Source organism: Lepus europaeus, chromosome 7 (genome assembly GCF_033115175.1).
Source record: "Lepus europaeus isolate LE1 chromosome 7, mLepTim1.pri, whole genome shotgun sequence".
In the NCBI taxonomy this organism is placed as follows: domain Eukaryota; kingdom Metazoa; phylum Chordata; class Mammalia; order Lagomorpha; family Leporidae; genus Lepus; species Lepus europaeus.
This window is the reverse complement of record NC_084833.1, coordinates 92,190-202,104: the sequence shown is the minus strand read 5'-3', so window position 1 is coordinate 202,104 and position 109,915 is coordinate 92,190. Positions and strand designations below refer to the sequence as shown.

The 109,915-nt window shown below is 63.3% G+C and overlaps 8 protein-coding genes across 15 annotated transcripts in view; 5 read left to right on the top strand and 3 right to left on the bottom strand.

Moving 5' to 3' along the window:
• The first annotated feature begins 5,574 nt into the window (after positions 1–5,574).
• On the top strand, positions 5,575–26,858 carry ANO9 (anoctamin 9). Its single transcript, XM_062197694.1, has 24 exons — positions 5,575–5,633; positions 9,744–9,818; positions 9,897–10,022; positions 10,108–10,253; positions 10,875–10,921; positions 10,995–11,053; positions 11,132–11,205; positions 11,889–12,023; positions 12,101–12,197; positions 12,365–12,425; positions 12,517–12,599; positions 14,890–14,994; positions 15,672–15,839; positions 15,923–15,959; positions 16,267–16,378; positions 24,113–24,170; positions 24,254–24,351; positions 24,427–24,566; positions 24,663–24,815; positions 25,274–25,421; positions 25,828–25,932; positions 26,011–26,104; positions 26,189–26,301; positions 26,662–26,858. Exons 1-24 carry the CDS (start codon positions 5,628–5,630, stop codon positions 26,687–26,689), a joined length of 2,268 nt encoding a protein of 755 aa, XP_062053678.1. The 5' UTR covers positions 5,575–5,627; the 3' UTR covers positions 26,690–26,858.
• Positions 26,859–28,352: 1,494 nt separating this feature from the next.
• SIGIRR (single Ig and TIR domain containing) lies at positions 28,353–41,987 on the top strand. 8 transcript variants are annotated; one of them, XM_062195580.1, is made up of 10 exons: positions 28,353–28,629; positions 38,404–38,558; positions 39,503–39,704; positions 40,031–40,164; positions 40,255–40,395; positions 40,475–40,618; positions 40,899–41,001; positions 41,070–41,220; positions 41,309–41,495; positions 41,689–41,987. In XM_062195580.1, exons 2-10 carry the CDS (start codon positions 38,552–38,554, stop codon positions 41,853–41,855), a joined length of 1,236 nt encoding a protein of 411 aa, XP_062051564.1. In that variant the 5' UTR covers positions 28,353–28,629; positions 38,404–38,551; the 3' UTR covers positions 41,856–41,987. The 8 variants fall into 8 exon arrangements, with proteins under 8 accessions (XP_062051564.1, XP_062051568.1, XP_062051562.1 ...); XM_062195584.1 differs by lacking the exon at positions 28,353–28,629 and adding an exon at positions 29,002–29,141 and having other exon boundaries at positions 38,419–38,558; XM_062195578.1 differs by lacking the exon at positions 28,353–28,629 and adding an exon at positions 29,002–29,141.
• Positions 41,988–42,538: 551 nt separating this feature from the next.
• PKP3 (plakophilin 3) lies at positions 42,539–48,494 on the bottom strand. Its single transcript, XM_062197693.1, has 13 exons — positions 48,263–48,494; positions 46,485–46,564; positions 45,720–46,348; positions 45,517–45,640; positions 45,221–45,425; positions 44,684–44,858; positions 44,375–44,492; positions 44,138–44,308; positions 43,837–44,022; positions 43,511–43,664; positions 43,200–43,392; positions 43,024–43,111; positions 42,539–42,852 (listed from the first exon to the last, which is right to left on the bottom strand). Exons 1-13 carry the CDS (start codon positions 48,492–48,494, stop codon positions 42,817–42,819), a joined length of 2,391 nt encoding a protein of 796 aa, XP_062053677.1. The 3' UTR covers positions 42,539–42,816.
• Positions 48,495–53,370: 4,876 nt separating this feature from the next.
• B4GALNT4 (beta-1,4-N-acetyl-galactosaminyltransferase 4) lies at positions 53,371–62,932 on the bottom strand. The gene is made up of 20 exons (XM_062195577.1): positions 62,782–62,932; positions 60,984–61,084; positions 60,572–60,667; positions 60,405–60,500; positions 60,017–60,107; positions 59,838–59,938; positions 59,611–59,678; positions 59,085–59,163; positions 58,374–58,440; positions 58,162–58,296; positions 57,984–58,093; positions 57,256–57,356; positions 57,081–57,181; positions 56,142–57,000; positions 54,824–55,107; positions 54,560–54,713; positions 54,392–54,464; positions 54,160–54,313; positions 53,855–53,981; positions 53,371–53,671 (listed from the first exon to the last, which is right to left on the bottom strand). Exons 1-20 carry the CDS (start codon positions 62,930–62,932, stop codon positions 53,548–53,550), a joined length of 3,072 nt encoding a protein of 1,023 aa, XP_062051561.1. The 3' UTR covers positions 53,371–53,547.
• A 20,491-nt stretch (positions 62,933–83,423) lies between these two features.
• Positions 83,424–84,361, top strand: LOC133764057 (interferon-induced transmembrane protein 1-like). Its single transcript, XM_062197692.1, has 2 exons — positions 83,424–83,661; positions 84,056–84,361. The coding sequence occupies exons 1-2, from the start codon at positions 83,479–83,481 to the stop codon at positions 84,221–84,223; spliced, it is 351 nt and encodes a 116-aa protein (XP_062053676.1). The 5' UTR covers positions 83,424–83,478; the 3' UTR covers positions 84,224–84,361.
• A 14,409-nt stretch (positions 84,362–98,770) lies between these two features.
• LOC133762719 (interferon-induced transmembrane protein 3-like) lies at positions 98,771–99,808 on the top strand. The gene is made up of 2 exons (XM_062195575.1): positions 98,771–99,106; positions 99,503–99,808. Exons 1-2 carry the CDS (start codon positions 98,861–98,863, stop codon positions 99,668–99,670), a joined length of 414 nt encoding a protein of 137 aa, XP_062051559.1. The 5' UTR covers positions 98,771–98,860; the 3' UTR covers positions 99,671–99,808.
• Positions 99,809–103,675: 3,867 nt separating this feature from the next.
• IFITM5 (interferon induced transmembrane protein 5) lies at positions 103,676–104,479 on the top strand. Its single transcript, XM_062197691.1, has 2 exons — positions 103,676–103,867; positions 104,267–104,479. Exons 1-2 carry the CDS (start codon positions 103,676–103,678, stop codon positions 104,477–104,479), a joined length of 405 nt encoding a protein of 134 aa, XP_062053675.1.
• A 2,331-nt stretch (positions 104,480–106,810) lies between these two features.
• The window catches only part of PGGHG (protein-glucosylgalactosylhydroxylysine glucosidase), a 7,894-nt gene continuing 4,789 nt past the window's right edge, over positions 106,811–109,915 (bottom strand). The window contains exons 5-14 of the mRNA XM_062195574.1: positions 109,892–109,915; positions 109,557–109,688; positions 109,140–109,251; positions 108,963–109,035; positions 108,739–108,875; positions 108,522–108,655; positions 108,332–108,427; positions 108,153–108,250; positions 107,877–108,088; positions 106,811–107,791 (exon numbers count right to left, since the gene is read on the bottom strand). The exon at positions 109,892–109,915 is cut by the window's right edge and continues 96 nt beyond it. Coding sequence (XP_062051558.1) covers positions 107,736–107,791; positions 107,877–108,088; positions 108,153–108,250; positions 108,332–108,427; positions 108,522–108,655; positions 108,739–108,875; positions 108,963–109,035; positions 109,140–109,251; positions 109,557–109,688; positions 109,892–109,915 — 1,074 coding nt within the window. The 3' untranslated portion in view covers positions 106,811–107,735. The remainder of the gene's footprint in view (positions 107,792–107,876; positions 108,089–108,152; positions 108,251–108,331; positions 108,428–108,521; positions 108,656–108,738; positions 108,876–108,962; positions 109,036–109,139; positions 109,252–109,556; positions 109,689–109,891) is intronic.

Here is a 109,915-nt window from a genome sequence, read left to right as displayed (position 1 = left end):
AGAGAGGTCTTCCATCCGCGGGTCACTCCCCAAATGGCCGCAACGGCCAGGCTGGGCCGGGGGAAGCCTCACCCCGATCTCCACGAGGGTGCGGGGCTGGGCCGGAAGTGGAGCCTAACCCGCTGACCACAACGCGCCCCCACGGCTTCATAATAATTTTTTTTTTTAAGTTTTTGAGAGGCAGAACAAGAGGTGGGGCGGGGGGGGGGGGGACAGAATGAAACCTCCGGAGACGCCCCAGGGTCGCCGTGGCTGTGGCCAGGCGCAGGACCTCAGCCCACGGCCCCCACGGGGTGGCAGGGACCCAGTGCCTGCGCCTCCAGCTCTGCCTTCCAGGTGAGCGGGAAGCCGGGCCAGGAGTCAGAGCTGGGCCGGGCGGGAGCTGGGAGCTGCCCCTTCGAGGGCTTCATGACCACCCTTCTGTGCATGCATTGCAAAAATGTTTTGCACGGAAATAAAGATTTAAATTCCATTTTATGTGGACTTCTTGCAGGCCCCTCACAGGTCTCCACGAGCCAGGACAGCAGCGGCTGCACGGCCGCCTGGGCACAGGTGCTCACCGCCGTCCAGCACAGCCAAGAGGCGGGGCAGGCGGCTGCCGGAGTGGACACCCACGCGGGTGAAGGAACTTGGCCGTCCAAGACTACCTGTGATGCCCACACTGGCCGATCCGTGGGGACAAAGCCGCTCAGTGTGCGGGCAGTGCTGCCGAGGGGGTGCGGTGCTCGCTCAGTTCTGTCTTGAAGAGGTTGGGGGGCTCCCCGGGTCTGGGGTCCCTGAACAGAGGAGCAGGGGAGGCTGGAGGGGGTGGGCCCTGGCCTTTGGCTTCTCCACTCAGTTTTGTGTTTCTTAAAAAAGTTTTAGGGGCTGGCGCTGTGGCGTAGCGGGTAAAGCCACGGCATGCAGTCCCGGCTGCTCCACTTCCCATCCAGCTCCCTGCTGTGGCCTGGGAAAGCAGTGGAAGACGGCCCAAGTGCTTGGAGCCCTGCACCCGCGTGGGAGACCTGGAAGAAGCTCCTGGCTCCTGGCTTTGCTTTGTCCCAGCTCTGGCTGTTGCGGCCACCTGGGGAGTGAACCAGCGGATGGAAGACCTCACCCTCTGTCTCTTCTCTAACTCTGCCTGTCAAACACAGTAATCTTAGGCACAGTCTTGAATGCATTCTTTGAGAGGCAGAGAGAGCGGGTCCACTCCGCAGACACCCACAAGGCCTAAGCCAGGAGCCAGGAGCTCCGTCCAGGTGGCAGAAACCCGGGCCTGGAGCCAGGGCCTGGGTCAGCAGGCAGCTGGGCTTTCAACCCAGACCCCTCCGTGTGGGCCGCGAGGCTGAGGGCCAGGCTCACTCACGGTGCCGGGAACCTCAGGACGCAGATGAAGGCCAGGGCCAGGCCTTTGCCGCAGGAGGTTCAAGACCAGGTGAGGACGAGGGCGACTCCAGTCCACGGAGGACGCTGAAACCCAGAGAGAGAATCAGAAATGCGAGCTGGGGCTGGCGCCGTGGCTCCAGGTAAAGCTGCCGGTGGCACCAGCACCCCAAGTGGGCGCCTGTTCGAGTCCCGGCTGCTCCACTTCTGATCCAGCTCCCTGATAACACACTCAGGAAAGCAGCAGCAGATGGCCCAGGCGCCTGGGCCCCTGCACCTGTGGGAGACCCCGAGGAAGCTCCTGGCTCCTGGCTTCGGACCGACCCAGCTCCAGCCGTAGCGGCCACTTGGGGAGTGAACCAGCAGATGGAAGACCTCTCTCTCTGCCTCTCTAACTCTGCCTTTCAAATAGAAAAATAAGTCTTTAAAAACAAAAACAAAGCAAGGGCTCCAAAGCGGAACCAGCATCACTCCGAGTTCCTGTTTCTCTCCGATGGTCCGGTTAGGGTCCTGTTATGGATGCAACTTTACCGAGGATTAAATGAACAAAACCAGAACCCAGTAGAGGGGATTTCTCTGGTTACAATGAACTTCCCCGGGGGGAATGAAGCCCCTGAGATAAGGCGATTTCCCCAGGCGGCGTCACTGCGGGGGAAGTGGGGACAGGACCGCGGCCAGCCCGGGAGCCGGGGACGCAGGGCCAGCCGGGCCCGGTGTCTACCAGAAGGCCACGGACGCCGGGGGTCTCCCCTGCATGCGGGCCACTGGTGCGGAGTGGTGCGGGGTCGCCTGCGCCGCAACCCCCAGCCCACCGCGCAGAGCCCGGCGGGTCCGCGGGGCGCCCCGGCGGCTGGGAGGTCCCCCGTGCTTCTTAAGAGCCCCCCACTGCGGCCTTCGCGCCCATGCGGGGCTGGGTTCTGGACACGGAAGGCAGGTGACCGCGCGCCCGCACCGCCGGCGTCGCACCTGGGGCCGGGGCCTGGGCTTACCTGTGCGTCGGTGCGGGCCTGACGCCTGCCTCTTGCCCTGGCGGTTCTCGTCGGGCACTCGGGGGGCTCAATGCCCTGAGACCCCTCCCCCGGCCGCGCGCAGCCTGCAGAAGCCCCAGGGCGCCCCAGCCCTCAGGAAATGGCTGTTGGGGCGAAGCTCACGTGGGCGTGGCGGGAAACCGCCGGAAACGCCTTGCGGGGACCTGGGAGGAGGCCGCGGTGGGCTACAGGGCACGCCCCCTGCCCTGTGCACCTGCGCCCAGGAGCACTGCCCCTCCCCATGCAACTGAGCCCGGGAACAGCCCGCACCCCGCGCCGTGCACCTGCGCCCGGGAGCTCCCTCCTCCCTGCCCCGTGCACCTGCGCCCAGAGCGCTCCAGGGCTGGAGGCGGAGCGCCGCGTGGGGAGGCGAGGGTCTCCCCGGAGGTGCCTGGGGCTCTGTGGGCGCAGACAGCGGGGGTCGCCTGGGTGGTCGTGGGCCCGCGTGGGGGTCGTCGCACAGCCCTGGGTGCCGGCACCCTGACCTCCTCGCGGGGCGGCCTCCGGGGAGGACGGTGGACAGGGTCTTCCGAGGAAGTGCGGTGGACCTGGCCCGCGCGCCCGGGGCAGCCTTCCCCGGCACCAAGGGCAGGGCGGGCTGCAGCTTCGTGCGGAGCGGCGCTGGAGCCCGGCACCCGCGCCGTGAGGGCGATGGGCCTGGAGCTGGCGCCGGCGTCGTGGGCAAGGCCTCGGGCGGGCGGCCAGCGCCAGGCCAGGTGGCCGCCCCAGGTAACCCGTGCCCCCACCCCGGGGTTTCACGAGTTAACCCGGTTCCAATATCGCATCTCGTGCAGGTTGCCCGTGCAGGTCCTGGCGGACGTCCAGGCGGCTGGCCGCGTGCTGCGGAGCCGGCTCGCGCGTGTGGTCCTCAGTTCCAGTGTTTTCCTTGGACACCCGCGTGTTGGTGTCTTGCTGCCCCGGCCGTCCCAGGCTCCGCTCCTCCCCGAGTGGGGTCTTCCCTGCGGTTACGCCCTTCTCCCGCCAGGGGGCGCTCTCTTGGCTCCGGGGCTCTGGGGCCGAGGGTCCCTCGCCCGACGCCCTTGGAAATGGGGCACGAGGAAGAACAGGGTCTCTTGGCCGTGAGAGTGGGGAGGTCTTGGGTCGTGGCGGAGAAAGACGCAGCCGCGATGCCCCCGGGGGGACCCGCAGCGAAGACGGTGACGCGCAACGGCGCCCACGCGGAATATCACGCGAGGCCGGGAGGTGGCCCAGGTGCGGGGCCCCTGCACCCATGGGAGACCCGGGTGGAGCTCCAGGCTCCTGGCTTTGGCCTGGCCCAGCCCTGGCCGTTGTGGCCATTTGAGGAGTGAACCAGCGGGTGGAAGACCTCTCTCTGATTCTCTCTCTCTGCCTCTAACCCTGCCTTGCAAATAAATAAACCTTTCTTAAAAATAAAATACAGGCCGGCGCCGCGGCTCACTAGGCTAATCCTCCGCCTTGCGGCGCCGGCACACCGGGTTCTAGTCCCGGTCAGGGCTCCGGATTCTGTCCCGGTTGCCCCTCTTCCAGGCCAGCTCTCTGCTGTGGCCAGGGAATGCAGTGGAGGATGGCCCAGGTGCTTGGGCCCTGCACCCCATGGGAGACCAGGAGAAGCACCTGGCTCCTGCCATCGGATCAGCGCGGTGCGCCGGCCGCAGCGCGCCAACCGCGGCAGCCATTGGAGGGTGAACCAACGGCAAAAGGAAGACCTTTCTCTCTGTCTCTCTCTCACTGTCCACTCTGCCTGTCAAAAATAAAAAAATAAAAATAAAAAAAAAATACAAATAAAGAAAATATCGAGGTCTGGTTGAGCCGGGAACCGGGGGTTGACAGTGGCCTCGGAGTGTCCAGGGGCTGGTTGGTAAAGTGGACCTTGGGCTTGGGCCCCCCACTCTAACCGGCCTGAGACAGAGGACGCTGGGTGCTCCCGGCCCTCCTTGCTACCTGAGGAGGATGTCAGGTTCCCCAGGGCTCCCTGCAGCAAGGGGTGGTCACACCAGCAGCCATGTGAAGGGGGAGGAGCCTCCACGATTCCCCCTTCCTGACCAGTGGAGTACAGACGTGATGCCTGGAGCTGGCGCAGCTGTCCTGGACCCTGTGGAAGGTGCTCCTGCTTCTGGGGGCAGAGCTACATGCTAAAAGGGTTCTGGGTGGTTGCTGCCCGTGGCGTGGCCAACGGCAGACCTGAACGACGGGGGAGAGCTGTACGCCAGCTTCCCCGGGCCACTGCTGTCTGGAGTACTCTCCTTAGAAGGACAGAGAGACGGGCAGACATGCGGGCAGAGGGCTCCCAGGTGCCCGCAACAGCCCGTGCTGTTCCCAGGGAGCCAGGCTGGGTCTCCCGAGTGGGAGGCACCGACCCAGCTGCCAAGGCCTCGCCTGCCACCCCAGGGTGCAGGGAGCAGAGCCACTTGGAGGGGGATGCAGGCGCCCACGCCCCAGTCCCGGGCAGATCTGCGGCTGGACTGTGTCCGACCCACAGGCTGTGGCCACTGCTCCCTGCCTTCACCTCTTCGTTCGGTTCCGAGTCACAGCTGCCACGCGGTCACCCAGGAAGTGATGTGGGAGGAGCCGGATGACTGTCCGGGAGCCCAAACAGCCGTACGGCAAACGCCAGGTCCAGGGCAGCAGGAAGCTACTGCTGGGGTGGGAGGTCATAGCCGTGACCCTGTGGGTGTCCTGGTGGCACTGAAAGTGGCCCCATCCCCCAGTGCTCTGCTGGCCAAACCCCCGGTGGGGGTGGGGGAAGAGGCTGTCACAGCCCACATGCAGGAGCCCCCCCTTGTTGGGAACCATCCGGCCACATCCCTGGGCACGCCCCCAGTCGGTCACTCCAGCCTCCAGAGCCGCCCGGCTGTGCCCCCTGCTCCGAGCTGAAAGGGCTCAGGCCCCTGGCCTCTCCCAGCTGAGATGCACAGGCGGGGGGTGGGATGGGGTCCACTCTGGACCTGCAGGGCTGGAGGGTGGTGCCCGCTGTGAGGAGTGGAGGCCGGGCTACTCCAGCAGGGTGTGTCCGCAACCCCCTCCCCAGGCAGACACCCCCTCCACAGGGGGCACGCCCCTCCCCCACCCAGCCCCAGGTCCCCAGGAAGGAATCCCGGGGCCCCCAGGGGGGCGGGGTGCTCCTGGCCACTGGCTCCTCCCTGTCACTGCACCTGGGTGCGGCAGGGGAGGGGCGGAGGAGCCGGGAGAGGGAGGGGTGAGCCCCACGCGGAAGTCGGGAAGGGCGGCCTCACCTCACACACTCCGACCCCCGGCATGCAGGTGAGTCTGGCGGGTGGGGCCTGCAGCCCCCGCGGACGGTGCTGCCGGCCTCACCTGGACGGAGGCTGTGGCGGGCTCCCCGCAGGTGCCTGGCAGGAGGCAGTGTGGGTCCCCCCGGGCCACCAGAGCCCTCCGGGGGGACGGGAGGGCTTGCCCACCTGGCCTGAGCTGCCTGCGAGACCCCAGATCCGGCAGCTGGTGCCCATGGGGCTGGGGTCCCTGCTGCCCAGGCAGAGGTGGGACCCACAGAACGGGGGGCTCTGGGGACATCTCCCACCTCTCTCTGCCAGGGAAGAGGCCACCTGTGGCTGGTGCCAGGCTGAAACGCAGGGAGGTGCGGCCCGAAACCAGCCTCCCACTCGGCTCCCGGCCCACAGGCCGCTCCCGGCTGCTCTCAGGGCCCTCGTGGGCCCTGGCTCCTTGGGCCAGCACGGGGACGCCCTTGGCCTGGCCCCAGCTCCTGCCACGAGCCCCGCGCTGGCATGCAGAGACTGGGCTGGTGTGGGCTCCCTGCAGCCTGAGCAGTTTCCCCTGAGTCCCGGGGGGAGGAGCCACCAAGCCCCCCCCCCAGGGACACTGCCCCCCTTGTCCTCTCCTAGTGGGTGCCCCCAGAACTGCTGCTGGTGCTGGGGCCCAGCCCAGAGGGGGGCTTTGTCCATCTTCTTCCTGCCTCTCGCATCGTGGGGGCGGCTTTGGGGCAGGGGGGGTCGGATGAAGACCCCAAGGCACATGGGGCCACCTGCCCCTTCCACGTCCTCATGTGGCTGAGGGTGGACATGGCCCCATCCCTGCCCTGGGCATCGGGAGCCTGGGGAGTCCCACGTGGCATCTGGGGTCCAGGGGCATTAAACACTCTGCTTGGCCGGAGGCGAGCCCAGCCCCCGCCTGTGAGGGTGCCCACGGGCCAGCTGCACTGGGCACCGGTGAGATGTGGGGCTATGAACACTGGCCCTAGAAGACAAGGAACTCATGGACAGCCTGTCCCCAGGGCCTCTGGGCAGCCATCCTGGAACCTGTCCAGCAGTGGGGTGGGACTGGCTGGACATGGCGGCCTTGCACCTGGTGGACTGGTGTGTGTGTAGCTCTGCCCCGTGCAGCCCCCGTATTCAGCAGTGGGGTGGGACTGGCTGGACATGGCTGGACATGGCGGCCTTGCACCTGGTGGACTGGTGTGTGTGTAGCTCTGCCCCATGCAGCCCCCGTGTTCAGCAGTGGGGTGGGACTGGCTGGACATGGCTGGACATGGCGGCCTTGCACCTGGTGGACTGGTGTGTGTGTGTAGCTCTGCCCCGTGCAGCCCCCGTGTTCAGCAGTGGGGTGGGACTGGCTGGACATGGCTGGACATGGCGGCCTTGCACCTGGTGGACTGGTGTGTGTGTGTAGCTCTGCCCCGTGCAGCCCCCGTGTTCAGCAGTGGGGTGGGACTGGCTGGACATGGCTGGACATGGCGGCCTTGCACCTGGTGGACTGGTGTGTGTGTAGCTCTGCTCTGTGCAGCCCCCGTATTCAGCAGTGGGGTGGGACTGGCTGGACATGGCTGGACATGGCGGCCTTGCACCTGGTGGACTGGTGTGTGTGTGTAGCTCTGCCCCGTGCAGCCCCCATGTCCAGCAGTGGGGTGGGACTGGCTGGACATGGCTGGACATGGCGGCCTTGCACCTGGTGGACTGGTGTGTGTGTAGCTCTGCCCCGTGCAGCCCCCGTGTTCAGCAGTGGGGTGGGACTGGCTGGACATGGCTGGACATGGCGGCCTTGCACCTGGTGGACTGGTGTGTGTGTGTAGCTCTGCCCTGTGTAGCCTCCGTATTCAGCAGTGGGGTGGGACTGGCTGGCTCTGCCCTTGTAGCCCCCGTGTCCAGCCCCGGGGAGGCGGGCCCCATTTCCAGGAGGCTGGGGCAGTTGTCCCGGGGCTGTGCCTCTTCTGGGGGGTGGGGGAGTCCGGTGGCAGACTGGACAGCCTCCCCTGCTGAGCTTCTTGGGGCTCTCTGGTGCCCCAGTCCTGCCCATCGGGGTCCCACTGAGCCCCTTCCTGTCCTGGGCCCCTGGTCCTGTCCGGCTTATGCTGCAGGTCTTCGGTGCTGGGCCCATGCTACTGCTGTGGGGGAGGAGTCCCGAGTCCACAGGTGCAGCCCCATTCTCCGTCCCCCATGCGACCCCAAGGCAGGCAGGCAGGCAGGCAGGCAGCAGACACCACGGGCTGCTTGAGACTTTGCCCTGGTCCGGGGTGGGAGACGCCAGTCCCAGGGAGCGCAGGTGCCCCACCCTGCTCCGCGTGGCTCCTGAGCAATGACCCAGGGCAGGGGAGACGTTTCAGGTGCCACAGCCACTCCTGAGCAGGGGCGCCATCCGTGGCAGTGCCCAGGAGCCTGGAGCGGGAGGGGTGGGTGTAAGCAGCGGCAGGATGAGCGCCGGGCACCACCCGGGCCAGGAAACTCGGCCAGGCTGGATGGGGGCAGCTCTGGGCTCCCAGTCTTGGCGACTCGGGGAGTCTGCTGCTCCCGCTGCCCTGCTGCGGTGGACGTAATGGAGACTGAGGGGCACAGCCGGGCAGACAGGCCTCGCCCTGGACTCAGCAGCGCCCGGTGTGTGGGGGAGGAGCAGGCACCTGGTTACAGGCAGCCTCAGGTCGAGGAGCACAGTCATCCGGAGACACTCATGCCTCCACACCTGACGGGAGGGGGCGGGGCATGCAGCCGGGACTTCCTGGAGGAGGCAGGGTGGGGAAGGCGAGGGGTTACAGGGAGCAGGAGGTGCCCGTGTGCGGGGCCGGGGCTGCCCAGGGACGGCAGGAGGCAGAGGCCAGAGCCCAGGGCCCAAGTCTGGTGAGTGGCATCCATTCGAGCACCGGGAGGGAGGCACCCGGCCTCTGGCTGCAGGGAGGGAGGCAGGGTGCCCACGGGGCAGGGGTGCACACAGAAGCTGCAGTGTCCAGTCCCTCTGCTCACATGTGGTCAGCCTGGGCCCTGGCCACAGGGAGTCCCCAGCATCACAGACAGCTCTTGGCGTCTGCCAGTGCCCCCCCCACCATGGGACCCAGGCTCCTCCCTCAGCCTCTGCGCCCAGGACACCCCTGTGAAGGCCGCGCCGTGGGCAGCTCTGTCCTCTCGCTGCCCAGGTTCTCAGGGTCCCTGAGCAGCTCAGGGTCGGCCTTGCCCTTGTCGCCTGGCCACTGCCCAAGTCCCCAGCCTCTGCCCACCATGTGGTGCACACCCGTGGGCGCCAGAGAACCCCAGTGAGCACCTCCCCCTCCAGCCACTTCCCTCCCTGGGCCAGCGCTGGCTGTGGCGTTCCCAGTTGGGGTGCTAGTGGCCCCGGCAGCACTGGTGACTGCCCCAGCATTTGGGGGTGCCGCACCGTCCTGAGAGCCCAGATGGAGCTCCCAGCTCCTGGCTCCTCGCTGCTGCTCCTCCTGAGGCCCATTTTAAAAATTGGAGGGTAGGGGCCGGCGCTGTGGCGTAGCAGGTAAAGTCGCTGCCTGCAGTGCTGGCATCCCACATGGGCGCCGGCTGGAGTTCCAGTGGCTCCACTTCCATTCCCTGCTCATGGCCTGGGAAAGCCGTGGAAGATGGCCCAGGTGCTTGGGCCCCTGCACCCATGTGGGAGATCGGGTTAGAGCTGCTGGCTCTGGCCACTGCCACCGTTTGGAGAGTGAACCAGCGGATGGAAGGCCTCTCTGTCTCTGTCTCTTCCTCTCTCTGTGACTCTGCCTCTCAAATAAATAAATAGATAAATCTTGAAAATGCAGTTTGGGGTTGGGGAGCTGAGTGTGTGGTGCAGTGGTTACGGAGCTGCTGGTGTCCCACATCAGGTGCAGCTGGCTCAAGTGCCCGGACCCTGCCACCCACGTGGGAGACCCGGGGGAGCTCCATGCTCTCGGCTCCAGCCTGGTCTGGCCCTGGCTGTCAGGGGCGTCTGGGGAGAGACAGCACTCTGTGTCTGTCAGATAAATAAATGTATAAAAGGAAAGAACCGAGCCTGGGCTGTTGGCGTCTGCACGCCCAGCCCCGTGGCAGCTCCGTTGTCCCAGCACGGCTGCCCCCTGGGGAGGCCAGCACCTGGCTCAGCCGGCTGCAGGGAGGGGCCCCTGACCTCGCATCTGCCCCCACCCAGGAGGAAGAGCACCTCCAGGTCCCCATGGGGACAGAAGGGGACAGCTTCCCACTGTTGGACATGTGTCCTCAGGAGGTGAGTCCGCGGGGTCCTCCCCAGCTAGGCCCTTCCCTGCCCCACGCCTGGCCTGGGCCCTATACCCTCCTCCTGCAGACCCAGGCCCCTGAGGAATGGGACTACGTCCTGGTGGCCGACCGGCGCACCCAGAGAAGCCACCAGCAGGTGCAGCGGCAGCAGCTGTTCCTGGAGGAGCTCAGGAGGAAAGGCCTCCACTTCAAGGTGGGCTGGTGCCTAGCAGGGGCGGGGCAGGGGCGGGGGCTCGGCCAGGCTGGTGCCAAGGGCCCCTGCGGTCCCTTGCCCCCAGGTGAGAGAGGACCAGAAGCAGGTGTTCTTTGGAATCCGAGCTGACAGCAGGATCTTCGACCTGTACCACACCCTTCTCGTGGAGCCCGAGGGTGCCACCCCCAGCGCCGAGCCGGCCAAGCTGACCCCCGTCCCAGCCACCACTCGGTGAGGACCCTGTGCCCACCCACACAGGCAGAGCACGGGACACACCCAGGGCTCACATGGTCTCCAGGTGGAGGTGACGGGTGTGTGGGCGGGGCTCCGTGGCTGCTCCAGGGGGTAGGTGGGATGTGGAGGCCCCTCCCCCTGGACTCAGTAGACACCCACTGTCTGGGCTGAACACCCCTCCCTGGACGTCCACCCCGGCCTCCTCTCCCCCAGGCACCTGCTTCTCCAACAGGGGCACTCCCCCCATCCCCTGCCGCCCCAGGCCCCTCCGGGCTGGGCAGGCCTGGTCAGTGCAGCCTGCTGCAGGACACCCCTGGGATCTGGCTGCTCCCAGGGAGGACCACGCGCCCATAGGGGCGCCCGGCTGTCCCTCCTCTGGGCCACGTGGCCGTGGCCGAGCCCTGGAGCTCTGAGAGCCTCAGGGAGCAGGGCAGGGGTGGCTCCCGGGAGTTCTGGGGTGATCTGGACGGTGGGGAGATGGCGAGAAGGGGCAGCCCCAGGCAGGGCCTCACCCTGGATGCTGGGGACAGGCCCGAGCCGAGAGGACTGTCGGGGTGGGCTCTGCCAGGACGTGGGGGCAGGGGCCAGGGCCACGCTGACCCCACACTTGGGTTTCAGAATCCGCATCGTCAACTTCATCCTGAACAGCAAGACGGCGGCTGGCGGTAGGACGGCCAGGGCGGGGGGGGGGGGCCTGCCTCTCCCTCCCACCCTGACGCACGGCGCGTACACCCCCAGGCACCTTTGAGGAGCTGGTGAAAGACGGGGTCTTCGAGGCCAGGTTCCCCCTGCACAAGGTGAGCTGTGCGCCAGCCGGGAGGGGCCGGGCCGGGCTGGGACCCCAAGGTGGGAGCTCTCACTGTGCCTGCACCCAGGGGGAGGAAGACTTGAAGAAGAAGTGGGCCCGCTGGAGGGACATGGCCCAGGAGCAGCCGGTCGATGAAATCAGGTGATCTTCCCCAGAGGCCACTGGCACCTGCAGCAGGCACACCTGTGCCCCCACACCTTCACACTTCCTGCACAAACACACGTGTGCCTGTTCACACGTTGGCCCCCACAAACACACCTGTGTCCCATGCACACGCGTGTGTCCCTGCAGACTCTCCACCTGTAGATGGGGGCGCTGTGGGTGAGCAGGCTCCTCCTCAGCCGCCGTGGCCTTCACCGTGGGCCCCCCACACCCACGGCCTCTCCCACACCCACGGCCTCTCCCGTACCAGGGCCTCCCTGGCTATTGCTGCCTGACAAAGGATGGGGGGCAGGGGCGGGTTGCAGCGGGGGGAGGGAGGTTGTGGGTGCGGGGAAGGAGGCTGTGGGTGCAGAGGGGCCATGGGAGGCCGTGGGTGCGTGGGGGCATGGGTGCGGGGGGTCTGGGTGTGGGAGGAGTGGGTGCGGGGGGCCATGGGAGGCCATGGGTGTGGGAGGCATGGGTGCAGGGGGTGTGGGTGTAGGGGACCATGTGAGGCCATGGGGGCGGGGGCGGGGCACGGCGGCCCTGACGAAGGATGGGGGCAGGGGTGGGTTGCAGCAGGGGGTGGGAGGCTGTGGGTGCGGGGGATTTGTGGGTATAGGGGTGTGGGGGCTGGGGGGCAGGGCACGGTGGCCCTGACGCCGGCAGGATCCGGGTCACAGGGGCTACTTCGGCGAGAAGGTGGCGCTGTACTTCGCCTGGCTCGGCTGGTACACCTACATGCTGGTGCCCGCCGCCCTGGTGGGGCTCCTCGTCTTTCTGAGTGGTTTCGCCCTGTTCGACGCCAGCCAGATCAGGTGGGCCTGGGGCTAGGGGCAGGGTAGGGGGACCCTGGTTGGGAGGAGCTGGCGCCAACCTGACCCTGTGCCCCCAGCAAGGAGATCTGCAACGCCACAGACATCTTCCTGTGTCCCCACGGCGACCGCCAGCGCAGCTTCCAGCCGCTGTCAGACACCTGCACCTTCGCCAAGGTGTGCGGGCGGTGGTGTGGGCCCCTTCCCCGGGAAGGCGGGGTGGGGTGGGGGGGCCGGGGAAGGAGACTCGGGCGGGCGGAGGCGCGGGCCTGCGGGGCTGCATGGTCCCCTTCCCCAGGACGGTGAAGGGAGACCCGGCCCCAGCCCAGCCTCCCCTGCCCCAGCTCACACACCTCTTCGACAACGAGGGCACTGTGCTGTTCGCCATCTTCATGGCGCTGTGGGGTGAGTCCCCGCTGGGCCCTGGGCCACGGGGGCGGGGGCGCCGGGAAGGCCCAGGGTCGCCCTGCAACGCCGCCCCCTTCCTCCCGCTCAGCCACTGTGTTCCTGGAGGTCTGGAAGCGGCAGCGGGCGCGCGTGGTCCTGCACTGGGACCTGTACGGCTGGGATGAGGACCAGGTGAGGCGGGCGGCGGAGGTGGGGTCCCCAGTGGGAGGTGGGGTCCTTGATCAGAGGTGGATCCCCAGGACAGAGAGGGGTTTCCCGGGTCAGAGGCAGCGTCCCCGAGTCAGAGGCGGGGTCCCCGGGTCAGAGGGCAGGGTCCCCACGTCTGAGGCGGGGTCCCCACGTCTGAGGCGGGGTCCCCGGGTCAGAGGCAGGGTCCCCACGTCTGAGGCGGGGTCCCCATGTCTGAGGCGGGGTCCCCGGGTCAGAGGCAGGGTCCCCATGTCTGAGGTGGGGTCTCCAGGTCAGAGGCAGGGTCCCCACGTCTGAGGCGGGGTCCCCACGTCAGAGGCAGGGTCCCCACGTCTGAGGCGGGGTCCCCGGGTCAGAGGCAGGGTTCCCTCGTCTGAGGCGGGGTCCCCATGTCTGAGGCGGGGTCCCCGGGTCAGAGGCGGGGTCCCCACATCTGAGGCGGGGTCTCCATGTCTGAGGCAGGGTCCCCACGTCTGAGGCGGGGTCTCCGGGTCAGAGGCAGGGTCCCCATGTCTGAGGTGGGGTCTCCAGGTCAGAGGCAGGGTCCCCACGTCTGAGGCGGGGTCCCCGGGTCAGAGGCAGGGTTCCCTCGTCTGAGGCGGGGTCCCCGGGTCAGAGGCAGGGTCCCCACGTCTGAGGCGGGGTCCCCGGGTCAGAGGCTGGGTCCCCACGTCTGAGGCGGGGTCTCCGGGTCAGAGGCAGGGTCCCCACGTCTGAGGCGGGGTCCCCGGGTCAGAGGCAGGGTTCCCTCGTCTGAGGCGGGGTCCCCGGGTCAGAGGCAGGGTCCCCACGTCTGAGGCGGGGTCCCCGGGTCAGAGGCGGGGTCCCCACGTCTGAGGCGGGGTCCCCATGTCTGAGGCGGGGTCCCCGGGTCAGAGGCAGGGTCCCCACGTCTGAGGCGGGGTCCCCGGGTCAGAGGCGGGGTCCCCACGTCTGAGGCGGGGTCCCCATGTCTGAGGCGGGGTCCCCGGGTCAGAGGCAGGGTCCCCACGTCTGAGGCGGGGTCCCCGGGTCAGAGGCGGGGTCCCCACGTCTGAGGCGGGGTCCCCATGTCTGAGGCGGGGTCCCCGGGTCAGAGGCTGGGTCCCCTCGTCTGAGGCGGGGTCCCCGGGTCAGAGGCGGGGTCCCCACATCTGAGGCGGGGTCCCCACGTCTGAGGCGGTGTCCTCGGGTCAGAGGCGGGGTCCCTGGGTCAGAGGCTGGGTCCCCACGTCTGAGGCTGGGTCCCCGGGTCAGAGGCAGGGTCCCCACGTCTGAGGCGGGGTCCCCGGGTCAGAGGCTGGGTCCCCGGGTCAGAGGCGGGGTCCCCGGGTCAGAGGCGGGGTCCTCACGTCTGAGGCGGGGTCCCCACGTCTGAGGCGGTGTCCTCGGGTCAGAGGCGGGGTCCCTGGGTCAGAGGCTGGGTCCCCACGTCTGAGGCTGGGTCCCCGGGTCAGAGGCAGGGTCCCCACGTCTGAGGCGGGGTCCCCGGGTCAGAGGCTGGGTCCCCTCGTCTGAGGCGGGGTCCCCGGGTCAGAGGCAGGGTCCCCTCGTCTGAGGCGGGGTCCCCGGGTCAGAGGCGGGGTCCCTGGGTCAGAGGCGGGGTCCCCGGGTCAGAGGCAGGGTCCCCATGTCTGAGGCAGGGTCCCCACGTCTGAGGCGGGGTCCCCACGTCTGAGGCGGGGTCCCCGGGTCAGAGGCGGGGTCCCCACGTCTGAGGCGGGGTCCCCACGTCTGAGGCGGGGTCCCTGGGTCAGAGGCGGGGTCCCCGGGTCAGAGGCGGGGTCCCCACGTCTGAGGCGGGGTCCCCACGTCTGAGGTGGGGTCCCTGGGTCAGAGGCAGGGTCCCCACGTCTGAGGCGGGGTCCCCACATCTGAGGCGGGGTCCCCGGGTCAGAGGCGGTGTCCTCGGGTCAGAGGCGGGGTCCCCGGGTCAGAGGCAGGGTCCCCACGTCTGAGGCAGGGTCCCCACGTCTGAGGCGGGGTCCCCACGTCTGAGGCGGGGTCCCCGGGTCAGAGGCGGGGTCCCCGGGTCAGAGGCAGGGTCCCCACGTCTGAGGCGGGGTCCCCGGGTCAGAGGCAGGGTCCCCACGTCTGAGGCGGGGTCCCCGGGTCAGAGGCAGGGTCCCCACGTCTGAGGCGGGGTCTCCGGGTCAGAGGCAGGGTCCCCATGTCTGAGGCGGGGTCCCCGGGTCTGAGGCAGGGTCCCCGGGTCAGAGGCGGGGTCCCCATGTCTGAGGCGTGGTCCCCACGTCTGAGGCGTGCCCGGGGTCTTGCCCGGGGTCTTCCCCAGGAAGAGATGGCGCTGGAGCTCATCAACTGCCCCGACTACCAGCTGCGGCCACACCAGCACTCCTACCTGCGCAGCAGCATCATCCTGGGCCTGTCCCTGCTCATGGTACCGGGGCTGCGGCCAAGCGGGCCTGCCCCTGCGTCCGGCCCCTGCCCGTGGACCCCCGGGACCCTGCCCCTGCGTCCGGCCCCTGCCCGTGGACCCCCGGGGCCCTGCCCCTGCGTCCTGCCCCTGCCTGTGAACCCCTGGGGCCCTGCGTCCCATCCTGCCCCTGCCCGTGGACCCCCAGGACCCTGCGTCCCATCCTGCCCCTGCCCGTGGACCCCTGGGGCCTGCTCCTGTGTCCTGCCCCTGCCCGTGAACCCCCGGGGCCCTGCCCCTGTGTCTTGCCCCTGCCCATGGACCCCCAGGACCCTGCCCCTGCATCCGGCCCCTGCCCATGGACCCCCAGGACCCTGCCCCTGCGTCCTGCCCCTGCCCGTGAACCCCTGGGGCCCTGCGTCCCATCCTGCCCGTGAACCCCCGGGGCACTGCGTTCCATCCTGCCCCTGCCTGTGAATCTCCGGAGCCCTGCGTCCCATCCTGCCCCTGCCCGTGGACCCCCAGGACCCTGCCCCTGCATCCTGCCCCTGCCCGTGAACCCCCGGGGCCCTGCGTCCTGCCCCTGCCCGTGAACCCCTGGGGCCCTGCGTCCCATCCTGCTCCTGCCCGTGGACCCCTGGGGCCTGCTGCTGTGTCCTGCCCCTGCCCACCTCCCCACCATGCCCCACTGTGCCCTGCAGATCTGCCTCATGGTCGGCATGGCCCACGTGCTGGTGGTGTACCGTGTGATGGCTGCGGCTCTCTTCAGCAACTTGAACTGGTCCTTCCTGGGGGAGGAGCAGGTGACCACGGCCGTGGTGGTGACCGGGGCCTTGGTGCACTATGTGATCATTGTCGTCATGACCAAGGTGGGGGAGCCGGGGGCAGGGGACGGGGGGCGGGGAGTCTGCAGGGGCCCCCGCTGAGCCCCCTGTGCTGCCCCCTCCTGCAGGTCAACAAATATGTGGCCCTGAAGCTTTGTGACCTTGGTGAGGAGAGTCCTGCCCAGGCTGTGGCGGGGGGGGGGGGGGTGCTTGGGGCGGGGGCCTCGCTCGGAGCTGCCATCAGAGGCCCAGGCAGGGGTCTCGGAGCCTCCTCAGAGGCCCAGACGGGGGTCTCGAAGCGGCCCTCAGTGGCCCAGGGCGGGGGTCTCGGAGCCGCCATCAGAGGCCCAGGTGGAGGTCTTGGAGTCTCCTCAGAGGCCCAGGCGGGGTCCCGGAGCGGCCCTCAGAGCCAGCCCCGCCCTGTGGCCGAGTGGCCGAGTGGCCTGGGCTCCACGACCTCTGGTCCTTACAGAGAAGCCCAGGACGTTCTCGGAGCGCGAGCGCAAGTTCACCGTCAAGTTCTTCACGCTGCAGTTCTTCGCCCACTTCTCCTCGCTCATCTACATTGCCTTCATCCTGGGCAGGTAGGAGCCCCTCCCTGCCTGGAAGCCCCCCTTCCTGCTCCGCTCCCCAGGGAGCCTGCGGCCAGGGCCAGAGAACTGCTCCTCCCAGGGGCAGCAGGAGGCCCAGGGCCCCTCAGCAGGCCTGGGTGGTCTCCCGGCCGTCTCACCTGCAGGCTCAGGGGCACCGGCGCTGTCTCCGGTTCTCTGCCTGCCCGGCGGTGCACGGCCGTGTGTGTCAGCAGCCAGACGCTGCCCTGGGCAGGCGGGGTCAACACGGAGCTGGGTGTGGCAGGGTGACCTCAGAGGCCTCAGGACCGGGTGGCCCCACAGTCCAGTGTCCGTGGACGCTGCTCATGGCCAGTGCAGAGAGGGAACCAGGCCAGACTCAGACAGTCGCTCCCAGGGCATGCCCCCAGTGCCCCCGGCCCTCGGCTCAAGTGTGCGTGAGTTCTGGGGAGACCTGCTGCACCCACAACATTCGGCCACAGCTCCCCAAAATGTACGCCCTCCCCAGTAGCACACACAGCTCCATCGCCCCAAACCCCAAGTCTCAGCTCAGTCCAATGTTAACCCGAAAGTCCAGAGTCCAGAGTCTCATCTGATACTCTAGGCCCAGGGCTGGACAGAAACAAAAACAAGTCGCACGCCTCCAAGACGCGAGGGCCAGGCAGGCAGAGGGCACACGCATCCATCCCGAACAGGCAGACAGGAACCAGCCCTCACAGGCCCGAGCAAGACCTCAGCCCCGCAGGGCAAGCCCAACGGCCCCCCCGCACCGGCACCGTGGACAAGGCCACGTGAGCCGGAGCCCGGAGCTGGTCCCGGGCAAGGGGCAGCCTTGAAGCCAAGCTGCACCCGTCTGCCTCTGGCACCTGGACGGGCAGGGCGGCCTGGGAGCGGCCTGACGCCGGCCCTGTGCGCAGGAGGGCATGCGCCGTGCCAGACACACTGTCGTGTCTTCACTCCTCCTCTGGCCCTGCAGCAAATCCTGCAGAACTCCCTGCGGTGCCCTCCCGTCTCCTGTCTCACTGCGCAGCCAGGAGCGGCCTGAGCACAAACCCAACCCCGCCAGCTCTGGGGCCCAGGGAGAGAGGGGCTCCTGGCTTCCAGCCTGTGCTGCGCCCAGTTCTGCCAGCACCCCGGCCTCCCCAGCCCCCGTCCAGCGCACTCCAGCCTCCAGGCTCTCCCAGCCTCTCGCTGCGAGCTGGCGCCACAGCCACCTCCACATCTGTAGGGGGTCGTGGCCGCGCCCCCGCTCCTGGCTGCAACCCTCCGTGTCACTCTGCTCTCCCTCACGCTAGCCAAGACGCCGAGGGGAGCTTTCTGGGCAGGAAAAGGCTGTGTGGGCGGGGGGGGGCAGGGTGGCACGGCGCACCAGGGAGCAGAGCTTCTCACAAGGGCGCCCCCCACGGCCTGAGCCCCCCTCAGCGGGGTCTTGGGGGCAAATCCCACTGAGCCTGTAGCACCGACCCTGGGGCTCTGCACCCACTACCTGCAACGCAGCTGCTGGCCTCTGCCTGTTGGTAGGGTCCTAGCACCTGTGGCGTGGTCATGTCCATAGGTCCTCTCACGTATGATGGGAGTGTGTCTGGCATGGTTGTGGCACATGGGTCCTCTCTCATATGACGGGAGCATGTCTGTGGTGTGGCCGTGGCACACAGATTCTTTCTCATGTATGATGGGGGTGTGCTGTAGCTGTGGCATGTGGGTCCTCTTTCATGTATGACAGGAGCGTGTCTGTGGCATGGTCATGGCACATGGGTCCTCTCACATATAACGGGAGTGTGTCTATGTTGTGGCTGTGGCACATGGGTGCTCTCACGTATGACGGGAGTGCATCTGTGGTGTGGTCTAGCACACGGGTCTTCTCACATGTGACGGTAGTGTGTCTATGGTGTGGCCATGGCACACAGGTGCTCTCACGTATGATGGGAGCATGAGTGCATGGCCATGGCACATGGGTCATCTCTCACATATGATGGGAGCGTGTGTGGCATGGCCGTGGCACAGGGCTCCTCTCATGAATGATGGGAGTGTGTGTGGCATGGCCATGGCACATGGGTCTTCTCTCATGTATGACAGGACTGTGTCTGGCGTGGCTGTGGCACAGGGCTCCTCTCACATATGATGGGAGTGTGTCTGGTGTGACCGTGGCACACAGGTCATCTCTCACGTATGACAGGAGCATGTGTGGCATGGCCATGGCACGGGGCTCCCCTCTCACCTATGACAGGAGTGTGTCTGGCATGGCCGTGGCATGGGACTCCTCTCACGTATGATGGGAGTGTGTCTGGCGTGACCATGGCACGGGGCTCCCCTCTCACGTATGACGGGAGTGTGTCTGGCGTGGCTGTGGCACACAGGTCCTCTCTCACGTATGACGGGAGTGTGTCTGGCGTGGCTGTGGCACGGGGCTCCTCTCACGTATGACGGGAGTGTGTCTGGCGTGGCTGTGGCACGGGGCTCCCCTCTCACGTATGACGGGAGTGTGTCTGGCGTGGCCGTGGCACGGGGCTCCTCTCACCTATGACAGGAGTGTGTCTGGCGTGGCTGTGGCACACAGGTCCCCTCTCACGTATGACAGGAGTGTGTCTGGCGTGGCTGTGGCACGGGGCTCCTCTCACGTATGACGGGAGTGTGTCTGGCGTGGTAGTGGGACGGGGCTCCCCTCTCACGTATGACGGGAGCATGTGTGGCGTGGCTGTGGCACACAGGTCCTCTCTCATGTATGACGGGAGTGTGTCTGGCGTGACCATGGCACGGGGCTCCTCTCACGTATGACGGGAGTGTGTCTGGCGTGGCTGTGGCATGGGGCTCCCCTCTCACGTATGACGGGAGTGTGTCTGGCGTGGCCGTGGCACGGGGCTCCTCTCACGTATGACGGGAGTGTGTCTGGCGTGGCTGTGGCACACAGGTCCTCTCTCATGTATGACAGGAGTGTGTCTGGCGTGGCTGTGGCACGGGGCTCCTCTCACGTATAACGGGAGTGTGTCTGGCGTGGCTGTGGCACACAGGTCCTCTCTCATGTATGACAGGAGTGTGTCTGGCGTGGCTGTGGCACGGGGCTCCCCTCTCACGTATGACGGGAGCATGTGTGGCGTGGCTGTGGCACGGGGCTCCTCTCACGTATGACGGGAGTGTGTCTGGCGTGGCTGTGGCACGGGGCTCCTCTCACGTATGACGGGAGTGTGTCTGGCGTGGCCGTGGCACGGGGCTCCTCTCCACGTGTCTGTGGGGCTCGGACCGTGCCTGTATTTGGATCTCGTCACGGTGCAGCTCCGCGTTTTCCTGGGTTGAGTCGCCTTTCTCTCCTCACTGCCTTTCCCAGCCGTCGAGCCCTCCCCAGCCTGGGGTCTCTGTGTTGCTCCCCTGGATTTCCCAAGTCCCCAGCCACCGTCCTGCCTGGTGGGTCTCGGGTTCACCTGTGAGTGCACCTGGGCAGGACGTTTTCCAAGGCCTCAAGTGTCTCAGCCTGACTCTGCCCATGTGTGGGACCAGTGTGGCTGGGCTTAGCAACCTGAGCTAAAAGGGTTTTCCCCTCTTGGAGGGAATCGCTCCTCTCCTCTGAGGCACAAAGTGGCCGCTGGGAGGCAAGCAGGGGCCTGAGCCCCCCAGGCCCCTCCCCTGGTCAGGGGAATGCAGGGGTGCGTGACTTCCCCCGCCTGCCTGGGCAGGCCATGGGCCCTCCCTGCTGAGATCCATCCTGGTGAGGGCCCCGGGTCCCCTCCTCCCTCGTCCCAGCGCCCTTGGCTGCGTCCACCCCTCCCTGACCCGCACCCAACACCTCGGTCTTTGTTCCCGAGGATCTTTTCAGTTAAAGCCTTAATTTCTAAGAGCTCTTTAGTTTTTAACGATTTACTTATTTCTTTAAAAAAATATGGATTTATTCAAAAGGCAGAGTTAGGCTGGCGCCGTGGCTCAACAGGCTAATCCTCCGCCTAGTGGCGCCGGCACACCGGGTTCTAGTCCCGGTCGGGGCGCTGGATTCTGTCCCGGTTGCCCCTCTTCCAGGCCAGCTCTCTGCTATGGCCCGGGAGTGCAGTGGAGGATGGCCCAGGTGCTTGGGCCCTGCACCCCATGGGAGACCAGGATAAGCACCTGGCTCCTGGATTCGGATCAGCGCGGTGCACCGGCCGCAGCACGCCGGCCGCGGCGGCCATTGGAGGGTGAACCAACAGCAAAGGAAGACTTTTCTCTCTGTCTCTCTCTCTCACTGTCCACTCTGCCTGTCAAAAAATAAAAAGAAAAAGAAAGGCAGAGTTAGAGAGAGAGAGAGAGAGAGAGAGAGAGAGAGAGGTCTTCCATCCGCTGGTTCACTCCCCAAATGGCCACAACGGCTGGAGCTGCGCTGATCTGGAGTCAGGAGCCAGGAGCTTCTTCCAGGTCTCCCACACGGGGGCGGGGGCCCAAGCACTTGGGCCATCTTCTGCTGCTTTCTCAGGCCACAGCAGAGAGCTGGATCAGAAGTGGGGCAGCCAGGACTTGAACCAGAGCACACATGGGATGCAGGCACTGCAGGCGGCGGCCCTACCCGCTGTGCCACAGTGCCGGCCCCTGTTCTTTATTTGTGAGCAGAGAGGCTGACAGGAGAGCTGCCCTGCACTGTCCCATCCCCCAAGCGTCCACAGCAGCTGGGGCTGAGCCAGACCAACAGAGCCAGGAGCTCCCTCCAGGCCTCCACGTGGGTGCAGGGGCCCAGCTGCTTGAGTCTGCCGCCTCCAGGGTGTCCGGATGTGGGTCGGGGCGTCTCCCCCGGCCTGGCCTGCACATCTGTCTGGCAGACGCGGTGTCTCCTCGTGATGTCTGCTCTGCCGGCACCACCCCCTGGGCCTCGTCTCTGCGGGTCCCTCCCTCTCCCCACCCTGTCTGCGGGTCCCTCCCTCTCCCCACCCTGTCTGTGGGGTCCCCTCCCTCCCCCCACCCTGTCTGTGGGGTCCCCTCTCTCCCCCCACCCTGTCTGTGGGGGTCCTCTCTTTCCCCCACCCTGTCTGTGGGGTCCCCTCTCTCCCCCCACCCTGTCTGTGGGGGTCCTCTCTTTCCCCCACCCTGTCTGTGGGGGTCCCCACTCTCTCCCCCACCCTGTCTCTGTGGGAGTCCCCCTCTCCCCACCCTGTCTGCGGGGTCCCTCTCTCCTCCCACCCTGTCTGTAGGGTCCCCTCTCTCTCCCCCACCCTGTCTGTGGGGGTCCCCCCTCTCTCCCCCACCCTGTCTCTGTGGGGGTCCCCTCTCTCTCCCCCACCCTGTCTGTGAGGGTCCCCCCTCTCTCCCCCACCCTGTCTATGGGGTCCCCTCTCTCCCCCCACCCTGTTTGTGAGGGCCCCCTCTCTCTCCCCCCACCCTGTCTGTGGGGTCCCCTCTCCCCCCACCCTGTCTATGGGGTCCCCTCTCTCCCCCCACCCTGTCTGTGGGGTCCCCTCTCTCCCCACCCTGTCTATGGGGTCCCCTCTCTCCCCCCACCCTGTCTGTGGGGGTCCTCTCTTTCCCCCCACCCTGTCTGTGGGGGTCCCCACTCTCTCCCCCACCCTGTCTATGGGGTCCCCTCTCTCCTCCCACCCTGTCTATGGGGGTTCCCTCTCTCCCCCCACCCTGTCTGTGGGGTCCCCTCTCTCCCCACCCTGTCTATGGGGGTTCCCTCTCTCCCCCCACCCTGTCTGTGGGGTCCCCTCTCTCCCCACCCTGTCTATGGGGGTTCCCTCTATCCCCCCACCCTGTCTGTGGGGTCCCCTCTCTCCCCCCACCCTGTCTATATGGGGGTTCCCTCTCTCCCCCCACCCTGTCTGTGGGGTCCCCTCTCTCCCCACCCTGTCTATATGGGGGTTCCCTCTCTCCCCCCACCCTGTCTGTGGGGTCCCCTCTCTCCCCACCCTGTCTATATGGGGGTTCCCTCTCTCCCCCCACCCTGTCTGTGGGGTCCCCTCTCTCCCCACCCTGTCTATGGGGGTTCCCTCTCTCCCCCCACCCTGTCTGTGGGGTCCCCTCTCTCCCCACCCTGTCTATATGGGGGTTCCCTCTCTCCCCCCACCCTGTCTGTGGGGTCCCCTCTCTCCCCACCCTGTCTATGGGGGTTCCCTCTCTCCCCCCACCCTGTCTGTGGGGTCCCCTGTCTCCCCACCCTGTCTGTGGGGTCCCCTCTCTCCCCACCCTGTCTATGGGGGTTCCCTCTCTCCCCCCACCCTGTCTGTGGGGTCCCCTCTCTCCCCACCCTGTCTATATGGGGGTTCCCTCTCTCCCCCCACCCTGTCTGTGGGGTCCCCTCTCTCCCCACCCTGTCTATGGGGGTTCCCTCTCTCCCCCCACCCTGTCTGTGGGGTCCCCTGTCTCCCCACCCTGTCTGTGGGGTCCCCTCTCTCCCCACCTTGTCTGTGGGGTCCCCTGTCTCCCCACCCTGTCTGTGGGGTCCCCTGTCTCCCCACCCTGTCTGTGGGGTCCCCTGTCTCCCCACCTTGTCTGTGGGGTCCCCTCTCTCCCCCCACCCTGTCTATGGGGGTTCCCTCTCTCCCCACCCTGTCTGTGGGGTCCCCTCTCTCCCCACCCTGTCTATGGGGTCCCCTCTCTTTCCCCCACCCTGTCTGTGGGGTCCCCTCTCTCCCCACCCTGTCTATGGGGTCCCCTCTCTCCCCCCACCCTGTCTGTGGGGTCCCCTCTCCCCCCACCCTGTATGTGGGGTCCCCTCTCTCCCCACCCTGTCTCTGTGGGGGTTCCCTCTCTCCCCCCACCCTGTCTGTGGGGTCCCCTCTCTCCCCACCCTGTCTATGGGGGTTCCCTCTCTCCCCCCACCCTGTCTGTGGGGTCCCCTCTCTCCCCACCCTGTCTATGGGGGTTCCCTCTCTCCCCCCACCCTGTCTGTGGGGTCCCCTGTCTCCCCACCCTGTCTGTGGGGTCCCCTTTCTCCCCCCACCCTGTCTGTGGGGGTCTCCTCTCCCCCCACCCTGTCTCTGACAGCTTTTTCAGGCTTGTCTTGGGTTTCCGGTGAACTGCATCATTTCCTAAGCTCCCAGGTATGACCTGGGTTGAGGCTGTGGTGAATCCCTGCCTCAACAGACTGTGGCTGGACTGCAGAGCGCCGTGGGCTCACGGCAGGGGGCTCACACACACGTCCCTTACAGCTCCCAGGCCCTGGGGCCACGCACAGCTGGCCAGGCCAGCAGGGTCCTGGGCCCTTCCCGCCTCCCCAGCCTCAGGGGCCTCTGACGTCCTTGGGTCCTGACCCTTTGCCCGTGTCCAGGGCCTTCTCTGTCCTGCCTCGGGCCTCCCTGTCCCCCGCGGAGGGACTCTGGACAACCCAGGAAGACCTCCCTGGTCGGACTGCGGAGACCAGGCGTCTTGGGGCCGTCCTGGCTCTGTGGAAGCTGCCTTCTCTCCTGGAGTTCCCGGTAGCTTCCAGCGAGGGCGTGAGCCTAGCGGGGCTCAGCGTGGGTTCACCGGGCCAGCCTTGCTTTGATTTGCTTTGTAGATGTGGGATTGTATTTTCCTGGTGGTTCCTCCCTGGCAAACCCACGGCTGCCACGCTGCGCATGTCCCTCCCTGGTGCCAGCCCAGCGTGTGTTGTTAGCATGTTAGGGAAATGGCGACTTTAAACACAAAACAGCCCCGTGTGGAGATGCGGGTCTGCCTCGAGCTCACGTGCAGGCCGTGTACGATGTGCAGATAGACGTGGGAGTGTGGGTGGCGGGGGTGGGGGTGGGGGATCGCGCACCCTCCTGTCCGGTTCCCTTCCAGCTCCACCCTCCCCCCAGGCCTCATTCTCTTCCCCAGGATCAACGGACACCCTGGGAAGTCCACGCGCCTGGCTGGCCAGTGGAAGCTGGAGGAGGTCAGACTGTCCCGAGGCTCCGCAGCCTGGCCGAGCCCCCCCCCCCCACGCCCCTGACCACCCGCCCGCCACCCCCCCTGCAGTGCCACCTCAGCGGCTGCATGATGGACCTCTTCGTGCAAATGGCCATCGTCATGGGGCTGAAGCAGACGCTGAGCAACTGCATGGAGTACCTGCGCCCGTGAGGACCCCCGTCCCCACCCCACACCCAGCCCCAGAGCCACTGCCTGCGCCCCACGCGTCCGCGTCCCCCCAGGTGGCTGGCCCACAAGTGGCGCTCCATGCGGGCCAGGTTGCACCGCGCGGCCGCGGACCCTGAGCTCGCCGACTGGCGGCGCAACTACCTCCTGAACGCAGTCACCACCTTCAGTCTGTTCGACGAGTTCATGGAGATGAGTGCGTGGGGCGTGAGGGGTGGCGGGGCGCAGCGGGGCGCTGCGGGCGCAGGGCTCCAGCGCCCTGAGGTGGACCTCAACCCCACCCTGCCCCCAGTGATCCAGTATGGCTTCACCACCATCTTCGTGGCCGCCTTCCCGCTGGCGCCACTGCTGGCCCTCTTCAGCAACCTGGTAGAGATCCGCCTGGACGCCATCAAGATGGTGCGGCTGCAGCGGCGCCTGGTCCCGCGCAAGGCCAAGGACATCGGTCAGCGGCCATGGCGCTGGCAGCCGGGAGGGGAGGGGAGGGGTTCGGTGCCTGCAGCCTTGCCACGGGGTGAGCTCTGCCTGGGCTTGGCCCCAGGAAAAGGCAGGTCCCCCAGGATCTGGCCCCCAGGGCTTGCAGCTGTCTGGTCTGTGTGGGGGGAAGGGCTCCAGGGCCATGCCGGAGCTGAGAGCAGCTGGCACCAAGCTCCATACAGGGGTAGGGGGGCCCTGAGACAGCTGGCTGGTCACCACGCTCCATACAGGAGCCAAGTGCTGGTGTGGGGAGGGGGAGGCAGGTGCCACGAAGGATCCCGGTCTTGGTCCAGTTTAGGGGGTCCCGTGCCTGGCAGTGGGGGTCCAGGAAGCGGAGCTGGCTTGGGGGTGCAGGGTGAGGGGCAGGAGGGCTGGGGGGCAGCATCACGGGAGGAGCTGGCAGCTCACCCTGCTGCTGGGGCCCAGGGACATGGCTGCAGGTGCTGGAGACCATTGGGGTGCTGGCTGTCATCGCCAACGGCATGATCATCGCCTTCACGTCTGAGTTCATCCCCCGCGTGGTCTACAAGCACCGCTATGGCCCATGCAGCCAGGGCAACCGCTCTGCCCAGGAGTAAGGCCCAGCCTCCCTGGAGACCCTCACAGCCTCCCCCCAGGGGAGGCTGGAACCCCCCTCCCCCATCTCTGCCATCGCTGGAGGCTAACACGGCATCGCCCAGGGGCTTGGGGGCGCCCACTGGCCCTGCCCCCATCCTGCTGCCGAAGCAACAGGGCCTGGCACATCTTACCCCTGCCCTCTGGCCTCTCCGGGGCTGCTGCACCTGCCAGTCCAGCCCAGGCCCAGCCAGGAGCTCCCCTCAGCCGTGTTCTTGGCCAGGGACCTCCTTCCACACGGGGAGATGGAGGAGGTGGAGGGGGCCCGTGGTGTGTCCCAGTCCCCACTGACCCCACAGGACACCCGGGGCCAGAGGAGCTGCAGCTGGAAGCCCGCATGGCCCTGGCCCTCTCCCTCTCCCCAGCTGCCTCACAGGCTACGTCAACCACAGCCTGTCCATCTTCTACACCAAGGACTTCCCACGCTCCTCCGCGGCGGCAGAGGCCTCTGGGAACGTGACCGAGTGCAGGTGGGGAGCCCCTGCCCCGCCGGCCCATGAATGCCCTGCGAACCCTTCCCAACTGACCTCCGGGCCTGGCCGCCGCAGGTACCGGGACTACCGCAATGCTGGCGACTACAACCTGTCTGAGCAGTTCTGGTTCCTCTTGGCCATCCGCCTGGCCTTCGTCATCCTCTTTGAGGTGGGCCAAGGCCCTGGGGAGGCCCCACTCTGCCCACCCAAGGCCCCGCTGGCCCTGACCTCGCCCCCCTCCCGCTGCCCCCAGCACGTCGCTCTGTGCATCAAGCTCATTGCGGCCTGGTTCGTACCAGACGTCCCTCAGTCCGTGAAGAACAAAGTTTTGGAGGAGAAGTACCGCAAACTGCGGGAGAGGATGCGGTAGGAGGGGCAGAGCGGTGGGCGTGGGCGGAGCTAGGGTGGACTGGGCAGGGCTGGAGTGGGCTGGGTGGGGCTTGGCTGGGCGGGGCTGAGGTGGGCTGGGGTAGGGCTGGGCTGGAGCTGGGACTGGGGTGGGCTGGACTGGGGCTGGGCGGGGCTGAGGTGGGCTGGGGTAGGGCTGGGCTGGAGCTGGGACTGGGGTGGGCAGGGCTGGGCTGGGCTGGGGAGGGGCTGAGGTGGGGCTGGGCTGGGCTGGGCTGGGCAGGGCTGGGGTGGGGCAGGGAGGGGCTGGACTAGGGCTGGGGCTGGCCTGGGCAGGGCTGGGGTGGGCTGATGCAGCAACCCCACCCTTGCTTCCAGCTTCAGTTCCAAGAGCACCGAGGTGTAGAGAACCCAGAGCTGCTACCAGGAGCAGCTGGTAGACAGAGCTGCCTGCACCACCTCCTACCCTGCCCGCGGCTCTGCACATGTGTGTGTGTGTGTGCTGTGTGACATATGTGTGGTGTGTGTGCTGTGTGACATATGTGTGGGGTGTGTGTGTGTGTGTGCTGTGTTAGGAGGTCGGGAATCGGCCTGTGTGTGTGTGTGTGATGTGTTAGGAGGGAGGTCGGGAATTGGCCTGTGTGTGTGTGTGAGTGTGTGTGTGTGATGTGTTAGGAGGTCGGGAATCGGCCTGTGTGTGTGTGTGAGTGTGTGTGTATGATGTGTTAGGAGGTCGGGAATCGGCCTCTGTGTGTGTGTGTGTGTGATGTGTTAGGAGGTCGGGAATCGGCCTGTGTGTGTGTGTGTGTGTGATGTGTGATGTGTTAGGAGGTCGGGAATCGGCCTGTGTGTGTGTGTGTGTGTGATGTGTTAGGAGGTCGGGAATCGGCCTGTGTGTGTGTGTGTGTGTGTGATGTGTTAGGAGGTCGGGAATCGGCCTGTGTGTGTGTGATGTGTTAGGAGGTCGGGAATCGGCCTGTGTGTGTGTGATGTGTTAGGAGGTCGGGAATCGGCCTGTGTGTGTGTGTGTGTGTGTGATGTGTTAGGAGGTCGGGAATCGGCCTGTGTGTGTGTGTATGTGTGATGTGTTAGGAGGTCGGGAATCGGCCTGTGTGTGTGTGTGTGTGTGTGATGTGTTAGGAGGTCGGGAATCGGCCTGTGTGTGTGTGATGTGTTAGGAGGTTGGGAATCGGCCTCTGTGTGTGTGTGTGTGTGTGATGTGTTAGGAGGTCGGGAATCGGCCTGTGTGTGTGTGTGTGTGTGTGTGATGTGTTAGGAGGTCGGGAATCGGCCTGTGTGTGTGTGATGTGTTAGGAGGTCGGGAATCGGCCTGTGTGTGTGTGTATGTGTGATGTGTTAGGAGGTCGGGAATCGGCCTGTGTGTGTGTGTGTGTGTGTGTGATGTGTTAGGAGGTCGGGAATCGGCCTGTGTGTGTGTGTGTGTGTGATGTGTGATGTGTTAGGAAGTCGGGAATCGGCCTGTGTGTGTGTGTGTGTGTGTGATGTGTTAGGAGGTCGGGAATCGGCCTGTGTGTGTGTGATGTGTTAGGAGGTCGGGAATCGGCCTGTGTGTGTGTGTGTGTGATGTGTTAGGAGGTCGGGAATCGGCCTGTGTGTGTGTGTGTGTGTGATGTGTGATGTGTTAGGAAGTCGGGAATCGGCCTGTGTGTGTGTGTGTGTGTGATGTGTGATGTGTTAGGAAGTCGGGAATCGGCCTGTGTGTGTGTGTGAATGTGTGTGTGTGTGCGCGGGGCCGTGGGGCTGAGGAAGACGAAGACCAGCCGCAGCTCACCTGGATGCAGCCCAGGATTTCACCCCACACGGTCCTGCCCAGACCCCGAGAACCTGACAGGGGCCCAGCCTCGTCCCCAAGGGCAGCTCCCGGGAGAGTCCTCTCTGCTCAGCACCACGGGGCACCCAGCCCGACACCCCACAGCCCCCGGCCCCGGGGCAGGCCCCGGGGGGCCGCTCCTTGCCCGCACCAGGTGGGCTCCCAGCCTGAGGGCACTGAGCGGTGAGACCTGGGGAGGAATTCGCCCGATCCTCGCCCGGGCACCCTGCGTCCTGGGGGGGAGGAGGAGGAGGCGGAGACACACGGGGAGAACTGACCCTGTGCCCTTATAAACCCGGGTCTGAGCTCGGGCTGTGTGCCCAGCTCTCGGCGCTCTGCCACGTGTGTGTTGTCCATGGAACCACGTGGCCTCGCTGTCCCGGGCTGAGTGACTGGGGCCCTCGCTCAGATTCTGTCTGGAGAGGCGTCCAGCCGTTCTGACGGCCGCCTGCCCCAACAAGCCTGCTGCCTCGCTGCCCACTGCCGTCTCACGTCCGGGTTCTTTCCTGTGTCAGGTCCAGAGCCTCCCCCACCCATCGCCGCTAACAGATGGAGTGTATGGTGTATGTGTGTGTATGGGACATGTATGGTGTGGTGTGTGTAGTGTGTGTGTTTCCTGGGTTCCCCAGAGCCTGCCCTGGCTCCCGGAGGGTGGGGAGGGGCAGTGTTCCCACATCCTAGCCACCCCAGGGGTGGACAGAAATGGCCCCGGGGAGAGTGGGTCTGCCGGGCACGGGCCTGGGGCTTCCTTGCCCAGTGAGGCCCCTCTGTGCCTGCCGTGTGGTGGGGGCCCAGGAGAGGGGGAAGGGGCGGGTCCGCGAGGAGCTGCGGAGCTCCGTCCGAGGTTCCGCAGGCTGGACCGGTCGGTTTGGCCACTGCTCCCGGGGTCAGGTGGCCACAGCTACTTGGGCTAGCGTGCGCCGGTCTCGGGCGCAAAGCGGCTCACTTGGGTCCGCCCTCGCCCTGGCTGCGGGGCGGGGCTGCACCTGCCGCCGCCGGCTCTGTCGCCGCTGCGCACCTGGCCCAGGTGAGTCGCCCCTCCCCCGCGGCCGCGGGAGCCCAGGACCGGCAGCAGGTGAGCGGCAGCCGCAACGCAGCCTTGCGGACGGGAACGCAGGTCGCCGGCGCCCGGCGCCGCTTCGGGCCGGAGTCGGGGAGCCTAGCGCGCTCCTTGCCCCGGGAGCCGCTGGGGGCGGCGGGGGTCCGATCCCGAGCCAGGCAGGCTGCCGGCGTCCCGGAAGCCGGAGCGCGGCGGCGTCCGGGCCCCTTCCCGGCCTCGCTGGGGGTGGGGCGGTGCCGCCCTTCCCGCTCCCGCGACGAAGTCCACGGCTCCCTCTGACTCTCACAGGAGTGCGGGGTCGGGGCGGGGTGGGAGAGGAGCGCGGGGCGCACCTTCCGCCCACGGCGCGCACCTTCCGCCCACGGCGCGCTCCGGCCCTCCGTGCTCGCCCAGCCCCCGCCGTGTGCGCGTTCTCGCCCCGCGCGCGCCCGCTAACCGCACCGCGAGGAATGGGGCTGCGGAGGCCGCCCGCCCCCGGGGACGGCTGGGGACAGCCGGGCGTGGAGGGGCGCCGCGAAGGCTCGTGGCGCCTAGTCCCCCTCCCTCCGGCTCCTGGAGCCCTCTGGGCGCGCCGGGTCCGCGTCCAGGCCGTCACAGAGGCTGCGGACTCCGCGCACAGAGAACTGGACTTTCCAGGAACCGGCGCGGGGCGCGGGGCAGTGCCGCGCGGGGGGGCCGGCCCTGGGTGTATTTCTGCGGAGACGCGCTCTGCGGGCCTCCCGGGACTGTAGCGGCGCGTGTCTGCGCTGCTGGGTTTTTTGTGCCCGCGGTGCAGAGCGGACTTGGGGTGAGGTGAGAGCAGCGGCCGCGGCGGCGGCAAGGGGTGAGGGTGCGGCCAGGCTGGCAGCCGCGGGAGACCGTGGCGGGGCCGGGCGCAGAGCGTCGACTGGCAGGCGCTTCCGGAGCGGGCGCACGGCGGGGCTCCTGCAGGAGCCGCAGGAAGCAGAGGCGCCTTCCTGCCCCAGGGTCCTGAGTGCCAGGACCTGGGAGGGTCTGGGCCTTGGGTGGTATGGGAGGTGCCCCCAGGGGCTGGGGAACCGAAGGAGACCCTTGTCCACTACGTGCGCAATGCCAGCCACCTGTAACTGAGGCGCAGCCCAGGCCAGAGGTGAGAACAGACAACGCTGCCCCTACTTCGGCGGATCCAGCAGCCTCGGGCCTCCAGCGCCCGCCTTAAAGGGGCACCGTCCTCCCGCCCCCAGCCGAAGCTAAGCTGAAGCCAGGTCCAAGCTGAGCCATGGCCCCCGGCTGAAGCTGAGTCCGTGCTGGGCCGGGGTCCCCAGATGCTGCCCTGGGAGACAGTCAAGGCAAGGGCCAAGGAGCCCAGCTGGATACCCCGTTGCTGGCTGGGAGTCACCCCCAAGACCCCAGCTGGTCCAAGGTCAGAGGCCAGCAGTAAGAAGGAAGCCTGCTGAGCGTGGCATCCTGGGAGCGTCCAGGGGTCGGCAGCCTGCCCTGGGCCCTCCCACAGTGGCTCTCACTGCCGGGAACCCCCACACATCATGCCAGGCCCTTGCCTCCTTGAGGCATATGTGCACACACAGAGAACCCCCCATATGCACATACATGCACACACGTGCTGAGTACCCCCCACACTGGGTACCTCCACATGCACACATGTGCTGTGTGCCCATACGCGTGCACACACACTGAGCACCCCACACATGTACACATGCACACATATGCTGTGTGTCCACACACACGGAGTACCCCCCACATGTGCACACACAGAGCACCCCCATGTGCACACACAGTGCCCACACATGCACACATGTGCACACATGTGCTGAGTGCCCCCCATGTGCACACACAGTGCCCACACATGCACACATGTGCACACATGTGCTGAGTGCCCCCCACGTGCACACACTGAGCACCCCCCTTCCGTGCGCACGCACACACACACACAGGCCTGCGGGCTGCACGGGAAGTGCAGGGCTCTGTGGACCGGGGCGGGCCCCAGAGGAAGCCTGGCCTGACTCAGAGGGACAGGAAGAGCCTGGGGTGCGGAGCGGCCGCCCCAGGGGAGGGGGCGTGGGTGGGGCTTAGGCTGGGAGAGGATGTGACAGCCAGGCCAGGAAGCCAGGGGCTGCTGAGTGAGTGACACAAACAGAGACGCTCCCTGGGCCCCGCGGAGGAGAGGTTGCTCCAAGCACAGCCGTGAGCCCATGGCCGACATCCCCGCCCAGGAGGAAAGGGCTGGAGCCAGGTGATCCCGTGCCCCTTGCTGCCCCGAGTGAACCGCGGACTGGGGCCTGGGTTCAGAGCTGGACGCTATGGGGCAGGTGGCAGTGTGGGTTGTGCGCTGTGGGTGTGCAAGACCTGGAGCCTGGCAGGAGGCACAGAGTGCAGTGTGAGCTGTGTGTGCAGGGCAATGGATGCTGGGCCTGAGCTAGAGAACTGCTGGTGCTGGTGTGGGGGGAGCTGAGCGGGCGGTGTGTAGGAAGTGTGTGTAGGTGCGTGTAGGAGGTGTAGGAAGTGGAGGAGATGGAGGATGTGTGTGGAGGAGGTGGAGGAGGTGCAGGTGTGTAGAGGAGGTGGAGGAGGTGTAAGTGTGTGGAGGAGGTGTGTGGAGGAGGTATAGGAGGTGTATATAAGAGGTGTGTGTAGGAGATGTGTATAGGAGGTGTAGGTGTGTGTAGGTTTGTGTAGGAGGTGTGTAGGAGGTGTGTGTAGGAGGTGTAGGAGGTGTGTGTAGGAGGTGTAGGAGGTGTGTAGGTGTGTGGAAGAGGTATGTGGAGGAGGTGTATGTAGGAGATGTGTGTAGGAGGTGTAGGAGGTATGTGTAGGAAGTGGAGGAGGTGTGTAGGAGGTGTGTGTAGGAGGTGTGTGGAAGAGGTGTGTGTAGGAGTTGTAGGAGGTGTATAGGTGTGTGTATGACGTGTGTAGGAGGTATGTGTATGACATGTGTGTAGGAGGTGTATGTAGGAGGTGTGTTTAGGAGGTATATGTAGGAGGTGTGTAGGTGTGTGTAGGAGGTGTGTGTAGGAGGTGTGTGTAGGAGATTTAGGAGGTATATGTAGGAGGTGTGTGTAGGAGGTGTGTGTAGGAGATTTAGGAGGTATATGTAGGAGGTGTGTAGGTGTGTGCAGGAGGTGTATGTAGGAGATGTGTGTAGGAGGTGTGTGTAGGAGATTTAGGAGGTATATGTAGGAGGTGTGTGTAGGAGGTGTAGGAGGTGTGTAGGTGTGTGTAGGAGGTGTGTAGGAGGTGTAGGAGGTGTGTGGAGGAGGTGTGTAGGAGGTGTGTGGAGGAGGTGTGTAGGTGTGTGTATGACGTGTGTGTAGGAGGTGTGTGCAGGAGGTATAGGAGGTGTGTGGAGGAGGTGGAGGAGGTGTGTAGAGGAGGTGTGGAGGAGGTAGAGGAGGTGTGTAGGAGATGTGTGTAGGAGGTGTGTGGAGGAGGTGTGCAGGAGGTGTGTGTAGGTGTGTAGGTGTGTGTATGATGTGTGTAGGAGGTATGTGTATGACATGTGTGTAGGAGGTGCAGGAGGTGTATGTAGGAGGTGTGTGTAGGAGGTGTGTGTAGGAGATTTAGGAGGTATATGTAGGAGGTGTGTGTAGGAGGTGTGTAGAAGGTGTGTATAGGAGGTGTAGGAGGTGTGTGGCAGGTGTATAAGAGGTGTGTAGGTGTGTGTATGATTGTGTGTAGGAAGTGTGTAGGAGGTGTGTGTGTAGAGGTGGAGGAGGTGTGTAGGTGTGTGTAGGAGGTGTAGGAGGTGTGTGTAGGAGGTGTAGGAGGTGTGTAGGAGGTGTGTAGGTGGTGTAGGAGGTATAGGAGGTGTGTGTAGAAGGTGTGTGTAGGAGGTGTAGGAGGTGTGTAGGAGGTGTGTGTAGGAGGTGGAGGAGGTGTGTAAGTGTGTGTATGACGTGTGTGTAGGAGGTGTTGGAGGTGTAGGAGGTGTGTAGGTGTGTGTAGGAGGTGTAGGAGGTGTGTAGGTGTGTGTGGGAGGTGTAGGAGGTATAGGAGGTATAGGAGGTGTAGGAGGTGTAGGAGGTGTGTGTAGGAGGTGTGTAGGTGGTGTAGGAGGTATAGGAGGTGTAGGAGGTGTGGAGGAGGTGGAGGAGGTGTGTAAGTGTGTGTATGACGTGTGTGTAGGTGGTGTAGGAGGTATAGGAGGTGTAGGAGGTGTGTAGGAGGTATAGGAGATATAGGAGGTGTAGGAGGTGTGTAGGTGTGTGTAGGAGGTGTAGGAGGTGTGTGTAGAAGGTGTGTGTAGGAGGTGTAGGAGGTGTGTAGGAGGTGTGTGTAGGAGGTGGAGGAGGTGTGTAAGTGTGTGTATGACATGTGTGTAGGAGGTGTTGGAGGTGTAGGAGGTGTGTAGGTGTGTGTAGGAGGTGTAGGAGGTGTGTAGGTGTGTGTGGGAGGTGTAGGAGGTATAGGAGGTATAGGAGGTGTAGGAGGTGTAGGAGGTGTGTGTAGGAGGTGTGTAGGTGGTGTAGGAGGTATAGGAGGTGTAGGAGGTGTGGAGGAGGTGGAGGAGGTGTGTAAGTGTGTGTATGACGTGTGTGTAGGTGGTGTAGGAGGTATAGGAGGTGTAGGAGGTGTGTAGGAGGTATAGGAGATATAGGAGGTGTAGGAGGTGTGTAGGTGTGTGTAGGAGGTGTAGGAGGTGTGTAGGTGTGTGTGGGAGGTGTAGGAGGTGTGTGTAGGAGGTGTAGGAGGTATAGGAGGTATAGGAGGTGTAGGAGGTGTGTAGGAGGTGTAGGAGGTGTGTGTAGGAGGTGTGTAGGTGGTGTAGGAGGTGTAGGAGGTATAGGAGGTATAGGAGGTGTAGGAGGTGTGTAGGAGGTGTAGGAGGTGTGTGTAGGAGGTGTGTAGGTGGTGTAGGAGGTATAGGAGGTGTGTGGAGGAGGTGGAGGAGGTGTGTAAGTGTGTGTATGACGTGTGTGTAGGAGGTGTAGGAGGTGTAGGAGGTATGTGTGGCAGGTGTGTGGCAGGTGTATAAGAGGTATGTAGGAGGTGTGTAGTAGGTGTGTGGAGGAGGTGGAGGAGGTGTGTAAGTGTGTGTATGACGTGTGTGTAGGAGATATAGGAGGTGTAGGAGGTGTGTAGGTGTGTGTAGGAGGTGTAGGAGGTGTGTAGGTGTGTGTGGGAGGTGTAGGAGGTGTGTAGGAGGTGTGTGTAGGAGGTGTAGGAGGTATAGGAGGTATAGGAGGTGTAGGAGGTGTGTAGGAGGTGTAGGAGGTGTGTGTAGGAGGTGTGTAGGTGGTGTAGGAGGTATAGGAGGTGTGTGGAGGAGGTGGAGGAGGTGTGTAAGTGTGTGTATGACGTGTGTGTAGGAGATATAGGAGGTGTAGGAGGTGTGTAGGTGTGTGTAGGAGGTGTAGGAGGTGTGTAGGTGTGTGTGGGAGGTGTAGGAGGTGTGTAGGAGGTGTGTGTAGGAGGTGTAGGAGGTATAGGAGGTATAGGAGGTGTAGGAGGTGTGTAGGAGGTGTAGGAGGTGTGTGTAGGAGGTGTGTAGGTGGTGTAGGAGGTATAGGAGGTGTGTGGAGGAGGTGGAGGAGGTGTGTAAGTGTGTGTATGACGTGTGTGTAGGAGATATAGGAGGTGTAGGAGGTGTGTAGGTGTGTGTAGGAGGTGTAGGAGGTGTGTAGGTGTGTGTGGGAGGTGTAGGAGGTGTGTAGGAGGTGTGTGTAGGAGGTGTAGGAGGTATAGGAGGTGTAGGAGGTGTAGGAGGTGTGTAGGAGGTGTAGGAGGTGTGTGTAGGAGGTGTGTAGGTGGTGTAGGAGGTATAGGAGGTGTGTGGAGGAGGTGGAGGAGGTGTGTAAGTGTGTGTATGACGTGTGTGTAGGAGGTGTAGAAGGTATGTGTGGCAGGTGTGTGGCAGGTGTATAAGAGGTATGTAGGAGGTGTGTAGGTGGTGTAGGAGGTATAGGAGGTGTAGGAGGTGTGTAGGAGGTGTGTAGGTGGTGTAGGAGGTATAGGAGGTGTGTGGAGGAGGTGGAGGAGGTGTGTAAGTGTGTGTATGACGTGTGTGTAGGTGGTGTAGGAGGTATAGGAGGTGTAGGAGGTGTGTAGGAGGTATAGGAGATATAGGAGGTGTAGGAGGTGTGTAGGTGTGTGTAGGAGGTGTAGGAGGTGTGTAGGTGTGTGTGGGAGGTGTAGGAGGTGTGTGTAGGAGGTGTAGGAGGTATAGGAGGTATAGGAGGTGTAGGAGGTGTGTAGGAGGTGTAGGAGGTGTGTGTAGGAGGTGTGTAGGTGGTGTAGGAGGTATAGGAGGTGTGTGGAGGAGGTGGAGGAGGTGTGTAAGTGTGTGTATGACGTGTGTGTAGGAGGTGTAGAAGGTATGTGTGGCAGGTGTGTGGCAGGTGTATAAGAGGTATGTAGGAGGTGTGTAGGTGGTGTAGGAGGTATAGGAGGTGTAGGAGGTGTGTAGGAGGTGTGTAGGTGGTGTAGGAGGTATAGGAGGTGTGTGGAGGAGGTGGAGGAGGTGTGTGGAGGAGGTGGAGGAGGTGTGTAAGTGTGTGTATGATGTGTGTGTAGGAGGTGTAGGAGGTGTGTAGGTGTGTGTATGATTGTGTGTAGGAGGTGTGTGGAGGAGGTGTGTAGGAGGTGTGTGGAGGAGGTGTAGGAGGTATGTGTGGCAGGTGTATAAGAGGTGTGTAGGGGGTGTGTGTAGAGGTGGAGGAGGTGTGTAAGTGTGTATAGGAGGTGTGTGTATGACATATGTGGAGGAGGTGGAGGAGGTGGAGGAGGTGTGTAGGTGTGTGTATGTGTGTAGGAAGTGTGTAGGAGATGTGTGTAGAGGTGGAGGAGGTATGTAAGTGTGTGGAGGAGGTGTGTGGAGGAGGTGGAGGAGGTGTGTATGGCAGGTGTGTAGGAGGTGTATGAGGTATGTGTGGCAGGTGTATACGAGGTGTGTAGGGGGTGTGTATGCAGGGGTGCAGGTGGAATGTCCAGGTGGAAGGTGTAGACGTGGGTGCAGGTGGAGGTTGCAGGGGAGCTGCTCAGGCCCCAGCCTCTGCTGCCTTTGGTGCCCCTATCTGAGCAGGGTCCCCCGACTTCCTGCCAACCCGAAGCTGCCTTTGCCAGCGTTTTGGGTTTTTGAGCCCCGGCAAGCATCTGGGTGCTGTGCACAGTGCTGGGGGGTGGGAGGCGGCGTCTTCCAAAGCCCTCAGTGTCACTCTGCCTCTTCATGGACCTCCCTCGGCTGCCCTCCCAAGAGCCTTCTGGAAGGAGCCCTGGCAACCCTCTGGGCAGGTGCCCGTGAGGCAGAAGTGGGAGGAGAAGGGCTAGGCTGAGGGGGTCGTCTTTGTCCAAGTGTAGGGTCTTGGTGGGGAGGACTCAGATGCAGGGCCCTAGCTCAGCCCACGTCCTGACCCATGTCCTCTGTGTCCATTCAGCCCACGTCTTGACCCCTGTGTCCCCTGTGTCCATTCACCCACGTCCTGACCTATGTCCCCTGTGTCCATTCAGCCCACGCCCTGACCCATGTGTCTCCCTGTGTCCATTCAGCCCCATGTCCTGACCCCCTTGTCCCCCTGTGTCCATTTAGCCCCACGTCCTGACCCCTGTGTCCCCCGTGTCCATTCAGCCCACATCCTGACCCCCTTGTCCCCCTGTGTCCATTTAGCCCCACGTCCTGACCCCTGTGTCCCCCGTGTCCATTCAGCCCACATCCTGACCCTTGTGTCCCCTGTGTCCATTCAGCCCACATCCTGACCCCTGTGTCCCCTGTGTCCATTCACCCACGTCCTGACCTATGTCCCCTGTGTCCATTCAGCCCACGCCCTGACCCATGTGTCTCCCTGTGTCCATTCAGCCCCATGTCCTGACCCCCTTGTCCCCCTGTGTCCATTTAGCCCCATGTCCTGACCCCTGTGTCCCCCGTGTCCATTCAGCCCACATCCTGACCCCTGTGTCCCCCTGTGTCCATTCGGCCAACGTCCTGACCCCTGTGTCCCCTGTGTCCATTCACCCACATCCTGACCCCTGTGTCCCTCGTGTCCATTCACCCACGTCCTGACCCCTGTGTCTCCCTGTGTCCATCAGCCCCATGTCCTGACCCCCTTGTCCCTCTGTGTCCATTCAGCCCCACGTCCTGACCCCTGTGTCCCCCGTGTTCATCCAGCCCACTTCCTGACCCCCGTGTCCTCCTGTGTCCATTCAGCCCACGTCCTGACCCCCATATACCCATTGTGTCCATTTAGCCCACGTCCTGACCCCTGTGTCCCCCATGTCCATTCAGCCCATGTCTTGACCCCCGTGTCCGCCGTGTCCATTCAGCCGACTTCCTGGCCCCCATGTCCCCCGTGTCCATTCAGCCCATGTCCTGACCCCTGTGTCCCCCTGTGTCCATTCAGCCCCACATCCTGACCCCTGTGTCCCCCATGTCCATTCAGCCCATGTCTTGACCCCCATGTCCGCCGTGTCCATTCAGCCCATGTCTTGACCCCTGTGTCCCCCTGTGTCCATTCAGCCCCACATCCTGACCCCTGGGTCCCCCGTGTCCATTCAGCAGATATCCTGACCCCCATGTCCCCCATGTCCATTCAGCCCCACGTCCTGACCCCTGTGTCCCTCGTGTCCATTCAGCCCACATCCTGACCCATGTGTCTCCCTGTGTCCATTCAGCTGGGAGGGAGCTGCAGCCTAGTGATGGCCTGTGGCACACAGTGACCCGAGGGTGCCCAGTGAGGACTTCCAGTCCCTGCCCTCTGTGACCACAGCACTTAAGGGCGGTTAGAGTTGGGGGGCATTTGTGGCTGCTGCTGCAGGGCCAGCAGAAGTGTGGAGGACCCCGAGGACGGGGTGCTAGGGGGCCTCTCAGAATGGCCCCCCGGGCTGGGATGGCCTTGATGGCACCAGGGCCTCACAGTGCCTTGGGGGATCTCAGGAGCTGCAAACTCTGCCCCAGGAGTGGACGTGCCCAGCGTCAGGCACTGGGTGAGTGGGGTGGGCTTCTCACCTGCTACCTGAGTGCCCAGGGCCCACTGTGTGACAGGCACCCAAGCACTCACGGCAGGGGACAGCCAGGAATGGCCAAGTGCCTGCCCAAGATGGGTCCCACCTGGTGCTGTGTCTGCTGCATGGCCGGGTTCTCAGAGTGGCCCCAGGGTGGGTGGAGGGAGCCTCCCTAGGCTATGTGTACAGGGCTGAGTGATGCCACACCAGTGACCGGGAGCTCTATGGGTGCCCCCCTGTGGTGCAGGGCCACTGCTGCTCTTGGCCAGAAGTTACTGGTTAACTCATCCTGTTCCTGTTTAACCTCTGGGGATGGTGGCAGCCTCTAACCCTCCAGGTGCCCTGTCCAGCTGGCCACACGGAGAGCATCCTGCCCAGCCTTTGGTGGACCAGTCTGCGTGGCCGAGGAGCCCCGTGGAGCTGGGGTGGTGCCAGTGCCCAGCCCACCCCCCAGGAGGCCCCAGCAGAGCATGGCAGGTAGGTGGGCAGAGGCATAGGTGTGAACCCCCACTCCCACTGCCTGCCCTCGCAGGCTGGCCCCACACTGCACACCTGCCCTTACTCCAGGCTCCTGCTGGGCTGCACACCAGAGGGTAAAGGTCTCTGCTCACCCCCTGCATGGCCCCTGTTCCTGATCCCAGCTCTGCCTACAGCTTCCTGCTTGGGCTCATGGGGGACCAGGCATATGGGGAAGGGGTGGGTGGATCTGGGCTGATGGGGGCCCACTGAGACCTCCCTCCAGGACCGGCCGCCCCGGCTCAAAGACGGGAAGGTGCAGAGGGTCGCAGAGGGTGGAAGTGTCAGGACCCCACCCCTGTAGCAGGCAGGTGGCAGGTTCAGGGGCACAGTGCCTGGCTCCTACTGCAGTGGGCACCACCACAGGTGCAAATGGGACATGGGGCCGGGCTCGTGTCCTCCGCAGGCCAGTGTCCGGATGGTCATGGCAACTAGGCTGTGCCAGCTCAATTGTAACTCTGGCCACTGCTAAGGGTCCCCTCTGAGCACAGGGAAGCCACCCAGGGCCTGGCCACTGCTGTCTCCATCCCTGGGACTCACGAGTGGACACGGAGTGACCACCGGGCCCCCCTTTCGCTCACAGCCTGAATTTTTCTTTGTTTTTTTTTTTTAAAGACTTATTTGTTTATTTGAGTTATACAGAGAAGAAGAAGAAGAAGAGAGAGGGAGGGAGGGAGGGAGGGAGAGAGGGAGAGAGGTCTTCCATCCTCTGGTTCACTCCCCAATTGGCCGCGATGGCCGGAGCTGCGCTGTTCCACAGCCAGGAGCCAGGAGCTTCCTCTGGGTCTCCCACGTGGGTGCAGGGGCCCAAGGACTTGGGCCATCATCCACTGCTTTCCCAGGTCACAGCAGAGAGCTCAAAGCCTGGGTGTTTTCTGCACCACCGACTGCCTGTGTCCTCTCAGCAGGTGTCTGTGGCAGGGCCCCCGACTTCCTCTCCCCACCTGGAGACCAGGTCCTGGGGCCAGTCCTGGGCAGTGCAGTCGCTTTGAACTGCACGGCTTGGGTGGTCTTTGGGCCCCTCTGCCCTCAACCTTCGGTCCAGTGGCTGAAAGACGGGCTTCCGTTGAGCAATGGAAGCCACTACAGCCTGCAAGAGGACATCCGGTAAGAGGCCAGGGTGTCCCGGGCCAGATGGACCAGTGCCCATCCCCCACCCCCAGTCCCCGCCCCTGGGGTCTGCTGGCCCCTGCAGACACCCACTATAGACTGCCCGGCAGAGTCCTATGGCCTGAATGAGGCCCCCCGCCTCGCCTGGAGACCCACACCCTTCTGGCTTCTCTCCATATCCCAGCTGGTGCCCCAAGAACTATCCAGGAGGCCAAACCTGAGCCTCCCCTGGCGACTCCAGGACAGAGGGGACTCTGGGTGGTGGGGAGGGGTCCCCTGATGCTCCTGAGCCTAGGTGAGAGGGTGGGGTGTGGTCTCCCCAGGGTCGAAGCCAACTTCTCGGAGGCGCTTGTGTCCAGTGTCCTGGGGGTTAACTTGACCAGTGCTGGCGACTACGGGGTCTTCGCGTGCTCCATTCAGAACGCCAGCTCCTCCTCCATCACTCTGCGTCGAGCTGGTGAGCGGGCGCCCGGGGGAGCGGGCGGGGGCGCAGTGGGGCCGAGAGAACCCCAGGCTGGGACGCCAGTGGCTCGTCCCGCTCCTGCAGGCATGGCCGGCCACGTGGCTGCGGTGCTGGCCTCGCTCCTGGTGCTGCTGGCCCTGCTGCTGGCAGCGTCGCTCTACGTCAAGTGTCGCCTCAATGTGCTGCTCTGGTACCAGGCCACGTACGGCGACCTGGAGGTGAACGGTGCGTGCGGGGCGGGAGGCGGGGTGCGGGGTCAGCCCCGCTTCCCGGGGCCTCTTTGCTGACCGCCCGCCGCCCGCAGACGGGAAGCTCTACGACGCCTACGTCTCCTACAGCGACTGCCCCGAGGACCGCAAGTTCGTACACTTCATCCTCAAGCCGCAGCTGGAGCGGCGCCGCGGGTACAAGCTCTTCCTGGACGACCGCGACCTCCTGCCGCGCGCAGGTACTGCCCGGGCCCGCCCCGCGCGGCCTGGCCACGCCCCCGGTCCAGCCCCGCCCCGCCTCGGCGCCCGCTCCCTTAGCGCTCAGGCCCGGCCCCGCCCCGCGCGGCCTGGCCACGCCCCACCCCGCCTCTGCGCCCGCCGTTCCCTAAGCGCTCAGCGCCCGGCCCCGGCCCCGCCCCCGGCCCCACCCCGCGCGGCCTGGCCCCGCCCACGGCCCCGCCCCGCCCTGGGCGCTCCGCGCTCAGCGCCCCGCCGCGTCCCCGGCGCCCCTTCCCGCAGAGCCTTCCGCCGACCTCCTGGTGAACCTGAGCCGCTGCCGGCGCCTCATCGTGGTGCTCTCGGACGCCTTCCTGGGCCAGGCCTGGTGCAGCCACAGCTTCCGGTGGGTCCGGCGCGAGGCCGGGGCCGGGGGCCCGGGTTGCGCCGCTGCTGACCCTGCCGCCCCCGCAGGGAGGGCCTGTGCCGGCTGCTGGAGCTCACGCGCAGACCCATCTTCATCACCTTCGAGGGACAGCGGCGCGGCCCCGCGCACCCCGCGCTGCACCTGCTGCGCCAGCACCGCCACCTGGTGACGCTGCTGCTCTGGAGGCCGGGCTCCGTGGTGCGGGGCAGGGCGCGGGCAGGGGCGGCGGCGGCGGGAGGGGCGCGCCCGGCCCGACCCCACACTCAAGGCCCGCACCCGGCCGCAGACCCGGTCGTCCAACTTCTGGAAAGAGCTGCAGCTGGCGCTGCCGCGGAAGGTGCACTACAGGCCGGCGCAGGGAGACCCGCAGACGCGGCTGCAGGAGGACAAAGACCCCATGCTGATCGTCGGTCGTGGCCGCCAGGGCCGCGCCCTGGACGTGGAGCCGGGCCCAGACCGCGAGGGAGACGCGGGTACGTCTGCCCAGCCCCACCCTGACCTCCGCCTGGCTGCATCCTAGTGGGGTGCCGGGGAGGGACGGATGCCCACTGAGGGGGCTTCACCCCAGGGCCTGCCTCCTGCTCTCCTAGGACCACCCGGCCGGCAGGTGGGTCCTGGCCGCGGCAGGTGCCGACCGCTCGGCCTCAGGCCCCGTTGTACCCCCAGGTGTCCGAGGGCCTGTCTTTGGCGAACCGTCGGCTCAGCTGCACACGAGTGGGGCACCCCTGCCTGGCGAGGGCCAGGGCAGTGAACTGGACGTCTCGGACCTCGGCTCACGCAACTACAGTGCCCGCACCGACTTCTACTGCCTGGTGTCGGAGGGTGACGTGTAGCCACTGAGCCAGGACCACGGGGGGTGGCTTGGGGGCACCGCAGACCCGGGCCTGGACTCCTGGGGTCCCGGGGGAATGGGTGTGGCTCCAGGGCCCCACCCTGTGCCACAGAATAAAAGTCTTTGGACTCTGCCTGGGCCTCTCTCTCCCAGGGCAAGGTGGTGGACAGGAGCCGCCGGCGGCCTGTGGGCTGCCTTGCCTCATCTGAGTCAGCTGGGATGTGTGCCACCTGCCTGGCCCCCAGCCGCTCTGGCTCCCGCGGGTCCTGCAGGGGAACAGACCTCCAAGAGTGCTGACGTGCGTTTTGGTTGGGTCAATATGGACTGCAGCCTCTCACTGACAGGGCCTGGCAGGGGGGTCCCAGGTGGCCAGCGTGTGAACCCCTGGTGAAGCACCTGCAGACCAGGGCAGAGCCAAGTCCCCTGGTGCCAGCCAGGGTGAGCAGAGGGAGCTGGGTGCCTTGCGTCCAGAGCAGCCCATGGAGGGGCCAGGCCTCAGTCCCTGGCTGTGCTGGGCCTGCACCAGGCGGCCCCACGGGTGTCTCTGCCGTCCTCCCCTTGTCCCCACTGGGACCAGGTCTGCTGGCCTCGGAGGCCTGTGTGTGTGTGAGCCCGGGGTGGGGTTTGTGGTTGGGAACACGGCACGTCCCAGCTGGAAGCACACGGGACTGGGACTGGGTTCATAGCCACCTTTATTCCCAGTGCTGCTGCCCCCAGATCTGCCAGTGTGACCAGTGTCCACCTTGTGCATCAGAGCAGCCTCAAGCGCTGCTGCCCACCCCTGCCCTGCAAAGCCAAGCCCCAGCTGCAAGCTCCCACCCCTTGCCAGGCCCTGGACGGTGCACACGCAGCTCCTGTGAGCCCCCAGACCACCAGCCTTCTCCTGCAGGCTGGGCCGGTACCGGGGCTGTCCCTCGGAGCCCCGGCTGCTCCACTTCCTCCTCCTCCTCCAGGGGTCGCCTCTAGGGGCCCAGGAAGTCCTCCTTCCGATAGCCCTTCTGCAGCAGGGAGGAGATCAGCATCAGGGGCCCTCTGCCCCGTGCCCCCATCCTCCCACCATGCCGGGCATGGCCTGGGGCCCCCGTCTCTGGGTCCCAGGTCTCCTGCTGCCCCTGGACGTCCCCATCCCTCTCCCGGGGCCCCCGGCCCACCCCGAGTCATGGTCATACCGCCCGGAAGTCACGGTGCAGCTTGTTGTACTGCCACAGGTTGGCCAAGAGGCTGGAGGCCGCCCGGGATGACTTCTCGCTGTCAGGGCTGGGGGGCGAGGGCCGGAGGGTGAGGACTGGGGTGGGGGTGGGGCTGGAGGACCTGGGCCAGGCAGTGGGCGTGGGGCTGACCGCACCTGTCCCGCTGCTTCTTAATGAAGACCAGCTTTCGCAGCCCGTCGAAGTAGAGCAGGTCTCGGGCAGCGATGGGACTGGCCACCACCAGGTTGTTGAGGACGGCTATGATGTTGACCAGCACCTCTGCTGGGGGCGCCTTCTCACCCACGCTGCCCGGCAACTTCTCGATCAGGTGACTCACCACCTTCGTGGCTGCCGGGAGCCCCGAGGGTCAGCCTCAGCGCCGCCCCGCCTCCGCTCCCCTGCCTCCCCCAGGTGCCAGCCGAAACCAGGCCGCGGGCTAGGCAGGCCCCGGGGCAGCCTGACTCACACATCTCGTCCTTGTTCCTGGCGTTCCGGGACAGGTTTCGGATGAGGCCGGTCAGCGAGCGCAGCTGGTGGTGGTCGGCGGTCCGGACGCGGTCCAGCACGGGGTTCAGGATGCGCTCTTGCTCCAGGGCCAGGCGGCTCAGCACGCCCGCCCACTGCCGGGGTGGAGCCGGGAGAGTGGGCGGGGCGCTGACACCTCCCCGGCCCCCAGGTCCTGGCTGTCTGGGGCCCCTCCCGTCCCATACGCGGGCCCCTCTCCCCTCTGCCACGCTGGGCTCAGTCTGGCGTCCTGCGGGAGTTGCCCGCGCCCGCGCCCGGCGTGCTCACCCTGCGGTCGCCCGCGGTGATGTTCTGCAGGGCGCCGGCGGCCGCCTCGGTCGTGTGCCGGTTGAGCTCGCAGCGCTGCAGCAGCCGGTTGTACAGCCCCACGATCTGCGGGCTCCACAGCCACTCCAGGCCCTTGGGGTCCTTGGACACCTCGGCGAAGGTGAGCGCGTCGGCCGTGAGAGGCAGCTGGACGGAGGCGCAGAGGGTCAGCGGGGCCGGGCGCGCCTCCCGCCGGAGGAGGGGGAGGAGGGTCAGCCGGGCGCGCCCCGCGCCTCCCGCCCTCGCCCTCGTCCGGACGCACCTCCCGCAGCCGCCGGCTCTGCGGCGTGAAGCAGCCGACCACCTCGCCGGGCGGCGCCCCTGCCAGGTCCCTGCGGCCGCGGCCCTCCAGCCGCTGCAGGGCGGACGGCGGCATCTCGTCGTACAGGCGGTAGGACAGGTTCCTCAGCACGCACACGGCGTTCTCCACGCTCTGCGGAGGGCAGCGTGGTCAGTGCGCGCCGGGCCCCGGGGCCCCCGCTGCACCGGCTGCCCTCACCTTGTCTTCACACTTGCCCACGTCCAGGGCGTGATTGATGTAGGTGACCAGGGCGTCCACCAGGCCGTGGCACTCGCGCATCTTCTGGCGAGTGGCCTGGGAGGCCGAGCTGAGGTTCCTGGGGGTGGGGGCAGGTCAGACCCCGCCATCGGGAGCTGGGCCCAGCCCCGGGGCACCCCCGGCTCCGAGTCCCTGCTGGACACTCAGGGCTCTGCCCCTCCTCATCTGCCCACTCCCACGTCCACGCCTCAGTGTGGGAAGTGGGTTAGGAGTGTCAGAGCGAATCCCTGGTTTAAAGAAACTGCGCACCTGAGGAAGCCGGTGGCGTTGTAGAAGATCTCGGACTCCGAGGCGTTCTGCTGGATGAGGGGGGGGCCCCCGGCCCCCGACAAGGGGCTCAGCACCAGGTCTGTGAGCTGCTCCAGGGTGTCCCGGGCCAGGCGGTCTTTCAGGTGGTCGCTGGAGGACAGGTTCCACAGGATCCCTAGGCAGGCAGGGCCGGGGGTGGTCAGCACCCTCCCAGCGGCCCCCTCGGGCTTTTCGGGCAGTGAGTGGAGCAGATGGGGGTGTCTCCCCTCCCAGGAGCCCCCCGGGGAGGCCCTGCCCGCAGTCCTCAGGGAGTGGCGGGAGGGCTGGACAGACAACGCCCGTGGGTGGGGCTCCCGTCCTGGGGGCGGAGACAGAGCCCGTGGGCAGGGCTCCCGTCCTGGGGGCGGGGCTCCCGTCCTGGGGGCAGAGACAGAGCCCGTGGGCGGGGCTCCCATCCTGGGGGTGGAGACAGAGCCCATGGGCGGGGCTCCTGTCCTGGGGCGGGGCTCCTTCCTGGGGGCGGGGCGGCGCGGGCACCCGTGACGTTCTTGCGTAGCTCGTCGTCCTGCTCCCGCAGCGTCCGCAGCAGCTCGAAGACGCCGTTCTCCTCCACCAGCGCCAGCTTGTTGTCGGCGTTGTCGTAGATGAGGTTGCGCATGGCGCCGGTGGCATGGCGCTGCACCTCCTGGTTGGCGTGGTTGAAGAGCCGCACCAGCCGCGGCACCGCCTGCAGGCTGCGGGCCTGTGGGCAGAGGCAGGGGCCGTTAGCACACTCCGGAGTCGGGGACCGGGGTGGGGGTCCCTGCGGGGTGGGGGCCGGGGCGCGGCCTCACCTGCTTCTTGGCGGCCGCGTCGCTGTAGCACTTGTGCTGGATATAGGCGGCTCCCAGCACCTGCAGGTTGGGATCTGAGGCCATGAGGTACTTGACTGCAGAGGGCAGGTCGATGTCATCAAAGCTGCAGAATTGGGGTCAGGGGTCAGGGGCCAGGGCCGGGCTGGACAGATGCCCCTTCTCCCCCAGGCCCAGTGGCTCACCCGCTGCTGAGCCTCTGCAGACTGCGATGGCCAACGAAGCTGTCCAGCCCACGCACGTCCGGCAGGTGGCCCGAGTCTGCCAGGCTCAGGCTGAGGCTGCGCACGGAGGGTGCTCGGGCCACGGGGTCCAGGACAGGCCCCCCGACCCCCCCGGCACCCCCCCGGCTCCGGTGGCTGCTCTGGAACCGCTGTAGGGTCCGCATGGCGGGGGCACGGATGGTCCGGCTGGGGGGGCCCTCGATGACCTCTGGCCAGTCCAGCCCCCCTGCCCGGCCTGAGCTGGAGCCGGCCTGGCGCTCATAGGCGAAGGCCCTGTAGGAGGCGGCCGCAGGCTCCAGCTGCTCGGACACCACGCTGTAGCGGTCGTCCAGGCCCCCAGAGCCCAGCCTCAGTGAGCGCAGGGACAGCGTGTCGTAGTCGGCACGGCTCCCTACCCCCCCTCGCTCATGGAAGGACACTGGCCGGGTGGGCATGGGCAGCAGGGGTTGGGTGGCCCCGTACCCCGGGGACCCAAAGGCGCCGCCCCCGTTGTGGGCTGAGCTCAGTCTCCGGCTGCAGCTCAGGTCCACAGCCGAGCGAGAGGACCAGGTGGCCGGGCTGTAGGCCGGCTTGGCGACCGGTCGGAAGGTCTGTAGGCGGAGAGAGAGCAGTGAGGGGTCTGCTGGGGGCTGGCCCGGCCCAGGTCCCCACTCTGACACTAGAGCCCCCTGCCCTGTCTGGATTGCGGGGTGGACTATCCACCCTCGGGCTGGGGCTGTCACTCACCGAGGTCTTGTCCCCACTCAGGCCCTGGGAACGCGAGCTGAAGCCAGACTGCAGGGTGTGGTACTGACCCCTGGATGTGCCTGGGAGACAGGACAGGGGGTAGCCCGGCCTGGCCAGACAGCAAAGCGCTGGCTACCACCTCCCCTTCCCGAGGGCCCCGTCTCAGGCGCAGGAGGCCAGGGCCGTGCTCCCGTCCCGCCGTGGCTCCCCCCCCCCCGCCCCCCGCTGCTGGGGAAGCTGCCCAGGACTCCTCCACCAGCTCTGCTGTCCCATCAGGGGCCCGGCCTGCCCCGGCCCATACTGACCTCTGGGTTCCTCCTGAGCCCAGACCCCACCCGTGCTGTGCTCCCAGGGCAGTGCTGCTGCACTGGCCAAGGACAGGCTGCTGGGGCCAGTCTGCTCTGTGGGCAGCGCCCGAGGCAGGGACCACACCCACCCCATCCAGCCACACACCAGCTGGCGCCTGACTCCACTGTGAGTGGACAGACAGGTGGGCGGAGGGGTGAGTGGATGGATGGGTGAGTGAGTGGGCGGAGTGAGTGGACAGACCGGTGAGTGGGTGCTACAGAAGCCATCTGGTAAAGGTGGAACCCAAGGTGGCACAGACTTAAGGGTCTAGCACTGGGAGCAGCCAGCTGATGCCGGGACCCCAGCTCCTGGGAGTGGGTGAAGAGTCTCCCAGGCCTGGGGCCGGGGTGCGGGCAGTGGGCCAGCCTCTGCCCGAGGAGCCAGACTGTGAGAGGTCCCTCCCCCTTGTACACTCCCCAGACCCACCCTGGTTAATGAGGCTACTGAACGGGGGCTATTAACCCCTTTGACGCTGGTGAGGCTCACCTTGGGGGGGCACACCCCCAGCCTGGGGGCCTGACCCCCACCCCCAAATTATAATCCTCCTCCCCCTAATTGGCAGGGCAGCCAGGGTGGTAATTAACCCCCTCCCCCACCCCATGACCCCGGGACCGACTGAGCTGCCAGCTAGGCTGAGGCCCAGGGAGTGGCCACCCTGGCCAGCCCCTGCTGGCTGACCCTGGCTAGAGGCCAGTCCTGGGCAAGGATCCTGTGGAGGTCTGGGCCCCTGTGTTCCGGGGGATCCATCTCCCTGTGCAACCCCAGTTCCTGTTGCTATGGCCGGATGTCTCCAGGGTGACAGCCATGCCCTCCCAGTGCCCATGGGATCCTTAGATGCACACACGCGTGTGCACCCCCCACGCGTGTGCACCCATACACACACGCGTGTGTACCCACACACACATGTGTGCACACACACACCAGTTGGGCCAGGATTCCTGCCACTGGGTCTGGCTGGCAGGGGCACCCGGCCCTCTGTTCTCCAGGGAGTCTGGGTCACTCCTGCTGGCTGGCGGCTGCAGTCCCACAGGGAGCCCCTGGTCCGCGCAGGCCCTGGTGTTAGCCCAGGACGTCTCACACCCCCTCCCCTCATTCCTGGGGGGCCGCAGCCCTTCTGTGTCTCCTAGCTCCCCGTGTTCCGGGTTTGCCAATCGCCAGCCCAACCATGTGCTGCTCCCGCTCGGCCGCCCACGGGGAGGGCCCAAGGCCCTGGAGACGCCGGGGTACCCCTGGGCTCCATCCGCGCCAGATCCAGGGGTCCCAGCTGGGGAGGTGGCATGCCCCACCCACAGCCGCTCCCCTGGCCCGGCAGGTGACTCAGAGCAGGCCGCGGTGAGTCAAGGGCCGAGCTCCAGGCCGAGCGGCCTCTGCCCCGCACACCACCACGCCCGGCACCACCGGCCGCCGCCCGCTCCCTGGCGTGGGCTCACCTCGGGCTGCCTCCGCCGCACCCTCGGTCTCGGCTGCCCCGTTGTGCCGCGGCTGCTGGCCCAGCTGCAGGAGGCGGGCACGGACCTGCTCCTGGACGCGGGCCGCCCGCAGCCGCTCGGCCTCCGGCCCCTCGGTGCCCCTGCGGTCCAGCTGCAGGTCTGAGGGCAGCGCCAGGGAGCACACGCCAGCCTCTGGCTGCAGGGCCGACAGCAGGAAGTTACCGTCCTGCATGGCGATGGCGGTGCCGGGCCGGATCTGCCTGCCCTGGGCCTCCCCGGCCTCCGCCGGCCTGGGCCGTCTTCACCGTCCTGTCCCTCGAGGCCCTGTCCCTGAAGTCCCCTCCCCGCGGGCGCGCCCAGAGCCGGGCGGGAGACCGGGCCTGCCCTGCCCAGAGCTCGCTGGGGGCGGGGACACCTGGGCCAGGTTGGGGGGAGGGGCTACCACCTGGTTAAGGTGGAATTTGGCGGAAGAACAGGCCCTGCTGGGCCCGCGCTCCCGCCTCCTCTTCTCCCACCCCAGGGCAGGGCCGGCAGGGGTCCCGGGCCCTTCCAGCTCTCAAGCCTGGCAGAGAATTTTGGGGTGGGGTAGGAAGGTGGGGGGCACTGAGGAGCCTGAGCAGGCCGGGGGCTCTGGGGAGCTCCAAGGCAGCCCAGGCAGGGGTGACATCCAGAGAGCCGCTTGGCCTGCTGGGGTCAGCCTAGGACCAAGGACATGACAGTCCTTCCTGTGGTCCTTGCAATCCACAGAGACACCCCCCACCCCGCCGCCAGCTGTGCCCAGCCCCCCCCCCCACTCCGGCTGCTGCCTCCGGGTCTGGGGTGGGATGCCCATTACCACTTGTGAGTCAGGGCCCAGCAGGGCTGACTGGGGTGGGCGGGGCTGCCCCAGGGGGTTGACTCAGAGAGGGGCCTGGGCTCAAGTCAGCGCCTGTCAGGCTGGGAGGGGGGCAGGAGCTGAGGGGTTCTGGGGGAGTGGGGACCGGGCAGGAGGGCCCAAGGGCCTGGTGGGGAGCAGGGCCCGCGTGCTCTGAGGGGCTCAGGGTCCAGCCTGACTCCCAGGCCAGGCCCCTGGTTGACTGGGGAGGCAGGGGGCAGCCCAGAGGGGACGGGAGGAGTGGCCTTGGGCCCTGGGAGCCCCTGTCCCTCCCCAGCACAGGCACTTGGCTCCCCCGTGGCCCTAAGGAGGGTGGGGGCTGGGACAGAGCCCTGGGAGTGCTGAGGGCTGGGGGGATCAGTGTGAAGGGAGCGGGGGCTACAGGAGTGGGGGGACCTACCCTGCGGGCGATCCTGGCCCTGCAGGCCTCCGGGCTCGGGCTCCTCGTGGAGGCCCCTGCCACCGGCTGAGGGCTCCTGGGCTCCATTCTGGGCCCCGCTCGAGCAGGGCAGCCTCTGGCTCAGGATGGGACTGTGGGGCCCGGGAGGGCGGAGTGGGCACCCTGCACGCCCAGCTCATCAGACCGGTTGCTTCCCTGGGAGCTGCGCTTCGTGTGGAAAATCCTGGGAGACAAGTCTGTGCGGCGCTGAGTAGCCCGAGGCTCTCGCCTGCCAGCGCCCAGCCCGCCCTGCCCCTGCCCAGCTCCACCCAGGACGCGGAGCCTAGCTGCTGGCCACTGGCAAATGCTGGAGGGGCCTGGGAGCCACACAGGAGTGCAGGGCTCCCGGGGAGCGGGAGGGGGACACGGCGGCCTCTGGGCCGGGGGAAGCCGGTGCCCAGCTGCCTGGCTGCCCCCTCTTCTGGAGCCAGCTGTGTACAGGAGGCTGTTGGGGGCTAGATCTGGGAGGACCCCCTGCTGGGTGCTGGGCACCTCCTCAGGAACCTGAAGGCCTAGAAGGCAGGGTGGGCTCCTAGGTGGGTCTCCAGGCAGTTCTAGGCAGGGCTCTGAGTGGGGGCGAGGTTCCTGAGGGACACCCAGCACCCAGGAGGGGGTCCATGGGGCTGGGGCTGGGCAGGGTGGGGGCAGGGTGGGGTGGGTGTGCTGAGCACAGGCGGAGAGTCCGGGTGTTCCCAGGGGGATTTGGACCCTGCAGGCACACGGTCAGTGGTCGCCTGTAGGGCTGGGGGAGGGTGGCACCTTAGGCTGGGCCTGGTCCAGTTATAGACCAGGGCCGGACATGCGGGTAGCTTGGCTCCAGGCCCCAGGGGCACTTCCTGTTGGCAACCCTGGCACGCACACTCAAACCTGCAGCTGGCCTGAGGCCTGGGCTCTGGGCCTGCCTGGCCGGCAGGGTGGTCCCTGCCCGTGGGGCCTGGGATGCAAGGGAGGGCCGTGTGATCCCTGACTCGCCCTTGGCTCAGGAGCCAGCTCAAGGGACCAGGCCCAGTTGGCTGTGGGTGGTGCCTTGCCCATGTGTCCATCCATTTGCCCGCCTGGCTGTCAATGGCCAACTGTTCATTACTTTTTTTCCCTAATATTTATTTATTTGAAAAGCGGCGTGGGGGAGATCTTTTATTCTCTGGTTCACCCCTGATATCTGCAACAGCCAGGGCTAGGCCCAGAGGAAGCCAGGATCCTGGAGCTGCACCCAGGGCCCCATACCCAGCCCGTCTCCCGCTGCCTTCCAGGAATCCACAGTGAGCGAGACAGTGAGCTGGACTGGAAGCAGGAGAGACCCGATACGGGACGCTGGGGAAGAAAGCCATGGCTTAGCTCACCGAGCCACGTCACCACCCCGTTTGGTTTTGTTGTTTTTAAAGAATGATTTGTTTAGCAGCAGCCTCTGGCCTGGCCCATCCGTGGGCATTTGGGGAGTGAACCATGGGTGGACATGTCGGTCTCCCCCGCCTCTCACTGTGCCACATGGGACTGCCAGCTGGCACACACCCTCTGCTTGAGACCCCCCACTCTGCAGGTGGGTAAAGTGAGCCCCCAAGGCAGCTGGAGCAGAAATTCTGAGCCTGAGGGGCTTGGGCTCCGGCCTTCCCCACGTGTGCAGTCTGGGGGCAGGGGTGTTGAGTGCCCATGCTTTGTAGCCAGGGGCCGATCCCCGCCCCAAGGACAGCAGGCCTGGATGTGACTCGAGAGATGTGGCTCCTGGCTGCCTGAACCCCAGATGCCCAGCCCAAGGGGCGAGCACCCGTCAGCTACAGGACACACCCAGAAGCTGGCGTGCCGGTGGCCTTGCCCACGTGTGGGCCTGCTACCTCTCAGGCTCAGGCCTGCGTTTTTCTTTCTTTAAGATTTTATTTATTTGAGAGGTAGAGTTACAGACAGTAAGAGGGAGAGACAGAGAGAAAGGTCTTCCATCCATTGGTTCACTCCCCAAATGGCCACAATGGCAGGAGCTGCGCCGATCTGAAGCCAGGAGCCAGGTGCCTCTTCCCAGTCTCCCGTGGGTGCAGGGACCCAAGGACTTGGGCCATCCTCTACTGCTTTCCTAGGCCACAGCAGAGACCTAGACTGGAAGAGGAGCAACCGGGACTAGAACTGGCGCCCATACAGGATGCCGGCACTGCAGGCGGAGGATTAACCTGCTGTGCCACGGCGCCGGCCCCATGGCCTGGGTTTCTTTCACAAGGGCTTTCCCATGCTCTCCTGCATCCACGGAACCCCCCCCCCCCCGCCCTGTTTCATGAGCATCTCCACAGCTCATCCGTGCCCATCCGTGCACATCTTTCCTTGGTGAAGGTCTGTGTTCCCCTCGAATTTGGGTTTCCTTTGCTCTCGTCCCTGGGTTCAGCGCCCTCCAGGGCTGCCTCTGCCCTCGGTGCCCTTACAGGGCTGCAGGAATTTCACGGCTGCTGCCCCCCCCCCCGGGGGGGTCCAAGCCGTGGGCAGCTCCTGGGGCTCCTCTTCCGTCTGCTCTCCGAGGCTTTCTCTGGTGTGGATGCTCCACCTGCCTGTCTCTGGTGTCCTTCCTACTTTGCTAATTTTCTTGTCATACGGATTCTCTTTTTTCAAAAGATTTAAAAATTTACCTGAAAGGCAGAGAAAGAGAGAGAGGGAGGGAGAGAGACCTTCGATCCACCAGTTGGCTCCCCGAGTGCGAGGCTGAAGCCAGGAGCCAGGAGCTCCATCTGGGTCTCCCACGCAGTGCAGGGGCCCGAGCACTTGTGCCATCTTCCGCTGCTTTCCCAGGGCACCAGCAGGGAGCTGGGTTGGAAGCACGGAGTAGCCAGGACTCGAACCAGCCACTGCAGCATGGGATGCCAGCACCACAGGTGGAGGCTTCACCCACTGCACCACAGCCTTGCTGAGATGGAGGACAATGACTTAGAGAGTGATGGGCTGGGTCTGTGTCTGGCCAGCTGGGCCCCTCTGGACCAGCAGGACCCAGAGCACCTGAGTGAGCCCGCCAGCAGCCCAGACCACGCGGTCTCAGGCCCCAGGCCCCAAGTCTCAACTTACGGGCCTTGAGGGTGGGAGTCCAGTCCAGTGATGGTGTCCAGGTGTTCTGTGGACACCTCTGCTCCCGCTCACACGTGGCCCTCCCTCTCCGGCTCACTCCGCTCCGATTTCACTGCTCCAGGGTGTGCCCTCCCCCCAGCACAGCCTCAAGGGCTTCTGAGGGTCCAACCGAACTCCTCCGCCAGCTCCTCCGGGAGTCGGGATGGTTTTGGGGGCAGGTGTGTGGCCTTCCCCTGGAGTAAGCCAGGAGGGAGAACAAGAGCCCCCGAAGATGGCCACAGCCTGACCCCCAAGGGACCAGCCTTGGGGTGGGAGTTATCCCGGGGCCCTCCAGGAGGGTAGGGGTGGGGCTGGCCCCGGCTGCTGTGTGTGTGTGGCCTGAGGCCAGGGTGATTCGCCCACACCTGTTTCAAGGAGGATGCTGAATGCCCTGTCCTGGTCCCTCCAGACCTGGACCAGGCCAGACTGGCTGAGACCCACGGGCTGGGAGCAGGGGTGGGGGCAGCTGCCAGCACCTGGGTCTGAATACCCCCCCCCCACGGTTTGCTTTAAATATCTTAAGCTGGGCTCCTGCCTCTGCCAACCCAGAGCCCCTGCTGGGCCTCCGATGCCCTGAGGAGCACGGGAGGGCAGGCAAGAGTGGGGTGGAGAACAGGTGGGAGTCCAGGGCCAACCCCCCCCCCCGGCAAGAGAATAAGGTCAAGAGCATGGATCAGAACTAAAAAAAATATTTCATTCTGAATAAAAAACAGAACAGACAGAACTCTTGGAAATCCTGAAAACAACGTCATCGCTACAGCAAAATTTCACAGAAATCATCGCAGTGTGGGGGCCAGGCTGGCCTGGCCGGCTGTGGGCTGCCTCTCGGACGGGCACAGGGGACAGGCATGGGTGGGCTCCAGTGGCAGTCGTGGGATGGGCGCTGGAGGGCGGCCATCTTCAGGACCCCCCGGTGCGGGAGCCCTTCCGACTGCGGGAGCCCCACATGCCACGCTTGGAGTGGTAGTGATGGTAGAAGTGCCGCAGCCGCAGCCGCTCCACCTCCAGCCCCGCCTGCAGGACCCTGGGGGATGGGGAAGGGGCTTGGTCAGTGCATGGTTTTCCAGAGGCGGGGGTGGGGGGTGGGGCTGTGGTCAGGGTGCCATCCAGGGGCCGCAAGGCCCAGATCAGGGTGTGGGGTTCTCTCAGGGAGATGGGGGTTGCCCTGGGGATGGAGGAGGGGTGTGGGGTGGGGGTGGGCAGGCACCTGTCCAGGAGCTCCCAGTCTTCGCCCCCCCACTGGTCGCGGAACTCCTCGGTGTTCATGCCCCCCACTCGGTCGAAGTCTGACTTATAGATCCCGAAGAGCCCGAAGCCGTTCACTTCCCAGTAACCTGGGGGTGGGGGGTACCCAGCAGATCATGGAGGGGTCTGGGGCGGATCTGTCCCCACGGGGCCCTCACCCAGGAGCTCAGCACTGACTGGCAGCCATCAGAGGAGCTGGCCTGACCCCGGGCTCCTGGATCCGAGGGGTCACAGGGCGGGGGCCGAGCTAGGCCCCTGGGGCATTACCGTGGGGGTTTCTGGGTGAGCTCCCGCAGCCCAGGCGCATGACCACGGGGGCAAAGGCCAGCTTGCCCTCCACACAGTGCTTGCGGATGCTGTCCAGGATGCTGGGCGGGAAGTGGATGTGCAGGTCGCAGAGGAAGACGATGCTGCCTGGGTCCTGGAGGTGGGGAGAGTTGAGCCCCACCCGGTTCTCCCCGCACGTCTGCCAGCCCATACCCCCGTCTGCTCCACGGACCTCCACTGCGTCCACTCCAGCTTGCAGCCCTGCAGAGCGCTCGAAGTTCCCTGTTCGTCTCAGGTACTGGTACCTGGGGGAGGAGGGAGGCATGGCGGGAGCCAGCCCTAGAGCCACGGCCCCGCCTCGGGGGACAGACGCACAGGCCCGCCTCACTGTGCCCCTTACCCTGGCAGCCGCGCAGCTCGCAGCGCCCGCTCCACGTCCATGTCCTCGCTCTCGAAGTCCACCAGGACGACGCTGAAGCGCGAATCTCCTGTGCGCGCCTGCAGAGCGGCCATGTCTGCCAGGAACTGCGTCACCCAGCGAGCCTGGTTCTTCACTGGAGAGACGGAGCGAGGGCGCTCAGCCTGGCCCTGCGCCCCTGCCCAGCCTCCCCTGGCACGAGGGAGTCCCCAGAGCGACCCCCTCGGCCCCAGGGCCGCCCGGCACCTGGCACGATGAAGTGCACTGTCACATCCTGGCGCCAGGCCAGGCGCAGGGGCCTGCAGAGCTCGGGCCGGCCATCGGGGTGCGCGGAGGCGGCAGCCGGGGGCTCTGGGCTCTCCCCGTCGGCGTCGGCGCCGCGGGCTCCGGGCAGGCGCAGGAAGACGTACTCCGACAGGCGCAGGCGGCCGCCCCCGCGCTCCTGCAACTCCAGCTCCAGCAGGAAGCGGCTCCCGCGCGCCGAGTCCCTGCGCTTCTCCACGTTCACAATGCGTAGAAGCGCGAAGCGCCTAGGAGACGCCGTGCAAGGTTCAGCCCTGGCCCCGCCCCCGAGGGAGGCAGGGTCTCAGCTCTGCGCCCCCTCCCCCAGAGGGCTGCCCTCTGTGCAGGCGGGACACCTGGAAGGCAGGCTGGCCCACCTGCCTGGTCCCCCAGGGCAGCCTGTGCCGGAGCAGACCCCAGCCCAGGTCTAGCACCGCCTCCGCGGTCTGTTCCTTGCCCTGGGTGGGCCCTGTCTGGGATGAACGCCCCCGTGGCTGCCCTGCGTCCCCTCCTGTTCCTTCTGCCCAGCCAGTGACCCCGGCTGTCCTCCATCCGATGCCCTCAGGAAGCTTCTCTTCTCCAGTGAGGGTCCTATCCTGTTTGCCGCCTATGCCCCTCTCCCCTGGAGGGCCCTGTGACCTCTGAGGGGCCCAGGCTCCTGCCCACCCCACAGACCCTCCCCAAGTCAGGGGCTCCCCTTAACCCCATGGCCACCTGGCTGGGCAGGCCACTGGCAGCCATGACCTGCTCTCAGCCAAGGGCAGGCTCATGCGCCCCCACCTTGGGGTCAGTCACCACCAGGTTCCTCCCCTCCCAGCCTCACACACCAGGGCACCCAGCAGTGGGGCAGCCCCCAGCCCTGTTCACGACCTCCCAGGATGCAGGAGGGAGACCTGAGACCTACTGCTTTGTCCAGGACCCTCTGCAGATGGGAACCCTCCTCCCCCATGGCTTAGAGACCCACCTCCTCTGAAGACGCCCACCCATCAGGCTCCCCTCTCCACACCATCTGCATGGGGAGATGGAAGGGCTGCAGAGTGAGGCCCTGGGTGAGGGAGGCAGGGGGTCTCGAGCCTTTGGGTGGGGTTCTCTGCCCAGTACCCCGTGGCCTGGATCCATCCTAGGGACCAAGCCCATGTCACAGACATGGGGTTTGTGGGCAGAGATCGGGGGCCCCTGGACTGGACAAGGGGGAGAACTGGTCCCAGGCCAGGGCTCCGTGCATCCGGCTGGGTCTGGGTTCCCTGCAGGCCGGGTGTGTCCTCGGCACGCAACCCCGTACCCGCCATGGCGCCCGTTGAGTCGCTCCATGTACTGAGCCACCACGTCCACAGCCTCGGCCTCGGGCAGCTGCAGGTTCCCGGACACGTTGCACCGCAGATCGTTCCAGTCGGAGCGCAGGAGCTCGAAGTCCACGGCGCCCACACTGAAAGTGCGGCGCCAGTTGATGGCGGCCTCGCGCCAGCGGCCCGCGACACTGTCCTGGGACTCCGTGCCGCCATCCTCGCCCTCCTCCTCCTCCTCCTCCTCCTCCTCGCCCTCGCCCGGCAGCTGCGACCTGGACACCTGGGACAAGCTCAGGAAGGAGGTCACGGGCCGCGCATCCGAGGAGGAATTCGAGGCCTCCGTAGGCGCGGGCAGTCCTGGGGTCGCCTGGGTGCGGGTTGGGGGCCGGGGCACTGTGGCCTGAGGGCTGGTGGTCCTGTGGCCGCGAGGCCGCGGTGCGCGCAGAGGTGGCCGCAGCTGTACTCTGGGCAGGGGCCTTGGGCGCAGGAAGACACCAGGGAAGGGCGGCCAGGGAGGGCCGCGTGGTGCGGGTTCCCGGGGTGCAGCGCGCCCGCCCAGCCGCACCCTCGTCACGTACACCTTGGACGGCGGCCGCTCAGCGGTGCGGGGCGGTGGGGCTCGGCCCAGGAAGAGGGGCAGGGGGCGTGCGGCCCCTGCAGCCCAGCTCAGGGCCCGCGAGTGTGGACGCGCCCGCTCAGCCAGGGCGCTGCGCGGCGTTGGTGCGGCAGGGGTGGTGCGGGTCTCTGTGGGCACCGCGGGGGCAGGGGACCTGTGGTCACCCTGTGGCTGCATCTCCTCGGTGGGCTCCGGAGCGTCCAGCAGGTCCCCCTCCTCCTCGTCCTCCTCCAGGAAGTCTGCAGGGAGCACTTGTTAAGCGGACACACGGGGTACAGGCTGGGTGCGGGGCCGGGCGGGGTGTGGGGCGGGCACGCACCCTCGGGGTTGAGGAAGAGGAAGGCTCGGCGCTGCACCTCCTCCTCTTCATCTTCTTCTCCCTCTTCCTTGTCCATCTTCATGTATTTATAGAACCCAAACCTGGGGCGGGGGCGGGGCATCAGAGACCCACAGCAGAGACCCCTCGGGCGCTCCCCCGCCCACCACCCACCCACCTCTCCAGGTAGAGCGGCGACTCGCGGTAGAAGCACTTGTTGTCTGTCTCCATGTGTGTGAGGCGGGTGTAGTCATTGGGGTACACAAAGGACAGGTACACCTGCGGTGGGCAGAGGGAGGAGATATACGGGGTGGGGGGACGGGGGTGGGTACACAGGGCGGGAGGAAGGAGTTACACCTGTGGAGGGCAGGGGTAGGGGACACGGGGGGGGCAGGAGTGGGTATATGGGAGGCGGGGGGCTGGGGAGCACTGTGGGGCAGGCACAGCTGTGGGGGTGGGGCTGGGGAGCACTGTGGGGGCGGGGCTGGGGAGCACTGTGGGGCAGGCACAGCTGTGGGGGGGCGGGGCTGGGAGCACTGTGGGGCAGGCACATCTGTGGGGCGGGGCTGGGGAGCACTGTGGGGCAGGCACAGCTGTGGGGGTGGGGCTGGGGAGCACTGTGGGGCAGGCACAGCTGTGGGGGCGGGGCTGGGGAGCACTGTGGGGCAGGCACAGCTGTGGGGGCGGGGCTGGGGAGCACTGTGGGGCAGGCACAGCTGTGGGGGGGCGGGGCTGGGAGCACTGTGGGGCAGGTACAGCTGTGGGGGTGGGGCTGGGGAGCACTGTGGGGCAGGCACACCTGTGGGGCGGGGCTGGGGAGCACTGTGGGGCAGGCACAGCTGTGGGGGAGCGGGGCTGGGAGCACTGTGGGGCAGGCACAGCTGTGGGGCGGGCTGGCGCACTTACGAACTGTAGGCCCTGGTATCTGGCGATGGGGAAGTCCTTGACCAAGTAGGTAGGGGCGTAGGCACAGGGCTCCAGCACGTCCTCCACGCTGGAGGACTCCACTCGAGGGGCTGTAGGAGAGGCTGTGAGGAGGGGGCTCCTGGCCCCGCCCCAGCCCCGCCCCCTTGCCCCTGCTCACTGAGGAAGAAGGTGTCCCTGGGATCCGGCCGCAGCATGTCCGCGCTGGGTTCGTCCTGTGGCCCCCGGCCCCCTGCATGGCTGGCTGGAGACTGGGGCACGTGGGCCACGTAGTCCATCTTCAGGGTGGACTCGTCTGGGGGCACAGGGGTGATGGGACTCCCTCTCCACCCCCCCCCCACAGAGGTGCCCCCCAGCCCAGAGCTGCCGTACCTGTGTACAGGGAGATGTGGGCAGAGCCAATGACCTCGAACTTCAGGCCGGGCAGGAAGGCTCGCCACTGGGGTGCAGGTGGAGAGGGTGGGGTTGGCTAGGAGCCCCTAGGAGGCCTTCGCAGGGTGTGGGGCACTTGGGGGTAGAGTGGAGGGAGGCCCTGGGGGCAGCCTGGACGCCTGGAACCCTTCCTGGCTGCCCCTGGGCAGGATGCTGCCCTGTGGGCTGTGGCTGCACCACTGGCCCCATCAAGGACCAGGCCCAGTGCTCCCACTGGGCCCCTGCAGCCCCACCCTGTGTGGACTCCATCTCTCTTCTGTGCCTCTCAGTGGGGCTCCTGGGGGCCGCCCCCAGCCCTGGGCCCTTCCAGTTGCTCCTCAGGCACCTACATCTCCAGTCTGGACCCACCACCAGACCCCACACGGCATCCCTCAGACCTGGGCCCACGCGCTCTCCCTTCCCTGCCCATAGCCCAGGGATCCGGGCCCCAGGCCCTTCAGTTTGCAAGCCACGGCCCCCAGCTCCTCACAGGGAGAATTCCCCAGGAGCAAATCCTCGGCCTTCTCAGGGCAGCCCAGTCTCTAGACCCCTGGAGGTCCACGTCCAAGACCCTCCTTGAGGGTCACTCCCAGACAAGCCCCTCTGAGCGTCCTTCTGTGGTCCCTGGGCATTAACTGCACTGGAACCCCGTGGGGCTGGGGACCCACTCACGCCCACTTCCACGTGGTCCGAGCCCCGGTCATCCTGCTTGTGCAACAACTCAAAGTAGTACTTCCGGGAGGCCATGAGTCTGGGGACAAGAAGAGGGGGCTTGTGCCCTGCGTGCCAGGGAGCCCGGAGAGGGGTGGGTTGGGATGGCACCATTGCCGGGTGTGGGCAGGTGTGCTCAGGGTGTGGAGCTACAGATGTGCCGGTCGCCCTATGTGACAGCGTGCACCCCGAGTGACTGCACGCACCTCGACATCAGTACATCTACCCCACGTGAGTGCACACCCCATGAGTACACACAGCCCCACATGAGAACATGCACCCCGACATGAGTACACACGCCCGTGAGTGCACACACCCCACATGAATGCACACACCCCACGTGAGCACACGCACCCCCACGTGAGCACACACACCCCCACGTGAGCACATGCAACCCACGTGAGCACACGCCCCCACGTGAGCACACACACCCCATGTGAGCACACGCCCCCCACGTGAGCACACGCACCCTCACACAGTCACTCACCGCCGGGGCTTGGACACCTGCGAGCTGAACTTGGTGAATTCTCCTGGTGCTGTCCACTCAGAGCCGGTCTGGAGGGCACAGCAGGGACTGTGGGGGTTCCACCTGTCCTTGAGGGCACTGGACCCACCCAGTCCCCATTCCCAGGAGGCTGCAGGAGGCCTGGTGAGACTGGGGGGTGGACGAAGTGGCTGGGGCAGGGGCAGGGGCAGGGGCAGGAGCAGGGGTACCTTGCCCACAAATGCCATCAGCTGAGCGGCCGCTGGGCTCTCGTCCAGGCTCAGCCAGAACTCAGAGTTGTCGTCCGATGCCACAGAGAACTGGACATCCCCTAGTCCGCAGGAGAGGGGCTCAGGGGGTGCGGCCCCCCCACGATACCCCCTCCCTCCGGGCATCCCCACTGCCACACCATCTCTCGCCGGGTGGATGAAGCCAAAAATCCGGAGTCCATAGTTCTTCCACTTGGGGGACACAGCCAGCTTCTTCACGGTGGTGCGGGTCTGGGGGCGGAGAGCACTGGCATCAGGCCCAGGGCACCCCTGCCCGCCCACCCCTGCCTGCTGGGGGCACCCCTGCCCGCCCACCCCGCCTCCTGCTGGGGGCACCCCTGCCCGCCCACTCCCGCTTGTTCGGGGCACCCCCTGCCCACCTACCCTGCCCACCTGCTGGGGGCACCCCTGCCCGCCCACCCCTGCCTGCTGGGGGCACCCCTGCCCGCCCACTCCCGCTTGTTCGCGGCACCCCCTGCCCACCTACCCTGCCCACCTGCTGGGGGCACCCCTGCCCCGGGCACTCACGTGAGGGAACAGTGGGAAGTGCAGGTTCCTTCTCAGGTGGCCCACGGCGCCCCCGCACCAGTCCTCAAACACGTGCAGGTTCGCCTGCCCCTTGTACTGTGGGGGAGGGGAGGCCTCACCTTCTGCCCAGCCCTGCCTTCCACCCACCCCAGGCTGTCCAGGCTCACCTCCTCCCTCCAGGGGGGTGTCTTGTTGGTGAGGTTCAGCAGGGGCAGCCTCCTCGGCACCCCTGGAAACAGCATGTTAGGGTCTCCACCTTCAGGCTACGGCAGGAAAAGGGGACAGCAGAGTTGGAGCTCAAAGAGCGGGAAGGGGGCACACAGCCACATACACGGCACCCCAGGCACACCCCACGGCACCCAGCTCCATGTGTAGCCACGTCACCCTAGGGCCCTGGGGTGTGCAGTGCACCAGGCTCAGACACACCAAGCACACACCATACACACCTACAGGACACGAAGCTTGGGCCGGGGTGCCTGCTGGTGCTGGAGCCCAGCCCGGCCCGGCCACGGCCACGGCCACGTCTAATCCTCACGTCCACACAGCTAACGCCCGAGCCCTTCCCGCAGCCCTGCTCACCCCCTGCTCCTCACGGCTCTCGCTGGAGTCCTCCGCCCGCTGTGTGGACAGCACAGCCTGGACGCCATGGCCATCAGTCACTGCCCCCAGCTTTTCACCATCTGTGAGCAGCACGTGCGGACACATCAGGCCCAGGCTGTCTCCAAGGCCATAGCGCCAGCTGCTGGGGTCAGCTGGGGGCCGGGGGCCTCCATCCTGCAGGCTGGTGCAGGGTGTGAAAGCTCCCTGTGCCCCCAGAGGCCCCACCCACACCCAGCACCTCGGCAGGGTCCCTTCCCGCTGGGTGTGCGTGTGCGTGTGTACACGCATGCCCATCTGGCTCTCCTGGCCTGGCAGTGCTGTCTCAAGGACCCCCGATGCCCCTCCCTCAGCAGAGCACTTCACGTCCAGCTCCCTCTCGTGGGTGCCGGGCCTGCGACTGTGGCACCGTGGCCCGAGGCTGAGCCTCCGCCTGCTGCTCCTACCCGAGGAGCCCCGGCAGCAGCCCAGCAGCCTGGGGAGGAAGCGTGGGCCCACGGTGCTTCCTGCCATAGGTGGCCCTGGAGGTGATGTTGGAAAATGACCCCTAAAATATATCAAAATGTGGCCTACTTCAGAGGCAGACGGGCCGTGGGGCTGTGCACCCCAAGCCGCCCGCTCTCTGGAGCTCCTGGAGCCCCCTTCACCCCTCCCACCCGGTCCAGGAGCCCTGCTGCTCAGTCCGGTCCTTAGGACCTGGAACCTGTACAGGCAGAGCCCCTCCTCTGGGGGAGGGGCTGCCCATGGCCTCCTGCCTGCAGGCACCTGCACAGCCTCCTCCCTGACGTGGAAAGCCTGGGGCTTGCTGGGAGCCCGGGGTGGACATGGAGTGAGGCGGCTCCAGCCGGGAGCTTCTAGGACCCAGGACAGCTCCCACAGCTCCCACCCACCAGGAGGCCTCCCAGCCGGTGGGACTGAGAGCAGAGGTGTCCTGGGGAGAGGAGTCCCCACGCCCCCTCCTGGGTAGGCTCAGACGCCCCCAGGGAGCCCATGGGGGCTGGTCCAGCAGGGCTCGGGTCAGCTGAGTCCTGCCCTGTGTGTGTGCTGAGGGTGCGGGCTCCTTTCTGGGATGGAGAAGGCGGGGGTTTGAGGCAGCCCCAGACCCCTGGCATGCGTGCAGAGAAGCGCTTGGGTGTTTAGGTGTGGGCGGGGACCGACCGGAGCTTCCTCCGGCTCCCCAGGTGCCCGGTCATTGTGTGAGCGGTGGCCATCACGCCCCTCCTCACATCCTGCCTGGGTGGGCTTCCGGCCCTGCCCGGGACCGCTTCTCCGCAGGTTTGCGCCCCCTACCTCCCTCTCTGGAAAGCAACCCCCTCCCGCCACCGCCGCAGTGTGTCAAAGGTCGCCACTTCCTAGAGCCCCCAACCCACCCCGTCGGGCTGCCCAGGACCAGGCCGCCGGGTTTCGGGCTCAGAGTCCCCCTCACCCCGCCAGAGTTCGCCCGGGGCTCATCACCAGGCGGCCGGCCCGGCCGATTCAGGTGTGCCTGGGCACCCCCTCCAGGAAGCCCCCGCGGCCGGACCCCCGCCGCTGGGGAAACTGAGGTACCGCTTAGCGGCGGAGGAGGAACAAGGGGGCCTCAGCAGGGGCTGGGGGCGGGGTCTCGCCAAGGGCGCACCGTTAACCCCGTCGCCACCGCGTTCAGGCCGGGGCCTGAGCCAACCCGGGTCCCGGACGCGCACCGGGAGGGTCGCGAGCGTCACTGTTACGTCATCAGGCCCCGGGCCGGGTTCCTCCACCACCCACCCCGGCCACCTCGGCCCGGCGCGCCCCGCCCTACCTCGCGCGGGGCCCGGCCGCCGGCGCAGCGCGCGGCCCGGGCGCGCCAGGCTCAGGTGCACGAAGGTGAGCCACGCGGCGCCGGTGAGCAGCAGCAGCAGCAGCAGCAGCTTCGCTTGCTTGCGCACCTTCTTCACCGGGAAGCGCGGCATCGCGCGCCGCTCAGGGCCCGCGGCCCCGCATGGCCCGGGGTCCGCCGCCCGCGGCCGCCACCCCCGGCTGCCCTGGGCCGCGGGCGGGGCGGGCGGCGGGACCGAGCGGCATCCGCGCGCGGTGCTGCCCGCCGTGGAGCGCGGCGCGGCCCGGCGCGCCCGCGCCAGTCCCGCCCGGTCGGCGCGCGGGAGCCAATCGGCGGCGGCGGGGAGGGCGGCGCGTTTGGAGGCGCCCGGCGCCGGCCCCACGCGCGCGCCCACCTGGCTGCGCGGCGGCGCTCGCGGGGACGCGGGGATCGGGCGGGGCGCGGGGACGAGGCCGCGGCGGGCGCGGGGGACCCGCAGACGAGGCTGGTGAAGGCCCGGCCGGGGCCAGAGAACGAGGCGGGGGAGCCGAAGACGGGCCCTAAAGCACTGGGCCCCAGCTGGAGGCCCCGGGGGTCGCGAGGGATTTTAGAACGCGGGGCGGGGTCTTCCCTGACTGTCTGAGGTTAGGGGCCTGGGAGGGAGGCAGAGGGGCTCGGGGGGCCCGGGGCTGGCAGGGTTTGTGCTTCGGCCCCATGGCGCACCCGCGCGGTTCGTGCCTGCCCACTGGTGGTCTTTGTCCTCCAGCCTACCCACCTCCGGCTGCCATCCCACCTTCCCTCCTGTCCAGCCCCGCGGCGCTGCAGGGTCCGGGTCTAAATGGCTAGCGGTGACCTCTGGAGGCCTGGGGGGGGGGGCAGCAGGGGGGATGGTGCGGGGGACCAGTGCCTGGGTTCCACCTGCCCTGGCATCTGGCCCCTCTCCACACCAGGCCCCCCACCCCCCGAGCCCGGAGGGAGGCTCACCCCCACCGAGCGGACAACTGGGCCTGCCCTCCAGACAGTGCAGTGCCTACTGCTCCTCACGACCACGCCTGAGCTCTGGATGGGAGCAGAACCACGAGCCATGTGCTGGCGCTGATGGCCTGAGGCTGGGTGCTGGGTACACTGGGGACAGTGGCGGGCAGTGACGAATTGTGACAGTGGCTCCATCCAAGGTGATGCCCGCATGACCTCCCTGGAAGCTTCACCACTGAAAGGTCCAGCGCCCGCTAACGCCACACACACACATGCACACATGCGTGAGCACACGTGCACTCATGTGTGTATGTGCACGCACACATACCCCCAAGCCCTTGAGGGCTGGGTCTAGTTTTCTATTTGCTAAGGAACAGCTCTGGGGAGGTCCTGCCTTCCAGATTTCTCTGTTTGGGAGTGAAACCCACCCCCTGCTCCCCTTTGCTGGTTCGTCCCCCAGCGGGAGGGGCCAGATGGCATCCCAGCTTCCCGTGGCCGTGGCCATGGCCCTGCTGGGACGTTCTAGCCTTTGCCTAGGACGGAGAAGACTCCTAGGATGAGGAACTTCAGCTTCGCACCCAGAAAGTCCCAGGCAAACTGGAACACGCTGGTCTCTTAGAGCCCGAGAGCTGTCCAGCAGCACAGCCTGAAGTTGGATCCACAGAGGCGTCTCCGTGCCCTGACACCTGGCCTTGGAGAATCTGCCACATCCGGAGGACATCGCTGGCTCCACCGAGAGTGGACACAGCCGTAAGCCCGCAGGTGCCAGGTTTGCTGGGCGTGGAAGGCCCGCCCACAGCCAGGGTCAGGGTCCTCAACAGAGAGTGCTCCTGGGGCAGCATCAATGGCCCACATACTCGACTCTGCCAACCGTGTGGGAGGCCTGGAAGAAGCTCCTGGCTCCTGGCTTCAGCCTGGCCCAGTCCTGGCTGTTGTGGCCATGTGGGGAGTAAACCAGTGGATGGAACACTTTCTTTGCCTCTCCTCTGTAACTCTACCTTTCAAATAAATAAATAAATCCTAAAAAACCAAACACAGTGATGGAGACCTGCCCTGAAGAAATGCAGTGTCCCCAGGGCTCCTAGTCCATCCCGCACAGCCAGCCAGTGACCTGTACCCAGGGCATGGCTCTGCCGTGGGTGGCCATCTGCTGCCGTCAGCCACCACGGTAAGCACGGCTCTGTGGGGAGCACCGGTGTCAGCCAGAGGATGACCAGGCCGGCCTGGGGGAAAGGCTTCTGGCTGGGGCTGTGGTGGCCACCGGGTAAGCTCCCAGCGCTGGGCGTGTTTTGTGTCTGCTGCCTGCCTTCATTGTCAGGCTGCAGGAGTGACACCCATGCCACCTCCGTCCTCCCCGGCAGGCGTGGAACCAAGGCCACCAGGCCTGAGCCCATGCTTTTTGTCCCTGCCCCAAGGAATGTCCTGGCCACCAGCACACGTGGCTTCAGAGTGGGGCGTTGGTGGCCTGGGCCACCCGGCTCTGCCGTGTGGAGCCAGAGCTGTTGGCTCTCCGCTGAAGGGGCTGCCCCGGGGCTGGTCCCCGCCATCCCTGCAGGGGTGCACAGCCCCAGGGAGCTCCCCGGGGCAGGTGCGTCTGAGCCCCAGGCTGATCCTTGGGTGTTCCCCACCCCAGCACACACAAAGGCACTGCAGACGGTTCATGGGAACGTCTGACATCCTGGCGCGTGAGGAGTCTTCAAGATGTTCGAGTTGTGTGTGGGGTGGGCACTCGGCCTGGCGGCTCAGGGACTCCTGCCTCCCGGGAGGGAGATCCCGCCTGAGCCCCCTGCCCACGACTTCAGCCTGACCCAGATGGCGAGTGAACCAGTGGGTGGGAACTGCCCCTCTCAAGTGGATTTTATTTCTTTGAAAAGGATTTATTTATTTGCTTCAAAGGCAGAGTTACTGAGAAAGAGTGAGTGATTCGCTATTTGATGGTTACCCCCAGTGGCTGCAACAGCTGGGGCTGGGCCAAGACGAAGCCAGGAGCCTGGAGCTCCAACCAGGTCCCCCTCATGGGTGGAGCACTCGGGCCACTGGCTGCTTCCCCAGGAGCTTGAACAGGGAGCTGGGTCGGAGGTGCCACAGCTGGAACACGGACAGGGGCACGCGTGTGCATGGCTGCCACCTGCGACTCCACCCCACAACTGCCTGCACGGAGCCCAGAGCTCAGCGGGGGTCTCCCAGGTGTGTGTGGGGGACGGTGACCCCCCCCCACGCAGGTGCGTGACAGGCGGAGCTGGGTCGAAGCAAAGCTGGGACTCAGCCAGGCCCTGGGTGTGGACGTGGGGTCCCACCAGCAGCTCAGAATGCAGTGCGGCTGGGTCGGGCTGCGGGGCTCAGGTTTGTCTCAACGCCTGCAAGAGGGCTAAAGGTGATACCTGGCGCTCCGGAGCCAGCGCCTAGAGCAGCCGCACCCACGCCTCTGCCCAGCCCCCGATGCTCTTGGGAGGAGACAGGTGGGGGCAAAGGGCAGAGGTGAGGCAGGCACAGCCCCCAGAGACCCCCGGAAGGGAGGGAAGGACAAGCAGGAGGGGCAGGTCCACATCTGTCCTCCCAAGGCTCCAATCGGGAAGTGGGCGAGGCACTTCCCCACGCCCACTCCGGGTGGTGTCCCCCCAGGGCCGCGGCCGCGCCAGCTCCCCTCCCTCTTGGCTGGCCCTCGACAGCCAGAGTTCCGGTCCAGGCCGGCTCAGAGCTGCTATGGGGTCTGCGACTGGTCACTCATCAGTGACACTCGGAGGGCCCCGCCGGGCGCTGGGGCCCCCAGGAGGGAGAAAGCGAGCTGACGGTCACCAAGGAGAGGAGGCGGCCCAGACCCGGCTCGGGGCCCCGGGAGGGGCGGCTCTGGCAGCCCAGGCGAGTGCCGGGCCTGGACGCCCACCCTGAGAGCAGCCCCCCAGCTGTGCAGGTGCCACCCTGGTGCAGGGGACGACCCCGCACCCCGTCCGCACAGCCTGCGATCAGCTTTGCGGGCTCCCAGCCCAGCTGCGTTCTCTCCAGGACGTCCGAGGCCCTGCTGTCCTCGGCCCGAATGACCGAGTGACCCTGCACTCTCGGATTCTGTCCTGAGAGGGGCCCAGCCCTCTGAGGGACGCCTGCCCACGGCTCGGCCCGAGCGTTCCCGCCTGCAGAACCAGGGGTCGAGGCCGGCGGTGCTCACAAGCCCGGGATCGAAGCCACCCTCTGAAGAGGGAGGGCAGCGCCAGAGCCCTCGGGCCAGGACCCCCCAGCCCCGCCCGGCAAGGCCGGCCCCTCCTCCTCCCTCTCCCCACCCCCCCAGACCACATTGGCCGCCTGACGTCTCGGTGTGAACAATGCGGGGTAAAACCTCGCGCCGTCCGCCGTCTGTGTCCCACCACGGCCCCTCCCCGCACGGCTGAAGGAGGGACAGCCGTGGGTGGTCCTGGGCACGGGTCACCCGTCACGCGGACAAGAGTAGGACACCGCGCAGCTCTGCAGGTCCGCGCTCCCGGTGCGCATCGCCTGGGATCACCGCGGTCCAACCCCGGCTCCAAGGAGACGGACGGACGCCGGAGCCAATCGGCTGCCCGGTCCTCACTCAAAGTCCAACCCCCAAGCCCGGCTCCAGTGAGACGGACGACCGCCGGAGCCAATCGGCTGCCCGGCCTTCACTCGCAGTCCAACCGGCTCCAAGGAGACAGACGGCCGCCCGAGCAAATCGGCTGCCAGGCCCTCACTCGAAGTCCAACCCCCAAGTCCGACGCTAATAAGACGGACGGCCGCCGGAACCAATCGGCTGCCCGGCCCTCACTCACTGTCCAACCCCTGCTCCAAGGAGACGGACGGCCGCTAGAGCCAATCGACTGCCCGGTCCTCACCCAAAGTCCAACACCCAAGCCCGGCGCTAATAAGATGGACGGTCGGCCCGAGCCAATCAGCTGCCAGGCCCTCACTCGAAGTCCAACCCCCAAGTCCGACGCTAATAAGACGGACGGCCGCCGGAGCCAATCGGCTGCCCGGCCCTCACTCACTGTCCAACCCCTGCTCCAATGAGACGGACGGCCGCCGGAGCCAATCGGCTGCCCGGCCCTCACTCACTGTCCAACCCCTGCTCCAAGGAGACGGACGGCCGCTAGAGCCAATCGACTGCCCGGTCCTCACCCAAAGTCCAACACCCAAGCCCGGCGCTAATAAGATGGACGGTCGGCCCGAGCCAATCAGCTGCCAGGCCCTCACTCGAAGTCCAACCCCCAAGTTCGACGCTAATAAGACGGACGGCCGCCGGAGCCAATCGGCTGCCCGGCCCTCACTCACTGTCCAACCCCTGCTCCAATGAGACGGACGGCCGCCGGAGCCAATCGGCTGCCCGGCCCTCACTCACTGTCCAACCCATGCTCCAAGGAGACAGACGGCCGCCGGAGCCAATCGGCTGCCCGGCCCCTGTCCCGCCCCCCCGGTCCAGCCAGGTCACTGCCAACTGGGAGCTACAAACCCGGATTTGTCGATTTTCTCTTAAACAAAAATAAATAAAAAAGTTTATTCGAAAGGCCATATGACAGAGAGGGGGCTTCCGTCCGCCGGCCCCGCCCCGAGCCCGCCGGGCACTCCCGGGCGCCGCGCGACACGGACCGCAGGCGCGCGCGGGGAGGGAGCCGGAGGCCTGGGCGCGGCCGCGCAGGGGGCGGGGACCCCGCGCCTTCCGGAGCCCGCAGGCCCGGCCCGGCCCCGACAGTGGCCGCCCGGCCGGGGCGAGAACGGCGGGGCCGGCGCCGGGGAGCGGCGGGGCGGGGCTTCCCTGTGCCAGAGGCGGGGCTAGGGCGGGGCTTCCGTGTACCCGGGGTGGGGCTTCTCGGACCAGTGGACGAGCCGGGGGCGGGGCTTCTCTGGCCAGCGGGCGGGGTTAGGGCGGGGCTTCTCTGGCCAGTGGACGGGGCGGGGCCTCTCGGTGCCAGTGGCGGGGCTAGGGCGGGACTTCCCGCCTCGGGACGAGGGGAACCACCGGGCTGGGGCCGGCGCCTGCGCGCGGAAGGGGCTGCGGTGGTCGCTCCCTGCCTGCCCACGCGGGTCGGGGTCTCCTGGCGTCCGGCGCTGTGACCCCGCGTTCCCTCCCGGGCGGGGCTCCCGCACGCGGCGAGGGTCCAGCCCGGCCCCCTCGCCCTCCGCGCCCACCCAGCGCCCTGTGGAGACCCGGGCTCGGCCCCGCGCGCACGTGCGCGACCCCGGAGCCGCGGGCGGCCGGGGAGGGGGCCAGCGACGGGGACCCCCCCCCAGAACGGTTAGATAAACCGCGGAACGCAGACAGCACGGAGGACCGGCCCCGCCCCGGCGGACGGGAGCTTAGGGTCCGCCCGCGCCCAGGGTCCGCCCCTCGCCCGCGCCCGCGCAGGCAGTGGGCGAGTCTGTTTGAGAGGTCGCTCCTCGCGTGCATTCGCTCATTCAGCAGCCCCGCGCAGGTGCCGCCTGCGACCCCAGCCCCTGAGCCCGGCTGCTCCGCTGCGACCCGGAGCTACGGGCGCCCAGGTGCTCAGAGCCCTGCCTCCCGTGTGGGAGACCCTGGCAGGGGCTCTTGGTCACGCTGCCTTTCAAACAAAAATAAATCTAAAAAAGGCAGAAGCTCAGCAGGAAGAGACCTGCAGGGCCGAGGCCGGGGCGGGCAGCTCGGGCAGGGCCCTGTGCTCAGCCACGCAGGGCGCGGGCGGCCTCTCAGGGGCCTGGGGCCCGGCGCCTGCCTTCCCCGGGACACCTGGGGCCATGGGCCTCGGGGACGCGCTTTCGTGCGGCCACAGCCACACGCACAGGTCCTTGCAGTGCCCATGTCACCACCCCTGCCTCCGCCACAGCTGACTCCAGGTGGCTGCTCCGTGCACGCTGCTCGCTCCCCGGGCCGAGCTGGGGTTCTGTGGCCGTGGCCATGGCAGACTGGGCGAGTGGTCCGGGCAGCGGGCGCCTTCAGACTCCCAGGGTCCGGCCCCGTGCCCCAGCCCAGCTCGTGTGTGGCTCTGGGCTTGGCCCAGGGAGGCGGTGATCCGCACCCCAGTGCCCTCCTCCGTTGCTTCGTCCATCTGCAAGGTCCCTGACGGAGGTGGCCGGTGGCCGGAGTTCTGCCTCTGACCTCCCTTAACCCTGCAGGCCCCCTCTCACCTAGGTGGTTAAGCCCCGGGGTCCTGGTGCCATCCCTGTCGGCCGGTTCCGTCCAGCTCCTGGCCGATGCTCCTGGAATGGCGGTGGAGGATGGCTCAGGTCCCTGGGCTCCTGCACCCTTGTGGGAGACCCTGAAGAAGCCCTGGCCGGTACGGCCATTTGGGGAGTGAACCAGCGGATGGAAGACTTTCTCTGTAGCTCCGAGTTTCAAATAAAATAATAAAAACGTGTCACATTGAAGGCCCTGGCTTGGTCGGTCTCTGGGGGGACGTGGGAGAACCCCAGACCTGCCTCCCCGGGTGCGAATTTCTCCCACGGGTTCTGGGGCAGCTGCGGTGGGGGCGAGCTCCAGGCGCGCCCCTCGCACCCTGGCTTGTGCGTGGGAAAGCTGAGCGAGCTCGGGGGAGGTGAGGGGAGAGGCTGGGCTCCTTCTGAGCCACAGGGAAGGCGTCCCAAGCCCACGCGGAAAATGTGCGTTGTCCGTTCCAGGGGCACACGCGGGGGCGATTCTGTGCGCTTGGTTTCGATTTAGCAGAAGGCAGAGAGCGAGAGCGAGAGAATCTTCCTTTCGGCAGCTCACGCCCCAAATGGCCGCAGCGGCCAGAGCTGGTCCGATCCGAAGCCAGGAGCCAGGAGCTTCCTCCGGGTCTCCCACGCAGGTGCAGGGACCCAGGGACCTGAGCCGTCGTCCCTGCTGCGCTGTGGGACGCTGGCCGTGCGAGGCGTCTGCCTGTAGGGGGCGTCTCTCGCGCGCCAGCAAAATAGGGGGTTCTGTTCCCGGCCCTCTGATTTCCCAGCCTCTGCCCTGCGCTGAGAACGGGACAGACTGTTGCTATTCCTCCAGGTGGCCCCAGGGGGCGTTGCTGCGCAGCTTAGCTTTTTTTTTTTTTTTTAATTTTTTTTTTTTTTTTGACAGGCAGAGTGGACAGTGAGAGAGACAGACAGAGAGAAAGGTCTTCCTTTTTGCCGTTGGTTCACCCTCCAATGGCCGCCGCGGTAGCGCGCTGCGGCCGGCGCACCGTGCTGTTCCGATGGCAGGAGCCAGGTGCTTATCCTGGTCTCCCATGAGGTGCAGGGCCCAAGCACTTGGGCCATCCTCCACTGCACTCCCTGGCCACAGCAGAGAGCTGGCCTGGAAGAGGGGCAACCGGGACAGGATCGGTGCCCCGACCGGGACTAGAACCCGGTGTGCCGGCGCCGCAAGGCGGAGGATTAGCCTGTTGAGCCACGGCGCCGGCCGCAGCTTAGCTTTTAATTCATCCTGTTCCTCCTCCAGTCTGAGAGGCGTGTAGGCAGCTTCACCCTGCACGTGCGGGGGGGGGGGGTGGGCTCACGGTCAGCTTGAGACCCGCAGAGAGGCAGAGGCTGACCCCACGTGGAGCCGAGGGCGGGCACAGGGGCTTGGTCCTCTGGGTGGGCATCTGGGGGTGGAGGTGCCCCTGCAGAGGTTGCTGTGTGGGCAAAAGGGGGGATCATGAGGCTGGCCAGTGGGGCTGGGGTCTGCGGGCCTCTCAGACGTAGGTGGAACGTCCTGCACAAGCAGGCTGCCGGCTGGGGCTGGAAAGCTGTCTCCAGACCGACCGGCATCCCCCCACTAAAGCTTCTTGTGCTGCGTGTGTGACCTTGGGCCTTAACTCTCACCTCCAGGGTGGGCGCCGTCTTCCACCCAGAGCTGGCAGAGGAGGGGGCTGAGCCCCTAAGGAGAGAGTCTCCAGGAGACCCCGCTATCTCCATGAGCCCCAAGCCAATCAACACAAGTATGTGAAACCGCCGTCCAGTGGGCACCCCCAGTAGGATGACCCCGTGAACAGACAGCAATGCCTCAGAAACCCGGACGCTCCCTCAGAGCCAGCGTCCGCTCGGGCGCTCCGCCTGCTCTCCTCCTGGACCAGACACTTTCTCTGTCGCCTGCCAATCAAATAAAAGTTTCTGCCTCTTTGCAAATTGTCTCTCGGCTTTTTTATTTCTGTACTGAGCTGAAGAAAAGAACCCACGAGACTCGCTCCAGCAACTGCCCTCCCCTCTGTGACTGGTAACAGACCACCTGCTGAGCCCTGTGCGGGGTGTCCACCCAGAGCTGCCCCTGCCCCCACCAGGCCCATGTCCCTTGGATGCTGTGCCCATGGGGCCTGAGCCACCTCAGCCGCTCCCACTGGAGGTGGCGTCCAGCTCACCCGGTGCTGCGCAGATTCTAACTGGGCTCTGGCCACGCTGCCCCCTTCCCGGGCCTGTGTGTCTCCCAGGCCTCGGCCACTCTACTCCACCCTGAGTAACTCTCTACTAACTTTTTTTTTTGACAGGCAGAGTGGATAGTGAGAGAGAGACAGAGAGAAAGGTCTCCTTTTGCCATTGGTTCACCCTCCAATGGCCGGCGCATCTCGCTGATCCGAAGCCAGGAGCCAGGTGCTTCTCCTGGTCTCCCATGGGGTGCAGGGCCCAAGCACTTGGGCCATCCTCCACTGCCTTCCCGGGCCATAGCAGAGAGCTGGCCTGGAAGGGGGGCAACCGGGATAGAATCCGGCGCCCCGACCGGGACTAGAACCCGGTGTGCCGGCGCCGCAAGGCGGAGGATTAGCCTGTTAAGCCACGGTGCCGGCCTCTACTAACTTTTAAAAAAAAGATTTATTTGTTTTATTTGAGAGGCAGAGTGACGACGGTGGGGAGAGGAGGGGGGGTTCCATCTGCTGGTTCACTCTCCACATGGCTGCAAGGGCCAAAGCTGGGCCAGGCTGAAGCCAGGAGCCAGGTGCCCATCTGGGTCTCCCACGTGGGTGCAGGGGCCCAAGAACTTGGGCTGTCTTCTGTTGCTTTCCCAGGCCATGGTGAGCAGGAAGTGGAGCAGCTGGGACTCCAACTGGCATTTTATGGGCCACCCCTCCCATGCCCCAACCTCCAGGGAGCGAGGGGCTGCCAATGAGCTTGGCAGTGACGTTCATTGTGGCAAGCACCTGAGGGCAGAGGTCAGAGTGCATTCTGCCTCCCTGCCATCCCAGAGCCTTTGCAGTAAATGCCTCCCGCACGCTGTGAGCGGCTCCAGCAGAGCAGCTGGACCAAGGACAGGGCTGTGGGAGCCCTGGCTTGTGGCTGGCTGCCCAGAAACTCCGCAGGCCCAGACTTGGGACTGGCACCTGCACAGGGTGGTGACCCCATCTCCAGTGAGTGGTGTCCGCTTGGACTGAGTGCCCTGCATAAGTGGGCAGTCAGCGAGGGCCTCGCCAAGCTCCTCTGCTGGGTGGGGGCTGTGCTCTCCACCGCCACCCATGATGGCTGGGGTCTTCCTGGGGCCTTAGAGCGTGGGTTCTCTGGGGAGAAGTGAGAGCTGTCACAGAGGAGGCGCCCACAGCAGCCCTGCCCTGAGCCAGGCAAAGCGGCTGCCCCCTGGGCGGGCGCTTGGCCATCCCGAGCCCTGACTTCTGAATAACACCTGTGCTCTGAAGCCCCAATGCCCCGGCCCGCGGGGTAATCAACTAGGACATGAGGAGGGCAGACCTGAATGGAGAGACAAACCAGACACGAGAAGGGAGACCAAGACAGTATTCTGATCAAGGTCTCATTTTATTGGAGAAGGAGGCAGCTTATATAATACAAGGCAAGGATTGTAACAGTCGAGGGCAAGCAGGTGTCATCTCACAACATAGTTCAAAGGAATAATTTCACAGGAATCAGTATCAATTTGAGAAAGGGAGTTACAGCGAGGTCTCACAGCTAGCAGACATGCTTATCAAGGTACAAGAAAGAGAGCACTGAAGCCAGATGGCCAGGCGCTAACCACATCAGTGAGCTGTACAAATGGACTTTTCTAGTGACTCCTCCTTACAGGAACACAGTTGAAGGTTAGTCTAAACAAAGGCCTACACAGGGAACCCAGCACAGTGGCTCCCAACATCTCCCCCTTCTTTGTATATAGCAAGATGAGGTTACATGTCATCAGTGCTATACTGCTGCGTTTTTGTGAGCAGTGCTGTTTTTATTTTATAATGAAGCCAACGATGGTGCCTGTCTTAGGTCGTGGATTCCACCTGCACATTTTTACCCGTCATCAGAATCCATCGTCATCGATGAATTCCTGTCTTAGGTTGATATGTGCGGCAACCCATCTTACCCGTCATTGACTACCCACCGTCTTAGCTTCTGGGGGACTTCCAAGGCCTAGTTAAAAAATACACGAAACACCTGCCGACAAGATAGGCAGTAAGGAGGCTTATGAGGAGGCTTATGAGGAAGATTACAATCCCCACAAACAGTTCTTTAAGCCAGGAGAAATTTGGCAGCCAAGATGTAAGCCAATTGAATAAACTTTCGGACCCTTTGTCTTGAGTAAAATGAGAAGCAAGTTCTGAGAGTTTTTGAACTTCACTAGCAATACTATGAGAGTTATCAGTAAGATTAAAACAACACATATTTTTAACTTGATTGCATTTTTTGTGATGTAATAAGAGAAGATAATCGATGGCTGAACGATTATTTAGAATACCTTGCTGTAATACTTGTTGTTTTTTGTTTATTAAGATAGGGCAGTTGAAGAATGATTAATTTTTTTGTAAGCCAGTCAATTTTAGCAGTGGGGGGTTGTATACCAACTTTAGTGACACTAATGTTAATAAGTTCTGATAACCCACTACCATCGGACCAGCCTGACATTAGGCGAGAGATGAAACATATAGCCAAATATCAATTATTTTTGATTACAAAAGGGGTTTGGTACAAAGTTTCAAATGATGAATGTCAGTCCATACAGACTGTAGCGAGGTTAGCACAAATTGCAGAACACACGGAAAACATCCCATACAAAGTAGGAAAAGCAGTAGCGGTCCAGCCAGCATTAATAACCAATGAATCCGTTGAACTCCTCCAAATGTTAGGGGGTTAGTAATAAACATATGTTGCATTTTACTTTTAAGTTTATCAGTAACAGACTCTATGTGGCATATTGTTAGTAATGTTAAAACAACATCCCCCTGGTACAGATTTACAACTTATATGATCTTTTAACAGCAAATAATCGATAGCTGCTTGGTTTAAGAGTACTCCTGAACGAACTTGATCCAATTCTTCAGCTATATTGGATAGCGCAGTAGCAGTAAGATTGATGGTTCTGGTCACCAAACATGCAAGCCTTCGAAGTCCATGGTTATTTCCATAAGCCGATCCAGGAACTCCCACTAGCTATATAGCCATGGTAAAGGCAGGTCTCTAATTAAGATGACATCATCATCACAGTTCTCAGGTAATGAGTGTTGCTGTCGTGTCTTTGGAAATACAGATGTTAGCATCGAGGCCACACGGCCCAATGAGCAGTTGCAAAAATCATCAGGGGCTAAGGATGTAAAAGCAAACTGATTGCATAAAAATACCCATCCCTTAGGAGCCGTGTCCCATACCAGTACCGGATCAGGTCCATTTGAGTGATTGGTGATAGGATCCCTGCATTTCACCATTGCTCTTTTCACAGCTGTTGTGGATGCCAGTGTTGATCAGCTGCAAAACGACCATCTTTATCCAAGGTGAAAAAATTTAAAGTGAATAAAGCATGTGAGAGCCATTTGTTAGAAGGCAGAAACCCCAAACTCCCCCTTTTTTATTTTATTAAAATATTGCTTTAAAGTATTATGTGTACATTTAACAGTGCCTTGACCCTGAGGATTATAAGGAATGTCAGTAACATGAGATATAAAAAAAATTACACAAAAAGTTTTAAAAGAGGTGGAAATATAAGTAGGTCCATTATCCATTTTAATTTGTTTTTTGGAGTTCCTAGGGAAGCAAAAGCTTGTAAGCAATGGGCAATAACATGTCTTGTAGCTTTACCTGTATGTAAGGGAGCAAAAATAAATTTAGAACAAGTATCAATAGACACATGTATATATTTTTGTTTACCAAATTCCAGGAAATGGGTGATATCCATTTGCCACAGTTGATTGGGAAACAGACCACGAGGGTTAATGCCATAATGAGGTACTGGTAACAGGATGGAGCAAGTAGAACAAGATTTTACAATTTGTGGAGCCTATTCTCGAGTAATTTTGTGTTTCAAACGCAGTGTATGAGCATTTAAATGATGTAAAGCATGATCTTTTGTAGCTGTCTCAATAGAATATACGCGCAAAGCAGCATCCGCTAAACGATTACCTTCTACTAAAGGCCCAGGGAGGTTAGAATGTGCTCGGATATGACCTATAAAAAAAGGGCAGGTACGTTGTCGAGTGATAGTGCATATGCGAGCAAACAAAGGAGAAGCAGCAGAGGACTCAGGAAAAAATGAACACGTTTCTAGTTGAGGTACTGGTAAGAACACATATTTGCTATCGGTGTATATGTTAACTGCTACATTCAAGGTAGACTGTAATGCAAACGCAACAGCAGCTAATTCCACTAGCTGTGGAGAAGAAAAAGGGGTGTTAATAACTGTACGGTGACCGTCACGAATTACAGAAGCTTGACCAGTGTTGGAACCGTCGGTAAATATCAAGGCAGCATTTTCTAAAGGCTGAAAGCTGGTATTTTGCGGGAACACACAGGGATGTTGTCGTAAAAACTGCAATACTTTATCTGCTGGATAGTTATTATGAACTTGTCCTGAAAAAGAAGCTAATGCAAGAGGCCAATCTTCGGTGAAAGATAGAAGCCACATAAGCTGTTTGTTAGTATATGGCTGACATATGCATGTCGGCTCTATTCCAAATATTTTTCTACATTCTAATCTCCCTTTAGCTATAATCTCAGCTATTGCGTTATAATATGGTACAACATTCTTTTTAGGAGTAGCTTGTAAATATATCCAAAGTAAAGGAGCCTCTTGCCACAACAAAACGGTGGGTAAATAGTCTGTAACCAAAATAATAAGAATTAAAGGCTGATGATAGTCAATATAAGAAACAAAACTCTGAGATAAGGCTTGTTGTACTTTTTCTAAAGCCAGCCGTGCTGTGGGAGTAAGCACTCGTTGGGAGGTGGGGGAACTATCTCCCTTTAGAATATCAAATAAAGGTTTAAGGTCTCCTGTTGTGAGGCGGAGATGAGGACGAAGCCAATTAATATCTCCTAGAAGTTTTTGAAAATCATTTAAAGTCCGTAAAGAATCCAATCGCAAAGTGACTTTCTGTGGAAGTATTTTTCGTGGGTATACTTGGAAGCCTAGATATTGATAAGGATATTGAAGTTGCATTTTCTCAGGGACTATGATAAGACCAAAACCAGATAACTGCTCTTTTATTACCATTAGACATTGCACCACCAAAAATTCCTCGGGTCCAGCTATCAAAATATCATCCATATACTGTATAATATATAAATTGCTATATATTTTGCGAATTTTTTGAAGAGCAGCACCAACGAATTGTTGGCACAAAGTAGGGCTATTAGCCATCCCTTGGGGCAGAACTCTCCATTGATATCTTTTCATGGCTCTTTAAAATTTACCGATGGAAACACTGAAAGCAAATCTGGGACAATCTTCTGGATGTAAAGGTATAGTATAAAAACAATCTTTTAAATCTATTATTGCAATATAAGAGTCTTTTGGAATTGCAGTGGGCAATGGTAGACCCGGTTGTAAAAACCCCCATAACTTCCACAGTAGCATTAACTGCCCTAAGGTCCTGAAGCGACCGCCATCTCCCAGATTTTCTTTTTGATAACAAAAATAGGACTATTCCAAGGAGAACTAGAAGGAACTATATGTCCTGCTGTAAATTGTTCTTCCACCAATATCTGTGCAGCACTTATCTTTTCCTGCGGTAAAGGCCACTGATCCACCCACACGGAGCATCTGATTTCTTAACAGGCCAAATTGGATTATTCCTTTTAGTGATTATGGGAATCATCATTCCAGCATTAATATAATTTTTTACTGTTTTAGATATTTTCTCATGTCCACCTGGAATTCTATATTGTTTACACTGAATAACCTTAGTTGGCCCTGGCAGCGGTACAGGGGCTTGATATAATTTTCCTACCACTACCTAGCGGTTTGATTCCAAAGGGCAGCATTTTCTTTTTCCCAATTTACATTTATCCTGTACTGCTCTTTAAATTGTTTGCACATGCATCAGTATGCAGATAACAAAATCCATCCTCACCTTCCCAAAGCCTATAGTTCATCCCCCTTTTCTACTGGCACTGATTGATTGCAAAACCTCAATAACTTGTGGAGGCTGTGCACTCCGTAACTTGCCATCCCAATTCTCACTCAATCCTGAGCAGAGAGCCCATTCCTTTGCCAAAGAGGCCAACTGAGGGTCTTTCCAGCCAGGAACATCACAGGTTACACATGCAACTTCAGTTTTCTTTTTAAAGAAAGGCATTGCTTTGTATACTTGCAGATTCTGCCAACTACTCCAATTTGTGACAGCAAATTATTTTTCAGCTGTCTGCTGTGCACAGACTTAGTTACTTTTAGTTTAATCTGCAAGAATATACGCTGCAAGCCTTGTAGTGCACACTAAAATTATTTAGAGGAAAGATGGTAAAGGAGCATAGATTAATAGAATGTTGCAATAAACACGGCTCCATTGCTTTAATGATACTATAGCAAGACGGTCCTCTGATCCCTGTAGGGAGGGCCCGAGGCTGGCCCCACTTCCAGTTTTCTGAACTCTGTTTTTTAATGAATTACCTTCTTTATCAGTTTTGGAGTAACATTCATTGGCCCAATGCCTTCCCCTATAGCACCGGGGGAAAATCCCAGGAGGAGCCTTATTTTGATTTTTTGACTTTTGGACAATTTTTTGTACACATTTTTGCTGTCCACATTTATAGCAGCCTCATTTCTTAGGCATAGCCCTCCTTGATTATTTTTATAATGACATACCATGTAGAGCGGCAGGTCCTGAATGTCCTGTTTTTAAGTGAATTCATTTTGCTAATCTCTCATCAAAGGGACTGTTACAGAACACCTCAGCCACAGTAGCCAATTGATTTATGTTCGCATTGTACTTATGTTTTGTAGAATTTACAGTACTGTGGTCATCACTAGGCAATCTTCACACAGCACCGGAAAAGGATCCATACTGAGAATTAAACATCATTAGTAATCATCACGGGCACGTTCAACATTCAGCTTGACTGCGTGTTCCCCCGGGATGAAACAGCAGCAGCAGAGGCTTGTTCTGGCTCCCTCTTAAAGCCCCCAAGGACAAGGGTGGCTCATTGCTAAGATTTTAGGCAAGCAGTGCGTCCTGTCTCGGATCTTGGCCAGAGAGCCAAGACACGAAGCATGCCCACCTGTTTATTAGAAACATTCCTTTATCCTTCTCCCCGGGAACTGGCCAGGCTCCCAAGGAGCAGGAGAAGGTCATCCGGCAGCAAAGTTACTAGTCTACCAGAGCCGAACCTAGATACAAGCCTCTCCATCCCAAAAATCTGTCCTTACATTTGGCCCTAGGGTTGCATCGAGGTATAGACGTATTTAACACATCATCATAAGAATACAATACAAATTTCTCATACAAGTATACATCCAGCAAACACAAAAACAGACATGTTGAGGTGCACACAGTCCAATTAATAAATGCGCTAACATTTTGCATTACTCTAAAATTAGTGATTTGGGTTTTATTAAATATTTGTAACATCTCTTTTTGATAAGACAAATTTTTTAGCGGATGGAACACGGTGGGTATAACCATTTAGCCATAATGATAGTAGCCTCTTACTATCTGTAATTGTTACATTCTTGTAGGTTTGTGTAATCTTAACTATTTGCGGCATATTTTGATTTACATTTTTTTTAAAAGCAAACCACGCATAATCTGCCCAAGCATTCCTATTAATAATAAAGGTAGAGTTAGTACATAATACAAAAACAGAATGGGTAGTCCAGACACTTTGTCACCACAATTCCTCATTTCATATAGTAATATTAATTTCACAACAGGTAACATTTACTTCAAGTGAAATATTTAAATGCAGGGTGAGGGCTGTCCAGTGTACACTGATCTATATTTTTTTACTCCCAGTGTTTCTTATCCACAACACCCTCTTCAGCAAACCAAGGACTAATTTTTTTTTTTAACAGCACTCATAAATTGCTCTAGAGTTTGTTTCTTTAACCCTATTCTCTACATCTGCAATAAAGTTTTCACAGCCTTTGTCATGGCTTGCTTTGTTTCTTTAAATGCACATTTAAATCTTTTCCGAGCAAATCCCAATGTTGCTCATCCAGGACTCCTTCTTCTTTGAACCAAGGACTGACTATTCCTATAACATTAATGAACTGTTTTATGGCTCGCCTTTTTTAACCCTTGCTTCTCGTGTCTTGAGTGAGGCTTCTAGCCCTTTTACAAACATTTCTTGCTTAGTTGTTTGTCCCATAGTTTCGTCGCTCCACTTACCCTCGTAGCCTGTATCGCGCACGGGTCAGGACGCGGTGGCCACTATGCAGGTCTTCACTCGCCTTCTCCGGGCCTGTATCACAGATGAATTGTCTGCGGTGGCTCTTATGAGATGAGGCGGCGACCTAAATGAAACAGCCGGCTTTTCCAGCGACGTTCAGCTCAATTCCCGTTCCTCATGCCCCACGTTGGGCGCCACTTGCCCCGGCCCGCGGGGTAATCAACTAGGACATGAGGAGGGCAGACCTGAATGGAGAGACAAACCAGACACGAGAAGGGAGACCAAGATAGTATTCTGATCAAGGTCTCACTTTATTGGAGAAGGAGGCAGCTTATATAATACAAGGCAAGGATTGTAACAGTCGAGGGCAAGCAGGTGTCATCTCACAACATAGTTCAAAGGAATAATTTCACAGGAATCAGTATCAATTTGAGAAAGGGAGTTACAGTGAGGTCTCACAGCTAGCAGACATGCTGATCAAGGTACAAGAAAGAGAGCACTGAAGCCAGATGGCCAGGCGCTAACCACATCAGTGAGCTGTACAAATGGACTTTTCTAGTGACTCCTCCTTACAGGAACACAGTTGAAGGTTAGTCTAAACAAAGGCCTACACAGGGAACCCAGCACAGTGGCTCCCAACACCCCAAGGTCTCTGAGGACAGCAAGACAGGTTTCTGTTGCCCCGGACAACAGCCAGCGGCAGAATTCAGTCCCTGTCGGTTAAGCCACAGCTCCCAACGGGCAGCAGGGCTGGCAGCCGTCACCCTCTCCCACTTCCTCCCAGAGACCCCCGGTGCAGAAACCGAGCTCGCTTGACTTCCCCCAGACTTGGCAAAACAGACAAGCCGCAGAGGGCACTTGTGAAACAGAGAAGAGGAAAGTTTCCAGTGGCTTCTGTTACCGGAGAAGCTAAAGGTCCTTGTCTTCACGCAAGAAAGAGTCAGGCGTGAGACAGAGAGCAGCGGAAGCAAGGTTTATTAGGGTAGGGACGGACTCCTCTCCGGACAGAACCCAAGAGAGTGCACAGCTCACATTTAGGCTGGGGTTTCTAAGGGGCTGGGTCTTGCCTTCCCACCTTTTCCCTCCCCCTCTCCTCCAGAACAAAGGACTTGTTGGGTGTAAATAGGAAAAATTCCTTTCTGAGTTTTCCCCCTGAGGTTGTCAGACAGGGGAAGCCTGGCTGGTGTTGGCCAAGGGCTCCTCTCTGGGGTGCCTGCCTTAGAGGAAGGATGTCTATCAGGCCAGGTAGAAGGGGGGACCCCCTGGAGGTCATCAGAGCGGGCAGGACTCTGAAATGCAGATGCTGGGCTGCACCTGGCAGGTTGGGGGTGACTGAAATGCGGATGCCCTTGTCACACACATAGGCTGGTTTCTGGCTTCCTACCTAACACCTCTCAGCCAGATGAAAGCCCAGCCTCTCGCTTGCCTTGTGCGCCGCCTGTCCAGACTGTCCGGTATCGGCTGGACTTGGTCTCCCAGAACCTGAGCCAGTCCAGACCTCACCTGTCCTGCTGCCTGGCTCTCGCCAGCTCCCTGGTAATGCCTTTGGGGGGAAGCAGGTGAGGACAGGAACTCGGGTCCCTGAGGGAGACCCGGACGGAGCCCCTGACTCCTGGTGTTGCCTCACACAGACCTGGCATCTGGGGAGTGAACGAGCAGACGAAAGATCTCTCTCTCTCTCTCTCTCTCCCCATCTCAATCTCTCTGTTTCTTTCTCTCTGTCTCTGTCTGCTTCTCAAATAGAAAAAATGCATTTAAAATCTTTTAATGCTTATTTTAGTTATTTGAAAGAGAGAGGGAGAGAGAGAGAGAGAGAGAGAGAGAGAAAGAGAGAGAGGTCTTCCACCGCTGGTTCCACCCGCTGGTTCACTCCCCAGATGGCCACCAGGGCTGGAGCTGATCCGAAGCCAGAAGCCAGGAGCATCTTCCGGATCTCCCACGCGGGTGCAGGGGCCCAAGCACCTGGGCCATCTTCTACTGCTTTCCCAGGCCACAGCAGAGAGCTGGATCAGAAGTGGAGCAGCTGGGACTCAAACCGGTGGCCATATGGAATGCTGGCACTGCAGGAGGCAGCTTACCCACTGCACCACAGCATCGGCCTTATATTTAAAAAATTTTAAAGATTAAAATGGCGAATTCTGTGTAATGTACACTTTGTACAATATGAGCCGTGGAGGTTGATTCTGGCCGCTTACGGTGGGGACCTGAGTGCCTTCCGCAGGCAACTGGGGAAAAACAGCTTAGCCCCGGGCTTCGGGATCGTCCCCTGTGAGGCGAGAAGCCCACTGCCCCTCTACTAGGCAGGAAGTCAGAAACTGAGCCTATGTGTGTGTGAGAAAGGCCTGAAGACCAGCACCTACTCTGGAAGCCCCAGAAGCCCAGCATCTGCACTTCAAAGTCCTGCCCAGACCCTGGTAACCACGCAGGTGGTCCCAGCCCCAACCCCAAGGAAAGCTCCCAGGAGAACCCTCTCAGCACCAAAGGGGTTACCTGACCTGATGACACGGGGCAATGACACCTTCTAGGTGCCCCAAGGGAAGCCCCTCTGCTCTGCCAGCAAGTCTGGGGAGGAATTTGCTAATTTTCACCCAACAAGCCCTTTTGCCAGGACTCCCCATCCTTTGTCCTGGAGCAGAGGGGGAGGTGGTAAAGAGATTCCCTTAAAAACCCAGGGAGTCCAAACGGACTGCACACTCAGCCCTCTGCCTCTGCTGCCCAGGTGTGTTCTCTCCACTCAGCCATGTAAGCTCGCTCTCCCCCGCTCTCTCTCTCTTTCTCTGCCCTATCCCCAATAAAATCATATCACGCAGCTCTCTGTCTCACGCCTGAATTCTTTCTTGCATGATGACAAGAACCCCAGGTGCCACCTCCCCAGGCCTGCAGGTCAGTCCCTGAGTCTCCGCCCAGCCGCTGGCCACAGAGAGAAGCTCAGGCCTCCCCAGGCCACGCGAGGAGCAGACGGAATTCAGAGCAGGAGGCCTGGGCCACGAGGGCTGCCGCCGGGGCTGGGGCCAGGCAGGCTCTCTGGCCAGGAAGAGGGAGGGCCTGCGCCAGTGTGGAGGACTCCAGGAACCCAGAGCCCCTCCACCCCGAGCGGGGGTGGGGTCGGCTTAGGCCAGCCCATCATTGCCCTGGAAACCGTAATTTGATCATGAGAAATGTGTTCCTCCCCTCAGTCCCCTGCAGGAAACAAACTTCTGAGAAAGGAAATAGAGTCCCCAGACACGACCTAGGAGGCGTCCGCCCCAGGCAGCGCACTGCCCAGCCTCTCCGCTCGACAGCTAGGAGATGCCCAAGGAGGAGCACCAGATAGCTGTGCTGGGGGCCCCAAGCTCGGCGGCCGTGACCTCCACCGTCATCAATGTCCACAGCGAGGTCTCCGTGCCCGACCACGTGGTTTGGTCCCTGTTCAACACGCTCTTCATGAACTGGTGCTGCCTGGGCTTCGTGGCGTTTGCCTACTCCGTGAAGGTGCAGTGGGCGCCCGGGGGTCTCCAGGGAAGGGGGGCGGGGGCTGCAGCTCCCCTGCCAGGTGGTGCTGGGGTGTGTGTGGCCTTAGTTGTGTGGACCTGTCTCCCGTGTGTGCCCTCACTGTGTGTGTGTGTGTGTTGGGGCTGGGGTGGGGGAGCTTAGGGAACCTCACAGGCTGAGGATCAGGCCGCGTGGGGTGACTTGGTCAGTTGGGGTTGGCCTTTGCCCCTCCAGCCCCGGGAATTCCCCCGTCTGCTCCCACCAGACGCTGCAGCCCTCACACCGCGGACTCTGGGGCAGCACTGGGGCCGAGAGCAGGAGGGTGGGAGTCTGGGGGGGAGGGCGGTCCTGATCCGGGGCTGACCTGACCCGGCCCGTCCACCTCACCCCCCAGTCCAGGGACAGGAAGATGGTGGGCGATGTGACCGGGGCCCAGGCCTACGCCTCCACCGCCAAGTGCCTGAACATCTGCGCGCTGATCGGCAGCCTCCTCCTGACCGTGATAGCCATCGTCGTCGTTGCCACCAGCTCGGCTGTGATCCTCCGGGCATTTTCTCCCTAGCAAGGACACCTGGAGACAGCGCGTCTGGCGCCGGCCTCTGCTCCCCGCACCCTGGCTGCCGGCCCCGCCCCTGGGCCCCGTGTCCTTAGGAGCACTTTGTCCAGAGCGGGGCTCAATAAAGTGCATGTGTGCGCGACAGTGCTGCGACATTGCTGAGGGGGGCGCTGCCGAGCACCGCCTGGGCTGCGGCGGCCATGTGCTCAGCAGGGCAGGCCCTCTGGTTCCTGCTGGAGGCAGCAGCTGGACCAGGGCCTTGGGTTGGGGTCCCTCTGCTGCAGGTCTGAGGCCTGACGGGGGGCACAGTGTGTCCAGCACAGCCTGGGCCCTGGGTGCAGCTCTGCCTGGCTCTGAGCTGGCTGGGGCAGCCACAGGAGCTGGATGTGTGTGGCTCTGGGCCTGGGCAGGAGCTGGGGGTACCTGTGTCATGGGGACAGCTGAGGGGCCCTCCTGGGCGGTCCAGGGTCAGTGTCCCTGCTCCTCTGGGGTGGGATCAGTGGCTGGCGGAGGGGCAAGACCCTGAATTCTTTAGGCTCCTGCCATCTCTGGGCAGAAGCCCAGCCCCAGCCAGAGCACAGCTTCCTTCTCTGGGTTTTTCAAAGTCTCCATGAAGGCACCCGGGAGGCCCCAAGGGCTAGCCAAGAACACCACTGGATGGGCAGCTGGTGTGACCATGCCCAACTCTTACCCTGCCCACTCTGGGCCCCAGGTTTGTGTCACTCCCCATTTAGCAGCTCTGTAGCCCAGGAGACCCCAGGGAGACTGGTCCTCGTGGCCTCCCCTCTGTGGAGGTCTCGGGCGTGTGCATGGCAAGGGGATGCTCTTGGGGCGCCCGCACTGCAGCCGGGTCTGGGGAAGAGTCCCAGACCGGAACATGGCAGGGGGTGGAGTCCTTGGCACGCCCCACGCGTCCTGCCTCTGCCTGCCTGGTGTTTCTGTTCCACTGCGGCCGAGCCTGTGGGCTTCATTTCCTGTCTTCCCCACAGGGTGCTCAGGGGACCACCCGGCAGTGTCCCCGTCACTCCATGTGGTCCCTCTCCGCCCCTTGAGTGGGCCTTCAAGGCATTCACACTGCCGGGGGTGTGAGGGTGAGGATGGCTCGGCGCCTTGGTCTGCTGGGCACGGGCCCCTCGGCCTGGCGTAGGCCTAGAACCGCTTGGGGAGCATGACGGTTCTCGAGGCCTCAAGCGAGATGCTGGAACTCCGGGGGCGCTGTGCCCAGGGGGTTCCTCAAGGGAGCGCCGAGTGGACCCCAGGCATGGACTCCAGCGGGTCCCAGCATCAGGCCCATAGGTGCGTCCATGGGGCCCAGGTCCATGGCGCCAACGCACCAGGGCCTACCTGGCACCGATGTCCTCCACTCCCAGGCCTGCCTGCGAGGAACTCTGGGCTGCAGGGGTCCAGGTGCTGCCCCTGTGCCCAGGTGCCCAGCCTCCGTGACCCCGGCTGGGCAGTGTCAGGGCGCGCACACACACAGGAGGTGAATGTTGTCCCCAGGATGGGTGAGAGGCCGCCCAGGCTCTGGTGGACCCTCCCTCCAAGTTACCACAGCCCCGGCGGGGCTTCCGATGGAGAGAGCTGGCCCCTGGCTTCTGGAGCGTTGTGGGTCTTTGGTGTGTCACACATTCTCCATCCACTGCCCCCTACACACTCAGGGCCCCACCCCAGCCCGCCTCCCTCCCGGGGGGTGCACAGAGGGGCAGGAAGGGGAGGCGGCAGGGGTGGGAGGCAGACAGGATGGCTCACCCACTGCCCTGCAGGAGCCTGGGCAACCTGGGGTCCCCCCAAAGGCAACGCAGGAGTGGAGGGTGCAGCGGGCAGCCGAGGCCAGTGGGAAGGCTGACGCCCCATGTGTCGGGTGGTTGCCAGAGCGAGTGCTCACTTAGTATAGAAATAAAAAGCTGAAAAACAATTTGCAAAGAGGCAGAAACTTTTATTAGACAGAAAAGAAACTTATTTGATTGGCAAGCGACAGAGAAAGCGTCTGGTCTGAGAGGAGCCCAGGCGAGGGCCCAAGCAGGACGCTGGCTCTGAGGGAGTGTCCGGGTGTCTAAGGCATTGCTGTCTGTTCCTTGGGTCATTCTGGGGGGGGGGGGGTGCCCATTGGCCATGTATGTTGATTGGCTTGGGGCTCATGGAGATAGCGGGGTCTCCTCTCCTCTCTCCTTAGGGGCTCAGGCCCTCCTCTGCCAGCTCTGGGTGGAAGACGGCGCCCACCCTGGAGGTGAGAGTTAAGGCCCAAGGTCACAGACCAGCACAAGAAGCTTTAGTGGGGGGATGCCGGTCGGTCTGGAGACAGCTTTCCAGCCCCAGCCGGCAGCCTGCTTGTGGACATTCTACCTATGTCTAGGGACCCACAGACCCCAGCCCACTGGCCGGCCTCAGGCATCTCCTGGCTTGGGGAGATGTGTGTGTTCAGCCGAGAAGGCTGGGGCAGATGCCTCTGTGCTGGGTGGGAGGGGCAGAGCTCAGTGGCCCCTGCTTTTCCCAGGTCTAATTTCTCGGAAACTTCTATTTCCTTGTTGTGGAGAAGTGGCTGTTGGCTGGGTGTGTCCTCTTTGGGAGCAGCTTGAGTTTCCTGGTGGGGGGCTGCGGGCAGAGGCCGTGAGACTCAGCTGAGGGCAGCCTGTGCACCTGGGAGGCTGTTGTCGGCACAAGAAAGAATCCAGGTGTGAGGCAGGGCCCTCGGCTGCCGGGGTGGAGGGCGTCGGGGCAGAAGCTGGAGGAAGGGGTGCAGGGGCAGAGCTGGAGGGATGCCTGGAGCCGTAGGCAGCCGGACGTGGTTTTTGCAGCCAGCTCTCGCAGTGCCCAGGCGGCTTGGACAGGCTGAAGAACAATTCAGAGCCTCTTGGGGGTTCACAGCTCCTTCTTCTGGGTGAGAACACAGGGCACACCCGCCTGCTCGGCTACCCAGAGAGCTCCACACCCAGCTCTGTCCTCAGCTCTTAGGTGTTTCACACAGCAGTGGCAGGGAGCCAGGGGGTTAGAGCAGCGCCGCATCCGTTCCTGGCCCCCCCGGCCAGCAGGAGAGCCAGTGAGAACCTGGCAGTTCTGGCCGTAGCAGCGTCTCTGTGCTGTCTCCACAACAGGCTGGCCGAGGGCAGCCATGAGCGCCCCCGACAGGCGGGTGCTCTGCCGGATGTGAGCGTGGGCCTCCACTTCCCGCCCCTCCCTCTCCTGGGAGGCTGTTGGCTTGGTTTTCTGGATGTGCAGTTCCCGAGACTCCTCCCCGAATTTCGTAAGGGACCCAGAGCCCCCTGGTGGGTGGGGGAGAGCCCCGGAGCTGCCCAGGAGAGCTGGGACCCTGCCACCCGGGTTGTGGTCGTGGACAAAAGCGATACTTTGGCTGTGGAAGTGCCGCCAGGGTGGCCCCCACACCTCTTCCCTCACTCAGCCTCACAAAAGCCTCATGTTTTCCAGCCTCCTGCACACACACAGGCTCACGTCTACCTCGCTGCACCCCCCCCAGAGCAGTACCCCATAATCTTGTGGGGCTCCGTGGGTGACACTCTCTCTTCTTTAGCTTCTTCGAGCTGGCACATGGACATGGAACTGGCTATGGGCATCTCCTGCTCTCTGTCCTGCGGTGTCTGGAGGTGGCCTGGGAAAGACTGTTCTTGGTCACATGGCCCAGGATGGGCTGGAAGCCCTGACTCATGACCACATGGGGCTGGACGGCCTGTGCTGTGTGAGACACAGAACAGAGGCGGACGTTAAGGACACCAGGTCCAAAGAGACGCAGTGGGCGAGTGGACTTCACGACCAGACAGATGCCAGGCTGGGGGTTCAGCCCTGTCAGGCCTGGTCCTGGAGTTGTCTGGCCTCACCCAAGAAACGGCGAATACGGCTTGTGCCTGTCCAGTCCGACCCAGAGCCGGCATTCTTGGAGCGTGGCACGGAGGCCCCTGGGGCAGCAGTCGGCATGGCTGGGGCCCGCCTGCCGGAAGGCCTGCGCTTGGCAGCCATCCCTGGGGCCCTGGCCGTGGCGGCCTCTCCCTGGCAGAGGCTGTGTTTGGTTCTCTTTCTCGAAGGAGGGGCCCCTGAGAGCCTGGTACTGAGCTTTGCTGTTCCCCACCTAGGGACCCACAGCCGGTTAGTGTGAGAGATGCCAGCGCTGCCTTGAGGTTGTGGGAGGGGGCGTGTGCTGGGCGGCCTGTGTCCTGTCTGGGGCCGGCTCTGTTCCTGGAGGTGAGGACCAGCCCCACGTGGCTGACCTCCTGCCAGACTGGCTGTGCCTTTTCCTTGGACAGCAGCGCCTACGCTCTGCCAGGAGGCCGGGGGTGCAGTCAAATGCCTAAAACCAGAGTCTTGTTGGGGGAACAGACCAGCCAATCAGGTACGTCCCAGCTCCTCTCTCCGTCGCTCAGCAGCAAGGTCCTTTAGCTCCCCCACAGGTGCCTGTCCAAAAACTGGGGGTGCCCTCTGAGTCCTGTGGCAGCACCGCCCAGTCTGGCTGCCACTTTATGCCCCGTTTGCTAACCCGGTTACAGGCAAACAGGAACTGACAAGGGCTTCTAGGCCGAGTGAGAATGGGAGCAGTTTCCAAGGCCCGGCCAGGTGTGCCTGGGCAGGTTCCACTGAGGTGCTCCCGGGGGCAGGCCAGGGGACTGGGCAAGGCCCTGGCATGGAGACGCCGGGCTGCATGCCAGGCAGGCAGCTGCTCCCGGCCCCTCGTGGGGGGGCAGCGTCTGCCTCCTACCCATCAGCCCCACCGCCTGTCCTAGGCTGAAGTCCCTGCTCCGGCGGCGTCTGGGGAGCCCTCGACCCCACAGAGTCTCCAGGTGATGGTCAGTGACCCAGCGGCCATCGCTGCCTGCCTCAGCGAGCTTTCCAGGCCTGCAGAGGGGACCTGGCCAGCTGCCCGGGAGCACAGCGGTGATGCCCGGGCAGGAGGCGGCAGCATCTGAGCCGGCAGCAGTGCCCCCCCGCCCCCGTGCAGCGGCCTTTGTGTTCTAATTAAACTTGTTTCCCACAGAGGCCTTCCCAGGTCAGAAGAAAGAGGAGGCCTTGCCCTGGGCGTGGAGTGTGGCTGTGACAGTGTGTGTGTGGACGCAGCAGGGCTGTCAGGCCCGGGAGCCCAAGCACGCAGAGGCTGAACCACAGGCTCAGGCTTTGGATAAGAGGTTCCACCTGGGCCTTATGCCGGCACAGTAGGACTACTTCCTGCTAGGAGGCCTTGGCGTCTGGGCACAGGAGCCCTCCAGCACGCCAGTGCTGACACAGACTGATTATGCTTATTTAAGAGGCGAGAAAGTGAACACCCCTGTGAGTGGGCAGAGGGCCGAAGATTTGCCCCAAAGGAGCAGGGGTGGGGGAGGGGAGAGGGCGAACACCTGGCAGCCCTGGTCTGCTGGGAAAGGGCTGGCCCCTCCCCGCTGTGGGCTCTGTGAGCTGGGGCAGTGCCTCTGCAGGCACCACAGGGCACCCACAAGCTCCCCAGGTGTCCCGTTTCCCTCAGGTGCTGGTGATGCAGAGGCACCTGGGAAAGGGGCGTTTTGCTTGGCAACATGGTGGCTTGTGGCTTCCAGCTCAGCTGTCCTACACTGACTTCCTGCTGGTTCATCCCGCAGTCCCTGTGCCCCTGACCTCACAGAGGGGTAGCTACTAGAAAACCCAGGCCCTGTGAGAGGACCTGGACAAGGGGCTCTGAGGCCGCGGGCCTGGGGCAGCAGCTCCAGGCAGAAAGATCTCGCTCTGCCTGTGGCCGGCAGCCCCTCCTGAGTGTGTGTGTGTGTGTGTGTGTCCCAGGCGCTCCCCGAGCAGCTGTGTCCCTTTCCCGGGTGGCCCTCAGGCCAGGTCCAGGTTCTCCGGGCCCCACAAGCTCTGGGCCTCTGGTCCTGGGGCCTCCTGCAAGCTCCTGGTTCGGACCCTTCGGCCTCTTCCCTAACCCCTCCAGGGGTGCACCTGCTCTGGCACTCACCCCCCCTTCTCCCACGGGGAGCAGTCACCAATGGCCCCCTGAAGTCCTGTCCATTGGCAGAGCTGCGGGGCCCTCAGAGGACACATGTGGGCCAGAGCACAAACCGAAGGGCCGAGAGGGACATGGACGTGGCCTGCAGGCCTTCTGTTTGTTTATGTTTAAAGTTTGTATTTATTTATTTGAGATGGAGAGGAAAAAATGAACAGCATTCCCATGCATGGCTCACTCCTCCAGTGCTGCCCTGAGTCAGGGCTAGGCTGGGGCTGAGGGAGGGAAGAGGCGTGGGGGCCACCCTGGCGGCACTTCCACAGCCAAAGTATCGCTTTTGTCCACGACCACAACCCGGGTGGCAGGGTCCCAGCTCTCCTGGGCAGCTCCGGGGCTCTCCCCCACCCACCAGCTCTGGGTCCCTTACGAAATTCGGGGAGGAGTCTCGGGAACTGCACATCCAGAAAACCAAGCCAACAGCCTCCCAGGAGAGGGAGGGGCGGGAAGTGGAGGCCCACGCTCACATCCGGCAGAGCACCCGCCTGTCGGGGGCGCTCATGGCTGCCCTCGGCCAGCCTGTTGTGGAGACAGCACAGAGACGCTGTTCACGTCCCACGTCGGAACTCTTCCCTCCAGCAGCCCTCGCTGCTGGCACCTGGCCAGCCGGCCAGGAGAGAGAAGAGCCGGGCTCACCTCCGTGGTCACCTCCTGAGCATCCTCGGCCTGGGAATGTCCGTGTCCACCTTGTTCCCTCCTTCCTGCTGCCACAGTCTCTGCCGTTTCATGAGACAGAGGCTCGGCCACTGTCTTAAACCAAGGCCCTTGGCCTGTTCCCGCTGCCTCTCAGCCAGTCTGTGGTGCACCCCTGCACAAGGGCCTCCTGCAGGAGCCTGCGCCAGCTTGCTCTGCTCCAGACAGAGGCCCCATGGCCTCCCTGTCTGGCCTGATCTGCCCAGGCTCTGTTCTCTCTTCTGTTGGAGACGTCGGGAAGTGGGGAGCTCTTGTGTCCCCCTGTTCAGTCGTGGTCTGTGCCGCTCTCAGCCAGCCCTCCCTACCGAGGGATGCCACATGCCCCACCCCCACCTCCTTTGCTGTCATTTTGAAAGAGTGTGGGTGAGAATGGTCATAATGTGGTTCATTTTTAAATGCTATTTTACCAACAAGACCTTAAGTTTTTTTCCCTAGGTTAGCAAGGGCAGGCTTCTTGGCCTCTCTGACCCAAAGGCTTCCATTTTCTTGCTTGCTAAATAATGGGAGTGACTCTGTCCACCTATTTCAGATCCCTCTGTCATGGCTGGGGACAATGCCCTATTAAACGCCCAGATCGTAAGGTCTGAAAGGATCCGAGTTCTTTATGTATTTATTTATTTGAAAGTCAGAGCTACACAGAGAGAGGAGAGGCAGAGAGAGAGAGAGAAGTCTTCCATCCGTGGTTCACTCCCCAACTGGCCACAATGACCGGAGCTGCGCTGATCTGAAGCCAGGAGCCAGGAGTGTCTTCCTGGTCTCCCACACAGCTGCAGGGGCCCAAGGACTTGGGACATCTTCTACTGCTTTCCCAGACCATAGCAAGGAGCTGGATCGGAAGAGGAGCTGTTGTACCTGAAACGTCCGATTCCCACCAATAAGACCACCAGGAGCCGAGACTGAGGCAAATGCAAGAGCTTTATTCAAACTTGAGTTTGGTCCGGCGTCCGCACCAGGCGCAGCTGGGCTGGATCAGTGGCCCCTACCGTAAGGTCCTTAGGGTTTTTATACAGTTGAACATACAAGTTCGGCTATGCAGTATCTGATAGGCTTGTGTTCTAATTCATACCTGTCCTAAATTGGCTACTCTTCAGGCGAGTAAACAGGTTTTTATGATTTTTTTATTTTTTCTCTTTCTCTTTTAAGTTCAGCATAGGGTTCATTCTCCCTGGCAAGTACTTAGCCAGTGAGTTCAGCATAGTGTCAGGGTTCTTGGTATTATTTTACACAAGCATCCCATAGGCCTGGCCACCTGGTCTTTACCTTGTCAATCTGGTCTTTTGAACCAGTTCCTGGGATTTGAAGAAAGCTCAAAGGTAAGGGAGGCTTGTTAGTATAAGATGTTAATTTTCAACATGACTGAGTTTAAGTTTAACTCCTTCAGAGCAGCCGGGACTAGAACCGGTGCCCATATGGGGTGCCAGCGCTTCAGGGCGTTAACCCACTGCGCCACAGCCCCAGGATCCAAGTTCTGAAAGACTGCCAATTGCTGAGTTGTTTTGTGACCATAGATATTTTAAATTTCTTTTTATCATTATATGATTCTCTAAAATATTTGCAATGATATTCACAAAGCTATGTCTTAACAAAACGTTGCCATTTCCATACTTAAATGCTTTTGTCTTGCAGATTTTAAGATTGTCCTGAGATTTCTGGGCTTTGCAATACCTTGGGAAAGCATCACTGTGGGGGCGGCGCTGTAGCGTAGCAGGTGAAGCCGCCGCCTGCAGCACCAGCATCCAGTATGGACACCACTTCCAGGCCTGGCTGCTCCTCTTCCTATCCAGCTCTCTGCTGTGGCCTGGGAAAGCAGTAGAAGATGGCCAAAGCACGTGGGACCCTACACCCACGTGGGAGACCTGGAAGAAACTCCTGGCTCCTGGCTTCGGATCAGCGCAGCTCCAGCCGTTGCGGCCAATTGGGGAGTGAACCACTGGATGGAAGACCTCTCTCTCTCTCTCTCTCTCTCTCTCTCTCCTCTCTCTCTCTCTCTCTCTGCTTTCCTCTCTCTGTGTAACTCTGACTTTCAAAAAATAAATCAATCTTTAAAAAAAAAAAAGGAAGCATAATTGTATGGAGACATTCACCTGTTCCCTTTTATTCCCCAAAGTTCAAAGGCTGCTTTAAAGTGAGCCAGTTAGGATTCGGCACACTTGTTGAGAAGATTTCCAGGCTAATTCCGAGTGTCTGGGGACTGCCGCAGGTCGGTGGGCGCAGCTCTGGGTGAGGAAGGCTGAGAGACTGAGGCAATGAGCTTGCTGGAGGTCTGTGGACGCTGAACGCTGTGTGAGGTAGGGAGGGCGAGACCAGAAGGAAACTGTTCTAAATGTAGTCACTCATATCTTAGAAGTCCAGATCGGATTATGCGATGTGTTTAACTGTCCTGAGCGATGGGGTCCCGTGATGACCCCACATGCTGACCGTTAGCCAAGGCTTCCTGTGCCGCTCTAACTTTACCCATTCAGTGAGACTCCTCTGCCTCGTGGGGAGGTCGCTCATGTTTCCTGCTGCAAAGACTTTAACTGTGCAGCGGCACTGGGTGTGACAGCCTGTGGGCAGCAAAGCCAGGCTGTCGCTCACAGTGCTGTTGGCGCTGGAGGGGTGCACCGTGTGTCACTGAGCCTTGGCTGCACGATCACTAACATTACCTGCCTACTTTTCTTTTTTTAAGATGTATTTATGTATTTGAAAGAGTTACACAGAGAGAGACAGAGACAGAGACAGAGAGAGAGAGACAGAGAGAGAGGTTTTCCATCTGCTGGTTCACTCCCCAGTTGGCTTCAATGGCCAGAACTGTGCTGATCCGAAGCCAGGAGCCAGGAGATTCTTACTGGTCTCTCACGTGGGTGCAGGGCCCAAGGACTTGGACCATCTTCCACTGTTTTCCCAGGCCATAACAGAGAGCTGGATTGGAAGTGGAGCTGCCAGGACTCGAACCGGTGACCACATGGGTTGCCAGCACTGCAGGCGGCGGCTTTACCTGCTAAACCTGAGCGCTGGCCCCTATCTGCCTCCTTTTCAATGTCCAAGTGATCACCTCACCTTTGATGAGATCTGGCCCAGAGCTTGGGTTAAAACACTCGGGTTCAGTGGATATTTCATTTTATTTTGACCAGACGCTTTGACCCTGTGACAATTTTTTAAAGTTCTAAAATGAGTCTCCCGAGTTTGGGGCTTCCAGTTGGATCCCTGGAACTCTCAAAGGATGAGATTCTGGACCTGGTGAGACAGTGGGCATCTGAGTTAGTTCAGCTCACGTAAAGTGCGTCGTCGGGTTACCCAACGATGCCAGATGTGTGCTGTGTTTGTGGAAAGGCCTGCTAGGGCTCAGGCTCAGCCTCTGCCGATGAGCCGTGGTTCCAGAGAGGACCCAGCCCCTGGGGCTTCGTAGCAGACAGCTCTGCCGGCTCGTTCTATGGGTTGTGTGACGGTGGGGGCCACAGGGATGTGTTCTCTCTCCAGCATCTGGACATGGCCTGGTTGCACTGAGACAGGGGGCTGGCTGTCCTCTCCCATCCCTGCCAGGTACCTGGTGCATCCTGGCACCAAGGGTTAAAACCCCAGGGAAGGAAAGTCGTCCACATGGGGGTCGGGGCCATGCTCCTGGTGGAGTTTCTACCCAGGAGGAGCACCCTGGTCAGGCACAGGGAGATGCCCGGCAGGAAAGGAAAACAGGTAAACAGGTGCTCTGGCCCTGCACACGCTGGCCAGATCTGCAACGTGGGCCCCACAGCTCAGGCGAGCTGAACTTCAAGCAGCCAGCATGGCCAGGCCCAGCCGGAAGGGAGGAGGTTCCAAAAGAGACTCGGAGAGGGTCAGAGATGGGCTGTGCGGTGGATGTGAGCCCTGGATGGATGGGTCACGTGGTGGGTACACTCACCACCCCATAGGGTGGTGCTGGTCACGTCTGGAAACTTGGGGTGGCCCGTAACCCACGGCTGCACAAAGTCTAGAAGCCCAAGCGGGACCCCAGGGAGGGAGGTAGAAGCGGGTGCAGGGGCCCTAGGACCTGGGCCATCTTCCACTGCTTTCCCAGGCCACAGCAGAGTTGGGTCAGAAGTGGAGCAGCCGGGACTCGAACCAGCGCCCATGTGAGAAGCCAGCCCTGCAGGCAGTGGCTTCACCCACTGTGCCAGAGCTCTGGCCCTGCAGTAGGGTCTGTCTGCTGTGGGCACCGTGAGCGAGGGCGAGACAGGAAGCTTTACTGAGGACCTGGAACTTGATAGACAGTTGTGTCAGGAGGTCACTGCGCTTGATCTCGCCTGGACAGACTCGGCTGTCCTCACGGCACTGTGGCCACTCACAGGGAAGCACGGACGTTGCCACATACTCCCATGACTATGGACTTCTAGCTCAGGCCACCCCTGATATATTTTTTCTTTTTTGGACAGGCAGAGTTAGACAGTGAGAGAGAGAGAGAGAGAGAGAGAGAGAGAGAGAGAGAGAGAGAGAAAGTTCTTCTTTCCTTTGGTTCACCCCCCAAATGGCCGCTATGGGCGGCGCTTTGCCAATCCGAAGCCAGGAGCCAGGTGCTTCCTCCTGGTCTCCCATGCGGGTACAGGGCCCAAGGACTTGGGCCATCCTCCACTGCCTTCCCAGGCCACAGTGGAGTGCTGGACTGGAAGAGGAGCAACCAGAACAGAACCAGCGCCCCAACCGGGACTAGAACCCAGAGTACCAGCGCCGCAGGTGGAGGATTAGCCTAGTGAGCCGTGGCGCTGGCCAACCACCCCTGATATTAAAAGAGAACTTCAAGCGCTAGGAATGTGACTGAGCTACCCCTCAGCTGACACCATAAAACATGCTCCCAGGGTCTCCTTTAACCGAGGCCAGGAGGGAGGGGGGCCATGTAAGGCCGGGTGGCAGCCGGCGCCTGTGTTCCAACACGGCTGCCATGACAGAAGCCAGGCTCAGGGAGTCTGCTCTGCCGAAAGTCAGGCCACCGTAAACAGAACTGCACTGGGGCTCGAGGGATTCCCAGGTCGGAACCACGGGCCCTGTGGGCCCTCAGCCAAGAGAAGCCCTTTGCTCTGCCCAGCTTCCAAAGTGGAGCACGGTTTGAGGACAGAGTGCAGGTCCTTGTTGACGCCAGGGTGGAACCGCGAATTTCCTCTTCGATATGGGAGCAGCCTAGTCGGCTGCGCTCCTCCAGGCCAGCCAGGCACCAGTGGGGTCCCTTCCCGTAGGAGGTCCTCGTCTCCCTTCTGATGTCTGCTCCACACCCCGCGGGAAGCCATAGATAGATCTGCGCCTCACACATACCTTAAAAGCCTGCCCAATTATTGTTAGGCCTAAACCTCCCTCCTGTCAGCTCCTGTTTGCCCTTAAATGGATCAGCCAGTGGGGCATGAAGCACCTGTCTGGGCAGGCCCTTGCGGAAACCTGAACCTACCTCTTGTGGGGGGGGGGGGGGGGAGATAACCCGGTGTCATCTGCTCCCCCTCCCAAGACTCTGGTTTTAGGCATTTGACTGCACCCCCGGCCTCCTGGCAGAGCGTAGGCGCTGCTGTCCAAGAAAAAGGCACAGCCAGTCTGGCAGGAGGTCAGCCACGTGGGGCTGGTCCTCACCTCCAGGAACAGAGCCGGCCCCAGACAGGACACAGGCCGCCCAGCACACGCCCCCTCCCACAACCTCAAGGCAGCGCTGGCATCTCTCACACTAACCGGCTGTGGGTCCCTAGGTGGGGAACAGCAAAGCTCGGTACCAGGCTCTCAGGGGCCCCTCCTTCGAGAAAGAGAACCAAACACAGCCTCTGCCAGGGAGAGGCCGCCACGGCCAGGGCCCCAGGGATGGCTGCCAAGCGCAGGCCTTCCGGCAGGCGGGCCCCAGCCATGCCGACTGCTGCCCCAGGGGCCTCCGTGCCACGCTCCAAGAATGCCGGCTCTGGGTCGGACTGGACAGGCACAAGCCATATTCGCCGTTTCTTGGGTGAGGCCAGACAACTCCAGGACCAGGCCCGACAGGGCTGAACCCCCAGCCCGGCATCTGTCTGGTCGTGAAGTCCACTCGTCCACTGCGTCTCTTTGGACCTGGTGTCCTTAACGTCCGCCTCTGTTCTGTGTCTCACACAGCACAGGCCGTCCAGCCCCATGTGGTCATGAGTCAGGGCTTCCAGCCCATCCTGGGCCATGTGACCAAGAACAGTCTTTCCCAGGCCACCTCCAGACACCGCAGGACAGAGAGCAGGAGATGCCCATAGCCAGTTCCATGTCCATGTGCCAGCTCGAAGAAGCTAAAGAAGAGAGAGTGTCACCCACGGAGCCCCACAAGATTATGGGGTACTGCTCTGGGGGGATTTAGGGAGGGACGGCCTGTGATGTGAGCCTGTGTGGTGAGACAAGCCAGAGAACAAGCTCAGGAAGTGCACGGGGTTGAATGGGGGGCATGGTCACGAGTCTTTGTGCAGCTCCCATAACCTGGCAGGTGGGCCTCTTATGGGAGAATGGCAGGGTTCTTGTCTTCACGCAAGAAAGAATTCAGGCGTGAGACAGAGTAGTGGGAGGTAAAATAGCAAGGTTTATTAGGGAAGGGACATCTGTAAGGATGGATGGGTACCTCTCCAGACAGAGCCTGAGAGACTGGGGGTGGGGGGGAAGGAGCGAGGTCACATGGTTGAGTGGAGAGATTACACCTGGCCAGGCCAGGCAGGGGATCAGCAGAGAGGCAGAGGGCTGAGTCCGGTAGAGGCCAGGGTTTTTAAGGGGATGGTCTTGCTTCCCCACCTCTGCTCCTCTTGGAACAAAGGGCTTTTTGGATGTAAATAGAAAAACTTCTATCTGAGTTTTCCCCTGAAGGTATCAGACAGGAGGAAGGCTAGCTGGCACCATCCTGAGTTTAGAGGAAGGGTGAGCAGGACCCCTTGGAGAATGGGGATCCGGAGCAGGGTGTTTGACATGTAGATACTGGGCTGCACATGGGAGATTGTGGAAGATTTGTCAGGTAGAAGGGGCGGGGGCGGGGACCCCCACCTGGCAGGTTATCAGGTAGAAGGGGGCAGGGCAGGATGCGAGGGCCAGGCTGCCCCAGAAACATTATCGGGATGACTTTGAGATGCAGATGCATATGCTGGACATAGGCCTGTTACACACACATAAGCTCATATCTGACTTCCTACCTAACAGGCCCAGCCCTCCCCTGCGGACATCTTAGTGGAATCTTCCCAGCCCTGTGCCAGGGAGGCTGCTGATATGGCCCTGGGAGGAGCTCTACAAACTCCACGCCTCTAACACCCTCACCCAGCCAATATCAGCAGGGGAAGGCAGCCTGGGCCCTGGGCTTCCTCCGCCTGGCCTGCCATAAGCCCAGCAGCTGCTGGAACCTGACCCAGCCTTCCAGGGAACAAAGCTAGACCCCAGCCCCAGGAGGGGGGGTGACCAAGACAAGACTCAGGCCAAGGACCCGATTCAAATCAGCTGGGTCCTCCTAGCAGAGGAAAGACCCCTCCCAGTTCACGGCTGCACCCACGGAAGTGACTATAAATGGAGAGGAAAGAGGTGGACCCCAGTTCCAGGAAGTCACGTCCCTTTCCAAGAAGTCGGATGAATATTCCGCCCAGATATTAACCCCCACTTCCTGGACCCCCTAAAGCAAAACTCAGCCCCACTGGGCAGCATCTGCACAGCAGCTCCTGGTTGGTTCCTCTCCCCCCTCCCCAAAGCCAGGAAGGCCCTTGAAGGCATCACAGCCGTGGGGCAGGGTTTGGGGTTGCTCCCTGGAGGGCTGTGACTGAGGCAGGGTGTGGAGAACCCAGGCTGGGGGGAGGGACGCCAGGGGGGGTCCCCCCAGCTGGCCTGCTTTGCTTCCCAGATTGCACAAACAAACGTAATCTGATCCTCAGGAATGTGCTCCTCCCCCCCCCCCAGCACTATTCCAAATTTCCCCCAAAGCCAGGAAATAGAAACTTTACAGAAACCGAAACTGCCAGGAAAAGGAGGGGCAGCGAGCTTGCCCAGAGCTCCCTGCACACTCGAGCCGAGTCGGCACCATGAGCAACGTTTCCAAAACCTTCTTCTCCAGCGTCAACACCGGCCTCACCCCGAACTACGAGGAGCTCCGGGAGGAGCACCAGATAGCTGTGCTGGGGGCCCCAAGCTCGGCGGCCGTGACCTCCACCGTCATCAATGTCCACAGCGAGGTCTCCGTGCCCGACCACGTGGTTTGGTCCCTGTTCAACACGCTCTTCATGAACTGGTGCTGCCTGGGCTTCGTGGCGTTTGCCTACTCCGTGAAGGTGCAGTGGGCGCCCGGGGGTCTCCAGGGAAGGGGGGCGGGGGCTGCAGCTCCCCTGCCAGGTGGTGCTGGGGTGTGTGTGGCCTTAGTTGTGTGGACCTGTCTCCCGTGTGTGCCCTCACTGTGTGTGTGTGTGTGTGTTGGGGCTGGGGTGGGGGAGCTTAGGGAACCTCACAGGCTGAGGATCAGGCCGCGTGGGGTGACTTGGTCAGTTGGGGTTGGCCTTTGCCCCTCCAGCCCCGGGAATTCCCCCGTCTGCTCCCACCAGACGCTGCAGCCCTCACACCGCGGACTCTGGGGCAGCACTGGGGCCGAGAGCAGGAGGGTGGGAGTCTGGGGGGGAGGGCGGTCCTGATCCGGGGCTGACCTGACCCGGCCCGTCCACCTCACCCCCCAGTCCAGGGACAGGAAGATGGTGGGCGATGTGACCGGGGCCCAGGCCTATGCCTCCACCGCCAAGTGCCTGAACATCTGCGCGCTGATCGGCAGCCTCCTCCTGACCGTGATAGCCATCGTCGTCGTTGCCACCAGCTCGGCTGTGATCTTCCAGGCATTTTCTCCCTAGCAAGGACACCTGGAGACAGCGCGTCCGGCGCCGGCCTCTGCTCCCCGCACCCTGGCTGCCGGCCCCGCCCCTGGGCCCCGTGTCCTTAGGAGCACTTTGTCCAGAGCGGGGCTCAATAAAGTGCATGTGTGCGCGACAGTGCTGCGACATTGCTGAGGGGGGCGCTGCCGAGCCCCACCTGGGCTGCGGTGGCCATGTGCTCAGCAGGGCAGGCCCTCTGGTTCCTGCTGGAGGCAGCAGCTGGACCAGGGCCTTGGGTTGGGGTCCCTCTGCTGCAGGTCTGAGGCCTGACGGGGGGCACAGTGTGTCCAGCACAGCCTGGGCCCTGGGCGCAGCTCTGCCTGGCTCTGAGCTGGCTGGGGCAGCCACAGGAGCTGGATGTGTGTGGCTCTGGGCCTGGGCAGGAGCTGGGGGTACCTGTGTCATGGGGACAGCTGAGGGGGCCCTCCTGGGCGGTCCAGGGTCAGTGTCCCTGCTCCTGGGGGGGTGGGGGTGGGGAGGCCTTTGTCCAGCTGCAGAGAAGCCTCAGTGCCCTGAGCTCTGGCCCTGCCCCACCCAGAGGACTTCCTTTTCTGGGTCCTGCATGGCCTCAGGCTGGCCGTGCCCACGACCTGCTGGGCAGCTGAGGTGGGAGCTGGGGTGGCTGTACCCACTCCTCCCCCTATCAATTCTGGCCCCCAGTTTTGGGTCACTTTCCCCTGCAATCTCCTGGAATCCGCCCTGGCTAGCGGACACAGGGAAGGCCTGTGGCGCCCCCTGCTGGTGGCCAGGGCAGTGGTAGGATCTGAGGAGGACATGGGAGCAGGTGACCATAAGCTCCTGGGTGGGGGTCCTTTGGAGACCCTGGTGTGGTCTGACTGGCCCTGGCGCTGTCAGTCGGTCCACTGCTCCATGGCTGCCGTGGATCCGTCACGTCCGGGGGACTTCCCTGGCGCTGTCAGTCGGTCGTCCACTGCTCCATGGCTGCCGTGGATCCGTCACGTCCAGGGGACTTCCCTGGCGCTGTCAGTCGGTCCACTGCTCCATGGCTGCCGTGGATCCGTCACGTCTGGGGGACTTCCCTGGCGCTGTCAGTCGGTCCACTGCTCCATGGCTGCCGTGGATCCGTCACGTCCAGGGGACTTCCCTGGCGCTGTCAGTCGGTCCACTGCTCCATGGCTGCCGTGGATCCGTCACGTCCGGGGGACTTCCCTGGCGCTGTCAGTCGGTCGTCCACTGCTCCATGGCTGCCGTGGATCCGTCACGTCTGGGGGACTTCCCTGGCGCTGTCAGTCGGTCCACTGCTCCATGGCTGCCGTGGATCCGTCACGTCTGGGGGACTTCCCTGGCGCTGTCAGTCGGTCCACTGCTCCATGGCTGCCGTGGATCCGTCACGTCTGGGGGACTTCCCTGGCGCTGTCAGTCGGTCCACTGCTCCATGGCTGCCGTGGATCCGTCACGTCTGGGGGACTTCCCTGGCGCTGTCAGTCGGTCCACTGCTCCATGGCTGCCGTGGATCCGTCACGTCTGGGGGACTTCCCTGGCGCTGTCAGTCGGTCCACTGCTCCATGGCTGTTGTGGATCCGTCACGTCTGGGGGACTTCCCTGGCGCTGTCAGTCGGTCCACTGCTCCATGGCTGCCGTGGATCCGTCACGTCTGGGGGACTTCCCTGGCGCTGTCAGTCGGTCCACTGCTCCATGGCTGTTGTGGATCCGTCACGTCTGGGGGACTTCCCTGGCGCTGTCAGTCGGTCCACTGCTCCATGGCTGTTGTGGATCCGTCACGTCCAGGGGACTTCCCTGGCGCTGTCAGTCGGTCATCCACTGCTCCATGGCTGTTGTGGATCCGTCACGTCCGGGGGACTTCCCTGGCGCTGTCAGTCGGTCCACTGCTCCATGGCTGTTGTGGATCCGTCACGTCCGGGGGACTTCCCAGGTGCAGCTGTGGTTACTGAGCACAAGTGACAGGGCAGGGCCGTGGCGCAGTGTGCCAGACCTTTATAGCCGATATTGGAGGAGCGTCCACTGTGCATAGGACTGAGCCCAGGGCCCTTCCTGAACCCTGACTCGGGCGGCTTGGGGTGCACCAGAGCGCCTGGTTCTGCCTCTGCTTCCCCTGCACGACCTCACGGTGACTTCACAGCGACCCCTGCATGTCCTCATGTGACCGCGTGGCCATCATGTGGGCCGTGGGCCCAGAGTACTGCAGAATCCCAGACACCTCAGGCACCCCTGGGCACAGGGGCCAGGCCAGGGTCTCCATGGTGGACCTCAGGGCCATGGACCTCCCAGCAGTCATTTTCAACCCCCTCAAAGTGTAACTGGAGCAGAAGCAAACAGGCAGGCAGCGTCCTCACAGGTGCCTAGGCCGACCCTGGAGTGGATCAGAGCCACTGCTGACCCTGGAGCCTGCTGGGGGGGCGCTGGCCCCTCCCTTCTGCCATTGTCTTCAGGAGTCTGGATCTGTGAAGGAGGTGTCGCTGGCACAGGGCAAGTGGAGTCCCCACTGTGGCTGAGGTCACTCAAGACGGGCTTGGTCTCAGGAGCGTGGGCATCACCCGGGCAGTGCAGTCTTTCCCAGGCATAGCTCCGAGAAGGCCACTGGTGCTCGCTGAGCTGGCCCTGGGTCGTGCTCCCCCCGCCGTCCAGGGAGCTGGCCCTGGGTCATGCTCCCCCCGCTGTCCAGGGAGCTGGCCCTGGGTCGTGCTCCCCCCGCCGTCCAGGGAGCTGGCCCTGGGTCGTGCTCCCCCCGCTGTCCAGGGAGCTGGCCCTGGGTCGTGCTCCCCCTGCCGTCCAGAGAGCTGGCCCTGGGTCGTGCTCCCCCCGCCGTCCAGGGAGCTGGCCCTGGGTCATGCTCCCCCCGCCGTCCAGGGAGCTGGCCCTGGGTCGTGCTCCCCCTGCTGTCCAGGGAGCTGGCCCTGGGTCGTGCTCCCCCTGCCGTCCAGGGAGCTTGCCCTGGGTCGTGCTCCCCCCGCCGTCCAGGGAGCTGGCCCTGGGTCGTGCTCCCCCCGCCATCCAGGGAGCTGGCCCTGGGTCATGCTCCTCCCGCCGTCCAGGGAGCTGGCCCTGGGTCGTGCTCCCCCTGCTGTCCAGGGAGCTTGCCCTGGGTCGTGCTCCCCCCGCCGTCCAGGGAGCTGGCCCTGGGTCGTGCTCCCCCCGCCGTCCAGGGAGCTGGCCCTGGGTCGTGCTCCCCCCGCCGTCCAGGGAGCTGGCCCTGGGTCGTGCTCCCCCCGCTGTCCAGGGAGCTGGCCCTGGGTCGTGCCCCCCCCACCCCCCCCCCCCCCCCCCCCGTCAGGACGATCCCCGCCCTGGAGCTCAGGGCTGTGTGGGGTCCCATGGCCGCTCAATTTCCTGCTTCCTTCCCCTCTGCCCTGGGCTTGCTCACAGAGCCCCTGTCCAACCTCCCGGAAGCTGCTTCTGAACCCCTGGTGCGGATACTGCCCCACTCCGCCCAAGGTGCGAGTCCTGATCAGGAGGTGCGGTGGGGATGGCCAGGTTCTACCTGCTCTGGCTGGCCACTCTGGGGAAGGCTATGCAGAGGCTGTGTGCAGGATGGGTGGGGGTCTCCTGCTGAAGATTCGGGTGCAGGTGCCGTGAGTGGAGCTGGAGAGAAGGCTGGGCTGGCACAGGTGCACTTGCGGACCCCCGCCCCTGGGATGGCCCGGAGGAGGAGGGCTTCTCAGCCACAGGAGCCCAGTGCACAGGCCCTCGGTGCCTCCCCCGGCAGGTGCATCCCGGCTTGGAGTGGGGTTGCAGAAGCTCTGGTCCCAAGGCAGGGCCTCGCCCAAACCTGTGCCCACACATAGCCTGTGGCAGCTCCAGCTCTGTGGCCTCCAGAGAGCGGCCTGCAGTGGGTGGTCCTAGGGGTGGGGCGGGGGTGTTGGTGGCCAAGGGTGGAGCCTCACTCTCCAAGGCTATAATTTGAGTTAAATTTAGCAGGCCGCCTGGGATGGGAGGGGGCAGCCGAGCTATAAGCACCTGGGGCGCCCACCCCTAGTGCGCGAGTCTGAGACAGCACTGGAACCCATGGACACGTCATACCCCCACGAGGACCCGCAGGCCCCAGCGCCCCTCAAGGCCGAGGGTGCCGCCCACACGTCGCTCACGCTGGGGGCGCCGCGATCCCCACCACGGGACCACTTGATCTGGTCTGTCTTCAGCACACTCTACCTGAACCTGTGCTGCCTCGGCTTCCTGGCACTGGCCTACTCCATCAAGGTGCGCAGCCAGAGGGTGGGGGTCCCCTGCAGAGTGTTCAGGGGCAGCATCCCACTGGGGTCATCTGAGACTCCTCCCAAGGGCCAGGGCCTCTGGACTCGGCTCCTGGGTGGGTGGAGGGCAGCAACCCAGGAGGCTCCTTGCCTGTGGGGGTGACCTTGGAGGCTGAAGCTGGGGTCCTCAGCTGGGGAGGGAGGAGGGCAGGGTCCTTTCCAGCCCCCCTTGGCCGGGGACCCTGATCCTGCAAGGCCAAGGAGAGGCCCAGCCCTGAGTCCACTTGGGGCAGTAAGGGGCCCCTGAGGCCCCACCATGCCCTCCTGAGCTTGGGTCCAGCGCCAGCCATCCAGGTACCCTGGGTGGGGTCCCAGGGTGCACACCCTGACCCTAGCGTCCCCGCAGGCCCGAGACCAGAAGGTGGCTGGGAATCTGGAGGCGGCTCGGCGGCTGGGCTCCAGAGCCAAGTGCTACAACATCCTGGCCGCCATGTGGACGCTGGTGCCCCTGCTGCTGCTCCTGGGGCTGTTGGTGGCCGGCGCCCTGCACCTGTCACAGCTGGCCAAGGGCTCTGCAGCTTTCTTCAGCGTCCAGTTCACTGACACAGACTATGACTGACAGGCTAGGTCCTGATGCAGGGACCCCACCCTACTGTAAGGCCTGGGCCTTGGCCCACCCAGACCCCAGACCCCCCAGCCCCAGTCTGGGCCCAGGCCCACCCAGACCCCGGACCCCCCAGCCCCAGTCTGGGCCCCTGGTGCTGACCCATTCAGACCCACACTGCCTTTCCCCACAGACTGGCTCGGCCTGGGCTTCAGAAGTAAAAGTGCCTGGTTCCAGAAGGTGCCTCCTCCCTGTCTGGTGTCGGGGAGGTGGGAGCCCAGAGACCCAGCAGTGGGGGCAGCCCTGACCTCAGTGGCCCCATGCCATCTTGTTGGCCTGTGGCTTCTGGGTGGAGACGCTTGAACATTTTAAAATGCAGCTGGGATCCAGCCCTTTGATCTCTGCTGCCCTGTGGTCTGGTGTCTCGGAGCCACAAGGGCCACCCCCAGCTCTGTGCACGCAGCTGTAGTGCCCCTGCTCGGGGCTGGACACAGGGGCCACCCCCCAGCTCCATGCACACAGCCACAGTGCCCCTGCTCAGAGCTGGACACAGGGGCCACCCCCAGCTCTGTGCACACAGCCACAGTGCCCCTGCTCAGAGCTGGACACAGGGGCCACCCCCTAGCTCCATGCACACAGCCACAGTGCTCCTGCTCAGAGCTGGACACAGGGGCCACCCCCAGCTCCGTGCACACAGCCACAGTGCCCTGCTCAGAGCTGGATACAGGGGCCACCCCCCAGCTCTGTGCACACAGCTGCAGTGCTCCTGCTTGGAGCTGGACATGGGGGCCACCCCCAGCTCCATGCACACAGCCACAGTGCCCCTGCTCAGAGCTGGACACAGGGGCCACCCCCAGCTCTGTGCACACAGCCACAGTGCTCCTGCTCAGAACTGGACACAGGGGCCACCCCCAGCTCCGTGCACACAGCCACAGTGGCCCTGCTCAGAGCTGGATACAGGGGCCACCCCCCAGCTCTGTGCACACAGCTGCAGTGCTCCTGCTTGGAGCTGGACATGGGGGCCACCCCCAGCTCCGTGCACACAGCCACAGTGCCCGTCCTCGGGGCTGGATCATGCTGCCCCTCTTCCTGGGGCCCTCTCCGTCGCCATCCAAGGTCATGGATCGTCTTCTTTCTGGGTCGGTGACGGATGGCGGGAGGGCTGGGTAGGGGCTGGGTGGGGACCATCCTCTGGCTGTGACTGGACACACTCCGGGGCCTGGGGGCCCCCTGTGCAGCCACCCACATGGGCACAATCGCACTCGTGGCATGCACACAACAGCAGAGACAGAGCAGCAGTGCGTGTGATGAGCCGCACAGTGAGCTCTGAGCCCATGGTGCTGGGTGCATGGTTGGACAGTATCCCGCGTCCGTGGTGCACCACAGGACACATCAAAACTGTCCGTGGCTGGGCCAATGACAGGCTACCAGCGGCTCAGGGTGGAGCACCCCACCCAGGGTCTCTTCCCTCCCTAGGAGACACCCCCCCAGCCTTCCTGCTGTGCCTAGGCTGGGGGTGGGGCTCACTGTCTGGTCCTCAGAGCCCCCAGCAAGAACCCTGCCTCTCCAGGTGGCTCAGGTGTGTGCATGGAGTTCTGAGGACAGCGCCCAGTCAACCCCGGGAGGCAAAGGCCTGCTCAGCCTGCCTGTGCTTGAGCCTGGGTGCGCAGAGACCGGAACTCACTGGGGGCTGGAGACTGACCGGCCATTCTACAATGGCCCAAGGACAAGCGCAGTGTGCACTCTTGTGCTAGACCAGGACGCAGACAGCGAGGCAGCTCCAGGCTGGACCAGAGCAGGGCCCCAGGCTTTGTGAGGGGCAGGTCACCCCGTCTGTGCACACACACACAGCCATACCAGGTGCACCTGTCCTGTGGACTCAGGGACACCTACCGCCCTGTTCTGACACCTGTGCCCACACCCTCACTCTGGGGCTCCGTGGATAAATGTCCCTTTGTGCCCTCCCTCAGCCATCCACCCAGGGTGTTCACTGGGGCTCTGTCTCAGCTCCCGGCTAGGCCCTGAGCTGTAGCCCTGCTGCTGTGGCCGCGCGCTCCCAGGAGCACGGTGCTGCATCCCCATGGCCATCAGCGTGTGGTGCCTCTACCATGCACACGGCCTCCAAATTCTGCCGGGGAGTGGAGGAGGGTGACTGGTGCTGCTCCAGAGGCCATGTGCATGTTCCAGACACGACTCCCCAGGGGCTGACACAGGACGGACAGGGACTCTGCCTAGGCTGGGGTAGGGCTCACTGTCCAAGAAGACTCCTCCCCCCTTCCTCCTGCATCCTGGCAGCTTCCATGTGGCTTCATAGCGACGAGGGAAATGTGGATCACACAGCCCCTCCCAGCACCAACCTTTAATCTCCCAGGCCCACTTGTGCCAAGGGCAGGGTCTGCCCCAGGATTCCCACATGGACACCAAAGCACTAACCCCTGGGGTGACCTGGAGCAGATGGCGTGGTCCTCCCCGGATTCCGGTGCTCGCACCATGGCACCTCATTCTTGCGAAGCCACCAGGACTCCATCCCAGGGCCTGAGGTCCCAGGAACAGGAGCTGGACAGTGTCTGGATGTGGGTTGCCTGTCCAGGGCATAGGGGTCCAAGGCTGTGGCCTTGACCCATGGCTATTTGGCTCTGGCTCCTCCGGTGGTGCTCTCTCAAAGCGTGAGGTCGAGGACGGACCACCCCGCCCACACCACTGAGCAGGAGGCGTCCAACCTGATCTAAGGACCCAGGCTCAGGAGTGGCCCAGGGCCCATGCTGTGGCAAGCACCAGGGCACGGCACCAGGTCTTTCTGGCAAAGCTGCAGCTGTGAGTCCTGAGCCCCTCGGGTGCCCGAGTTCCCTGCCCATACCCATCTCAGCACAGCTGCACACGGTGCACTGTTGACTGTGCCCACGGCACCAGAGTCCAGGAGCGAGAGGTCAGAGGGCAGTGCTAGGCACCCCAGGGGAGTGAGCAAGAAGGGGTGCCACAGGGTGCGTGGGCTGGTGCTGGGCCAATGGCCCTGGAGAGGGGGACGCCCGGTGCAGGAGTGGGGGCTCAGAGGGGATCAGGTTGGAGACAGAGAGCCTGGCACTTGAGGTCACACATGCTGTGAGCCTGGTGGCCTGGTTGCTGGGCAGCTGGGAGGGGTGGAGAAGGTGCAGGTGCAGAGGGCGTGGCCGGAGGGCCCAGGAGAGTCCTGGTTGCTCGGGGCAGGTTCCAGGGTGAGGGACGGAGGGTCTGGAGCTGTGGGTCAGGGTCCTTGAGACGTTCTTCCAGGCAGCTACGGGGGGGACCTCTGTATCCGGCCAGCTGAGCGTGGAAAGGAGACCTTGTGTCCTGCAGGAAGGGAGGGGCACCGTGGGGTGGGAGAACCACCTGGGTGCACGGTGGGCACCCGTGTTCCGGACCCCTAGGGCCCTACCTGTTGGCAGGGGCAGCCGAGACCGTGATGGCCACAGCTCAACCTCCAGCGGGGGCGCCTCAGGCCCCGTGCGGGCTGTGACCTCGACTGTCACGCAGTCCTGGGAGAAGGAGAAATTGATCTTGCTCCCCTGGTGGGAGATGCCAGAGACACACATTCTGGAGATGTCCGCCAGGCACACGGGGTCGAAGATCAGGCCTGCTATGGTGACCCTGTTGGGACGGCGGTGTGAGGGCGTGGGGGCAGGGACCACCCTCCGCCAGCCACCGCACTCACCTGAACCCCGTACACCCAAAGAGCAAAGCCTGCAGGAAGCCGCCCATGCCCGTCAGGAAGTTCACGGCTCCTGACCCATCTGCGTTCTCTGTCCACACCTGCAGGGCAGGCGCGGTCGGTGTCAGGGCCATGACCCCCCAGAGGCTCGTGCTTGGGTCACGGGTGGAAGCCAGGCTGACCTTGAAGGGCTCGGTGATGTTGGCAAAGCTCCTGTCCAGGAGGCCCTGTGCCCGCGCCAGATCCTTCAGCTCCATCCAGCCCACAGCAAACATGCTCTGGGGTCAGAGGTTGGAGGGCACGTAAGGGTGAGACCCACGGTGTGGGGAGGGCAAGTGAGGCCCGGGCAGGACCACCCAGTACACTTCTCACCCAGGTCATGGCCGGGCCCTGGGAGGATGTTGCAGCCTCATAGATCTCCAGGTTTCTCCTGCGCACGTCAGGGGGAAGGGGGAAGGGGACCGGGTACCCCAGCAGCACCACGTCCGCCTGCTTCACCTCCTCTCCTGGAGGGAGCAGGGGCATGGGGGTGTGTTCCAGGACACAGGGCCTTGGGGGAGGGCAGAGGAGAAGCCCGGAGTCCACTCACCAGGCTCATACCCATCGAACTCAGGGTGGAAGTTCCGCTCTGGGTCAAAGGGCACCTTGATCCCATCGGCCACCTCCAGCCACCGGTCGGGGACGGGCAGGCCCAGGTCCTGGGCCAGGGCAGCAGCAAAGCGTAGGCTGGGGGTTGGAGATAGGGGGCTGCAGCTCCAGCATCTGAGGCTGGACCCCGCCCACTGGCAGGGCTGAGCAGGTCTGCAGCCTCACCTGCTCTGGAGCAGGGCGTTGGTGTACACGGAGTTGTCGACCCCTGCGTGGTACTCGTCCGGGGGCATGACCCCTGCACAAAGGCCGTGACCCCATGTGCTGCAGGGTGCAGTCAGGCTGGGGCGGTGCAGGGCAGCTGCTGGGTCTGGGGGCACCCCCTCCCTCCACGGCCCTCACCCCTCAGGTGGTACTTCTTCTCCTTGGGGCTCCATTCCACGCGGCTGCACCAAAAGTCAGCCACAGCACTGACCACGTCCCAGCCACCAGCCTCTCGGAAGAGCTGCAGGTCCTGGGGTCCAGCAGTGGGCCAGGGGCCAGGGCATGGAGGAGGTATGGCTCCCTTAGTCACTATCTGCCCAGTACCCACCCTCCCAAGGGCTCCCCACGGGCTGTGGTCACACTGGGTGGCACTGCGACACCTCCCTTGGGTGTCCCCTCCCCTGGGTGACCCCTCCCTTGTGTGGCCCCTCCCCTGGGATGCTCTTCCTCCCCCAGGTGGCCCCTCCTCCCCTTGGTAGCCCTTCCCCAGGTGGCCCCTCCTCCCCTGGACTACCTCTCCTCCCCGGGTGGCCCCTTACCTGGGTTGCCCCTTACCTGGGTGGCGTTGTAGTACAGCTCGAAGGCCAACAGCACGGCCCCATTGATGTGGAGCTCCTGGGCCCCGTACACCTCCTCCGGGCAGACCTCCAGGCCGGAGCCCGCACTCTCCCAGGCAAACTTGGCCCCCTGAGGACGAGGGCATGGGGCAGAGAGGCTGTGTCTCCCACAGTGGGCCGGGGGTGGCTCTGACTCAGCTTTCGCCACCTGCTGACCCTGGGGCAGGGCAGTGAGGGGGTCCCAGGAGGTCTGGGTCACAGCAGGGGCCCAGCCCCACAGCTGCTCCTCCCCCTCTGCGGTGTGGCCTCAGGGTGGCTCCCAGCATCGCTCACCTCGTAGCCCAAGCTCCGGGCGTT

What these genes read in the sequence shown, in the direction of transcription:
- ANO9 (XM_062197694.1), top strand. An exon ending in GGAAAGGCCTCCACTTCAAG is followed by an intron (nt 10,023 to 10,107) that starts GTGGGCTGGTGC and finishes CCTTGCCCCCAG; the next exon opens with GTGAGAGAGGACCAGAAGCA. An exon ending in CCTTCGTCATCCTCTTTGAG is followed by an intron (nt 26,105 to 26,188) that starts GTGGGCCAAGGC and finishes CGCTGCCCCCAG; the next exon opens with CACGTCGCTCTGTGCATCAA.
- PKP3 (XM_062197693.1), bottom strand. Translation starts at nt 48,494, where the DNA reads ATGCAGGACGGTAACTTCCTGCTGTCGGCCCTGCAGCCAGAGGCTGGC. An exon ending in AACGCCACCGGCTTCCTCAG is followed by an intron (nt 44,493 to 44,683) that starts GTGCGCAGTTTC and finishes CCCCACCCCCAG; the next exon opens with GAACCTCAGCTCGGCCTCCC. An exon ending in TGGGCAAGTGTGAAGACAAG is followed by an intron (nt 44,309 to 44,374) that starts GTGAGGGCAGCC and finishes TGCCCTCCGCAG; the next exon opens with AGCGTGGAGAACGCCGTGTG.
- B4GALNT4 (XM_062195577.1), bottom strand. Translation starts at nt 62,932, where the DNA reads ATGCCGCGCTTCCCGGTGAAGAAGGTGCGCAAGCAAGCGAAGCTGCTG. An exon ending in AGTGCACTTCATCGTGCCAG is followed by an intron (nt 54,714 to 54,823) that starts GTGCCGGGCGGC and finishes CCGTCTCTCCAG; the next exon opens with TGAAGAACCAGGCTCGCTGG. An exon ending in CTCACCCAGAAACCCCCACG is followed by an intron (nt 53,982 to 54,159) that starts GTAATGCCCCAG and finishes CCCCACCCCCAG; the next exon opens with GTTACTGGGAAGTGAACGGC.
- IFITM5 (XM_062197691.1), top strand. Translation starts at nt 103,676, where the DNA reads ATGGACACGTCATACCCCCACGAGGACCCGCAGGCCCCAGCGCCCCTC. An exon ending in CACTGGCCTACTCCATCAAG is followed by an intron (nt 103,868 to 104,266) that starts GTGCGCAGCCAG and finishes GCGTCCCCGCAG; the next exon opens with GCCCGAGACCAGAAGGTGGC.
- LOC133762719 (XM_062195575.1), top strand. Translation starts at nt 98,861, where the DNA reads ATGAGCAACGTTTCCAAAACCTTCTTCTCCAGCGTCAACACCGGCCTC. An exon ending in CGTTTGCCTACTCCGTGAAG is followed by an intron (nt 99,107 to 99,502) that starts GTGCAGTGGGCG and finishes CTCACCCCCCAG; the next exon opens with TCCAGGGACAGGAAGATGGT.
- SIGIRR (XM_062195580.1), top strand. An exon ending in CATCACTCTGCGTCGAGCTG is followed by an intron (nt 40,165 to 40,254) that starts GTGAGCGGGCGC and finishes CCGCTCCTGCAG; the next exon opens with GCATGGCCGGCCACGTGGCT. An exon ending in AGACCGCGAGGGAGACGCGG is followed by an intron (nt 41,496 to 41,688) that starts GTACGTCTGCCC and finishes TTGTACCCCCAG; the next exon opens with GTGTCCGAGGGCCTGTCTTT.
- LOC133764057 (XM_062197692.1), top strand. Translation starts at nt 83,479, where the DNA reads ATGCCCAAGGAGGAGCACCAGATAGCTGTGCTGGGGGCCCCAAGCTCG. An exon ending in CGTTTGCCTACTCCGTGAAG is followed by an intron (nt 83,662 to 84,055) that starts GTGCAGTGGGCG and finishes CTCACCCCCCAG; the next exon opens with TCCAGGGACAGGAAGATGGT.